The sequence below is a fragment of the Capsicum annuum genome, chromosome 3 (genome assembly GCF_002878395.1).
Source record: "Capsicum annuum cultivar UCD-10X-F1 chromosome 3, UCD10Xv1.1, whole genome shotgun sequence".
Taxonomy (NCBI): Eukaryota; Viridiplantae; Streptophyta; class Magnoliopsida; order Solanales; family Solanaceae; genus Capsicum; species Capsicum annuum.
Genome location: NC_061113.1, coordinates 263,787,152 through 263,931,330, shown reverse-complemented (window position 1 = coordinate 263,931,330; position 144,179 = coordinate 263,787,152). Strand labels below are relative to the sequence as shown.

General features: G+C 33.5%; 10 protein-coding genes and 1 pseudogene across 16 annotated transcripts; 5 read left to right on the top strand and 6 right to left on the bottom strand.

The window, feature by feature from the left end:
* Nucleotides 1-36,482: 36,482 nt before the first annotated feature.
* LOC107862230 (probable auxin efflux carrier component 1c) lies at nt 36,483-40,875 on the bottom strand. Its single transcript, XM_016707736.2, has 6 exons — nt 39,108-40,875; nt 38,609-38,858; nt 38,427-38,512; nt 37,633-37,790; nt 36,973-37,049; nt 36,483-36,854 (listed from the first exon to the last, which is right to left on the bottom strand). Exons 1-6 carry the CDS (start codon nt 40,285-40,287, stop codon nt 36,788-36,790), a joined length of 1,818 nt encoding a protein of 605 aa, XP_016563222.1. The 5' UTR covers nt 40,288-40,875; the 3' UTR covers nt 36,483-36,787.
* Nucleotides 40,876-46,828: 5,953 nt separating this feature from the next.
* On the bottom strand, nt 46,829-49,913 carry LOC107862228 (protein C2-DOMAIN ABA-RELATED 4). The gene is made up of 3 exons (XM_016707735.2): nt 49,517-49,913; nt 47,543-47,638; nt 46,829-47,358 (listed from the first exon to the last, which is right to left on the bottom strand). Exons 1-3 carry the CDS (start codon nt 49,625-49,627, stop codon nt 47,068-47,070), a joined length of 498 nt encoding a protein of 165 aa, XP_016563221.1. The 5' UTR covers nt 49,628-49,913; the 3' UTR covers nt 46,829-47,067.
* Nucleotides 49,914-51,900: 1,987 nt separating this feature from the next.
* On the top strand, nt 51,901-59,588 carry LOC107864794 (annotated as a pseudogene).
* Nucleotides 59,589-60,691: 1,103 nt separating this feature from the next.
* Nucleotides 60,692-64,964, top strand: LOC107862227. Of its 6 annotated transcripts, XM_016707729.2 has the most exons (7): nt 60,692-61,133; nt 61,456-61,532; nt 62,519-62,581; nt 62,663-62,764; nt 63,029-63,094; nt 64,079-64,157; nt 64,299-64,964. In XM_016707729.2, exons 1-7 carry the CDS (start codon nt 60,746-60,748, stop codon nt 64,784-64,786), a joined length of 1,263 nt encoding a protein of 420 aa, XP_016563215.2. In that variant the 5' UTR covers nt 60,692-60,745; the 3' UTR covers nt 64,787-64,964. The 6 variants fall into 6 exon arrangements, with proteins under 6 accessions (XP_016563215.2, XP_047265947.1, XP_016563216.2 ...); XM_047409991.1 differs by lacking the exon at nt 62,663-62,764; XM_016707730.2 differs by lacking the exon at nt 62,663-62,764 and having other exon boundaries at nt 64,296-64,964.
* A 181-nt stretch (nt 64,965-65,145) lies between these two features.
* On the bottom strand, nt 65,146-73,786 carry LOC107862226 (outer envelope protein 64, chloroplastic). Its single transcript, XM_016707728.2, has 13 exons — nt 73,392-73,786; nt 72,183-72,335; nt 71,847-71,971; nt 71,153-71,278; nt 69,128-69,310; nt 68,910-69,054; nt 68,433-68,601; nt 67,620-67,754; nt 67,300-67,500; nt 66,536-66,663; nt 66,401-66,452; nt 65,866-65,935; nt 65,146-65,574 (listed from the first exon to the last, which is right to left on the bottom strand). The coding sequence occupies exons 1-13, from the start codon at nt 73,592-73,594 to the stop codon at nt 65,480-65,482; spliced, it is 1,785 nt and encodes a 594-aa protein (XP_016563214.1). The 5' UTR covers nt 73,595-73,786; the 3' UTR covers nt 65,146-65,479.
* Nucleotides 73,787-74,984: 1,198 nt separating this feature from the next.
* LOC107862225 (zinc finger protein VAR3, chloroplastic) lies at nt 74,985-80,015 on the top strand. The gene is made up of 7 exons (XM_047409990.1): nt 74,985-75,475; nt 76,387-76,504; nt 76,647-76,990; nt 77,845-77,907; nt 78,801-78,917; nt 79,412-79,510; nt 79,587-80,015. Exons 1-7 carry the CDS (start codon nt 75,069-75,071, stop codon nt 79,702-79,704), a joined length of 1,266 nt encoding a protein of 421 aa, XP_047265946.1. The 5' UTR covers nt 74,985-75,068; the 3' UTR covers nt 79,705-80,015.
* A 587-nt stretch (nt 80,016-80,602) lies between these two features.
* LOC107862224 (ERAD-associated E3 ubiquitin-protein ligase component HRD3A) lies at nt 80,603-86,754 on the bottom strand. Its single transcript, XM_016707726.2, has 6 exons — nt 85,855-86,754; nt 84,866-85,354; nt 84,303-84,518; nt 82,893-83,216; nt 82,443-82,685; nt 80,603-81,047 (listed from the first exon to the last, which is right to left on the bottom strand). Exons 1-6 carry the CDS (start codon nt 86,392-86,394, stop codon nt 80,829-80,831), a joined length of 2,031 nt encoding a protein of 676 aa, XP_016563212.1. The 5' UTR covers nt 86,395-86,754; the 3' UTR covers nt 80,603-80,828.
* Nucleotides 86,755-90,445: 3,691 nt separating this feature from the next.
* LOC107862223 (vacuolar protein sorting-associated protein 26C) lies at nt 90,446-95,463 on the top strand. Of its 2 annotated transcripts, none has more exons than XM_016707725.2 (12): nt 90,446-90,883; nt 90,969-91,061; nt 91,166-91,230; nt 91,657-91,711; nt 92,478-92,567; nt 92,656-92,740; nt 92,843-92,938; nt 93,823-94,007; nt 94,094-94,182; nt 94,732-94,827; nt 94,901-94,959; nt 95,043-95,463. In XM_016707725.2, the coding sequence occupies exons 1-11, from the start codon at nt 90,833-90,835 to the stop codon at nt 94,929-94,931; spliced, it is 936 nt and encodes a 311-aa protein (XP_016563211.1). In that variant the 5' UTR covers nt 90,446-90,832; the 3' UTR covers nt 94,932-94,959; nt 95,043-95,463. The 2 variants fall into 2 exon arrangements, with proteins under 2 accessions (XP_016563211.1, XP_016563210.1); XM_016707724.2 differs by having other exon boundaries at nt 90,512-90,883; nt 94,732-94,831.
* A 271-nt stretch (nt 95,464-95,734) lies between these two features.
* On the bottom strand, nt 95,735-98,659 carry LOC107862221 (galactose mutarotase). Its single transcript, XM_016707723.2, has 5 exons — nt 98,308-98,659; nt 98,136-98,185; nt 97,913-98,039; nt 96,587-96,691; nt 95,735-96,506 (listed from the first exon to the last, which is right to left on the bottom strand). Exons 1-5 carry the CDS (start codon nt 98,408-98,410, stop codon nt 95,884-95,886), a joined length of 1,008 nt encoding a protein of 335 aa, XP_016563209.1. The 5' UTR covers nt 98,411-98,659; the 3' UTR covers nt 95,735-95,883.
* A 678-nt stretch (nt 98,660-99,337) lies between these two features.
* On the bottom strand, nt 99,338-118,739 carry LOC107862220. Its single transcript, XM_016707722.2, has 42 exons — nt 118,522-118,739; nt 117,386-117,461; nt 116,477-116,557; nt 116,283-116,363; nt 115,531-115,607; nt 115,358-115,412; nt 115,154-115,202; nt 114,817-114,954; nt 114,005-114,086; nt 113,247-113,325; nt 113,108-113,157; nt 112,829-113,023; nt 111,886-111,961; nt 111,308-111,388; nt 111,154-111,234; nt 110,171-110,247; nt 109,990-110,044; nt 109,827-109,875; nt 109,496-109,633; nt 107,787-107,868; nt 107,616-107,694; nt 107,155-107,201; nt 106,739-106,950; nt 106,181-106,268; nt 105,926-106,045; nt 105,671-105,789; nt 105,524-105,596; nt 105,303-105,422; nt 104,387-104,455; nt 104,126-104,296; nt 103,997-104,044; nt 103,780-103,921; nt 103,557-103,654; nt 102,696-102,840; nt 102,530-102,615; nt 102,344-102,454; nt 101,837-101,911; nt 101,104-101,169; nt 100,787-100,975; nt 100,585-100,695; nt 100,291-100,371; nt 99,338-99,746 (listed from the first exon to the last, which is right to left on the bottom strand). The coding sequence occupies exons 1-42, from the start codon at nt 118,621-118,623 to the stop codon at nt 99,558-99,560; spliced, it is 4,143 nt and encodes a 1,380-aa protein (XP_016563208.1). The 5' UTR covers nt 118,624-118,739; the 3' UTR covers nt 99,338-99,557.
* A 3,420-nt stretch (nt 118,740-122,159) lies between these two features.
* On the top strand, nt 122,160-123,910 carry LOC107864793. The gene is made up of 2 exons (XM_047408789.1): nt 122,160-122,187; nt 123,204-123,910. Exons 1-2 carry the CDS (start codon nt 122,160-122,162, stop codon nt 123,908-123,910), a joined length of 735 nt encoding a protein of 244 aa, XP_047264745.1.
* Nucleotides 123,911-144,179: the final 20,269 nt, after the last annotated feature.

Here is a 144,179-nt window from a genome sequence, read left to right as displayed (position 1 = left end):
CCAGCATAGACTTTTGGTGATAGACTTGATTATCAAGAAGGGAATGAAGAGACGGAGTGGGGAGGGTCGACCTAGAGTTAGGTGGGGTGGCCTGACTCGAGTTAGTGTCTTGGAGATAGGGTCAAAGTTGGAGGGGATAGGGTTTTGGGAGGGTAGGGGGCGTGGGTAGTATGTGGGATAGGTTTGCGAGATGCATCAGAGAGTCTGCTAGAGAGATGTTGGTGTATCAGGGGGATGGTCTGGCCAGTATCGAGGGGATTGGTGGTGGAATGAAGATGTTAAGAAGAAGGTGGAGACGAAGAAGGCGGCTTATGTTAAATAGGTGAAGAGTAAGGATGAAGAGGAGAAATGGGTAAGCAGGGAGGAGTATAAGTTAGCTAAGAAGGGGGCTAAGTTAGCAGTTACAACTGCTAAGATAACAACTTTTGAGAGTTTGTATAAGGGGTTAGAGGAGAAAGGTAGGGAAAAAAAAGTTATTTAGGCTTGCAAGGCTAGAGAGCGGAAGGGTCGGGATATGGACCAAGTAAAGTGCATTAAGGGGGGGATGGCAGAGTTTTGGTCGAAGACGCCTTCATTAAGAAAAGATGGCAGTTGTACTTTCATAAGCTCTTGAATGATGAGGGGGATAGAGGTGTTGTGTTAGGAAGTTGGAGCACACCGGGGAGTGTCGCGATTTTGGCTATTGTCGGTGTTTTAAAGTTGAGGAGGTCAGTGAGGCTATTCGCAAGATGCGAATGGGCAAGGCGAAGGGGTTTGACGAGATTTCGGTGAATTTTTGGAAGTTTTCTAGTGGGGCAGGGTCGAGGTGGTTGACCAACCTGTTTAACAATATTTTCAAGTCTGCAAAGATGCCTGAGGTATGGAGATAGAGCACAATGATTCCATTATATAAGAACAAGGGTGACATTCAGAGTTACAACAACTACCAGGATATTAAGTTGTTAGGTCACACGATGAATATTTGAGAGAGGGTGGTGGAGCGGAGGTTGAGGAATATTGTGTGTATTTCGAATAATCAATTTAGATTTATGCCTGGTCGCTCGACGACTGAGGCAATTCACTTAGTGCGGAGACTAGTAGAGCAGTATAGAGAGAGAAAGAGGGATCTTCATATGGTGTTTATTGACTTTGAAAAGGTGTATAACAAGGTCCCTAGGGAGGTTCTTCGGAGATGCTTGGAGCCGTGGGGGGTCCCTGTGGCATACATCAGAGCGATTAAGGATATGTATGAGGGGACAAAGACTCGAGTCGGGATGGTGGATGGAGATTCTGTGTATTTTCTGGTATTGACAGGGCTGCACCAGAGATCGACTCTTAGTTCATTTTTATTTGTCGTGGTGATGGATATGTTGACGCGGAGTATACAAGGCGAGGAACCTTGGTGTATGCTTTCTACGGATGATGTAGTTTTGATTGATGAGTTGCGGCAAGGTATTAATAATAAGCTGAAGGTTTGGAGACAAACCCTAGAGTCCAAAGGTTTAAGATTGAGTAGGATGAAGATGAAGTATTTAGAGTGCAAGTTTAGTGACTCGAGGCAAGATGAGGAGATGGTAGTGAAGTTTGACTCTCGGGCAGTTTGCAAGAGGGATAGTTTTAAGTATCTTGGGTCTACGATTTAGGGGGTGGAGAGATAGATGAGGATGTCTCTCATTGCATTGGAGCAGATTAGATGAAACGGAGGCTCGCTTTAGGAATTTTATGCGATAAGAAGGTCCCTCCCAAACTTAAAGGCAAATTTTATAGAGTTGTATTTCGGCAGACTATGTTGTATGGAGCAGAGTGTTGGCCAGTTAAGAATTCTCATATCCAAAATTTGAAGGTGGCGAAAATAAGAATATTGCATTGGATGTGTGGTCTTACAAGGGCTGACAAGGTTTCAAATGAGATTATTTGGGAGAAGGTGGGAGTGGTATCGGTGGAGGAAAAAATACGAAAAGTGAGGTTGAGATGGTTTAGTCATGTGATGAGGAGGGGAATGGATGCCCCAGTTCGCAGGTGTGAGAGGCTGGCATTTGATGGTTTCAAGCGGGATAGGGGTAGACCGAAGAAATACTGAAGAAAAGTGATTAGACGTGACATGAAACTGTTTTAGATCACTGAGGACATGACCCTGGATAGGAAGGTTTGGAGGAAAAACATTAGGATAAAGAGATAAGGTGGGTGGATGAATTGTAGTCAATAGTTAGGGGGCTTTGGTTTCTTTTGTTTGGTAATGTACATTATTTTTGTGGATGTTGTATCTATGTTAGTTTTATCATGTTTCATACTTTGGATGTTTTTGTATTTTGTCTTGTGTCTTGAGCCGGGGGTCTTTCGAAAACAGTCTCCCTACTTCTTTAGAGGTAGTGGTATGGACAACGTACACTCTACCCTCCCCAAACCCCACTTGGTAGGAATATACTGGGTTTGTTGTTGTTGTTGTTATTTTATCAAAGATGGGAGTATTATGTATTTTTTTCAGTGGGTTAACATGTATTTTATGTTCTCCAGATATGTATTTAGAAACTGCAGTATGGTGATTTGTTTTGTTCAAAGTACATATGCATGTTATATGTATTTTTTTATGTGTTGATTGTGTCTTGTTTATTTCTACATTTTAATAAGGTGTAGTTTTAAAATGTATTTTTTGTTCTCCTGATATGTATTTATGGATTGCAGTGAGCTAATTTATTCTGTTAAAAATACATATTCATGTTCTATGTATTTGTTGATGTGTTGGTTGTGTTTTGGTGATTTGTACAGTTAATAAGGCGTAGTTTTAATATGTATTTTTATGTTTTCCTGATATGTTTCTAGGGATTGCATTGAGTTCATTTGTTCTGTTCAAAATACATATGTATGTATATGTATTTTTTTTTGTGTTGGTTGTGTTTTGTTGTTTTTTTACAGTTTTACATGTATATTTTTGTAAAATTTGAAAAGTTGTCATGCTTATTTATATTTTGTATTTATATGGAATTCCTAAGTTTGCATGTATGGAAAATATGTCCTTATATGAAATACTGATGAAGAGTTATTTGTATATATGTATGAGCCCCACAACTCTTACAAAATACAGTACAGTAGATTGCAACTTTATGAATATAATTAGGTCTTTGATGGAATTATACTCTGTGGATGATCCAAACCTTAATGCGGGAGGACAGGAGTCTCATCTGAATGAATACATTAATGAGTTTTGTATGCATGCTGCAGTGCCATGACAAAGAGTGGATAATATCTTTATTCCTGTCAATATAAGGGAGAAACATCATTAGGTTCTCGTAGTTTTATCATTCTCTGAGAGGTGCATATTCTTATATGATTCATATGAATCCTCTGGACACTATGTGTTTGTTCTGTCTGAGATAGGGAAATTAGCTGCGATTATCCAATTGTGTCTCAAATCTTGTAATTTCTATGAAAAGAAAGGTATCGATCTTCATAACCATCCAAGATACAAAGATAAAGACTTGTCAGGTCTTTTTGATGTGTTATTTGATAATGATTTGCCTCAACAACCAAGTGGAAGCTTGTAAGTATTTTAATATACATTTACCAAAATATTAAGTATGTAGAAAGTAAATTTTACTTATTATTCAATTTTTTTTGTAAGGACTGTGGTCTGTATATGATAACATACGCAGAATATTTTTCTCATGACAAAAGAGTTCCTTCGATTGAGTTCAACCCCAGCACACTTTGTATACGTTATGCTGCACTATTGTGGACTATGACATGAGAAAATAAGAAACAAATGCTCATAGTGATGTTGAAGCACCTGAATTACTAGTGTCACTGAACTTTTAGAAATATGATGGTTGTCGAATTTATTACATTGGATAGTTGACAAACTGGTATATGAATGTTGGTTATTTTGTACAAACTTATTTTATGTTTTGAATTGTTTAAAAGTTCCTTATTATGAACTCAATGAAAAAAAATTAATTTTAGTCATTAAATTTGACCATGCTTTGAACAATTTTGTACTTTATATTTTATTTCAGTGTTCGATAGTATCTGTTGCATTGAGATGTACATCTGCAATACACATGTAGTTTTAAAATTTTCAGTAAAATACATATGCAGTTACCTTCATATACATTGTAATCTGTGTTCATTGACTTTCAAAATATATATTAGGTGAATTAAACTTTAAATTTGCATATTGAAAGAAATAAATTCATTTAAGTATTTTTTGTTTGTGAGATTTACAGTAACAATGCATTTGCAGTGTTCAGATTTTACATTGAAAATTACATATTGATAATACATCATATGTATTAGCTTCAAAATATATCCCGGCTCGATTTTCCACATTCCTTCTTTGCAAGTCTTTCTGGAGGACGTTTGTACCTCGAGGGCAGTACAATTTTACTAAGTACGCTAACTGGAATTATCCAATAATCTTTGTGTGGCAAAGGATATATTGAAACATCATATATCTTTAACAAGGTTTTTGGCTTATACAAATTACAACAATATGGCCCCTTCTCAAAGTTTTTGTTGGCCAACACTGCACAAGCATGTACACATGGTATTTCATCAAGTTGAAATGTGTTACATGAACACATTTTTTTCTTGAGACAAAAGATGAAATGCTTTTGTTTGTCGTGCACCGTGAATACGTATTCTGTGGCTGGTACAGCCTAACATCAAAAAGATCAAAAAGAAAGAATATGCAGCGACAAAAAGATGCAAACTGTATTTTTTGATATCTTCTAACTATACAAGCAACATAAAAATATACATATATTAGGTAAATACATATGTATTTTTTTCTACAAAAATATATTTACATATGTATTTTTAACCAACAAATTTCATAAGTATTTTTATTTCTAAAATGCAGGTTTTTTTTGTTTTGTTATAGAGATAAATGCTTATGAAGTGTTCAGATTTTGCGATAAAATTACACATGCAGAATACATTATATGTATTTAGCTTCAAAATACATATGTTTTTTCAGTTATAAACGTAAACTATACTTACACGAACAACAACTACAAACCAAAATACATTTACACAACAATTTGGTAAACTTAAATACAATTTGTGTATTTATCTTTCAATGATAAGCTACAATCAAATCCACAACCTCTAGAGTCAAACACAACCAAAACATATATACAAGAACATTTTAGATATATGGATATACTGTCAAATTTCAACGAACAAAACTCTAAAAAAAAAATTCATCAGCTCGACAAAATAAATTCTATCAGTTTTTTGTTATATCAGTTCAAATCAGCCAACAACTACAACAACAAATCCATTTACACAATATTTGTTAAACTAAACTTAGAAACAAAGTAAAATTTATCAGGCTAAATACAATTAAAAAGTATCTGTTCAAGTTTAAATATAACAAAATCCAGAAATTCTAGAATAGAACACACAGAAAACATATATTAAAGATCGTATCATATATACAGATATTCTCTCAAATTCCGTCAAGCAAAACAATAAAAAAATATAATTTGAACAGGTTCACAAACTGATTACAATCAGTTTTTAGTTCTATCAGTTGAAATTTCTATTGCATTAATTTTAACCTGAAAATTGATAAGAAAGTATTCATAAACAAATTTACGCCGAAGTAAAAAAAATTCAACAAAGTAGAAGAAATTGATCAATAGAAAAATTGAACTAATTAACTACAACAATTCAAAAAAAAAAAATTATAATCACAGAAAAAAAGGATTTAATACTTTTAAAAACAGTTAGAATTGAATTAGATTGTTCAATAAAAATGAAATTGAATTATTTTTTTTTAAACACATTTCTAAAACTGTATTTTGAATTTGAATAATAATCACAAAAAACAACAACAATTTGATACATTTAACAACAGTTAGAATTGGATTGGATTGTATAATTAGTGTGAAACTGTTTAATCAACTAAATTGAATTGAATTTTTTTTTTTTGAAGGAATACATTTTTTCTGAAGTTGTTTTTTGAATTTGAATAGGGTTGTTAGTAAATAACGAAAAAAACGTGATTGATGAGTTTTTAATGGGATTGTAATCTTCACGGTTAATATAAGGCACTATTACCATATTTAATTAAGTTAATTAAGAGCAGTAAAAAACTATTGTATTTGTATTTTTATAGCAACACTTTGCAAAAATACAAAATACAACTTGCTATATTATGTAATTATGAAAGTGTTGCTATGAATCTCATAATTAAGGTGCTAAGTATGCTATTTCTGAATTTTGCCCTTTGGCAAATATCACCCCACAGTATATCTGCGAATTAATTGACTTACACTGGGTGTTTCAACAACAATTAATCCCACAAGTTAGGTCTCGGGAGGATGGTTTGAGTAGAAACTTTACCTCTACGTGTATGCTCAAATTAGAATAGATGGGTTCACCAAGGACCGTCAGGCAGAGCCAAGTGGGTGGAAGGGTGCTCAGCGAAAAAAATAATCCCTCCGTTTCAATTTATGTGGCACATCCCGAGATTCAAACAAGGTAAGATTGAGCATGAATTTGGACAAATATTGGAAATTACATAAAAAGTACTATAAGTCAAAACAATTGACTATTCAAAATATTTGAGAAATAAGAGAAAAAATTACAGTCAAATATAGACATGTTTGAATCTCGAAAAGCAAAATATCTACATAAATTGGGATGAAGAAAATACAATATATACATACAGTATACATATATGCTCAATTTTACTTATTTAATTATATTTTAAATCTATTTAATGAAAATCCTAATTCTGTCATTGAATTAATAGTTATATCGCTATAGTCATAAACACAACTAGTTAACTATTCATAAGAGAGACAACGTATATGATTTCAAATTCTAAGGGTCGTTTGGTTGCGATCGAATTAGCTCGAGATTAATTAGCTATCCAATCAAGTATATGAAATAACCTATCTCATCATCAAGATATAAATAATAGGATAAATTAATCCGAAACTAACTAATATTTACTTCAAATTAAATATGAAATAAGATAATCATATATTTAATTTTTAAATTAATATATCTGATTCAGTGCCGGCTCAACCCCTTCAGAAAAAGGCAACCGGCTAAGGCTCCCAAATTTGAGGGGCCTCATTTTTTCTAATAATAATAGATTATAGATTTTTATTAAAAAAATTATTAAATATTATTTGTACAAAAAATAAACTTCTTATATAGAATTAAAAAGTTATAGAAGAATTTTAATGTATTTAAAGTATGTTTTAAGAAAGATTAAATGCATTAGTTATATTAATCAAAAAAATATTAGAAGAAACCGACTATAATATTTACAACTTTGCATCTTAGGATTTAAAATATAGACTTTGTCACACCCTTTTTTCGCTCGAAGGCTGAGTTGAAGGGTTTTTTCAATTAAAGTGACAATTTTGAATAGGGATTATTTTAGTTACAGAGTCGCCACTTGAAATTGAGTTATGGTGTTTCAAGTCACCTTATTGAATCCCTAATCAAAAGTAAATGACTCTTTATTTTGGTCTGAAAAACAGAGGGGTAAGAAATTCTGTTGCCGAGGGAAAGGTATGAGACACCTCTCGAGTCCCGTGGTTCTAGCACAGTCACCTTTATTGACTTATATTATTTTTTGATAAATTATGTTAAGGCTTAAAATTGTACATTTATAATATATTAAAACTATTTAAAACTATTGTATTAAACTTGTAAAAACTAAGTTTAGAAAAAAAAACGTCAAGGTACATTACTGTGTCCTTAAATTTTAAACGTCTGAAGAAAGATACCTACACCGCATTTTTAATCGAGACAAAATTTTTAAATGTGTCTAAATTTGTCTAGCGTTAAAGGCATTGATTTGCCGCTTATAAACTTAACAACAATTTTATCTATTCGAAATGCCATTTAAACTTAACAATAAAAATTGAGCAAAAATGCTTTTAAAGAGATATATTAATATACAAATAATTATTAAACTTAATCAATCAAAAAATAAAAATAAAATAGAATAAGATAAGAAATAATAAAATAATACAAATACACACACCAAAAATTAATTATATTATTTCTAATTTTATTTTAATCCCCAAATCTATATTTTTTTATTTAAAATCAAATCACACTAAGTCAACGTAAATATAAAACCTAAAATAAATAATACATAAAGTTTACGAATATAAACATAAAAACAATTCAAAATCAGTTTCATAAACACTGTTCAACGGTGGGTAGCTGGTCGGAGAAATTTGTCGGTGTCTCCAGCGGAGGTTTTCCTCACGGGTTTGCCAATTTTCGGCGGCTATCCGCCGTTTTCTGGCGAGATCTGGAGCAGAAAACAGGAGGTAACACCCAATTTTTGCTGGTGACAGGACGGTTCAAAAAAGGGGGAAGAAAGGATCGCCAGTGGGTCAACGGGAATGACGGAGATTTGGGTTGTCTTGGTGGCTGCCGGCGTGGGGAAAAGGGGAGAGAGATGGTGGTCAACGGAAAAGGGGAAGGGAAGGTCAGATTTTTGGGAGTTCCGACGACAGGAATCGCGGGAGTGAAGCTTGTAGCACCAGATCTGTATTTTCTAGTGTTTTTTCAACAGTTTTCGGTGGGTTTTCGATGGGTATTCGCCGAAAAAAAGATAGGATCATTTTTTAATGGTTTATCGGTGAAACTTTTGTCTGAAACGAGTGTATTTCGCTGATTCTGATCACCCTGTCGTCTATCTTCTATGTTATTCTTCATTTGATCTCTCTTATTCTCTTTTATCCTATTTTTCATTCACTGATTTTACACTCTGTGCATGTGTGTTAATGTGTATTGTAAAATACAGTGTAAATGTATACAGTGCATTTTTATACCTAGTGGATATTTGTGAATTTGTGTGTATGGTATAAACAGTGAATTTATGTTTTAACTAGATAATAATATTCCACAATATTTAAACATTCAACATATCTGCATACAAATATATACACAATCTGTAACTTGAATGCTAAACAATGTTCAAGACCACTTTAACATTCAATTTCATATTTTTTCACAGAGAACTTTCAATATAAATGATACAAAATTAAAATATAACCTGTTAATGTATTAAACTAAAATCCAAACGTCGTCACCGGAAACTTTGACAGAAATTCCTACTTCAACTTTCTTCTTTTCTCTCTTTTACTTGATGTTTTGTTTGACTTTTCACTTTGTTTTCACTAATTTCCTCACTTTTTTCCTATATTTTCTCTTATTTTTTTTTTTAGTGTATAGCTAGATTGTCCGTCCTTTTTTTGAGGTGGGGAAGTCCTTAAAAACAGGAACTTTGGGGGGGGGGGGGGGGACAATTAGGATCAGAGAAGGGGAATTTCAAACTTTGAACTTTTTTTATTAATTGTAATAATAAAATTTAATAAATTAAGACATAAAATATATAAAATAAATAATAATAATAATAATATAAATAAAAAATATTAATTAATTTTTATATTTACGAAAATATAATAAAAGTTTATAAATAGTCTAAAATTAATATAATTAAAAGAATAATAAAACTACTAGCCTATTTATTAAAATTAAAAGAAAAATATATATATTTTTTTGAATTTTTGTATTATTTTAAAAACAAAACAAAAAAATAAAATTTAAATAATAAAAATAAAAATATATTAAAATGTAACTTTAATTAATATTATATTTTTATTTATTTTCAACCAAAACTTATCAAAAATAAAATAAAAGCTAAGATAAATATTGGACAAAAATAAAAATATTTAATGCCGGAAAATATATTAAACTCGGGGAGGGTAAAAAATTACGTGTCTACATTTTGCCCTCTTTGTGTGAAATCTCGAAGAGTTTTCATACAAAGAAGTAGACAAAAAGATGATTTTTGATCCTCCGATTGTTTGAAAAATGAGGATAAAGATAAAATAAAAGAAAAGATGTGATAGAGTTCTGATTTTGGATCGCTTACACATCCCGAGTTATAAGGGAATCAGGTCATGTGTAGTTCAACGGTAAAATGGTGAGAGAACGAATTAGAGGTCGAGTGATGTTTCGTCGAGTTTTCGGTTCACGACTTCTACTTTTACATTCACATGAATAACAAAATAAAATTGAAGATACAAGTGAAAGAATCCTATCTATTCAGCTTTTCTGGAATCTTGACTTGAATCTTTATGACTTCTCAAGTAGTGAGATAGTCGTTATTTTGAGTTGAATCTTGAAAAATGAAATGTTCATCCATGTTGTCTCTTGGCATTGGAGAGGAACTTGACAATCTTCATTCTTCAGACTTTCTTCTGATTTGAACTTGAAAATCTTCACCCTATTCTTCAGGGGGGCTCCTGAACTTGCAACTAATAATGTTCACCCTATTCTTCAGGCGGGTTCCTAATCTGCTATTTCTTCACCCTATTCTTCAGGTGGATTCCTGACTTGCTATTTTTTATCCTGTTCTTTAGGCGGGCTCCTGAACTTTCTTTTTCTTCACCCTGTTCTTCAGCGATTCCTGGACTTACTTTTCCTTTACCCTGTTCTTCAGGCGGGCTCCTGGACTTCCTTTTTCTTCACCCTGTTCTTCAGGCGGGCTCCTGGACTTTCTTTTTCTTCACCCTGTTCTTCAGGCGGGCTCCTGGACTTACTTTTCCTTCACCTTGTTCTTCAGGCGGGCTCCTGAAATCACATCAAAACTAAAAAGAAAATTATCCCAATCAAAAGATTATTATAAAGAGATATTCCATTTTCTGAAAAAGTAAAGTTCCAAACAACAAGAATTAAATTTTGACCCCAATTTATCGTTAGAGAACTTTTCTGAAAGTCACATCAAAATTTTTTGAAAAATCCAAACAAAGAAATCCATCTTCTATGGGTTAATTGGAATGATTCGACTAGAAAGTGCATTTTCTAGAAGTCAAAGGGAATGACTTGACTAGAAAGTACATTTTCTAAGAATCAAGGGGATTGACTCGACTAGGAAGTACATCTTCTAGGAATCAAGGGGAATGACTCGACCAGGAAGTACATCTTTTAGGAATCAAGGGGGATGACTCAACCAGGAAGTACATCTTCTAAGAATCAAGGGGATTGGCTCGACCAAGAGGTACATCTTCTAGGAATCAAAAGGAATGACTCGATTAAGAGGTACGTCTCATAGGAATCAAGGGAAAGACTCGACTAAAAGATACGTCTTATAGGAATCAAGGGAAATGACTCAACTAAAAGTTACATCTTATAGAAATCAGGGGAATGACTCGACTAAAAAGTACGTCTTATAGGAATTAAGGATAATGACTCGACAAAAAGGTACGTCTTATAGGAATCAAGGAGAATGACTTGACTAAAAGATACGTCTTATAGGAATCAAGGGGAATGAATCGACTAAAAGGTACGTCTTATAGGAATCAAGGGAATGACTCGACTAAAAGGTACATCTTATAGGAATCAAGGAGAATGACTCGACTAAAAGTACGTCTTATAGGAATCAAGGGGAATGACCCGAATAAAAGATACGTCTTATAGGAATCAAAGGGAATGACTTTACTAACAGGTACGTCTTATAGGAATCAAGGAGAATGACTCGACTAAAAGGTCCATCTTATAGGAATCAAGGGGAATGACTCGACTAAAAGGTACGTCTTATAGGAATCAAGGGAAACGACTCAATTAAAAGGTACGTCTTATACGAATCAAGGGAAACGACTCGATTAAAAGGTACTTCTTTAAGGAATAAATAGGAATGACTCGACTAAAAGGTACATCTTCTAGGAATCATGGTTCAATTTAAGAAGTATATCTCCTAGAAATTGAAAACTGAAATACCTGGACAAAGAAGTATGCCTCCGAGGGATATAGGATGATGAATTTTTACCAGAATTTGATTACCAAACATGTACAACAATATTGCTTCATACATTTGTGGACATGAGGCGTTGCAGCGCTTGATATTTATGCTCTGAAGTTTTTGATTTGAAGGTAACATGTTTCCTGTTTCATCAAAGAAAACTTATGAGTTCAAAAACATGGTGGCAGGATTTTGACTTTAGCTTCAGTGGCAATCACTCTTGCCCTCGTCACATTTAACCTTGTTTCCAACTATTAACATCTGTCACTGACTTACTGCATCATTGATCCAAACTCAAATTATTAGAAGTGACTCTGAAACAAACACAGTATCTCTGCTTTGCCATGCTCCTCAAATAAACTCTTTGAACTTTGGTATTTCCATGAGTTCCCAGACTCATCTATTGACAAAAATTTCTGCATGCCTTGTTTCAGCTCACAATCATGTCTCTTTCATTTGTTGGCTTTTTGTCTTGCTTTGTGCAATTGAAGAAGCTGAAAGCCAGTTTTGAAATACTTTCACTTGTTGTGACATGGACTCGACTCAAAAACACGAGAAAAATGACAATGATGATTTAAAAAAAACTGACTCAAGAAAACAAAGATATAAAGAAGAAATTAAAGGAAAATGAATATCCCCATTTGAAACAAAGAAATAAAAAATTCATTTAAAAATGACAGTCAACTCTAACGATTATGCCATGTATTTTTGGATTAAGCTGCCTGATCTTTTCATCACAACTTTCCACCAATTGTTGTTGAGTTAATGGCCCTGAAATTGAGTTGTTCCTTAGGTCAATTGCACTTATAGATCCCATTCAGCTAGTGATATCTTGAAGGATTTTCACCAACAAGCCTTTCTCATTTTGTTTCTCTCAGCTCATCATTACCCTATGGTGTTTGTGGGGATTTTTACCAATGAGACTCTTATTCTCATTTTTTTAACTTACAATTGTCTTACGATACGCGTGAAGGTTTTCACAATAAGACTCTCTCATTTTATTTCTCTCAACTCACCATCATCTTATAATTCCCGTGAGGGTCTTAACCAATAAGAATCTCTCATTTTTTTCTCTCCTGACTCCTTATGCTGAAGAAGACAAGTAGTTCCTAAAATGCGTTATTATATGCATTGCATGCGTAGCCTTAACATTCTCAAAAATTGATCTGAAGGTCTTTCTTTGATTGTAACTTGACTTAATGATAAGTTTAGAAAGAAAGGATGACATGAGGCTGAAAAATTTACATAACATTGGATGAAACATACAACTTTTGGAATCGACTCTTTTAAAAAATAAATTTTGCCCCAGTTTTATTTCATTCTGGGTAATTTAAATTTTCTTTTAGTTGGATCGAACCCCAGAGTAGGGCTGCCTACGTCTCTTGTCATAGCAAGAATTAGGTCAAACGTAATTTAGGAAACTTGTTCTATTAATTCTTTTTCTCTTTGAAATTTTTTCCAACTCTATTTTTCTTGGCACTCATCACTTTTCTTTTTTTTTGACACTTTTTTTAATTTATCCGTAACACCCCGCATTTCGAGTTAGAACGAAAATCGTCTTTTCTATGTGTAGATGTTCCAAAAGCCATAAATCCTATGCAAATTTGGTATGTTAATCAATTATCTAGTGTGGAAACCTATTTGAGCATAAATTGAGATCATAGAGATCCCCTAACTCAAGGTTAAGTTGAAAGCTTTCCTATCGTTCGAGTTTTAGTGAGCGTCGAAACTTGAGTTGACTTCAATCGACCATAACTCTTTGCATATGATGAACTGGGTGTCCTACTGTATATCAAATGAAATCTCTTCAAATTATTTTTCCAACAATATCAATTTCACCTAAATCTGACATTAGAGCTAAAAGTTATGCCCATTTTACTCCAGCATGTCAGCCTGGAAAACTTAGTGACGACATTCGTGATAACTTATCACAAGTGTGACGACTTATCACGAATGTCATCAGCCTTAGGCAGAATCCAGACCCCGGTGACAACATTTTTGATAATTTATCACAAGTGTGGTGACTTATCACGAATGTCGTCAGCCTTAGGCAGAAATGCATCAATATTTTCCCCCCAGTGATGACATTTGTGATGACTTATCACAAGTCTAACGGCCTATCACAAATGTCGTGAGCCTTAGATTTTTAGCAACTGGGAAGCGATTTAGTAAGGGTATTTTGGTCTTTTTCCTTAACTTCCAAAGACTTATAACCCTCAAGGAGCGTATTATCTTCCATTCTCTTTAGTTAAACATCTCAAAATTATCTACATATCTTCAACCACAAGGTTAGGGTTTCAACATAAAAACCTAATTATCTAGAGATTCAACCGTGAGAATTTGATAATTCTTTCATATTTGAATTCCCCGTTAAGAGGGTACGAGGGACACCCAATAGTTCGTGAATAACATTCCAGAACTTTTGAAGTCATCCAAAAACTCCAAGTTTAAGGTATGTGATTTTGAACAAGAACACCCTTTTGTTCTTATGCCCAAAAGTTACATATTTTCATAAAGTATTTTGTAAACTCATGGAAAATTCCTATCATGTTATTATATTGTGAGTTTTATGAAACTATGTCTTACCCAAGCATTGAGTTGTAATATTATTATGCATATTAATGTTTTAAATTGTCAATTTATGGTTTAAGTTGCATAATTCAACGTCTATATCATGTTTTGAGAATTTCAAGTCCTATTGTTGTGAATTGAACCTTATGGTTAAAGCATGAGTTTGAGAATGAGATGTTAGTGGTTTTTAAAGAATATCAAGAAGTGAGTTTTGATTGTAAGTTAAAATAGAAATCCACATTCTTGAGTTTGAAGTAAAGGGGATGCATTTTGGCTCCCATTATATGTATATATATATTGTTGAATTGTTTTAAGGTGAATTTTCTAAAGTTCTGAGGTAAGTAAGAGTGTAGTATTTAGCACGGAGTTGGGCGTGATTCCGAGGTCTCATGCCCCAGAACTACGTGCCCCCGTAGGTTCTTGATATCCCTTAAGTGGGTTAAGATAGTGATCACTAAAGTTAAGGTTCTATCCGACGGCAAGGATAGAACAACTCTCCCCAACATGGGTAAGACGTTGGAATCCAGGTAGCTCACATAGTTTATGCAGGTTAAAATAAATTCCCAAAGTAGTCCCCCACTCTATCTAAGATACAAGTATATGTATTTTGAAAGCTATGAGTCCAAGATTTCTAAGGCTCTAAAGTGTCAAAATCTTTAAGTTTCCAAAGATGTTCCTAGTATTTATGAGATTAAAGTGTATGCTCTGAAAGATGTTGTTTTAAGACTTTATCTATCTTACAAGTTTGAGAATAAAGAAAGAATGCAGATTTAGAATGAAGTGCAATGACTCACGTGATTTATATTACCTATTTTCTTATTCATGATTATGATGGTTTTAATACAAGCTATGTGAGTCATCTATACTAACATGTTGATTATTTAATTACACACACCCTCATATACTCAGTACATTCCCAAAGTGCTGATCCACATATACATCTATGTACTATATTATCTCATAATGCAGTATGCACATTTAGATTCAGTCAGCTCGCAGCTTCTAGTCGGCAGGTGATGAATCCTTTTGATTCAAGTGTTTGATCCAGATAGATAGTTTGAGCAGTTCTTTATTTTCCTATTTCAGTCATATTGAGTTGGGATAGTTGAGATTCATGACCTGGCTATTTAAAGGCAATACTAGTAGAGGCTTCATAGACTATCAGTAGAGTTGATGTATTCAGTTTTAGTTTTATTTTGGTAAAAGTAGAGTTGTAATCTTGTAAAGTTCAGATTTGTATTGATCAAGTTAACAAAAATTTTATGTTCTCACTGATTTTATACAGATTTAAGCACTTTATTCAGTTACTTATGAGTTATGCCAGTAGAAGGGTTAGCTTGGGATCACATGTGACCCTAAGCACCGTGTGATATCTCGGGACCCGATTTTGGGGCGTTACAAACTTGGTATCAGAGCACAGAGTTCAAGTGTCCTAGAGTGTCTGTGAAACTGTGTCTAGTATAGTCTTGCGGAATGGTACAGAGATGTTTGTACTTTTCTTTGAGAGTCTATAAGGCACTTAGGAAATGTCTCCATTCTTTCAAGTTTCTGATCGTGCTATAGAAATGTTCTTTAGGAAACTTATATAGATTCTCGTCTTACTCTATCCGAGCCATCTCTACCTTATTTTCAAGGTATCAGAAATAGTAAAGCTTAAATCTTTACAGATAGTGCTTTCTCTGACTGTCTCCAAAGATAGTTATCGGATTGTAAGCGAGCTAGAAAGTATCCCATCAGTGCTTTTGAGTTCCAATGATTGAAGTGCTCTATTCATGATTCATAAAAGTCGTGTACTAAGCCTAAGTTAGATGTACTTCCAGATTACTCCTCAGAATCTATAATGTAAAGCTATACTTTCTTATCCATGTATTATTCTTGAGATACCATGATTAGTAAGTTCGAGTACCTCCCCAGATAAAGCTCTCAGATTATCTAGCTAGAAGTTTCAGAAGTCATACAAAGTGGCTTGAGAGTAGCATTCTAGTGTGTTATAAGTCTCTCAAGATCAGAGTTATGTCCTCACCCTTATGAGTCATGCAAGTAAGACAGAATAAGATGTGTATTCTTAGATTATTGAATATTGTGTGTCAAGTTTCTATCTCTTGGAACCTTGTTATCATTGTTTTATTGAAAAATCAAAGTCTAGTAAAGCCGTCTGAGACCTATTTCGATTCACTAGCAACACGTTGTGCATCTTGTTGTTTTTGTGTTGGTTGAAATTGAGGGTTTAGAGGTGTAGTGACAACAAAAGTGGTAAGGGCAATTCACTAACTGTATGTATAGCCGAATCTTATGCATAGGATTGAATTAGTAATGAACTGATATAATAGGCTTGAACAGTGTATGCAAGAGCATCAGTTTACTTAATTCGTAATCAAGTTTGACGTTGTATGTATGATGCAGAAGTACGCTCAAGGTGCTATGGGGCTGTATTTTTTTTCTTGGAGAATTATTGCATGTTGTGGGGTCAGTAGTACTGTTGAGATATTAGGTGGAGAAAGACTAGTTAGATAATGAGTAATGTTCTTGATAGCTAAGTTACGGAGTTTGATCAAAGATGTTGAGCCTTTTTATGTAGAAATTTAATTCTCATGGTTTAGAAACATAAGTTTACAAGGGTGATATTGGTAGTCTATGACAGAAGTTGTATGGTCCATCAAAGGTTCGGAGATACCCATGTTAAGAGTTAGAATCTAAGTTTGAAATTTTGAAGATTTAGCTAATAGGAATAAGAGTTGAAGCACTAGATGGTGTGCACTCCAACTATGGGGATGCTCATGCAGATTCAAAGTTAGTGAGTGTTCAAGTGTTATATGATGACTATTGGGGCTATAGAAAGATAGGGTGTAGCTCAGAATTGAGTATTAGAAGTTGGTTTTACGCTTTCAGGTGTAGTCATTTGGGTTAAATTCTTTTCTTTATGTGTGTTGCTATATCCCAGACTCTAGAGTAAAGTGATTGTAGTGAGACTAGAGTTTATATAGCGGTTCACAGCCTTAGAGTGATGGCTGACATCTAAGGGGGAGATGATAGAACAAGTAACCAAGTCAAGCCTTCAGATTCTAGTAGATGTACCAGTAAGTTGTAGAATAGCTGTGAGAAAGATTAATGCTTGACCCAATTTTCTTTCAGTAGTTTTAGTTATCCCAATACCTACTCATGCCTTACGTTCAGTTCCATGATCTTAATTCGTGTTCATACATATGATGGATAATTATATACTCTCCTAGTTCCCAAAAATAAGGAGTTCCAGTTATTTCAGCAGTTGGAATCACATTCCATAAGTTATGAACTCCAAATTCAGGTCATGCAGCTCATGACTCATGTACTCAAGCTTTTCAGTATGTTTAATCCAAGGACTCAAGCAATACTTTTAATGATCAACGAAATTAGGATTTATATCTTGCATGTCCTCAGATCATACTTCTTTGATAAGTCCATGATGCTATATATTCTATTTCTCAAGCCTCAGTTGAGTGTCAAGTTATTCATAGTATCCCCTTAGATTTTGGGCCCTCATATTATAACCATCTATTACCTTTCCTTCGGTCAAGATAGTAATGATAATCAGTTGTCTGGATGGGAGATAGTAAATATTTCTTGTTACTGGAAGATCGTTGCATGCTTATTTTAGCTAAGACAGTAAAGTGTGAAGTAAGATTGAAGCCAAGTCTTTAATACCCGTCATGGTTAGTCGAAGTTTTATATGAGATATTTGGGTAGTTGAAATCTTATGTATATCTTCTTAGGAGTAGTGCATGGAAGTTGTTCTTGATAGAGGTTTGTAAGTTGTGACAAAGGTATTTTAGGGGAGTGTGTTTAGAAGTGCATATATGGTTATAGAAGTGGGGGTGGAACATCATGTTTGTATATTTAGATGAATGCACTGCACATTAGTAAAATGTCTAGTACGAGGTTGAATGTGGTTATTGGAGTAGTAATGAGGATTTTCATGAGATGACAAGTTGTGAAGTGCAGGGTGTGTTGAATTGCAGTTCAGACTAGTAGTATAATGTTATGTGGTGTACCCTATGTTGTGGGTTAGGCTTGAAGATGGTGAGGGAATAAAGTTCAGTTTTGACATGAGTAGAAGGAAATACCAATGGCCATGTTAGAATTAGAAGATGAATCAATAAGTATGGTTTTTAAAGTAAAGGATTAGTTGACAGAATATTTTAGAAGTATATCTAAGTTTTAAGTAAGGTGTTGCATTGCCTAAAGCCTAGTAAATTCTACCCCAGTCTACGATTCAAAGGTCTATGATTCCAAGCTATGAAATTGTAGCAATATTGTAATCCCTTATTTAGATGTCTTGTTCAGATCTTGACCAAAATTCTTGGCTCCTTCAAATCGTTAGAACTCCCTAGAGGAGTGTTGAAGAAACCCTCCACTTGAGCATGAGTATCTAGTATGATTCAATTTGGATAGACAACAGTTCAGTTTAACAATAAGGCACATAGATTTCTATAGATTTCCATTTTTTCGAACTAGCCTAGTTATACTATTTGAAGTTTCATAAGTACGGTAATATCGAATAGTTTCGCAATTGCGAATTCAGCTCAGTATATCTATCAGGCATCAGTTTTAGAATACGGATATCTAGTCATGATTCAGTTCATAAATATTCACCAAGCAATCTTCATTTTCCAAGTATTCCAACTCAGAAACTGTGATACCCATTATGTGATCTTAGCCTTGTTTTCTCATGATTTGTCACAGTCTATAAGTACGATCGCACCATGAGTACATCAAGTAAATTCTAAACCCTCAGCATGAGTCATCTCTTTAAAAATAAGTAAAAAGGGCAAATTAGCTCAGATTCAGACGAAGGTAACAACTTTCCATCATTCAGCCCCTCTCTAATCAAAGATTCAGTTAGATAGCTATTTTTATCATGAGTATATGCATTCATCGAAGTATGCCAAAGTTTAGAAACATATAGGTTCAGTGTAATAAGTTATTTCAATTTGTATCCTCAGTTTTCTCTGTATTCTTAACCTAAAGAGCAACATTCGGGGACTAATGATCCCAAGGGGGAGATAATGTAACACCCCGCATTTAGAGCTAGAATGAAAATTGTCTTTTCTACGTGTAGATATTTCAAAAGCCATAAATCCCGTCCAAATTTGGTATGTTAATCAATTATGAAGTGTGGGAACTTATTTGAGCATAAATTGAGATCATAGAGATCCCCTAACTCAAGGTCAAGTCGAAAGCTTTCCTATCGTTCAAGTTTTAGTGAGCGTCAAAACTTGAGTTGATTTCAATCGACCATAAATACTTGTATATGACGAACTAGGTGGCCTACTATGTATCAAATAAAAGCTCTTTGAATTATCTTTTTAACGATATCAATTTTGCCTAAATCAGACACCGAAGCAAAAGGTTATGCCCATTTTACTCCAGCATGTCAGCCTGGAAAACTGAGTGACAACATTTGTGATAACTTATCACAAATGTGATGACTTATCACGAATGTCGTCATCCTTAGGTAGAATCCATTCCCTATTGACGACATTTCTGATAAGTTATCACAAGTGTGACAACTTATCACGAATGTCGTCGGCCTTAGGAAGAAATCCATCAATTCCAGCCCCCCAGTTACGACATTTGTGATGACTTATCACAAGTCTGACGGCCTATCACAAATATCTTCAGCCTTAGATTTTTAGCAACTGGGAAGCGGTTTAGTAAGGGTATTTTGGTCTTTTTTCTTCACTTCGTACGACTCATAACCCTCAAGGAGCGTATTATCTTCCATTCGCTTTAGTTAAACATCTCAAAATTCTCTGCATACCTTCAAACACAAGTTTAGGGTGTCAACATAAAAACCTAATTATCTAGAGATTCAACCGTGAGAATTAAATAATTCTTGTATATTTGAATTCCCTGTTAAGAGGGCTATGAGGGACACCCAATAGTTCGTGAATAACCTTTTGGAACTTTTGAAGTCATCCAAAAGCTCCAAGTTTAAGGTATGTGATTTTGAACAAGAACACCCTTTTGTTCTTGTGCCCAAAAGTTACATATTTTTGTAAAGTATTTCGTAAACTCATGGAAAATTCCTATCATGTTATTATATTGTGTGTTTTATGAAACTATGTCTTACCCAAGCTTTGAGTTGTAATATCATTATGCATATTAATGTTTTAAATTGTCAATTTATGGTTTAAGTTGCATAATTCAACGTCTATATCATGTTTAGAGAATTTCAAGTCCTATTGTTGTGAATTGAACCTTATGGTTAAAGCATAAGTTTGAGAATGAGATGTTAGTGATTTTTAAAGAATATCAAGAAGTGAGTTTTGATTGTAAGTTAAGATAGACATCCACATTCTTGAGTTTGAAGTAAATGGGATGCATTTTGGATCCCATTATATATATATATATATATATTATTGAATTGTTTAAAGATGGATTTTCTGAAGTTCTGAGCTAAGTAAGGGAGTAGTATTTAGCACGGAGTTGGGCGTGATTCCGAGGTCTCATGCCCCAGAACTACGTGCTCCCGTAGGTTCTTGATATCCCCTAAGTGGTTTAAGATAGTGATCACTAAAGTTAAGTTTCTATCCGATGACAAGGTTAGAACAGCTCTCCCCAACGTGGGTAAGACGTTGGACTCCATGTAGCTCACATGGTTTATGTCGGTTAGAAGAAACACCCAAAGTAGTCCACCACTCTATCTAAGATACAAGTATATGTATTTTGAAAGCTATGAGTCCAAGATTTCTAAGGCTCTAAAGTGTCAAAATCTTTAAGTTTTCAAAGAAGTTCCTAGTTTTCATGAGATTAAAGTGTATGCTCGTTAAGATATTGTTTTAAGACTTTATCTATCTTACAAGTTTGAGAATAAAGAAAGAATGCAGATTTAGAATGAAGTGCAATGACTCACGTGATCTACATTACCTATTTTCTTATTCATGATTATGATGGTTTTAATACAAGTTATGTGAGTCATCTATACTAGTATGCATGTTTTCTACAATGATTTATGATATTGATTATTTAATTTCATACACCCCCATATAATCAGTACATTTTCAAAGTGTTGATCCACATATACGTCTATGTGCTACATTATCTCATAAAGTAGGTACAAGACTTAGTATGCACATTCAAATTCAGTCAGCTCGCAGCTTCCAGTCATCAGGTGATAAATCCTTTTGATTTAAGGGTTTGAGCCCGATAGCCAGTTTGAGCTCTTTATTTTCCTATTTCAGTCGTATTGAGTTGGGATAGTTGGGAGTCATGACCCGGCTATCTAAAGTCAGTACTAGTAGAGGCTTCATATACAGTCAGTAGAGTTGATGTATTCAGTTTCAGTTTTATTTTGATAAAAGCAGAGTTGTAATCTTGTAAAGTTCAGATTTATATTGATCAAGTTAAGAAAAGTTTTATGTTCTCGCTGATTTTATACAGATTTAAGAATTTTATTCAGTTGCATATGAGTTATGCCAATAGAAGGGTTAGCTTGGGGTGACATGAGACCCTAAGCATCGTGTGACGTTTCGGGACCCTATTTTGGGCGTTACATTATCCTTTTACTCAAACCTTTTTCTTGAACTTTGTTGACTCTATCTTGATTCCAAAAGAGGGGTATGAACAAAAATAGAATTTATGGTCAAACAGGGTAAACAAAGGATGACACAATGTTTGAATTGCAAAATGAAATGTCTTCTTCATATCAATCCTTGAAAATGCAAGTACATATCATGCAATGTGAAAGTGAAAGATGAAGATCATTCATGACATTTTTACAACACTAACTTGAACAGAGCATGTGTTTTATTTCTTTTTCTACACCTGTCAAACATACAACTCCACCTTTGTTGAACATTCCTCACATCGAATGATCCATGCTTCTGTGGAGTTGATTTTCTTTCTGTTTCTCTTGATATAGGATTGTGCATCCATTGTCTGACTTAATTGAGATATGTCTTTTAATTGATGACCAAGTTATTCTTGTGATTCTCAATATAATTGCCTTGATTTTTAAAGAAGGCTTAAACTTGATCACCAAATGCCTCAAAACTCTACCTATTTTTTTAGATGCCCTTTTTTTCTAACTTTAGCTCTCTGATTCAATGTTTTATGATTAAACTGGATTTTAAGATTTGACTGAAAAATTCACAGGCATGTCATAACACTAGAATCAACATAAAATGTATTGTGTAAATAATACAAACAACTTAGAAACAAGACAAAACAATAAGGGCACCACATTTTATTAAAAGAAAAGATAGAAGGGTTTAAACGAAAATGAAAGACAGATATAACAGGATAGATTTCGAACTACAATCCTGAAATAATTCGAAAAAAAGAAAGACAAATAATATAAACTACCAATAATCCTTCCAAGTAAGGAAAAGAATAACTTCCCAATTGTTGAGCTTGAAATCTCAGCCACTGGTTTGCATATCAACATGACTAGAGCTTCCACCACTGTCCATCATATTTACTTCAACAAATAAATGCTAGATCCCCATGCTTAACTCATTGTTTTCCATGTATTGTGCATTACCGTATGTTGGTGAAGGATTCTGTGTGACGCTCGTAGTGTCAATGTTATGCACTACAATCAATTTTTCATGAATCATCCTTTCCATTTCTCTTTTCAAAGCATGAAAATCCTCAATACTGTGACCCTAAATATCCGAATGATATGCACATCGTACATGAGGATTAAAATTTCTTGAATGTGGATCAGGAGTATACTCAAGGAGAAGAGTGATTATGCCCAACTTTCTCGATCACTGGAATAAACTAGCATACGACACCTTAATTGGTGTAAAATTATTCTGTGACTTTCTCCTCTTTGCAAACTCCGGCCTCAATTGAAACATATACTTAGAAGTTTCTTGATAAATATGTGGGGGTCGCGGATGATGTTGAGGAACCGATGCATGCCATTGTGGATAAAAAAATAGATAAGCATACAATTGTGCTTGTTCAAAGGATACTGAGGAAGTGGAATGAAATATCTTAGATTTTTCAAAGATAACCTTGTTGCAGGTGAGCACATAGATTTCACGTGCAAGCTCGGGAATGAAACTGACAATATTGTTGAGTTGGACCTCTTGAGCTCTGCTTTGCCCTTGTAGCGACAATAGGTACGTTTTCCTTCTTCTTCCCTTTAGTCTCTCTCAATTGATGGCAATATCATCCAAAATGTTTTATAGAATCCTCGTACTCATCATGTTCCTCAAATATCGATATCTCAAGACTTGGAGGAAGGTTAACACTTTAAGACATGCCCTAGTCTTTGTATGGAACATCTTCATAATTCGTAATTCTCTGAGATTTTTTCATAGCCTTTTCCGTGTTCATCATTTTCCTAGCCATTTTCTCTTGCTCTTCTACTATTTCAGATTTCTTGGTAAGAAATTTTGGTGGTCCAATTAACATAGATGTGGGCTCAGGTGTATAATAGTAATTATCAAGAATGTCGAAAATCGACGCACTAGCAGATTGGGGAAGCATAATCGTCGGATGAAAAACTAAGGTGGAAATTTCAGTAGAGGGTTAATCAACAGAAGCAGAGATATAGGTGGTACTATCGATGTGGTAGATTTATACTGAAGAGCAAGATAATAAGTGATGGAAACATTGGGATGCTTTTGGCTTGGAGTAGATTCTAAGGCATGTTGTGGCGCATAAACAATAGCAGAAAACTGACCTTGCAATTTTGGTGAAAAACTCAAAGTATTTGTATGTTCAAGAGTGAAAACTGGAGGAAGAGGCAGCCCACTGGCCCAAGCTCAACACATTTCCATCATCTATTTCCTCAAACTCACAATCTCTTGCTTTAAAATGCAACACTTTTTTCAAAAACTCTTTTCTTTTATCTTTTTTTAGAAAAGATCACCGAACCCGATAAGGGCGCCTACGTATCTCATTAAGATGAGAAGCAGGTGTGCGTAGTTCTTGAAGCTAGAGATATGAAGAAACACATTTTTCTTTTAATTTGAGAAATGAGAAAGATTTTTTGTTTATTTATTTATTTTGAATTTATTAATAATGATAAAAACATATTTTTTTTATTTTCAAAAATAAATTAATTTATTTTTATTTACCGATCAAAAACTCTCTTCTTTATTTGTTTAGAAAGGAACACAAATATATTTTTTCTTTCTTTAAAATCACCGAATCCATGAAGGACTGCCTACGTATCTTATTATGATGAGAATTAGGTGTGCGTAGTTCGTTAAATATATGTCGTACAAAACTCATCCTCAAGACCCCTAAAAGTTTAGGGATGTTAAGATTTATATATATTTTTTATTTTATAAAAACTTAGCCTTATGATCACTAAAAATTATGAAAGTAATCATATTTTTAAAATATTTTTCAATAAATCTATGAATAGTTTTCAAAAGATAGGGTCGTATCCTGAGAAGGACTTCCTACGTATCCCACTAAAGAGGGAGAATCAGACCCTCGTAGTTCATGAAGACCTTTAAAAAAAAGATTGCGTATATTTTTAATTTCTCCGAAAAATGATTTATTAAATTTAAGGACAATATACTCACCTGCATTTTACCAAGTTTCCTAAAAGCTGGTCAACAATAAAATAAGTCTTTCAAACAAATGTCAAAGAGCACGTAGGATGCATATGTTGGTTATTATAAAGAGGAACACCTGTCCTAAATAGACTCGGTCCCTGTGTCGAGTCCCGCTAAGTTAAATGCATATGATGCAATTAAAGCGGAACCTAATAGGGATAACCAGATTCTGAGTTTCAGTTATACTAAGTTTAGCCTAATAGAAATAAGTGTCTAGACTGGCTTACCCGAGCAGATACTCGATTCGGAGAGGGACAACTTGTTCGGTAGCAGTGCTACTCCGACTTTGTTGTCGATCCGAACCCCGCCTAACATGTGTGACTAATAATCCTTCACCAAATGCCTTGACACTCCGGCTATCTCAAAAAGAAGGTAGGATGCATACAGTGCATTTCTTCTTTTCTATTTCAGAGATTCAGAGGGGATGGGTAAAAGAAGACAATTTATAATACAGTTCAACAATATCAAAGCAGTAAATGAGTGACAAGTAGCACATAAGCCCTACAAACACAATATAAAAATAATTAAATCAAGTAAAATCAATATCAAAAGCTCGAATTCTTATTAAGTCCCCAGCAGAGTCGCCAGATATGTCACACCCCTTTTTCGCTCGAGGGCCGAGTTGAAGGATCTTTTCAATTAAAGTGATTATTTTGAATGGGGATTATTTTAGTTACAGAGTCGTCAGTTGAAATTGAGTTATGGTGTTCCAAGTTACCTTATTGAATCCCTAATCAAAAGGAAATGACTCTTTATTTTGGTCTGCGAAAATAGAAGACTGGATAAAAAATTTTGTTGACCGAGGGGAAGGTATGAGGCACCCTTCGAGTCCCGTGGTTCTAGCACGGTCGCTTTTATTGACTTATCTCGACTTAAATTATTTTTTGATAAATTATGTTAAGGCTTAAAATTGCTCATTTATAATATATTAAAACTATTTAAAACTCTTGTATTAAACTTGTAAAAATTAAGTTTAGAAAAAAAAATTGTCAAGGTACATTACTGTGCCTTAAATTTTAAACATCTAAAGAAAGATGTGTACGCCGCATTCTTAATCGAGACAAAAATTTTGAATGTGTCTAAATTTGTCTAGCGGTAAAGGCATTGATTTGTCGCTTATAAACTTAAAAATAATTTTATCTATTCGAAATGCCATTTAAACTTAACAATAAAAATTGAGCAAAAATTCTTTTAAAGCGATATATTAATATACAAATAATTATTAAACTTATTCAATGACAAAATAAAAATAAAATAGAATAAGATAAAAATAATAAAATAATACAAATACTCACACCAAAAATTAATTATATTATTCCTAATTTTATTATAATCCCCAAATCTATATTTTTATTTAAAATTAAATCACAGTAAGTCAATGTAAATATAAAACCTAAAATAAACAATACATAAAGTTTAAGAATATAAACATAAAAACAATTCAAAATCAGTTTCATAAACACTGTTCAGCGGTGGGTGGCTGGTCGGAGAAATTTGTCGGTGTCACCAACGAAGATTTTCCTCACGGGTTTGAAAATTTTCGGCAGCTATATGCTGGTTTCTGGAGAGATCTGGAGCAGAAAACAGGAGGAAACACCTAATTTTTGCTGGTGACAGGATGGTTCAGAAAGGGGGGGAAAAAAGGGTCACCGACGGGTCAACAGAAATGGCGGGAATTTGGGTTGTCTTGGTGGCTGTCGACATGGGAAAAAGGGAAGAGGGATGGTGGTCAACGGGAAAGGGGAAGGGAAGGTCTTTTTTTGGGGATTTTCGGCGACGGGAATCGCGAGAGTAAAGCTGGCAGCACCAGATCAGTTTTTTCTGGTGGTTTTCCAACGATTTTCAGTAAATTTTCGATGGGTATTCACCGAAAAATAGACAGGGTCATTTTTTAATGGTTTACCGATGAAAATTTTGTCAAAAACGAATGTATTTCGCTGATTCTTATCACCCTCTCGTCTATCTTCTATGTTATTCTTCATTTGATCTCTCTTATTCTCTTTTATCCTATTTTTCATTCACTAATTTTACACTCTGTGCGTGTGTATTAATGTGTATTGTAAAATACAGTGTAAATGTATATAGTGTATTTTTATACCTAATGGATATCTGTGAATTTGTGTGTATGGTGTAAACAATGAATTTATTTTTTAACTAGATAATAATAATACACAACATTTAAACATTCAACATATCTGCATACAAATATATACACATTCTGTAACTTGAATGCTAAACAATGTTCAAGATCACTTTAACATTCAATTTCATATTTTTTCACAGAAAATTTGCAATATAAATGGTACAAAATTGAAATAGAATCTGTTAATGTATTAAACTGAAATCCAAACATCGTCACCGAAAACTTTAACAGAAATTCCTACTTCAACTTTCTTCTTTTCTCTCTTTTACTTGATATTTTGTCTGACTTTTCACTTTGTTTTCACTTGTTTCCTTGCTTTTTCCTCTCTGTTTTCTCGTCTTTTTTTTTTTTGCAGTGTATAGTACAGTGTAGATAGGTTGTCCGTTCTTTTGGGGGGCTGGGGAAGTCCTTAAAAACATGGACTTTGGTGGGAACAGTTAGGATCAAAGAAGGAAGGATTTCAAATTTTGAATTTTTTTATTAATTGTAATAATAATATTTAATAAATTAAGATATAAAGTATATAAAATAAATAAATAATAATATAAATAAAAGAATATTAATTAATTAATTTTTATATTTAAGAAAATATAATAAAAATTTATAAATAGTCTAAAATTAATTTAATTAAAAGAATAATAAAATTACTAGCCTATTTATTAAAATTAAAAGAAAAACATATATTTTTTTGAATTTTCTTATTATTTTAAAAATAAAATTAAAAAATAATAATAAAAATAAAAATATATCAAAATGTAACTTTAATTATTATTATATATTTTTTTATTTTCAACCAAAATTTATCAAAAATAAAATAAAAGCTAAGATAAATATTGAACAAAAATAAAAATATTTAATGCCGAAAAATATATTAAACTCGGGGAGGGTAAAAAACCACGTGTCTATAAATTTTATAAAAAAAAATAATTTTTCTTAAAAATTTAAGATTTTCATTTGATTTTCGTCTTAGATCACCGATTTGGTTTAACCGGCCATCTTATCCATCACACAAAACGACTCCTAACTGATAATATAACTTCGTTATTGACTGCACGACTTTTGTCTTAGTTTGAGGAAAATTAAATTTATAGTAATAAATTCATAAGATTAAGGGAACAAAATATAAACTGTGATGGTCCCTCTTCGTTTAAAATAGAATATTCTTTTTTTCATTAACAATATGTATTTTTTATATATAAAAAACTGGTCAAACATGTTATTCTTTGCAAAAAGTTACTTGAGATCCACATTTGTTCTTTCCCATGCTCTTTTTTTTCGGCTTCATAGCATTTTGCAACCTTAACTTTTGCCTGCTATTTTTTTAATTTAATATTTGGAAAAATGATTTATAAAGTACATATATCTTTTCTATACGAAATATCTCAATTATACTATTTCTATTTGTCATAATTGTATTATTTATAGTATTACCAACTCTTGAGTTTGTTGTAAAATTCAACATTTGCATATATCTTTCTTTGTACGTATTTTGTTATTTCTATTTTCAATTTATAACTGTACAAGCTAGCTTAGAAAAACGCCAAATTATATTATACAACGAATGAACGAAAATATTCTTAAGGAGTCTGTCTTTAAAGCATCACAATCTAAGCAATATTCTCCATATTTTTTCAAACAAAAGTTAACAGGACATTGCTTTTGCCAAATGGTTAGCAAATAATGATCAATGATTTTGATATTTGACAAATGATAATGTCCTCATACAAATGAATATGTGAATTATTTGGGAAAAAGACGGATAAGAAAAGGCCACTATATATTATACATGATAGTTTTCACTTTTCTCTAAAGTTGCATACTAATGTATATCTTTGTGCATGGGAAATTCATTGCACAAGTCTTAATCTACTGTATTATTTTTATTTATTTATATAATCACAAATTAAAAGTAAAGGAGGGCATGGCAGCCAACGTAATCTTGGCTAAAATTGGGCCATGTCATCATCTACTTGGTTCATGAATAATAATAGAATAAATTATTTGTCTTTTTTATTTTTCTCCGATTATAGAGGAAATAACTAATTAATGATCCTTTGCCTCATATTTTATACGATTTCATCATCATATTTTCTTGTAATTCTATAATGTCTCTTAATTTTGAACCAAGAGTTAATCGAAAATAGCTCCTCCATCTTTACACGGTAAGATTATATACACATCACCTCTTCATAGTCCAATACTTACACCGAATTATGCCTCTTCATAGTCCAATACTTACACCGAATTATTGCTGTTATTGTAGCCTTCCTGCCCCACAAAAGTAAATGTAAAATTACATTAAATAAGATAATTAGGGGATAAATAATGATGTATATACTCCTAGTAGAATAGACATTCTATGTATTTGGATATAAAATCCAATTACTATTACTTACAATTTTTAATTCACTCCTCACGTGCAAGCACTTTTCTTCATCCTTTAAATATTCTATCCTTGATTGGTGAAAGGAGTCAAGAAGCAAGAGTACAAGGAACTTTAAAGAATCCCACAAGGGAAAGAAAAAAGGCTGCAAATTTAACCACAGGAGAGAAGGATATTTTTAATCTTTTTTTTTTTTTCTTGAAAGCATATTTTCAAAAAGAGTGTTCGATGGGAATCAAAGACTCAAAAAAATATACTAGTCCCTCCTTTTCATTTTATATAATACATATTTCTTTTTAATTCGTTTTAAAAAAATATTACGTTATCATAAAAGGTACAGATTTTTTTTTTTTGTTTTTCATGAAATAATTTTGTAACCACTTAACTATTTAAAGATTATTTTAAAATTCCTTTTTTTTTTCTTGAAAAAAAATCATATACCAAGCAAAAAGATAGAGTGGAGAAAGTAATAAAAGAAGGGTAGAAAACAAAAACACGCATGCACGCAATATATAATAATAATAATAATAATAATAATAATAATAATAATAATAATATGATAAAACATGTACATATCGACAGGACAAACCCACAAAGGTTTGTCTAGGGAAAGGCCGACCCAACAAAAGTTAGTGGGAGACATTGAAGAAAAAAGTCCTGTTATTTCTTTCTCACTATTATCTCTTTGTTCTTTTTTTTAAAAAAAAATAAAAAATCATTAGATGTTTGGTTATTGTATGAAATCTACAATTATATTTGAATCTGTATGTTATAGGATATATTTTTAGAAGCGATATCTTCAATAGCATATTCTCATTTTTAAAGATTTAAAATTTTTAATTAAAAATATAAGAATATCAATTATCGTATCACAATTCATATATTGATATAAATTACCTCATAGTTCAGTTTCATAAGTTTTAATTTGCTTGCTTATTAATCTCTCTCTTTCTGAAATTTTTGATTGAACCAATGCGATAAGGACAAGACTTACATCGTCGCTATTTCTTTGATTTTTTTTCTTGGTTATATTTATGTGTATGCTCCAATGTTGTTCATTAAGCGAGAAACACCTAATTAATGTAATTTAAAAAGTGTTAATTTAGTTCCGACAGACTTCATTTAAATTCTTTTAATAGTGTATATAAAAAAATTTATTTCTTACTTCCTTTTTTATAGTTTAATAAGTTTAAATTTTTTGTAATTTATTTTGTTCTTAGTAATAGTTGTATCGAAATTAAATACCCTTTCCGTTCGATTTTATTTGTCACTAATTTCCTAATTAGATTTCTATTTTTAATTGTCAGTTTTGACATATCAAGAAAAGATAATTTTTTTTTCCTATTGTATCCGTTGCATTTACTTATTTTCTCTAGATTAATTTCAAAAGTAAACATTATTTAATAGGGTACTATAATAAAATAGTTATATTATTAGTATTTTTTAATAGGTGTGTCAAGTCAAAATGTGTCAAGTACAATCAAATGAAGAGAGTAATAAATTTAAAATCACAAAATTAAAAAAAAAAAAAAAAAAAACTTTAAACTCATGTTATGCATATAGTTTTAGTTTAAACTAACGAAATTCAAAAATATTATTTATACTTCTTAAAGTTTCGTTAGGTCAAAATAAGACACATAACATGAAATTGATAGAATAATACCTACCTTCCACTTGGGGTTAAGTATTGTTTTTTCTTAAAAGACAAAAAAATGAAAGAAATATCCTGCATACAAGTGCGTGCCTAAATTTACTTTCCGTAGTTCATTCGACCATAATTCCTAGTAATAATTTCATATAGGTGTACAAAATGACTGGCACCCCTTATATAGCACCAATCTTTTTAATCACTTAGCACTTAGCACTTGTTTTCTAGCAATGACCTTACATTCCTTTTTTATTTTGTCCATATATTATATGTAGATTTTCAAGTGGTGATAATGGTTTACAACACTAGTATACTTTATATATAGTTCTCAAAATTTAAGTGATGAATCATTATCTATCATGAGTAAAAGAAGTTGGAGACAATACAATCTAAGGGTTGAGTTGTGAGTGCGAAGTTGTTAGCTCACGTACTACCTTATATTATATTTTTGAGATGGAGGGTTCAAGTCCGAACAATATTTGATATTTCCTATTTAAATATTTATCTCAAATACCCAGAAGAAGAAAAAATATAGTATTAATACAGCAAAAAAAAGATACTAACATAGTACATAGCAGCTAATATAGACCAAAATCACAAGTATATAGACCGACTTTACATCAAGGCTGCACTAGAGGATTTTTGTAGGATGTCAAGGAAATCAAAATGTACGAGGTTATTTATAAATCCCATCAAGTAAGATTTTTCCACTTTGGCAGTCGCACATATATATATATATAATAAATCGGCAGAAAAGTTAAAGAAACAGACAAAAAAAAAAAAAGTAATTTTGGAAAGAAGAGAAAAAAGAAAGCTAAAGTATTTACTGGCCCTCAACGTCGAAAATACTTTTTTTTTTTTCAAGTTATAGCTCGAATATAATTTCATGAAGTGCTATATCAATTATACTATTACACTAGAAATTTTAGTCTTGCGTGATCACAACAAGTGTGATTGACGTGTAGTTTCTTCTTCATTTCGTGAGGAGACATCACATAGAGGAGTATTATAAATAGAGTACATGAATAATAAAAGAAAAGACTTAAACCAAATGAGCACGTAAGTTTTGTAATTATGAAGAAAGAGCCAAAAGCATGCAATTGAGTTTTTGAGAAACAGGAACTGGTGTATCCTACCAATAAGGCAGAAAGTGGGAAAGCAATCCCATCAGCACGAGAGAAATTTAAATAGGTGGGCAAGCAGGCAGGGCAAACAATATTCTCATAATTTTTGTGTTGAAAGTTGAAAGTTGACATAGATAACATGTCACAAAATTCATACCTCATAGGCATGCTAATATGTAGTACTATGTTGAATTAGCTTTTCATATTTAAGATCAATAACAATCACGGAGAGAAAGAATGTAACACTTGAAACATTTTAATTAAGAATTTATGTTTGTCAAATATCCCTTCAATTTCTTGTCCAAATAGCACGCTGAATACTTGATTAGACAACAAAACAAACCTGTTTACTTGATTAGTGTTTTCACTTTTACTTTCTTTACTCCCTCCGTCCCATTTTATGTATCATCATTTTCTTTTTAGTCCATCCCAAAAAGAATGTCACATTTCCTTATTTGATAATTATTTAAAGGTACAATTCCACTTTTACCCTTATTGGTCCCACTTAATTAAAAAAAAAATACTAGCACATTTTTTTATAAAGGACAATTTGGTAAACATTTTCAAGTCTTTTCTTATTTCTTAAACTCTGTGCCCGATCAAATGACAACATATAAAATGAAACGGAGGTAGTAATTTATAATAAAAATAGATAAGCAACATTCGCTATTCCTTCAAAAGAAAAGTACTATTACAACACACTTGAGGTGGCTCTATCTATGATGATAAATTCTGCAAATTTAACTAGATTTGCTATATTTTGCTCAAAGTCTCAAACTATTAATTATGTATATGAAAGAAGTTAAAAATGTATATATACACATACTATAATTATATTTATTAATTTTAGAAATTCGACTCTAGTAAAATTTTGAATTCGCCTCTAACGCCTGCCTATCTCATCGAAAAAGAGGCCAGGCGAAAAATAAAATGATTGCATCATATGTACAGTGACGGAGCAAGAATTTTCATCAAAGATTTCACAAATGAATATACGAACTAATCGAAAGGGGTTCGATATCTAATATATATATATATATATATATATATAAAATAACTTTAATCATATATATATATAATATAATTTTTTATCGAACTCCGCTCCTCCGTATGTAGAACAGTACGTAGTGTGGATTGGCATCCTTAATATTTTCATAGGGAGTATCTATGAGATAACGGAAAGTAGGCAAAGTTACTTGATTCCATGACAAAAGCAGCTTTAATATTATATTCCATGCTGACGATATTATTGGGACACAACAATATTTACTCATTGCTTGCTCACTCATTCTACCATTCACCATTAAATCCAGTTTGTCATGAGTGAATGATGGCTGACCTAGAGAATAATACAATGGGTTCATCAAAATTTAATAACTTCTTTTATCTAATTTATATATTTATTGAAATATAAAAATAAATTTATTAAATGCATGTTTATAGATATTTGGTTGTAATTTAGTTATTATTGTATATTAAATTAATTAAAATCATTGTAAAAATGATAATTTTAATGTCACCTCTTCATCAGTTTCTCGATCAGAAACTAATTATAGGACCATAAAAGTTGTGATGAGATTATATATATATATATATATATATATATATATATATATATATATATGTACTTCATCCTTAATCAAAGATCTCAAATTTGAATATTGATATGCAATTTTGGTACTAGAGTGATTTGCCCTTAAAATGAGATTTCACAATACGAATTTGGACTAGTCAGATCCCAAAGCGGACACAAGATATTGAACGAGGAAACAAAAAACAAAAAGTAATTATAGGATTTCATAAGTTCTTCAATAGTTAACGTAGTTTGCTTAGGTGTTATCGATGATTTTGAACTAGCTGGATTCTCTCAATTTATTCGGAAGTTATGTACCGTTGAATTTGTTTAAATTCAATTTTAGAAGATTTTATTCAATATTTAAAGTTGAGGATTCATTTTGTAATTAATTTTTAAAAAAATCTAAAAAACTAAAATAAAATTGAGATGGGAGCTGGAGGGGATTAGAAAATGTAAAATCGAGCTCTTACTAATACCAACCAACTAGGCTAACAAGATTCCAATGAACGTCAATGTCAACTAACATATTCAATTATTCATCAAGTTAGGTAAAATCTCACATTGCCCCTTTAATTTCATTTTACTTATATTTGTGATAATTGGCTAATTGGAAACATGTTGTTGTCAGTTAAGAAGGCACTGAGTTTGCTAATTAAACATTAGATTAATATTGTTCGAAAGGTCAAATTAATTTTAAGATTTGGGACGAACATCACGTGCAATGTCTAATTATACTTTATTTTTTTGTTTGAAAAAAAGGGTAATATAAGTACGTTAGAGATTATAGATGCTGTCAGCAAATCAAGGTTAATGGGTTGGTAAAAACGTCGTCTTCTATTTAATAATCATTATATTACTGATAAATAAGATAACTTTAATTAGTGTTAGGTGCCAACCCAGCCTGACTTTGTTAATTATGATTTTAATTACCTTTTTCTTTATTAACAGTGATGTGCTTAAGATTATATATACTTTAGATCATTTAACGACAGAATTTTGTGTTCTAAGTTACGTATGGATCGTTACTATCTTAATCATGGTTATCCTTCAATTAATTCAGGCTTGTCCGCCATATTATTATATACTATTAGCTTTAGGAAAAAAGTAAAAAGTAAAACAAGAATAAAGAGAGTTTAATTAAAATTCAAACATATATGGGCGTGAAAATTGCGAGACATACACCGTTAAAGATCGTGGTAGAGTGATAATATAGCCTTTCATTTTCAATCCGAAATCTCACTTTCAAACGCTAGAGATGCGGTGGTTATCAATAAGGAGCACTTTAAACCACTCCAAAGTATTGAACCACAAAATAATATCAGATGGAAAATGAAAAGAGAAGAACGGTGTCACACTTTCAAAGATATGGTGCAGTAATAAAAGGCAATTTGGTGTACTAAAGATATCACGCTATGTTCGAGGTTCGTGCAATGTGGTGATACAACTTTTTATTTTTAATTCGTCAAGGATTGGACATAATCATCTTAGTAAAATGTTGGATTACTTATTTTAAACTAAAGTACATATTGCTATGACCCCTACATTTAATTCTGGTTGAAGAATTAACTATATTATTGTGATTGTTGTTTATGCATGTGTTAATGCATTCTATATATAGTGCTATTCTAAAGGTCCCTTCAAGTAACGTAACCTAGCTAGGTGCTCTATTTGATGTAGACCCCATCTATATATTTCTTTCTCTATAATTCCAAATCAATCATACAACATTATGCGTCTTAATCATCTCCTTGTTTTTTTTCTTTAATTTCATTTCATTTTATCTCTTCATCTTCTTCTTCTTTTGTTCAAAAGATGATAGAAGTATATATAAAGTGGGGTTTATTATCTTTTCTTTTCTTTTCTTTCTCCATACACCATCTATTTTTTCATTTCTTTCTTTCTATCCTCAATATAGCATCTTTCTCTTTTTTTTTTTTTGGTTGTAAAGGGAGAATTTTGCAGCCGTCTATTATATTGCTTTCATCTTCCTTTAGCCAAAGCCCTCACAAGTCATTTTATGAAGAATATGCTTCTTGGGAACTTTCGAAAACTTTTATATATATACCACCCAAACTGTGATTCCCTGCCTCGTAGGATATCCGTAAAGATTTCCACTTAATTATTATAAATATAATACAATTCATCTACAGTAAATATTTGTAGATATTTTATATTCTTTTGTTTTAATTTATTTATTAATTTTAACGTGGAACGAATTTAAAAATAAATAAATTAAATCTTGTGATTTAAAACTAAAATACACTTAAAATGGATCAAAATATTCTTTAATATCATAATTTTAAGGATGTCAATTAAAAAGTTGAATTAAAGAGTTATTAAAAACAGAAAAATATATTATTTTTCGAAAAAAAAAGTAAGACAAACTAATTAAACTAAGAGAGTAGATTTTTAATAGATATATATAGCCTAGACAAGTTATTAAATGCGCATAAACATGTACCCGGGTCTCTCTAGATTTGCCTCTACTACCTCACATGACAAGTCACAAGTGAACCTTTTTAAAAAAAAAAAAATGCATATACACAATACATTGAATGCAATAAAAGATATAATGTATGTTTTAATTCTCCTTAATGAAAAATTTGCTTAAATTTTTCGTGAAGATGAAAAGAAAATAGCCAAATTTTTTTGCATGGGTAGGAAGTCATAAAATAATAATAGCAGCAATAATAAATTCCATAAACCAAAACTAGGAATCAAAATTTTCTTTTTCCTGCTAATCATTAAATTAAACATGATTTTACAACTTGACTACGTACGTACCAAAGAGACAACCCATTAAGACATTTGAATGAGGGAGACTTAATTAATTACGTTTCATCTAATTAAAGCTAGAACACATCTTTTTCCCTTTCCCCCTCTGCTAGCTTGCTTTTTCCTCATCACTTTGTTACAGCTCTTTTCAATACACAAAAAAATTGTGAGCTTTTTCGATCTCCATGCCAATGGCTGCACTAATATTAATTTGATGCATGGAATTAATTAATTCCCCTCTTCAAAGTCCCATACAAATGTAGTAGACCAGTGTAATCGGCAAGGCAATCAACATCCCAAAAATGACACTGCAATTTTGTTTTACAAAAAAAAAAAAAAAAAAAAAAAGAATGAAAAACTATCACTCATGACATTATAAAAAATATATTAAACACAATAAAAAGATTTTAATTAGTTTATACTTACGCTGTGCTGAGAATGTCAGGATGAACGTTGTATTCCTTAGCGAAGACAAAAGGGACAATTCCTTGGGGTAGAGCTGCCTGTTATTACATTTTAATTTTATCATTTATTCATATAGCACACATAAAAAAAAAAGCATAAATAAATATGTTACTATATACTACGACAACAATTCCCTTATCCAATTTTCAACAATTAACAATTCTAGAGTAAATAATGCATGCAAAATTGCAAATTGTGATGAAACATTCCCTTCTGAAATTATTGTCACAGCCGAAAATCTCTTATTTTATTATTTTTAATACATAGTGAGACTTGAGTAGGTCTGCATTATGCATGTTGCTGCACCTTATTTAGTATTTAAAAAAAAAATTATGATTGTTGTATAATATATACTAAAAGTACCCTCATATGAATTATGAATTTACCTGTGTTACTTGGTTAGATGCATTGTTCAATTAGCACAACTAGTAATTAAAATTATGAGTTTTAAAGCTGTATGGGCTCGAAGCAGCAGGTTAAAATTTTAATTTATATAGTGGTAGGTCATAGTGGAGAGTTTGAAATAAAATAATCAAACTCTAGCCATATCATTTTAATAATTCAACAACAATATTAGAAAATGCATAATAGAGGAAATTAAATTAAAGATTTGATGATGACCTGTACAATTGCCACGTGTAATAGAGTTCCATGAAGACCAACAGCAATGGAAGCAGCTGCCATAACAGCTGGACCTGCAAGGAATCTCACAGCCATAGCAAAAGCTGCAACAGAATTCCCACATGCTATGATCCTTGGTTGCAAAGCCATGAACAGACCTGTCATCCATCACACCATTATATACATCTTCTTACATGCAAACTTTCCACTTCCACTATGGACTATATAACATACATATGCAATAATAATATCGTGAAAAAAAAAGTGACTTTCTCTTTTAAGTGCATGGCATGCACCAAGGGGACCATGATTGATATTGTAGATATAGTAATTTGCTTTTAACCTGTCCAAGTATTGATTGACATGAGTTGCACGAATATAACATTTATCAATAAGATACACACAAACTGACGTGAATACCACGACTATTAACATTTATCAATAAGATGCACACAAACTGACTTGAATACCACGACTATTAAAAAGTAAGTGCATGGCATCATCACATCCATTAGTGCGGAGTTACTACAACTAGTACTAGTAGTTATCATGATTGTAGCCATTGAGAAAAAGAAGGAAGGTATGAGAAAACATTGAGATGGGGTAAAGAAGACTTAATTAAAGAAGAGGCATGTTATGATGATGAGTATACTGTTGGCTAACTTTGCTTTTTTGCACGCTCCTCTTCTAAACAGGTAATTTAATAATGTAAAGTTACATTTTTTGATAACTTAGAGGGACATTAAAAATAAATAAAAGGCATAATGTGTCTGCACACTGAAGTATTAACTCACCGAGACTGAACATTGCCATGCCAAGTCCTGCATCTGACAGTATAGATATGGACTGTGCAATTATAGCAGGCATCTTCAAATTCCACCTACATTTTTTTAATAATCAGAATATATACCGACCCAAAAAAGATGTTTTAAAAAAAGAAAAAATTAACAAATCAAATCTTTTTTGGTAAATTAACCTGAATGAAACTAGAGACCAAGTGAGGCCAAACAAGCTAGAGTAAGTGTTTGGGTTCCTGATAAGTTTCCTCCAAACCATGATGAGTATAAGCCTTGTCATTACACTTGTTGGTGGCATGACTTTTGCTTTGTTTTCTCCAGCTTTTTCACCATCTTGATTGTTCATTTGATCAGCTCCATCTCTATTTGCAAAGCTGAAATCATCCCTCTCCATGTAGTTTTCTTGATTATTGTTTCTTTGCCCCTCAACTAATTAATCAAGCATAAAGAACACACTTTTAAAATGTTAACTAAAAGCAAAGTATCAAAACTACTAGGAACAAACTAATTGAAGCACCAAGAGCGTGGCCTAGGTGATTTCTTTCCATCTCTTAGCCTTGATGAATAGAGTTATACATGTCGCTCGTGTGAGGTAATAGGTATCCTATGACTGCACATAAGCTGGCCGCAACACCAAGGTTGTTAAGGGGAAAAAAAGGAACAAACAAATTGAATTACCTTTTCCAGGAGAGATAGGTACTCTCACATCCTTATTAGGTGCAGGCTGGTCTAAATTAGCTGCATAATCATGTCCTCCAAAAACATCAGAAACAGGAGAGGCACTTGAACTCCAAACAAACATATGAAGATCCTTGCCAGCTTCTTCTCCCTTGTTGTTACCTTTCTTGATTGCTTTTGTTCCACTACTAGGTGAGAACATGCCAGGATTTGGAGCTGGATAATGAGTGTTATTACTTTGTGCTGCTGCTGCTCCACCATGGTAATTGTTGAATCTTGATTTCCCACTTTCCTCCTCATAATTTGAAGGTCTCGGAGTTGGCCCTCTTGAATTATTAGACATACCATAAACATCATTTGCACCAAAGTTTGAGTTCCTTCCACCAGCAACCATTGAGTAAAAATCAGTATGGTTGAAACTAGACCCTCTTGGAGTTGGGTTTCTTGAAGACTGCAAAGAGTAAATCTCAGCATTTGTCAAATTTGATGGCCTTGGAGTAGTAGAACTAAATCCCTGTGACCTTCTTGAGAATATGTCAGACCTTGATGCATTTGATTTTCTTACAGTGACATGAAGCTTCCCATCTTCTTTTAATTCTGCTTCAGTTTCCAAAACTTGTCTTCCATCTAATGACATGACATCAGAATCAACATGGATAGAGACAATTGAGCCAGCAGTATCTGGAAATTGCTCAGAGATTAGCAATCTTGCACCTCTAAACTCAAACATAAAAAGCATCAAAGTGTACCAAATGATACACTGTAGTACAACTATTTGCACCATCAAACTCCCAGAGAAGTCCCCATACATTCCCTTTAACAAAGGAATACCCATAACCAAAGTATTTGGTAGAGTTGATAGAGAAAAGAGTGTTATGCTCCATTCCAAGCTACCCCTTTTGCTGAAGTTAGCCCAAACAGCAAGAGCCCCAAGAACCATAAGTTTCTGCAAAGTGTCTGCAGCAATGAATCTTAAGTTCATAGTGTAAGGATCATTAGCAGCAATAAAGTGGAATGAGAGAAGTGGAACAGCAAAAAGTGCTACAAATCTGTTGATACCAGAACACTGGTCTGGTGAGAAAATCTTCCACCATTTGACAGAGCCATAAGCTAGTATCATAGCCACATAAAGTGGGACAACAGCAGTCATAACATGGTAGAAATCAGATAAAGTTATCATCTTTGCTAAGTTCTTGAACTACCCAAATCAAGAAAACATACAAGGAGTACAAAGAAGTTGAGAAATATAAGAAAGTTTAGTAGTAGTAGTAGTAGTATGAAGGAGGAGGAGGAGAAGGAAGTAGTGGGGTTGGTAAATTATATAAGGAAAGTTATGGAGAAATAAGAAGAGGAGCATGTGTTTTGGTTTATGGGGTTGTGGGGATTTTGCAGAAAGGAGCAATATTTTTTGGCATTAGAAAGAATACAGCTTTGAGAGTTGGGAGCAAGCTTGCACTTCTTGCAGTCTCCAAAGCAAAGGGGGGGAATTTTCTAATATTTGGCTGCCATTACTCACTTTGTTCTTTTCTTCTTTGTTTTGAGCTGTGTTTGGATTTGAAAGAAAGCAAGAAAGAAAAAAGGAAAATGGGGTCCTATAAAAGTAATGGTCTGGTAAATTGGTATATGGCTCTATGTTCAATGACTAAACAGTCACAGAGTTGTGTGGAGAAAAAGCATTTCGGTTGGAGGTGGTGTCCCTCTAAGTACTTGTTTGCCGGAGCTTTCTTTTTAAAGTCATTTTCTTTCTTGTTTTGGTCTTTTGGCTAGTGGCCTGTTGATGGGCTACCTTCTGTTCCTATACTTTTATCTTTATCCCCCTTTTCTCATCCGTAGGATGAGCGCTGAAGTCAGAATTTTTACTAAGAGTAAATAAATTCATGAAGAAGTCAAAGGATATTCAATATCTATTATATTTATACATACATATATATATATATATATATATATATATATATAAATTAACTATGTGTAAATAATAGAATACAATTTTCTACCTGAGGGTGTTCGCTATCTGGTTACGCCCCTAACTAAGACAGTAGCATCATCAGACCTCTTTATAATACTCTCATCGTTTTAAAAAGAATAACTTACTTGAATGACCCCTACTTTTCTTTTTTTTCAGCAACTTTTTAATTTTAACTTTCCACGTGACATGTTTAAGATCACAAGATTGAAGGGCATTTTGGTACATTTGATATATTTTAATTCAACACTATGAAATTTGTGTCAAGTCAAACTAAATCATTGTTTTTTAAATGGAGGGAATAGTAATTTTTATGATAACGTCTTGCTATAATAATCATATTTTTTTTCTTGAAAGTGATATCTCATATTGTGTATATAACAGTATTTCATTACAACAGTAAAAATATGAATAAAATGGTATTGTTATGAAGAAATGTGACTATTTCTTTTGCCTTTAATTTTTACCCTTTTGCCAAGGCAACATTCTTGTGCATGTGAAAATGATATAAATCAGTCTTGCCTCCTCACTATTACGTTCTATATTAATGTAAAAAAATTCTTCTGTTTTAGTTTCTGGAAATGGTGAATCTTCAAACATTGATTGAGGCCTTGATGGGGTATTATGACAAGAACAGAACCAAGGAACAAACAAGGCTATGGTGAAAATAAAGGTGCATTTTTGTGGTCATTATTATGGCCATTATTCTCAGGAGTTTGATTTCTATGATCAAAATGCTAAGGGATCGTTTGGTTAGAGGTATTGAAAAATTAATTTCAACATAAAATACTTATATTTGGTTAAAGGAGCAAGAAAAATACTGCATAACTTTTGGAGTTTTGATTGATTGTATAAGAAATTACAAATAGTTTGTACGTAATCTTATGTTGGAGATAAAAAGTAATTAAAGATAACAATGCCCTTAAAATAAGTAGGCGGAGAAAATAATGAGATTCCTTGAGAACTGCTTAAGCCATTTTAGTGCAGACCACAAGAATCAGAGTTTTTGAATGTAGTTCTTTAATAACTTGCTGATCAAAGAGTTCTGTATGGAATTCCTACCCCTTAGAGGTTGTAAAAACCTCTAATGTTCCACGTGTTGGAGTCCCACATTGGTGGGTTAAAGGGTCCTTGGTCTCCTTATATGGTCTTGGACAATCCTCCCCTCATGAGCTGACTTTTGAGGTTGAGTTAGGTTCAAAGTCCATTTCTATCATGGTACCAAAGCCAGGTCCACTCAGTTGAATGTTTCCGACGTCTTATATTGTCCAGCCCTGGGCGTGCGGGGGTGTTGGAATCCCACGTCAGTGGATTAAAGGATCCTTGATCTCCTTATATGGTCTTGGACAGCTTTTGAGCTTGAATTAAGCCCAAGGTTCATTTCTTTATCACCACATGCCCTCACCATTGCGGCAAAAAGGGACTTACCGATCAGCCTACTTTGCTAAGAGGTGGTAGAAGCATAACTATCTTAATCCAAGCTTACTTTAACTAAACAACCCTACAAATTTGACTCGTGAAGATAGACCACCAAATGTTCAAAATATACCCGCATAATTATACCATCATACGAATATATAGTTTTTCATATATAGTTCTTAAAGATCAGATAATTAGCATATAATTCATTGTTATAATATTCTTTTTGATTTCTTACTTGACGTTCAAATGTGTGTGTTAGAATCCTGATTAATTAATTCGAATTTGTGTTAACGCTAACTCCTCATAGTTTAACTTTTCAACTCGGGTTAAAATCATTTTCACTTCCCAACGTTGTCTTAAAAATCAAACTCCCCCTCTACTTTAAACAATAATCATATTCCCCTTTATCCTAATTGACTTTTTAAAATTCCTATTTTACCTTTTATCGTCAATTTTTTTTTTCTACTTCTTTAAAATCATCATATTTTCATTTAAAAAAAAAATCATATAACAAAATTTTTATAAAAATATAAACATTATCTTCTAGGAAAAAAAAGTAAGAAATACTAATTAAGTATATAAGCTAATGATGATCTTTATGAAGTAAATTAGCATAATAAGAAAATTAATTTTATTAATAATAATCAAAACTATAATATTTATTTTACAAGTGAAATAATAAGTAATACTAATTTTATAAACATATTTCAATGCAGAAATTACAAACAATAAATGAAAGAGATAAGCCTCTAGTACCACCCCGAACTATGGTCAAAGTTGTTACGACACACTCCAACTTCACAGGGGTCCTATTATCCCTGAACTCAAATTTAACATATTTTTGTCATTTTTTTTATGCTAATGTGGCACCTTTATTATATTAAATGGAGCGCATATCAAAGGGGTCACACCATTTAAAATGACTGACAAAAGGTATCACGTTAGCTAAAAAGATTGACAAAAATAAACTAAAATTTAGTTTAAGGAGTAATAGGACCCCTGTGAAATTGACGTGTGTCGTTGCAAATTTGGTCATAGTTTGAGGAACTAGATGTTTTTCTCGAATAAAAATAAGGTCAAATTTTAAAGATTATATTTATTTATATAAATTATAAAATATGTAATACTCTATTAATGACAATCACAGCTTATTTACTGATATAGACAATAGATAATATCGTTTCTTATCATTTGATCCTCATACTAAAAATAGATGTTTTAATTTATCTGCTCAATTTGTGAAATCAAGAGAATTGTATTATATTTTTTTCTACCCTTTAGTGTTAAATAACTATATAAAGTAATAGTATAGACAAATTTAAATTTTCAAATTATCGCTAATAAGGTTAATTTAGCAAAATAGTAAAATTTTCTTAAGGATTGTGTTATATCAACAAAAAGTTAAGTAATACAAAACGAATTTAGTTAGAGAGTGATAAAACACGAAAATATACGCACATGCATGTACATACATATGTATATACACACACTTAGGAGTGGGTTATTTGGAAACAAGTTATTCTGGGATTAGTTATTACAAAATAAGTTATACTAATATGTATGTGTGATAACTTATCTTACCACTGTGGTATAAATAGTGCAATAAATAATTTTGAGACTATCTAATACATTTAATTAAAGGCAGGATAAATAATCATGAACTTTATCTCTGAATTATTATAATTATACGTCACACCAAACGACTCTTTAATACATATAATACTAAAATAACGATCTTAAAAAATAACATTAAATTTTATGATAAATTTATAAAAATATTAATTTACTTATAAAGTTAAATAAAATATTATAAATATTCATATTAAAAAAGATATCCATTATATATAATATAAAAAGATAATATATAAATATAGGATTGAAATTATAAGAATAAAATGGATATTGTATGAGATAAAGGAGGGGTATGACTATTGTTTGAGAGGGGGTTAGATTTTTTAATGAAAGTTGGGGATGAAAATCATTTTCACAGTTTTCAACTGAAAGGGGATATAGAAAGGTGATTGGCGGCTTTGAAATAGTAAATGTTAATTCTTACAAGTAGTATAGGGGAGTCGATAGAGAATAAAGATATGGTAAAATAATGTCCTAGAAGTGATAAAAAGGCTACATAGAGAGAGGAAAGAAGCATGCATTGAAATAGCAGTGGCAAATAGGAGCAAAGATTGGTGTGTCATTGCTCTCTTGGACTCTCTAAAACAGACATTATGTTTAATTTGCACAAACTACTATATATTGGTCTTAGGAGTAGCATCACTTATGTTTCCTATGGACTACACGAAGGGGCAATTTTTGGGAAGTGATAAATGATCATAATTTTTTGGTTTAAATTTGATCATAATTGTGAAAAGACTTACATAGCTTTGTGAGTCTTTTCTCAAATAAATTTTTATATAGGGTAAAAATGTCAAAAGATTAACTAGTTTATAGTGTGAATCTATTTTCTCTGCCTATTTTATTGAGTATCTGTTATTTTTTATGCTGATCATAACTTTAGTTTTGTTGATCACTGAGGTTTAAACAGATGAAAAAAATTTAGGTAACATGTTTTTGTCAACGCTGAAATTTAAACTTCAATCTCCCTCAATTTTCAGTTTTTTCTAAGAATGCACTGGTTTAATTTGTAGTATTAAATTATGATGATGAAAGTGTTAAAAGGAGATGGGGTAGAACTGAAAATAATGGAGATGGGGTAGAACTGAAAATAATTGAAAGGAAATTATCCCAAAAGACGTCTAAATTTTGAAATCAATATAGACATAGCTAAAAATAATTTACCATAAAAGAAAAAAAATCATTGTTTTTTTGTTAGAGTACTTCTAATGTTATTAATACTACTACTACTATATATACACACACTTATTTTTCACTTCTAAAGATTGATATAGCGGATTTCAACATAACGGAGATGGAGGTGTAGTTATTGTTCCTTAATATAAGTCCTTTTTGTTTCTTTTTATTCTTTACCTCTCCATTTTCTCTGAGGTTTGGTCTGCTTGGTTTCATATAAAGATTTGTTTCTTCACACAAAATTGCGTGCTGTTAATGGGAAAAGAATAGAGTATCTAGACCAATCTTTTGGGATTTTTATATTTTACTTAAGTGAAGATGAAAGCTTTCAATTTCCCAATTTTTTTGTCCTTTACTTCTAGTAGACAACTCTGTCTATTCTTCTCTTTCCTCCTCTCAAAATACTGATATCTATGTGTCCCATTCAAACACACATTCACTGAAACATACTCATGCATATGAAGTGTATGGTTACTATCTAGAATTTCTCGTCCAACATATAGTAGTAAAGAGAAAAAAAAGAGAGCTATCTGAATCTTTAGTTAATTAGCATAGAAATATCTTTTAGCCTAAACTAAACAATTTCAAAATAAATAAGTAACAACTATTTTCATTACGGTGCATGGCAATCAATTCTTGCAACCCTGATCCGATTAACTTGTCTTTTGAGCCGAGATCCGAGAGTCTATCGAAAACAATTTCTTTACCCCCACAAAAATAGAAATAAGATCAACATACATCTTAACATCCTCAGACTCCACTCGTGAAACTACACTGGGTATGTTTTTGTTGTTAGTGTGTGGCATTCAAGTGAAAAACTTGAAATTACTGATGGATATAGCAATAAATGAACTATATAGCTCATTCTACATATTTAGGGAATAAACTGAACCAAAGCTCAAAAATGGGCTCTGGACACCAGATTCTAATTGTTTGGGCCTGTAAAGTTGCAACAGCCAGAAATAACCCCTCTTATATAATATGTTGATTTGACATGTATATTTGTGGTTAGTGAAAAAAGGAAACGTCTTAAAAAAATGTAAAAATAACATAAATCCCAACCTTATTAAAATTATTTACGCGCTCTCCCACTTTTTTAGTTACTTTACTCTCTCTTCTGATTCATATACATAACAAAACCGACATATACATAGAAACTTTTGTGTATGACAAGGCCGACATATACATAATAAGTATGACAAGATCGACATATACATAAACAAGACCGACATATACATAGCAAAGCCGATTCATATATATTACAGGGCCTACATATACATAGAAAGCTATGTATATGTATTTTTCGAGAAAAATGAAATTTTTGTAATATGTTTGGAAAGATGGACTTTTTGTAATAAGTGAAAGTTAAATTGTAGTAGTGTAATTTTTAGTTAAAATAAAGGAAGGGTCGTGTACTAGTGGGAGGAAAAGAGAATGAGGTACCATTTTAGTTGTGGCAAATATTGATTCTCATGTTCATAACAAAAACGAAGACAAATATGCAAATATTTAATACCATAATATGCACTTGTCTGCAAACCTTTTAAGTATTTCTCATATATAAATAAAGTGATATAAAAGAATTATCGAAAAGAATATTCAAACCACATATTCAGTAAGCCGGAAACCTTGCAAAACAGCTTGGTGCAGTGTGCAAAGGTAACTTCAACGAATTACTATATAACGAACTCCATTTATCACAATCAGAGAACAATCAGTTCATAGAATGCAGAAACTGCAACCACATGTATATACAAACGCTGTATTCTATAAACCCCTGGAGCCAGGAAGGTTGATCCACTGAAGTTGAAGTTCGACCTCTCCACATTCCACATTTCTCAATCTTAGGCACATATCTTGCACAACCTGGCCATTTTTCCAAATCACATTTGACTCTTCGGCCAGACAGTTTGATCTGCTCGGTTGTACTTTCGTAATAATGCTGCCATCTGGGAGGCCACTTAAGTTCATCCTGAGAGCCTCTACAAATGGTCTGACGTCAAATTCTGCATCTCCCATAGGGTCATCTTTGCTGAACAAATCGTGATCATAGACAATCTGGAAACAGGCAGAGACAGAAAAACATAAACAAGAAATACAGACACAGAAAATGTATAAAATTTACACATATTTTAGGAATACTTGACAGAACCCCAAAAATGATAAACGGGGAATGGTAAAACTTTTCTGCCAAACAGATAGGTTTTGTCTCATACGATAACCAGCAAGCATGAAACCTTACCAGCTTAACAGGAAGATTGGGATCTGCAACAGAAAGAGTTAAATCTTCATTCCACTCAGGATTAACATCCTTTTTTACAACTCGGGTCTTCAATTTCTGCGTTCAAGTTTAGAAAAAAAAAAAAAGGCAAGTCACAAAACTATCTGAGAGCAATTCACAGATATACACCAAATAGGAATTATTTACAATTTACAACACATATCAAATTTGTGGCCTCCCATCTACAATGCAGTTAATAACAAAAATAACACAGTAGTCAGAACATCGAATTAAAAGAAGAGCTACGTATTCAAATCCTTATATATATTTTTCTGCTGGTATGAATGTATAATAGTAGCATCATTTCACCCCGCTCATTCAAGAACCTCAAAGTACCAAGTGGTCATGCATTATGGCAAAGAAAACAGATATTTACAAGTCACAGAGTATTAAAGACATTGTTATCTTCTGACCTTAATTTAGAAAATGAAACAGGTACAAAAAATGCTGCTCTTAAACACTGAGGAGTACAAAAAGAATATAGTGCAATAAATCAAAAATTTGGCAACAAGGTGGCAGATATCTTAGAATATATCTACTCGTATCTGTTTGCAGCAGCTTTCCAAATCCTAGGAAATAAATGGACAGCCCCAAATAATTTCAGAAAAACTTTTCTGAGTGATGCAAATGGTGCAAACACCCGGGGCATGTAAGTTTCTCCATACCACTCCACCAAAATCAATAAACCATCATCTACACCTACGTTTTTTAATATCAAGGGTACTCCCAGCCACTACCCTTCGGGTGCGCACAGGGTAAAACCTGCTCCTGTACAATAGTTTGCAAACCACACATGAGAGGTACACCACAGTAGGCAATACCTGTGCGAAGAGCTCGGCCTGAAAAGCCAATCCCCTGTTGTCGTTGACAAGGGGTTTCAAATTTGAAACCTCCATTATGGAAGTTCCAAGCTAAACCATCTGAGCCAACCCAAAGGCTTCTATCACCTACTCCTACCTTCCTTACGCCCCAGTCAGAAACGAGCAAGAAACCCCAGACCCACAACCCCTCACACACAAAACTATGAATGTACTTTTCAGAAGCCGGAAGGTCAAGCTCTCTGGACCTAAAACTTATCGTGGCGTAAACTTCACAAATCTGCATCAGCCAAAAGGGTTTATAGCTCCAGTCTCAACACATATAAAGCGGAAATTCAGAAACCTTCACAAGACAAGAACTACAACAACACACCTTACACCTTCAAAGCCTCCTTACTATAGAAAAAAAACTACTAAAAGCATGTGATAGAATTGTGAAGAAAATAAATAGATTTTAACACCCCTTCCCCAGCTCCATTCAGAAAGTCACGACTTAAAAGGACATCTATAAGACTACTAACCACTGGAGATAATCAATTTGACTTAGCTAATACTATCAGAAGATTTCCCAAAGAGATCCTAATGAACTTCCACGAAATGAAAAAATCAAACCCTACGATTTTAATTCTGATCTGGATAAAGAAAGAGTAAAAAGGATTAATTTCCACATAAAACGTAGAAATTCTTCTCTAGAATTTAATTCTGATTGCAACATTAATAAATCCCAATAAAACGGAGCCCATTGTCAAACATGAACTGATAACGCTGAAGATGATACCTTTTGAGTATAACTTCCATATAAAACTTCAGACAGATCCCTCAAATGTCAAGCAAACTGATTATAAACCCAGATGCATAAATTCTAGGACAATAAAATGCTCATACACTTAAATGTAACTGTTTTTTTTTTTTTTATAACGTGGTGTCCGACCTGCTTTCACCCAGATTGACCTGACTAAATCTACAGCATACCTGACCCCTCCCACCAACAGCATATACCTGATAACTATTTCCACCTAAGGCTATACATATGGAAAGAATCACCTAGACTTAAACGCAACGTTCCTTCTTAGTTAAAAAATCCTAAAAAAGAAGAAGAAATAGTGGGAATTGGGACCTGATTAGCCATCTTAACGACAACGTAGGGATCACTGCTACGAACATCACGAACCGCGAGATTTACACCTCTCTTGACTCGTACTCGAAGAAGACCCAAAAGGTTTTCCATTTTCAGAATTTTTGGTTCGCTACTTCCCTGACGATGTTTTTGCTAATTAATTCCTTCCATTTCCTTTTATATAGAACCGGTTGGGGCCCTCTTCACCATACTTGCCTAGTACATTCTTTCGACTTCTTTTTGTAATACGAAGTCAATTCAACGCAGAATCCTTGCTACTCCTTGTTTTACACGACAACTAACTATTATTTCCCGTAATTTTTCTTTTAAATAATCAAATAGTAATATGAACTTCGATAATATTTTGAAATATGTATTTTTTTAGTCATATAAGTATATATGAGAAAAGATTACTCACTTAAAATACTTTATATAACTTTTAAATATTAATTTTAAAACATTAAATTAATCTAGTCTAATTTAGTTTGAGAGTTAGCCTAATCAATCTTAGAAAAGTGAGATGTAACATTAGTTTGAGAGTTAGCCTAATCAATCTTAGAAAAGTGAGATGTAACATTAGACGTAATCTGATTGCAACAAAGAAATTTGTTTGTTTTTTACCCTAGCAACCTCCCCACCAAGTCAAATAAGCTTTCCGTGTCAAATCTATACAATGACTCTTGGTATTTTTTAAAACAAAAGAAACGAGTTCTCCTGTAACAAGTCAATTTATTGGAGAAAAATATAAAAATGTGCGATAATCTGTTTGAAGAATTTTAAATTACAATATTAGTCAAAAATCTCAAAGAGACAGTTTCAGAAAAAGGAATTGTTATTGGTGAATTGACAATTACGTGACAGAAGCAAAAACAAAATAATCGACTTCAGAAAAAGTTTATTTATGAGTATAGAATGTTTTGACTTTTCCAAATACGACTCACCAGTATATTTTTGCCTTGTTGGGCGTGTATAGTGTATACCGACCACTACTTTGCACATTATTGGATGTTGTGTTTGGTGTTTCAATTTGGTATTTGATGTGAGGCCAGCCACTAATGGCCAACCACGTGGAACTCTCTTTAATATAAAATGAGGAGTAAATTCCCTCAATGGTCCCTCATATTTGAAAAATTACCTACAAATGTCATTTTTATTTTATTTAGGACTTTTTTTTCCTTAAAATATACTTAACACCTCAAAAATCTTTTTCTCCTACTTAGAATATCATGTCATTAAAATTTCTTTTTTTTTTATAAATGTATAACTTATCAAACTTATTTAACTAAAATTTTATCCTAATTTTTAAAAAATAAAAATAAAATTATACATGATATATTAATCATTGAAGATTAATTTAATTACACCAAAAGCTTGAGCTATTTTATTTGATATGTAATCTTCAAAGTTTCTTTTATTTACTTATTTATTTCACCACTTAATAATAGTTTTAAAATACAAGTACTTATACAAATTGGTACAATAATTTTTTTTTGTCGTTTATTTTCTATACAAAAAATTATTAGAAATAAATAAGTAAATAAAAGAAATTTTGAAAAGTACATATCAAATAAAATAATTCAAGTTATCGGTGTAATTAAATTAATCTTCAATGATTAGTATATCATGTGTAATTTTTTTTAAAAAAGGATTAGGATAAAATTTTAGTTAAATAAATCTATTTATCAAAAAAAAAAATAATGACATGACATTCCAAGTTGGAGAGAGAAGGTCTATGAGGTATTAAGTATATTTTAAGGAAAATAGAAAGAGTTGGGTGATATTCTTGTCCTGAATGAAACAAAAATGATATTTCTAGGCAATTTTCCAAACATGGGTGACAATTTACTCTAAAATGAGCCAATTGCGTTTTTCTACCTTAATTAGTGAATACTTTATCTTTAATGTAGTTATATCAAGTATCCAAATCCGATTAACTAGTTAGGTATTTATCTATATGTATTTATATATATAAAAGAGAAATTTTTTCTACCTTAATTAGTGAATACTCTATCTTTAACGTAGTTATATCAAGCATCCAAATCCGATTAACTAGTTAGGTATTAATCTATATATATCTATATATATAGAAGAGAAATAAGACCATGCTGATGTGGCATGTCTAAAAGGTCAGCATTAGCATTTTTCTTTTTTTTGAATTTTTTTGAAATTTTTTGAAATTTTTGGTGAAAAAATTAAGACAATACACACATTTATTAGAGAATAGTCTTAATAAGGACTGACCGTTACATATGTTACAACATTTCACCCTCCATATTAATTAAAACATTACAGATATAGGAAAAGGAAAGATTGGATCCTAGGTTCACAATGAAAAGTTAAAAAGCTGGCCAGGGGAGAGAAATATTAAGAGGGTGAAGAAGGAAATGAGGTTTCACGTAGGATCTCGTCGGAGGTCATTCTCTCTCCACCAGGCACTCGTCGGCACTGTAGCTGTCACTGTCATCAGACTGTTGTTCGTTAGTTTTAGGTTCGTCAACCCGTCAATTCATCTCCCTGTAACCACCTCTGAAAAAGTAGAAGATGATGATGATGATAAACCAGTTGATATAAATTTTCACAATGTTCAACCACTCAAAACATGCGCAATTGTGGAGGAAATGGGACAAGTTTTTAGTTGCGGCTTTGAAGCTATTAATGGTAGTACTACTGCTAAACTGTTACATTTCATGTCATTTTTATTGTCACCTACTAGCTCCGTACCAATTTATTTGACCTCGTTAGAATTTCGAGAGTCAAACAGGTTGCTCTTTCCTCAGAATTTCTTTGTATGCTTTTTACATATTTTAAGTTATTAGTTATAGTGCTATTAAGTTGTTTTTGAATGTAACATATAATTCTGTTTTAAAAAATTAAAGTTTCTGTGTTTGAAATCATGAACTGAGTTTAGAAGTTTGAATCTCGAATCAAGTTGATGGAAAATTGTTATATGTTTTGGATAATTAAGGAATCGCTAATGGCGGTTTTCAGGTGCTGCGAGAGTTCGAGCGCTTCTGCCGGAGGAGTTTTGTAGGCTTGGATTTGTGTTGGGCAAAGCACTAGAAGCATGTTTTGGTAATGAGATGTACAAAATATTAACTGCGGGAAATATTAACTACTCCAACCTTTAATATTCCTTTGTTGAAGCATCTAAATATTAAAATGGATTCATAATCTCATATTGCCTTAAAAGTAGTTTCTTTGAGAATGAGATCCAAAACAATAGCAGAAGAACACATCTCCAGCATCCTAACATATGTTATTAAGGTTCTTCACTGAAAATTGTAAGTATATGCATTCAATTCAATATAGATGAATGATATGCTAGCATCTTACTTCTTCAATTGTTGTTTTATTTAATTAACTTTGTTAATTTAATCAATCATATATATTAAATATTTTTTATATGGGTAACTGATGCAGACAAATTGAGATGGTGAATAAGAGATATGATACGATTCAAATGGCCGTCTTAGCTTTCAATGATATCATTTGAAGTCGATACATGGGGCATCAAGCTTTGGTCACATTAAGAAAACGGGATCCTATATGGAGGGGCCGATATGAGTACACCAAAGAACAATCCCACGTGTGAAAGGTTGCTTGGAGCATGGAAGATTGAGGACTCATGATTTTGGGCATTCATTAAGGACATTTTGGTTACTTAGCCTTGTCCAAGTAACACTCCATGACCACCCTTTTTCATTAAGGGTATTGTGGTCATTCTGTTATGTAATAAGTTAGACTATAAATAGGTTTTACTAGTTCATTTGCTAGTTAGTTTATGAAAGATGAAAGATTGAAAACTTGAAATCCTCTCTTAAGAGTGGACCACCTTAGTATAGTCTTAGTTAGGACTTGGAAAATTCATCCTTAGTATAGGGCTTGGAAAAGCCAATATTTTTCTTTGCTTGGAAACGGTGGATCTTGAGGTGAGTCGATTACCTTGGCGGTCACCGTAAGAGTGTGGTTTTGATTATTACATTCATTAGGGGTTAATGTTGAAATATACTTGGTTTTTAATCTTGTAATAATCTTGGTCTCACTATCTATCCTTTTATTATTTCCCAAATCCGTGTGTTTTTGTGTTTGTCATCTTGTATTCCTTTGTGTTGCTTGTTCTTTTCACGTTTTGTGGACTGTTTGGGCATCTTGGTAGACTGATTTGTATCATTTGGTATCAAAGCATGGCTTGATCTTGTTCCCACAAGATCAATCTTGGGCTCGTAAACTTGAAAATAAAAAAAAAGTGTTAGAAAACTGAAAAATCAAAAAGAGGCAAATCTGTCCATTTTTTGTGTTCTTGGCCAAAATTGTGTTCTTTTTATTGTTGTTGTTTTGGCCAAGATTTGTGTCTAAATTTAGGTGTGTTTTGATTGTCTTAGTTGTTTCTAAGTGTTAGTTTTGTCTTCACTAACACCCTTGAGTCTAGATCCAAGTTGAGCTTGAACATTGTTGCTGGTATAGTTGTTACGGTTTCAAGAACTTGAACATTTTTGGTGTTGTTGTGTGGACCAAAACTTTAAGGTGGTTTTAGCTCGTGTTATTGGTATTTTGTTGTGGTTTTTAAGCTTGTAAAAGGTGTTGTTGATTGTTGGAGGTTCAACGTGAGGCTAGGTTTTCAAACTTCTATTGAAAGTTCTTGTTGTTCTAGACTATTTTCATGTCTAGTTGCAAAAAAACTCTTTAATAGTGTTGTTTGATCCAACAGTCAAGTGGAAAGAAGTGAGACCTTTGTTAGTCATTAAAACAAATCTCAAAGACCTACCAAAAGGGAAAGGGGACAAAAAGATCTACAAAAGACTTGGTACTAAAAGAGGGGAAAAACACTTTTCCAGGTGTCCAAAAGAGGAAAGGGCCACCAACCCTTCAAAAATGTGTTTTTCCCAAAAGGTGTAAGACAAGTCAAACCTTTTTGAATGTGCAAAAGGACTCCAATCTTGATATTTTTCTTCCCCAAGGCCGAAATACACTTCTTCAAGAATTGAAAATTGAACCAAAATTTCAAAGTTGAAAAAATAAGAACCTTTCAAAAACCGCAACCAATCCTAGACCGCCATATCACCAATTTTTGTACAATACTGAAACTTAGGGCTCAAAATCTTGGATTCTTAGTTTCTTATTGTTGATTCTTAGTTTCATTTTTTTTATTCTTATACTAATTGGCAACTAGTAAATACCTACTAAGTTGTAAATTAGTTTTTGAGTACGTTTCTTTCGTGTCTTCGTTATTTGCGTGCTTTTCTAGTTTGTAACTTGTAGTAACTTATTTATTTCAAGTTCATAAGTGAATTTTATTTTTTGTCTTAAGTCAATCAAAACAAGAATCCATTCCGGCCGCCAAGTATGATTGACATCTTATTGACTACCGGAGTATAAACAACTTTTAATATTCGTCACTCCAATTGTGAGAATCACAAAGATGAGTGTATCGAGTGTTGGTAAGGAGCTTTTTGTTTTCTTTTATTTTTTTTTGTTTTCTTTTGTTAGGTACCATGGCTGCACATAATTTCAAGGCCACGTGTGACCGCATCCACGATGATCTTGAAGATATACAACAACACATTGAAATTATACGTCAATTGTTACCCAAACTCTTCCCTCATAATCCAATTGTCCAAACAACTTGCGATAAGAGCTTTCTGAAGGAAGTTGCTGCCCAATCTTATGATGGACTTTCACACCGAGGTAAAGATGAACATACTCATGAACGTCAAGGTAAAATAGCTAACCCTTACACTTTTGTGCATGTGAATGATAATTGTGTGGCTAGTAACCCATTGAGTGTGAGTTATAGCTTGCCTATATGTGAGTTTATTGTTTCTTTGCCACTTGATGGTGATGTACTTGTTGTGAGTGTGGATACACTAGTTGATCCTATTGATGACCAAATTGACTCTTCTTGTAAGATTGATTTATGTCTACAGAGTGTTGAAACCATTGTGTTTAATGAAAGTACATCGTCTTGTGAAATTTATGTTGATCAACTTTTGTGTGAAAATTTCGCACCACTTGAGGATGTGTGTGATATGATTAATGAATGTCAAGTGTGTGATGATGTTGAAAATATTGATCAAAGGAATAGGAGTGAACCCGAGAGCTATTCTTAGGATAATTTTGCACTTGAAATCTCTTTGAAACTTGATATTGATCTTTTAGAGAGTGATGAACGTGTTTGTTTCGAATCTGCCCGTGAAATAGATCATGCTCTCTTAAGGTATAATGTCTTGTTTGAAGATGATATAACCACTCCGAATGAACCTAGTGGTGGAAATGATGGTATAGCTTGCCTTAGAAGCTATAGCCGATATGCTAACCCACTATGGTGTGACAACGTTCCTCCTAGACATGGAAATCTCTTCTTGGAAGATGAGAGTACTCTTAAGGGTAAGGGATGTGTGGTTTTGGAAACTACTTCTCCTTCTACTTTGTGTGACTTTATTGTTGAGAGTACTCATGGTGATGATTGTGAAACTAGCAGTGAGTACACACATGAGGGCACCTTAGTAGAAGTCGACTTGAGTGATATCTTTCTCTACTTTCTATTTGCTCTGGATAATATGTATGTTATTGTAGAGAGTATAACATTTAGTTTGGGTGGAGATCACAGGAAAGGAGAGTGTTGTCTAGACCCGTGTCTATGGCCACTCTTCCCGTTTGACCCCGGTTCCAAATAAAGAATTGGTGATGATGGTGTACCCAACTTGTTGCTTGGTTTACATAACAAGCAAAGTATCATTTTGGTGAATTCTATAGCCAAATCCTTTGTGCATTTTTCATTAATTATGTAATATTTAGTTCAAAGGATCCTTGGTTATATTCTAAATATGTGCAACCTTGGCATGTTGAGGTGATTTGTCGTGCTTACCCTAACCCTCATGCCATGAGGAGTTTGTATTTGTGTGTCCTTTCTTTGGTTTTGCAAGGTTTGGATTCGAGGTCGAATCCTTTTCAAGAAGGGGAGGATGATACGATTCAAATGGTCGCCTTAGAATTCAATGACATCATTCGAAGTCAGTACGTGGGGCATCAAGCTTTGGTCACATTAAGGAAATGGGATCCTACATGTAGGGGTCGATATGAGTACACCAAAGAGCAATTCCACGTGTGAAAGATTTCTTGGAGCATGGAAGATTGAGGACTCACGGTTTTGGGCCTTTGTTAAGGACATTTTGGTTACTTAGCCTTGTCCAAGTAACACTCCATGACCACCCTTTTTTATTAAGGGTATTGTGGTCATTCTGTTATGTAATAAGTTAGACTATAAATAGGTTTTACTAGTTCATTTGCTAGTTAGTTTATGAAAGATGAAAGATTGAAAACATAAAATCCACTCTCTTGAGAGTAGACCACCTTATTATAGTCTCATTTAGGACTTGGAAAAGTCATCCTTAGTATAGGGCTTGAAAAAGCCAATATTGTTCTTTACTTGGAAACGGTGGATCTTGAGGTGTGTCGATTACCTTGGCGGTCGTCATAAGAGTGTGGTTTTGATTATTACATTCATTAGGGGTTAATGTTGAAATATACTTGGTTCTTAATCTTGTAATAATCTTGGTCTCACTATCTATCCTTTTATTATTTCCCAAATTCGTGTGTTTTTGTGTTTGTTATCTTGTATTCCTTTGTGTTGCTTGTTCTTTTCACGTTTTGTGGACTGTTTTGGCATCTTGGTGGACTGATTTGTATAAAGATACAAAATGATGAGGTGATAATTAACATCATACATGTAAGCATGATGATAGATCATTTTTCTTATCCTGTGAATGGTTTATTTCCTCCATAAGTCGATTAGTAGTTTTCATCATTGAATGTTAGCATTTAAATAGTATAAGATATAGCTTTAACTATACTTAGTACGTAAATTTCATAGAATAGAGTGTATTAATTGAAGAAGACAGAAGAAAGAAAACAATTTATTCATCGCTTATCCTGGCTTAACACATCCTTACTGGCTTCTTCATTATTGGCTTCTTCAGCAAACATTTAGCAATGGAATAAGAGTTACAATTGTTGATGTTTCAACTATGGAGAAAATTCATGAAACTATCTCTAATGCAAAAAGCAAAGTCAAAGAACTTATTAAAGCTACGCAAGAGAAGTAGTTAGAAGCTGAACCAGGGCGAATAATGATGGAATCATTCGAGAAAAGAGTGAACCAGATACTTTTTGTATAATGGTCATTTATCTTTTTTCCCCTAGTTTTGTGTGATAATATTGTAATAATGTTTTTTTGGTAATCCTAGGTGTTGAATAAGGCTCGTGATAATGCTGGAAGCACTGCAGAAAAGAGTTTATCAAAGAGCAATAATCTTAAAGCTATGGTTACAGCTGGGTCCAAGGGAAGTTTTATCAATATATCTTAGATGATTGCTTGTTTGGGACAACAGAATGTTGAGGGGAAACGTATTTTTTTTGGGTTTATAGACCGTGCTCTTCCTCATTTTACCAAGGATGATTATGGTCCAAAAATTCGTGGTTTTGTGGAGAACCCATATCTCCGGGGACTCACTTCGCAAGAGTTTTCCTTCCATACTATGGGCATTAAAGAAGGTCTGATTGATATTGCTGTGAAAACTTCTGAGACCGGGTATATCCAGAGGCTGTTAGTGAAGTCCATGGAGGATAACATGGTCAAGTATGATGGTACTGTTAGGAATTCACTGGGTGATGTCATCCAATTTCTGTATAGGGAAGATGGGATGGATTCTGTTTGGACTGAGACACAGAAGTTGGATTCTCCGAAAGCAAAGAAATCAACATTTGATGCCCTGTATGAATATGAGATAGACGATCCTAACTGGAACCCAAGTTACATGTTGCTCGAAGCTGTCGAAGATCTAAAAAGTATTTGGAAGATTTGCAATCTGTTTAATGCAAAGGTTCATAAACTTGAAGTTGTTAGACACAATCTTGGGACAGAGATTGCTGTAGCAGGTGCCAATTCTTGGCCACTTCCTATTAACATTCAGAGGCTTGTCTTGAATGCCCAAAAGACATTTAAGATAGATTTTTGGAGGCCCTCCGATATGCATCCTATGGAAACTGTAGAAACTGTTGATAAGTTACAAGAGAGGCTCAAGGTTGTTCCTGGTGATGATTACCTTAGCATGGCAGCTTAAAAGAATGCCACTCTTTTCTTCAATATCTTGCTCCGTAGTGCCTTGGAGAGCAAAAAAGTTCTTAAGGAGTATAGGCTTAGACGAGAGGCTTTTGAATGAGTAGTTGGTGAGATAGAGTCTCGCTTCTTGCAGTCTCTTGTGGAACCAGGAAAGATGATTGGTTGTGTTGTTGCACAGTCTATTGGTCAGCCTGCCACACAGATGACTCTTAATACATTTCATTATGCTGGTGCCAAGAATGTTACGCTTGGTGTGCCAAGGTTGAGGGAGATTATCAATGTTGTGAAGAAGATCAAAACACTCTCTTTTTGTGTACTTGAAACCTGAGGTAGGCAAAACAAAAGAGAGAGCCAAAACTGTCCAGTGTGCCTTGGAATGCGGAGCGTTACTCAAGCCACAAAAGTGTGGTATGATCCAGATGAACACCCTTATTAAGGAAGATGTTGAATTCGTCAAGTCATACTATAAAATGCCAGATGAAGAGATTGACCCGGACAAAATCTCCCCGTGGTTGATTCGCATTAAGTTAAATCGTGAAATGATGGTGGATAAGAAACTTAGTATGACTGACATTGCTGAAAAGATCAATCTTAAATTCGATGATGACTTAACTTGTATCTTTAATGATGATAATGCGGAAAAGCTGATCCTTCGAATTCGTATTATGAATGATGAAGCTCCAAAAGGTGAATTGGATGAATCTGCTGAGGATTGATGTATTCCTTGAGAAAATCAAGAGTAACATGCTTACGGAGATGGCTCTCCGGGATATTCCATATATTAACAAGGTGTTCATAAAGAACAGTAAGGTGCAGAAGTTTGATGACAATGAAGGATTTAAAGCAAAAAATGAATGGATGTTGCACACTGAGGGTGTAAATCTTTTAGCTGTTATGACGCACGAAGATGTTGATGCAAGCAGAACAATAAGTAATCACTTAATAATATCATGAAGTGTAAGGACGACCCCAATATAAATAAATCAAAAGAAATATAAAATTGATTGAAGAAAATAATTAAATTTTTATCACCGCGTGAAGCGCGGCCAATTTTCCTAGTTAGAACATAAATAAGAAAGAAAAATCGACATACATGGCATACCGATAGCATGACAACTTTTTCACAAATCTAGCCATAGGTGTTCTTGGATTGGGTTGAGACAACTCCTGTCCTTTATTGTTCCATTTTACTGGTGTTTACATTTTTCACCCTCTATAATAAAGTGTTTCATTTATTTTAATTTATTTATTTGATTTTAACTCGACACATAATTTAATAAAGTAAAAATATTCTTATAATTTCGTGACCTTAAACTAAAGATTAGTATGTCATATAAAAAGTTGAACATAAAGAGTTGTCAAAAAAGAAAGAGACATATTTTTTTGAATGAACTAAAAGAGGACTTGCATATTGTGTTCATTGACCTAGAAAAGACACAGTGGTGGATCTAGCATATATCCAGGAGGTTCATCCGAACCCTCTTCGATGAAAAATTACACTATTTATACACGGTTAAAATTATTTTTTATGTATATATTGTGTATGTTGAACCCCCTTCGGCTAATTCGTGTGCGCACTTTCGAACCCCTTTGATGAATTACTTGGCTCCGCCACTGAAAAGACACATGACAAAGTTTCCGACGGGGGAGGGAGAGGTTTTTTGGAGATGTTTGGAGGATACAGATTTACTTGTAGCTTACATTAGAACAAACTATGGACATGTGTGATGTAGCCAAAAGTCAATTGAGGAGAGACTCAAAACACTTCCATGTTGTGATAAAATTGATTAAGGATCAACTCTTAGCCCATTCTATTTGCCTTTGTGATAAAATTACTAAATCTTGGATTAATTTAATCAACAAACAAACGAACCGTTATGAATTGACAAAATAAAATTATAATGTCTCACACAAATGTTGTGAGATGCATAATGAAGCTTTTCATGTATTGACTTGCAACCGGCATAGCCTATTGGGCTGTCCTTCACCCGGCCCATAATCCCTTATCTCAATTCCAATAGCCCAACTTCCCAAGTCCAAATCCAATTCAAAACCCATCCCGTCAGCCCTGTACTGCAATTTTCCCTCCAAAAACAACACAAGTTGCAAAAATGGAGCCATGGGAAGCACTGGATGTAGACGATTCCGATCTCCACTCTCTTCTCCGTCCATGTAAGCGTCTCCACCAAAACCCTAATCCCTCCACCTCAACTTCCACTTCATCTTCTGCGGCGCCGCTTCTTACGCCGCCACTAGTAGTAGAGAATTCTGATCATCAGTTACAATCGCCGCCTCAACGCCTCATTCCCGGTCCGGCAGGAGCAGTACAAGCTGCAATGATCCAACGAACTTACGATCTTCAGTGTCATAACTCTATTTCCTCTCAAGGAGACAATCCGATACCTACGCAAGAGTATATTAGGAGAGCCGTCGAAAATTCTACCGATTTCGATTACGATTTCCAGTCGAATCCATGGCTTTGTGCTCTTGAATTTGTTGGTATGTAATATGTATTTTAGGGTTTTACTCTTTGCTTGTAGGTAATATTCCCTTCGTTTCAAAATTACTTGTGGCAATATCCTTTTTGAGTCTCAAATGATATGAAATTCGAACATTTCAAAGATGTATAAGAAAATTGCAATTTATATTACCTTTTCTGTAGTTTTTGAATATCTGAATTTTAATTTTAAATTTGAAAATTAGTCAAATTGACTCTCAAATAGCAAAATGTGACAACTATTTTGGAATTGAGGGAGTAATATCCTTTTGCTTTTTTCGTTTTTACTTTTCATGGATTAGGTATACATGTATTTTTATTCAGGTGCGGAGAACGGGAAAATTCCGTGTACGCCGTTGAGCTCTGTCAATAAATGCTTACAATCTGCTAGGGTTGATCAGGTACTTCCACTTTTTTTCCTATTGGGTTCATGGAGCTAGGAGATATTAGAGAAGTTAAAAAAATAATGCTAGTTTCCAGAAAGAAATGGGACAATAGTTGAAATACTAGGCCCTGGACTGTATCACTACACAAATTTCTGATAATCTAAATGAAGTCTTAATTTAAGCAATTTCACTTGACACAATGCATAACCATGCGAATTACTCCCTCTGTTTCAATCTGTTTATTTGTATATGACTCAGTACGGAGTTTACGAAAGTAAAAAAACTTTTGAATTGTCTGCTCTTAAACTAAAAATATATAGGATTGTGTGGTCTTAAAACATGTTATGTGTAAAGTTGAAATTTAGGAGTTGCTAGAAAAGAAGGTATTTTTGTTTTTGAAATGGACTCAAAAAGAAAGTAGGGCAAACAATTGAAATGGAGGGAGTATCAGCAATAGCTGCTCAACAGCTTTTGTGGTAACTTATTTTTCCTTTTGCGAGTGGCAAAAATATATGATGGACAACACCCAAGGGTGTAGCCTAGTGGTTCAATGAAGTGGGGTTGAGTACCATGAGGTCTCAGGTTCAATTTCCAACGGAGACAAACACTAGATGATTTCCTCCCATCTGTTCTAGCCTTGATGGACAGAGTTACCTGGTATTTGTTGCTGGTGGGAGGTGGTAGGTATCCCATGAAATTAGTTGAGGTGCGCGCAAACCAGCCTAGACACCACGGTTAAAAAAAAAGGGCAGTCTGGTACACTAAAGTTACTGCTATGCGCGGTGTTCGTGGAAGGACTCCACCACAAGAGTGTATTGTAGGCAGTCTTACCTTGCATTTCTGCCAGAGACTGTTTCCAAGGCTTGAACATGTGACCTCCTGGACACCACGGTTATCCCCAAAAAAAAATGATGGACAGAAACTTAGTAAACCATACTCTTCAATATGGGGAACTCTGTTTCTGCAATAGCTCTTACTCGTGGCAATGATTGTTTTCTTAGGTTGTGGCAGTTGTTAAGTCTTGCACACAGAATGGTCTTGGCGGTTTGATCGTGACCTTGAAGGTATAGTTCTTTTGTTATAATGTTGATAATAGTGAAAAGAAGTTTGCAAGTCGCAACTGATTTGATTAGTTCCAACTTTAGGATCCTACTGGCTCAATTGGTGCCAGTATTCATCACAAAGTACTTAGCGAAAGTCAGCATGGAAAGGACATTTGCATTGGCTCAGTTTTGATACTGAAAAAGGTTCTTCCTGTTGCGATTTTTTCTTTCTTTGACATGTTCAAATCCACCTCTAAACTCCTCCTCCCAGGACATCAGCAGTGACCCTTTCTTACTTGGCTCCTTTTGACACGAAGCCTCACTCTTGGTTGAAGGTGGAGGGCCCTTCCCACATTATGATATCTCACTTGTCTTCTCCCTGTTATATCTTCAGAGATCTCCAAAACATAATTGATATGCAATATTTTCACAGTACTTAAAAACCTTTGACCGAATTATGGAATCCAGGTTGCAGTGTTTTGTCCTTCAAGCTCTGCATATTATCTTAACATAACACTCGGGAACCTGACAAAGGTACACATGCTTAGCCTATTATTTTTTTGATAAGTCACATTCTTAGCCTACTATTATGAAACAGCAATCATTAGTCGCTGCTCCTATACATTGCTATCATTGACTGCAATCTTTCAGGAAAAAGAGTGAATACATGTGAGAATTTTGTTTTTCTATTTGTTTCTTGAAGTTATATCTGTTGAAATTATCTGAAACAGCTTTGTCCCCTTCATGTATGATGAGGAGTTTTGTACTAACTACAAAGCTGAGATCATTATTGTTCTAAGTGAAAAGTTGTGTTTTAGGGATGAAAAACATGGTTCCATTAGGAATGATTTACATGTGGTCATGACACTCAATAATAAGCATCAATTAACCAACCACTGGAAACTGTATGTCTTCAATGTCAATTGATCCCGTTTCTTCTTAGTGCAACTCGCGTAATTGAATACAGTAGATATAGAAAAGGATTTGGCGGAAGTCAGTTCTGAAGATTTTCAGTTCAATGATATTATCACCAGTTATTTGTTTGTAGCTCCATACATCTGTGTGCCTGAATTCTCTGCTCATGTGTTTTACTTTGTCCATGTAATGGATATAGTTGCCTGAGACATGATTTTGTTAATATGTATGAGTACGTCTTCATCCTGAGCTAGCATTCTGTATTGTTCTCTCCCCTCTCTCTTCTTTGCTTTTAGGTATTACAATAACTCAATATTAAACATCTGCAAGTAACAAAGGAATTATATGCAAGAGTTTAGATCTTTCAATTGCCCTGTGAGGCTATTAGATGATGACTATTGGAAGTTGGTGTTCTTTGTTCTTGTATACTTTAATTTGATATTGTACAGTGAGCACTTAGCCTCATATGCACTTCCATTGGTTACCACATAAGCTTCATAATTCTGTAAGAACAGAAGAACACGATTAATTTTTGTTAAATTGTGTATCATAATGGAAGAGCTTCGGATATCCTCCTAAGAGCTTAAAGTGCCCTACCTGCAGGTTTTCTGTAAGGAAAGTGGACCTCCATTAGTGAACAGCCGAGCAGCATATAAAGTCAACTACAGTGATCCTGAAAGTGGTGAGGTTTCATAATTTTTTTGTTGTGTACTATGGACAGTCATTATACTAAGAGGAATCTTTTTAGACAGTTGCACTGTTGATGGTTTATACGAAAGGTTCCTGGTATTCTGGCTAATATAGTATCATATGAATTTAGCAGCATCAGCCTCTGCTAGAAAAGCTAGTGCACTGCAGATCACTGACGATGAAACAATTGAAGAAATCCTCGATGATAGGACCATAGAGTGCTCTGCAGGTGGAAACTTCCGTAATGAGATTCAAATGGAGAAGGAAAATCTAGTTCCAGATAACTACATTTGCAACAACAATAGTGGCTTTGAGAAGACCTCAGTTGAATACAAGGAATGTCTCCAACAGACGCAGAGTAGTGCCATAGAATTTGGAGCTGTCAGAAGCAGAGGCACTTGTAATGAAAATAATAATCAGCAAATGGAAGAGTGCTCTCAGGGTACCCTCACGCCTCGGAACAAAAGAGAGAGTCCAAAAAAGAACCACTTTGATCCAGATATTCTGGTTACTGATGTATTCAAGGATCATAGACAGCCAATTGCTTCGAAGGTGTCACTGCCTCAATGGACAGATGATCAACTTGATGAACTGTTTGCCTGCGAGGATGATGATGAGTGAACTGTAAAGATTTTTGTCTTCACTTTTTGTTTACGTTGGTGCTATTTCCAGTTAACTCTATGTTATTACTCAAGATTACTGTAACGGCTGATCTAGTCCTTTCTGTTTTCGACACCCATAATTTCTACATATAATCAGTTGGAAAGTATAATACAGTGCCATATACTATTTTCATGTACCTATTCCATCATATCCACCACCATCAGCAGCATTATTATTTTGTTGGTGACTTGATTGGTGATGAGACTGCAATGTTAACCAGCTGGGGTCGCAAGAATGGCTGGCTATCCTTTCCTTTACTATAATACTCGGTGTCTATTTATTGTTATACTTTCTTTTTAAAATTATTTAAAAAAAGCTATCATAAATCGGGTTTAGTCCTTCCAAATAATGTTGGTCCAAAAAATATTAATTTGGTCATGTTGAACGATGAAGTAATAGCTCTAAAAGTTACAATTTGAATGCAATATCTACTAAACAAAATTGCACTAGACTTCAAAACTCTAGTATAATTTTAAGCTGTAGCCACCAAACTATGCCGAGGTCTAAGGGGCCGCTCCCCATCTTCAAAGTACCACGTGAAAGAAAGAATGTCGATGATTGCAGATTCCTCGTATTTTCAATCGTTTAATTCATCATATTCCTGCTGAGAAGACCTGCTTCGACACAACACATTCTGCAACAGCAATCATTCTAAACAGTTATACCTTCTAAGAACTTCTTCACTCTATCAGCAGCCAGAGATGCTCTTTTGTTGGTTGGCTCAAGAACTAGTGCGAATCTGAAATCTGCAAAAGATAAGGAGGTAAACAGTGTTAAGAGAACACTGCAAACAGAAGTTCTAGGATGGACTGGTCATCTATGAGTTCCGGCCATCAGTTTTGCTCTAACAAATAGGTACAATTTCTTTCGAGCCAACCAAACCTTTCTTACTCAGAATCCAACCAAAGTGCTCAAGTATTAGTCATAGTTGAAATAGAGTACTTTTTTCCAAAAATGTTCCTCAGGTGATGTGATTCAACCATAAAGATTGCTTATGAAGGAAATAGGAATTAACAGCGGAAGTTGTTGAGACTCACCTTTCATTGCCTCAATATAGGAGCCCAGCATTTCTCGTGCCGTGCCCCTTCTTAAGTATGCCTTGACATTCTGTGGGAAAAAAACAGCAAGGACGTCCTCCTCAGAAAAGCGAGGAAGACCAAGATACATAGCAATGAGAATCACAAGCTTCAAAAAGGAGACATTACTAGCTTCCGCCAGTCGTTACTTTTTACCATGAAATGTAGAATACTCAAATCCACAAATAAACCTCATTCCTCAAACTCAGGCGCAGTACCCAAAACCTTCTACCCAGATCCCCAAACCCCCAAAAGATGAAGTCGGCCAATTATTAACTCTTTCTACCTCACAACAACCTTTTCCAGGATCACCAAAGCAATAGTATTTCTAAAGAGAACTAGAAAACTCAATGAGATGATATGCTGAAGAAATAAATGCTGCGGCATGAGAAAACAAATTAATTTTTTTTCTATAATGTGTGACCAGGTCAGAATGGAGTACACTGAAACAAATCCTAGCTAAACACATGGGAGCTGCTTCGATAGGAGAGCACACCTTCTTATCAAGATCAATGGCTTTAGTGCTATCGGCTTCGGCTTGGAGGAAGCTGGACAAAGAATTAAAAATTAGAAAATAAGAATTTGATGAATACAATAATAGAAAAAGGGAAAAAATGGAGAAACAAATTACTTTGCCAACTCCAAATAAGCTGCAGCCCTGTTGCTAAAGTATGTTGCATTGTTACCATTGAGTTTAATAGCCTCTGTGTAGAAGCCAATGGCTTTCTGCCACTGTTTCTCTTTGAAGGCTTGGTTACCCTGTGAAACAAAATTATAGTATAAGGACCAAATTAGGAATATTAAGGGAGCTCTAAAATAACCCAAAAAATGACCGTCACTTTCACTTGATAGATTAGTTTCTCACTCCTGAGCTCTACTGTTTTTTTCAAATTTGTCAATCAAGCGCTGAATGCCGGGCTCGGAATTGCTCTAAGCTTAACATCACTGAGCTCCCGCTCTTAGATTTGTGACCCATACTACAATTCTTTCAAGCCTGCTAAATGGCTGAAGAAACCTGGTCACAACAGTTATTTGCTGATGTTCCCTAATTGAGGAAGTGGTAGGATCAACCATATAGTGTCCTAAGGGATCTTCGATCTACCTACAAACTCTCTTCTATTTATTTTTTTCTGGTTTGCTAAGGATCCCCCCCCCCCACTTTGTGGGAATACACCGGGTTTGTTGTTGCTGCTGCTAAGGATTCACCAACAAATTCTTGTACCTACAAACAGTTTCAGCACTGAAAAAAAAAGCTACAGGCTCAAATTAAGGCACATTTAGTTTGTATGGCAGATAAAGTTGACTGATGGTTATGGTGAACTCAAACATTTAAGAAATCGACATCAATGTCCTGCGAAAAATCCACAGCAGGTTATGCTTCATTAGTTTGTATACCTTTTCTTTAGCCATTTCGGCAGATGTTTCTTTGCTCAAGGCGTTACCAGATGCTGATGATTTTGTGGCTAATTCCGCCTGTTCCTGGAGAGATGCATACATGGTCTGTATGGTGTCGAGCAAAAATCTGTCACCTCCCTGCCTTGCTATAAAGGACACGGAAATTGGGCACTTATCATGAACTCCCATTGGTATGCAGACCTACAGTAGGGAAGCATATAGAATTAGAGAAGCCTGATTCAATGCTGGGTTGCTCAACTTGATTTCAATTTAAATTTCAGTGTGATTGGGGTCCAGAAGCACTAGAGATAGCCATCTACCTGACAGCCACCTGACATGCTAGCTATGCTTGAAAATGAGCATGACCTTATCCGGTAGTCCTCGGATTGAATCTCCTTTGCACCAATCTTTGGAGGAGGCTCAGCAACAGTGGGGATAACCAAAATTCCATCATCCTATTCATCAAGATTAAGATAACAGCATAAGATATCAAGATATTATTTCAGCAAGCTTACTTTAACATCATAATAAAAGAGAATAACAGCAGCAAGGTACAAGAGCTTCATACAATTAGCTGAGATTGAGATATTAGTCAGGTAGATACTAGGGTCTACCATTAAAGTATATATTTAGATCATGCATGGCTCAATGTTTTATACCTAAATAAGGTTTCATAAACCAAAAGCACATGAACCAGTTTTTTTCGAAGGAGGTGCTGAAATATTTACATCAGGTTCAGCATCAAAAAGCAAAATTCTAGTAGGTCTATGCGATCAGTGTAATGATCCTATCGTGTCTAAAAAAGATTCAGCCTCAGTAATACACTCCATTTAGAATTCTATTAATGTTTTTACCATGAAATACCAAATACTGAGGAAACACAACTATCCTTCACAGCACGATATGATAAAGTACTAGCAGCAAGTCATAAATCCTTATAGACAACAAGCATTTGTGAGAAGGTTTTTCTTCCAAATCAAGGGGTAGGTTGGAAAGGAAACAGATGGGCCATCATAAGAAACATCAACTAAATAACTACTAATAACACTTATTCAACGGGATAGATTGGATAGAAATCAGGAAACCCATTATAAAAAAAAAGCATCAACTAAATGAACACCAGTACTACTTACTCTCAAAAGATCAGTTAGAGCTGAACGCATTTCGTTCCTGATTGCATTGCAGCTATCAATATTTGCGTCTGTGATTTCCAGCGCTCCTTGCATTTGGGCAGAAATAACAGGGTCCAGATTAGGCTTTGCAGCATTGATCCAGTCCAGATGATTTTCTCTGAACTCATGTCTGTGCACAAACAAAAAACTAAATTCAGATAGGCAAATTACCAATCTCAATAAATTAAATTTAGCTAGGTAAAATTACCACTCAAAAGAAATACCAGGAAGGTCACTTATGTGTAATATTAGAAGCACCGAAATAGATGAGAAAGTAGGACCGAAATTCAATAGAAATAAGCTTAGCAGCATGTAAATTATCACAAACAAGATAATATCACAATTAGTTTCGCAAGATTCCATCAGATAACGTGCTCCAAGCTTCAAACCAGTAATAAATGTCCACAGTGATCTCTGTAGCATCATCCTACATCTCACCTCCTAAGTATATGCATAGCACATGCTAGCAAGTTCGTTGATGAAGATTCGCTTTTGCCATTGGCCTTTTTGCCAGCAAACAGTTTTAAGCTTGGAACTTTCGAGTTTAAATAGGCTTCTAGATTCTCCCGTCTTAGGATTTGTCCTGCATGAGGTGATTCTCAGAAGGTATGTGAGAAAAAAAATTCTCATGAGATGCACAAACTACAAACACATACTTCCAAATAGCTTTTCGACAGCTTTGGTCACTGCTTGACTGACGTGATCACCAGGAAAATTTACTGACTGAAAGCAATCATCAGCTATCACAACACTCCTTGGATTACGTTGAGGAGCAAATGGAACCTGCAGCAGCACATGCCCGACACGACGCAATATACTGGGTTCTCTTGCAAACCATCCTGCAGTTAACCAAATACACTATAAGCTAAACATAGAACACCAGATAAAACAACACATGGCATTCAACTTATTATTTTGCAAAATCCATGTACACCTAAATTATATTCCAGACTTAACAATAGCAATAGAAAATGTCCATCGACAGAAATGGTACTTCAACCCTACATCTCTCCCACTTTCAACCCTATCCCCAGAATTCAATGGTCCTTCTCAAACTGCCCCCTGGGTTGGAAGAGGAGGGTGCTTTTCACTTGGCTGCCCTCTCCGGTCTGAACATAAAGAGCAACTTACTAGAGTATAAAATCAAGAAGGGTACAAGATCAAGTAAAAGTACAAGATTTCCCCGTATTCTCCTTTTTAAAGGCAGCTGCCAGCATTCTCATGCTACTTCAATTTACCTTCAGCTATTACTACCCCTCTAGACAACAACAACAAACCCAGTGAATTCCCTCCTAGTGGGGTCTGGGGAGGGCAAAATGTACGCAATCCATACCGCTACCTCCGAGGAAGTAGAGAGGCTGTTTCCAACTACCCCACCCACTAGACAGAGAAAAAAAAATCAGCTATGAAGTCCTTTATGCCTGGAAAAGACCACAATTGTCCCCTTGTGCTGAGTCATTTTCAGTTGGGAAAAAATAAGCTCAGTAGTGCTTGACAAACATGCGTGTGCAGCAAGTACAGATGACATGACCAGCATTAGAGCATAGCACGCAACAAGATGATGCAAGGAAGTTTAGCCACTTGAAGTTGTGGAAAACATCATCTGCATATGAAGAAAATATACCTAAATACCCCGATTCCTTCCCATTTTAGAATATATATGGCAACCGTTTTGCCAAAATAGATTATCCTTGGTGCTCTCAAAATAAGATTGTTAAATAGATTATTACGACTTCCCCATTCTACTTTCTCGCAATTTTTTTTAACATGGAATTTGCCATTGGTGCAGAACAAGGGTTGCGCTCATATTTATGAAAATTTGAAGATTTAAGCACACAGATAGAAATAAGGGTATAAGGATGCTACGAAGTACAAGTAAGGATGGAAAAACTATAATATAGAAGGAGATTTGGAGTGAGTCGACATGATTAATTTTCTTTCTCTCTCTCCCTAGATCTCTAATCTTTGTTGTTAGCCTCTTCTCTCTCCACCAATATTTGCCATTCTCCATCTTTCACTCAGTCAAAGCATCCCACTCTAGTAACTAAAACACTTGTGTAGGGAAACTACATTATTTTGATGGAGTGGACCTGTGGATATACACAGATTAACAGTTACCTTTCTCCCCAAAAAATAAAAACATCCCACTGTTGACAACATTCAGTACAAATCCAGTACTGACCAGTATTATGCCAGATTGACACCAGTATTCAGGGGTGAAGGATCCAAGTAACATAGATACCAACACAACCAACAGCCACAAAGAACTAAATATAAAACCTACTGGACTTTAGTTCTGAGTTACGCATATCGTGTTCTAAATTCTTCTTAAAAGTAAAGCAAACATAGTTAAATCATTAACAATCAATCTCGTTGTTTCAACCAAAATAACTCGATAACTCATAACTTTCATGTCATTCACTTGGTAGCTTATAAAAAATATCTACCCAGCAACTAGCACTAGAAGAACCACGAGAAATACATATAAACCAAAAGACAAGAAGATTACTCAAACCCCAAAGAAATAGACAACTTCTCCTCATATCAAAAGGGTAGGACTCTTAGTATCAGTGACATGATTCCAAGTCCCAATATACCAGGCTCAAAAGACTCGGTAGAAAAAAGATGACGTGAAGTGAAAGATGTTAAGCTGAATAGAAGATGCCATTGACAATACATACCAACTGTGTCAAGACTGGCTGAAACAGGAATTATGCCGGTGTGAGAAACAGTCCCGTGAGATGGCCGAAACCCTAAAACTCCACAGTATGCAGCAGGTACTCTCACACCTCCAACAGCATCAGTACCTGGATAACAGATGGCAGTGTAATGGAGAGGAGCTTACCAGTTATTAGCCAGTATTCATTTTGAATAAACATGATGTTCCAAAGTAAAAAAAGAACCTGGCAATAAAACCAGCGTAAAATATCTATATCTAACATAGCATGCTTTTCTTCTTGAATGTTTCTTTTAAATTTTGTGGCAAAAAATATGAAGTCACGGAAGTTTGTGCTTATCATGAACTTTACTAAGCATTATTGGAGTCCAAATTCGTAACAATTTATCTTTATCACTTAATTACCTAAATCAATCAACTACTGATAGATTTTGTCGAAATAGAAGTTAGACCATCTAAATCGAGATTGAGCTAGAAGCTTGATTAGATAGCCTGTCCACATGAGTAGAAAGTAATACTTCTAACAACAACTACAAGATATTGCAGATTTCAAATGTTCAAGAGGATGTACACTAGCCAAAGTCGAACGGGCTCGTTCTGGACATTGTGACACAAAATTTACCTACAGCACAATGCATGCTCAAGCCATAAAATGACAACATATGGACAAAGTGAGTTTGATATGCAAAAGAACTCACCCAAAGAAAAATCAACAAAATTTGCAGCCACAGCAACAGCAGCCCCACTAGATGATCCTCCTGGCATCCGTGCAGGAGCCGCAGGATTTGTTGGAGTATCAAAATGACTCTGTTCACCACTAATACTGTATAGTGAAGATGACAATAATGATCAACAACACGAGAAGGATTCTAAAGTGCAGCAGAAATATGTGTAACATGACATAAATGGGAATCATCACTTGCCAAAGAACTAACAAATAAAAACTAGAATTTCCAGATATAACCAAACTTCATGTGCCTGCCAATTTTAGAAAAGAGTTCTAATTTTAACCAGTGAAAAGTTCAGAAACAAACCCAAAAGCCATATCATCTACAACAGTTCTTCCAGTACATGTGGCTCCTCCTTCAACAAGCGCAGAGACCGCGGTAGACGTCTGACTAGCAGGTTCGTGAGTCCTTGACCAGTCTGGGTTCCCAAACCCTGTCACAAATCCATTGATATCGAATCTGGGCAATCAAAATTCAATATGACTTCAGTAGTTCTAACATAAGCAAATGAATTTCGAACAGAACTCCAATAGAAACTAGACAAGTAAATGAAACATGAGAAAAAAATGGAGACACAAAATGCTGCAACAACAAGAACCCTACAACATGGACATTCTCTAGATAGAGTGAGCTTTTCAGAAACCTTGTGAAGAAATTTGAGAAGGCCCCTATTAGGCTCTCCATCCCAACATATAAATCAGCAGTAGTAAGCCAAAACTGATGAAGACAAAATTGTCAGCACACAAAAAAGGACAGCCCGGTGCACTAAGCTCCCGCTATGCGCGAAGTCCGGGGAAAGGCCAAACCACAAGGGCCTACTCTATACAGCCTTACCCTGCATTTCTGCAAGAAGTTGTTTCCACTGCTTGAACCCATGACCTAATGATCACGGGGAGGCAACTTAACCAACAAACATAATTTCCGGAATCTTGTTGGAACGAGACTATCCATTTCAGTCATCAAGGGCAGAACGCAAACCTCACGCTCAAGGAAGACGTCATACAGTTACAAATCAAACGATGCCTCAACTTTAAATTATGAAACAGTGAAATTCAACAATCTAAACCCTTTTATTTTCATACTTAAATTCTCTTTCTTCATTCTGTCATATTTGCGTATAAGAAATTAATCTTTTTTTGTTGGTCCCAATTTTACATTAAGTGCAACAGTAACAAGAAAAATATACAGATAAAATAAACAGTAACAAGAACAAAAACTAGTGTTCCCCAATTCTCATAGCAACAACAACAACATACCCAGCGTAGTCCCACAAAGTGGGGTCACCATAGCCCTATCTCAGCAGTAGACAATAGTGTTTCGGATAGACCCTCAGCAAGGAAAACAGTCAAAAGCAGTACAGAAAAAGACCGAACGGATGTACAAGAACCAACATACAATAACAAAAGCAACACGTACTAAAGCGATAAAAACTACAAAAAAAAATGATACTAATAAACAGTAATTCTGAAAGCATATCAGTTAATTCTCATGATTGGCTGGAAATAAGAAGCTTACACATCAGAGACAGCAAAAGTAAGGCCAGTAAGAGGATGAGGAGCTTTAGGTGGAAGAGGCTGAGGGGGTGGAAGAAGGTTAAGGCGTTCAACAAAGGCACCAAAATCAGCTTTAACAGTTTTCTTCAGCTTTTTGGTCATTATAAGTATTCCAGCCAGTCCTAAACCCAACAAAACCCACAAATTTGCTGACTGTGACCCCATTTATTCAACTATCAAATCAAAGATTGATATTTTTGAGTTTGGGGGTTTACTTTTTATACTTTCTTGGATTGTTCTTTGCCTTTGATGGGGTGGGAGGGATAGAACAGTGGAAACCTAGAAAGAAGTTAACATGAGGGGGATTCAACAAGTTGAAGGGAGTGGTGAAGCTTTATCTTTTATATGGTGTAGTATACAAAGGTATGAAAGTTTTGCAAATTTTACAAAATGCCCCACAAAGTTTTACCTGTTTTTAGATAAGCCTCATTTCTTTGGAAAATATATCTAAATTATTACTAGTGGGAAATTGATTAGACAATCTAATTTTGGTTTTGAGTTTTAGGTACGAAAAATTCTTTAGTAAGGAGTGCTTCTTCGAATGAACTCTATACGGTACAAATTCAAATTACTTGACTCCAATTCAGATACCAAACATTAAATAAAAAACTAAAAAACAATCATGTCTTATATTAATGACATATAATTATAATATTTACTTATTAATTATTTCAATCTCTGTGCTTTGCTCTTAAAAATGTAGCAAGAGAAATGTGAAATTGATTGATTATTGTAATAACCTTGTATGAAAATTAATAATTATATAAACTAGAAATAATAATCCATTAAATACTCACGAAACTTAGAAACACAATTGTCAATATCTGTATTTAAAAAAAAAAAAATGAGAAAGCCATTTCAGTGTTTACTAATTGAAAAATAACTTTCTATAAGTTAGAGATGCAACTTTATTTAATTTTATCATATGAAATACTCCCTCTATTTCTTTATAAATGCTCCTTTTGATTTATGATTTTATTCTAAAATAAATGTATATTTAAGTCTTCAATAATATTTTGTTCATAATTTTTCTAGTATGGCTTTTAGTTTAAGTATAATAATCAATATCAATTTGAAAAGAAATAAAATTTAAGTTGATAAATTTATTGTTAATTTTTTAAATCTGAGTTATTTATTAAAAAGAATGTCCAAATCAAAATAAACACTTATTTAAAAAATGAACAAAGTATACAGAAAAAAATTGAAAACTCATCTAAGTATTATTTACTTTGGATAAGCGAGTGACTGGAGAACAAGTGAAACTAATATTGATGTTTTACCAACATCGATTATGGTTTAGTGGTGGGACTACTCCATCTTTAAACAAAGGTCTCGAATTCTAGCTCTGTGTATGGAAAAAATTCTGTTAGGAGCGGCATCCCCAAAATGAGCCCTGCAGTGGGTACCGGACACCAGGTGGAAAACCCAAAAAAATAAAATATATTGATGCTCCGAAAAAAATAAAATTAAAAGGGGCAAATGTGCTTATATTATGATTTTTCATGGACTGAAGATGCAAAATACTTTTCTGCTCTTTTCACCCCCTTAACTTTGCCATTTGCTGCCATTGCCGCCTGATCTCATTTGAACTCCAAAACCCTATCAAAAACCCTCTCTACTTTCTTCGCAGTTGGTAAAAATGTCAGGTTCTAGATTGTTCTTTCTCGTCGGACCTTCTATTATTAGCAAATGCGGTAAATCTACAACTGTAATCTCTTCTCCATTCTCTCAAATTCGCTTCGTAAATCCATTGCTTTCCCCTGTTGTACCTTTCCGCAGTTACAATTGTACCTCTGCTACACTCGAGACCAATACTCCCGTCGAACCATCGGTTAGTACGAGGAGTAATCATCCATGGCCAGAATGGGTTGCTTTTGTAGACCGTTTGAAAAGCAAAGGATACATTACGGGGAGTGGGAGCACGAGTGATGATGGCTGTAGACACGTGATTTTTGACAATGCTGATGATGACAGTATTTATACGGATATGAATTTGGTGAAAGACGCTTGTCTTAATTTCTCTCGTCATCGTTCCGACATTTTCAAGTGAGAAAGCTTCTGCCTTTTCAAATGTTTTAGTAATTATAGTACACCTTGTTTGTCAATGGAATTATGTAAAAGTGGAAAGAAATAATGAAATTAAGTAAAAGGGAAAGGAATAATAGTGTTAGTTTTTTTTTGAGTTTCATACCTATACCTGAACCAGAACGATCACTAGTGTTAGTTTCCTACTTGAATTATCACCAACTATTTTAAACTCAAAAGCTCTCACATTTTTAAACATTCTAGGGGGTATGGTATATCTTGGTCGTCAATGAAATTAAGTAAAAAGGAAAGGGGTAATAGTGTTCTGTTTTTTCAAGTTTCCTACCTGAACCATCACTAACTATTTTAAACTCAAAAGCTCCAGCCTTTGAGTAATAGTTCACTTAGAAAGTTCACGCACCTGATAGTTCAAGTATGGAACTCAAAAAAAGGGGATCGTTAGGTGTCTTTTACCCTTACTTGTTGTCTGCTGCGTTTTGGAATGTATTGCCGCTGGAATAATATGGGAAAGATCATGAGAATTTCTAGTATTTATCCTGGGATGAGGTGATTTCTCAAATGGTCACGCAACTAATTCTATTATATCAGAAAGTCACCTTTTTGTAGAAGAAAACTGGAATCAAGAAGAAAGGGGACTAACTATTAGTTGAGTATCCATCCGAGAAATCAATCCTCTTAATTTTCAAATTTCAAGAGACCAGAACAAAAAGAAAAAAGTGGATAATGATGATAATAAAGCAAAGCCCATGAAATAACCCATTTTGTTGGGAAATTGTCTGTATTAGTTGTCAGAAACTTTCTAAATGTTCTCTTCTCGAGGAAAGCCATAGACCTTAATATCTGCTGAGACTATGTATTGCGATTCCTACCTCACTGAGATTATGAAAGAAGAACTTGAGTAAACTTTGCAGAAAGCTGTCCGCCCAAGATATGCAAACAGTTGTGGGAAAGGGTTGTCCTAATTTGTTCAGGAAGGTTGTAAACTCTGCGAAAAGGCTACGGATGCATCTAAACCTCGATGAAGGAGATGTGAGTTGCCTCTTATTATTAGAAGTCCTTGATTTTGAATTTCTTTTTCCAGGACAAGTTAGATTGATTGCAGTTCAAGGGTCATTTGACATTTCTCTGTGAACGTATTCTTTGAGGTTTTACTTAAGAAAATTACTTGCAGGTATGTGGTGCTTGCAATCTCCGTGGATCATGTGATAGGGCTTACTTGATATTAAAGGAGTCTGAGGGTGACGCACGTACGGTAGATATTGTGCGAGTCTTGCTTATTTATGCATTGGATTCTGCAGTTATATCAAATGGAGCAATGCCTCCTGGGAGCGAGCTTATCGAGGTATCTGCAAGACAATTGCTCTCTGAGTTGGTTGAATTAAGTGAGACACCTGTTGATCCTGAACACTCAGCACCTGCCCCCAAGGTTTCTTCAAGCAAGAAACAGTCTGTTGGCTCAAGAAAAGATGGTCTGGAAGGTGCTGAAATGAAAAGAAAAGACTCAATTGGTCTTGAGTAAGTTTTCTTGAAGGTTGTAATGACTTTTGCTTTCTTAAAAGAAAATACTGGTACTTCTTGCAAAGTAGAGTGGAGCTTATATGCGTTCATTTTAATACTGTAACTTATATGCCTTTATATCAATATTTTCAGGTGTCCTTCTGATATAATATAATTTATAGGTCTCTTATTCTGGACTACAAAGGTCCGGTCAAGACAACATCAATTCTATCTTAACTTGATAAACCATAGCACACACCCATTGTTGAAATTTTGTTGCTAATATGTATTGAAAGACCATTTAACTTTCTTTGACGGTCAACTTTTTATATGATAATTATAATCAAAAGAAAAAACTAGCCCTCCAGTAGAACTTCTTAATGCTTTCCCATAATTTTCCCCTCCATCCCAAAGCTCCAATCATCCAAGTATTTAAAAAATGTGTGGGGTTTTATGTTCTACTATATCTATATCAAACTTTGAAATTTTGTGGTACAACTGTTACGTATACATGCAAATTGGACGCATTTGGCTTAAATGCTCAGCTGACCAAGGATAAGGCATAGTAAGTTGAGAAAATTAGGACCATACTGGTGTGCAGTGATGATGTGGTGGTTAATGTTACTATTGTAGTCAGTGTCTGCTCATACTGATTTATTCAAGCAAATAATTGCACTTCTACGTTATCAAAGGAAAAAAAGCACTTTTTAAGAGGTTTTGAATTTGATTTATAGATTTCATCTTTCCTGTTTTATGATTTTTCTTTTTTCTTATAAGCTGAAATGCATTGGGATAGGATATTCGTGTTTCAATGTTGTATTCGGAGATGAATATTTTGATGCTCACTGGAAATGTACCATGCTTCTCTGTAGGAGAGAAATGCCTAAAGAAGGTTTAAATGTTGAAAGGAAGCCAGGAGATTGGGTCTGTTCGATGTAAGTTCTCATTGACTTTCGGCATTCCTGATACTGAAGACGTGTCACATTTTCTGCATGTGTATTTGTGTTTTTCCTGTATATTGGATATGCACTCTATTATTCTATCAAGTATTGTGAGGGACTTCAAGATTAAGCTGTCCATCCAATGAATGGTCTAGAAGGACCACACACTCCAGGCCCACCCCACCGCCACCCCCAATTTTTTTCATTTAGTAAGCTCTTCATCTATTTGCTGTTTTCAGACCAAATATATCTTATTGAAGCATTTAGGCAGCTCTTTTCTGAATGACGAAAATTCCAACTGAGTACATCAGAAAGGGCTCAATGAGTTGACTTCTCTATGTGTTGGCTTTTTATACTTTTTTCTGATGCGATGGACGTTTTCTGATGCAAGTAAATGGATTTGGAAAAAGAAACTGCACTTTTGACTTGTCTGACTGTGCCTTTCACAAAAAGCTGTGTTAGTCTCTCCACTGATTGAATTATCAGAGTCCCATTTTTCTTTTCTTTTTTTTTGTTTGATTTGGTAACCTTTGTTTATGCCACCACCAAAACCTCCAGCCACTGCCATTCCCTGGGGCAACAGTGGGTTTTCCACCTATCCATCCCCTTTGGTGACTTGAACCCCCAACCTAATGGTTAAAGTCGAGGAGCTCTAACATTAGAGCAACCCTCCCTCGTCCTCTTCTTTTTCTTCCTTTCGTCAGTGTTGCTTCCTTGTGCTCATGTTCCTGGCATGAACTTGAACCCCCAACCTAATGGTTAAAGTCGAGGAGCTCTAACATTAGAGCAACCCTCCCTCGTCCTCTTCTTTTTCTTCCTTTCGTTAGTGTTGCTTCCAGTTCCTTGTGCTCATGTTCCTGGCATGAACTGACGTTTACTTGCTACAGGTGCAACTTCGTGAACTTCTCCCGCAATGCACGGTGCCTGAAATGCAAAGCAGAAGGACCTAGTCGAGAAGCTCGTCCGGTTCAAGAAATGAAAACGGGAGATTGGAATTGCCCACAGTATGTTGCATTATATGATTTACCAGCTACTGCTAAATATCCCATAGTTTTTTCCTTTTTTCCATAATGAAAACTAAATATCTCACAGTTTGTCAAAGGAAAAAACCTACAGTTATGAAGCAGATCTATTCTTAAAACCTCACTTGTCAGATTATTGGTGGTGCCATCTTTCTTTTCTAACTCTAGTATGAGTTATGGAATTCACTGTTCCAGTATAAATATAACAGAATACTAACAGCTTAAAAAGTGACTTCGAAATATACAACTCTTTATAAACTAACGTCAGTTTGCTTTATACATGCACGTATGCATACCACAATATCACATGGCATGCTCATGATGAGAAAGTACTTGCCGTTTTGTAATCTACCAACAATATTAAGATGTTATTGTCCTGCACAAGTTGTCTTTACGGCCTTCCAACTTGTTTTCCCTTTTCCTTTTCAGTGGTGTTAGTTCTCAATACTTTTCATTTGTTTTTTGGATCTCTGTAGATGTACCTTCATGAATTTTGCTAGTAATACCAAATGTTTACGCTGCCAAGAGCAGCGTCCCAAGAGACAGCTGAATCCTGGAGAATGGGAGTGCCCCTCGTGAGTAACTTATCGTTGATTCTGCATGGTTTTGTTTTGTGTATTCTACTCATCATACTATTGGATACTTGTACAGATGTGACTTCTTGAACTACAGGAGGAACATGGTCTGCAAGAAATGCAGTTGTGAACGTCCCAAGGATGCAAAGGCACATTCAGAATACGAGCAGCAACTTTGGACAAAGCCATACTAATGTAGCTAAAGATCAGCTCACACGATCGATTGATGATAGTATCACAACAAAATATAGTTGACACAGTTTTTTGGTGCTTCAGGTGAGTGGATATGGAAATGGGAATAACATACCTATGCATACATTTCTTCCTCTGGATATTACTTTAGCAACTTAGAGTTGTTTGTTTAGTCTTATTTTATTTTTTCCTGTAGTAGTTTGTAATCTGGTGTTTCGTGGCCACTTGTTATTATTGTTTGAAAGTTATAAGAATATATTGGATGGCAGTTCAATTTAATAAATGAAGTTAACAAGTCCTGGTTCATGTGGCATGTTTAGCCTTGTCCGCTTTTCCTTTTAGATTGTCCCAGAGATGTTGCTCATTTCTACTCAGTCAAAAGGTTTAAGACGTTTTGAATGGCACGAATTATTTATATGATTCTCTTTTTCATTACTATCATCAATTTGTGCAAGCGCGAGTAACTCTATCCACCAAAACTTAGACAAACGAGAAAATCACGCAAGAACAGCTCGTGAATTTGCCAAGCAGACTATCCAAATTTGACAGTTTGAGAAGTTACATAGGAGCGTGAACATAGAGGCTTTGTCGTCGTAAATACTACAACAGCACTCTGGATTTTAACACATTCTTTTTGTCCTACAAGAGAGGTTAAACTCTTTCTCAGTGCGATTCAGAAAACATTTTCCCGTGGCAAATAAGAACAATGAAGGAAATCCCAGCCAGTAACTATACAAATATATACAAATATAAACAAGGGGACCAAATAGTAGTTAAGAGGGCAGTTGCTCCAACAGACTTCCCAGCCCCGAAACAAACTGAGAGAAAACCATGATTTTTGTTGTTATTATGTACTGTCTATCAGAGCGAGCAATACTTATATAAGCTACAACAAGGATATAATTAAGTACCAAAATCTATACTGCAAATGAGCAAAAGAGAAATCAAGTTGTGACAATCCTCCACTACATCCTATTAGTCGCGGTGTGTATGACAAATATATAACATTGCCCAAAACAAAAGGGCAGCTCTCTAATAACCAAAACAAGAAAAATTTTCTACATCGCAAAAGAATTTATCTCTTCCGCTTGGAGAGAACACAAGAATGGAACTATCTGGAAACAGATTAATTGCCTACAGGCACACCTTGTTCACCAAGTTGATGAGGGAAGGCGATCTCACCCGCAGCAGCAACATGTCTGCGCTGCCGCTCGCGAAGGTAAAGCACCGTTAGAAGGCATACAAAGAGGGTGAGAATTGTTGCATTTCCTTCTTCCATTAGGACATCCTCCACCCACGCTTCCACTTTGGGGTACACTTCTGGTAAGGAATCAATAACGTGAACCTACAAAAAAGAAAACCCACAAAAGAGTGCATATCAATCAAAATATCAAATTAAAAAGGAAAATATATTATATTTCTACAATTTATAAGTTGAGGATCAGTTACTGCAGCCCCTACATTACGCGAGTTAGGGGACAATAAAAGTTGGAGCATGATGTCAAGCACAAGAGATCATTGAATTCCTACATCAGCTCAACTGTTTCTTGCTACATGTAACCAAGGAAATACGATGATAGAAAACAAGCTAAGCGGCTCAACTAAGAAAGCAACTCCCAACAAATCCCAAAAAAGGGTAGAACTCCTTTGCCCCCATCTAACATCATTAAAGAGTCTAGAGACTCCAACTTGCATGATCTAATGGCAGGAAGCATAAACGTGCTGACTCAAAGGCTCTCCAATAAACACTCAAAAAAGGGTGTTTGCAATGAAAAAGAGTTCAAATAGAACTACTCTTCCTACTGGTATTACACATACTAGTAGAGCACAGAAGTCAGGCTCTACTGATGTTGGGATTATATTCAACTCGTCTGATTAATCTGATCTCAACTACTACTTTCGGCTTGTACTCTCGGTTTCGATGAGTCTCTTCTAAATATGCTTCCTAAGTCCCCTAATCCTAGCCAAAATTACAACCCTCTCCAGCTGCACATAATGTCTATTTGTAACACCACAACCCTTTCCACATTGCTATTCCTCTGCTCACAATCTCCCACAACTTCCACTAAACAATCCAGATTTACCCTTGCTGCTAATTGTGATAATTTCGGGGCTTTGACATGGCAACAACACTCTGTTTGAAGCATCTTATGAGTCCCATGGCAATCTCGAGTACGTAAAACCACCATGTTTTCACAAAACCAAAACGATTACTCCTCCAACTCATGTGCTTCTGAACTTCAATACAAGTGGGAGTAGGATTCAGATTGTGCTTTGTTTCTTTCCGTTCTAAATAGTCTCCTGCATTACATTCAGTTCATCCAAACTTGATGCGCATGCAAAACCCAATTAGGGTAATTATTAGGGCCCCATTCCCCATTAAGCAAATATGGAAAATGGACTGCATTTGATAGCTCCTGCAAACTCTGATTCAACACACTCAAGGTTCTTTTATATTCCTAGGGAATCCAATCATATTCTGCAAATGCCAAAGGAAAGGTCCCAACAACAATGAGAGAACCCTCATATATTCTGTACCTAAGTACTGGTGATACCTTTAGGACATTTAACTGATTAGTCTTCTCTCTCACAGTTTTGACCAAGGAAACAAGGGATCATCCAACAAATGTATGAGGGTGAAGTGGCTAGAGGTACTGAAACACAAAATGAACAGCGAAATATTTGTGTGCATGCGTACATGTACTTGTATGTGGGTGAGAGAAACGGAGGAAACATTTACCAGGATGCCATTGGCATAGTTTTTCCTTATCCACAAGCTTGCAAGGGCCAACGTCACAGGCAACTTTGCAGCATGATCAACTTCTAACGCTTGATCGTAGTAACGCTTGGCAAGATGAAGATCGTAAGGCAGTCCTTGGCCATGCTCATGCATATAACCCAAATTAAACATAGCTTGAGCATTAGATTGCGATTTCGCATGCAAATATGCCTCTGCTGCACGGTCATAGTCCCTCTCAGTACCCTATAAAAAGAAACAGATGAATAACCTTCCATAACTTCATTAATGCGCAGATCAAGCCAAGGAAAGAAGAGATTATAATAAAGATAAACAACTTACGGCTATGACTACTGAATGTAAACCAACATACCCGACCATAGTGATATGGGAAGAGATTAGAATGACATTAACAACTTTAAGGCTACTTCAACTGAATGTAAAGTAACATACCCGGCCATAGTAATATGCATCTCCAATAAGCAACGCAGCATGTTCATTACCCTGCTCTGAAGCTTGCCACCACAAGGCATGCGAGCGTTGATGCCTCTCTTCATCGCTGCAAATTCCAGATTCTCCCAAACACATGCTTCTTTCTCCATATTTGTCAAGGATCCATGCAGCATTACTTTGTGCAATCTCATAGCCTAACTCTGCCATTCTCGAATATAGAAGGAAAGCCCTGCCCACATCTCCTCTCAAATATGACTCTAGTGCCCATCTAGACAAAGAACTCCATGGTCCACGTTCTGCAACTACTTTATACAAGGAAGATGCCTGAAACAATGGAGGCACGTGAAAAGGGAGGAGGACCACAAAAGGGAAAAAGAAGAAAAATCATCCTTTTAAGGTTATTTATGCAACTTAAGAATATAAAAACACTTCTTAGAATTTATCACTGTGAACATAGAAGCTTTGGCGATTATTATCTCATGCTTCTCTCTTTTTTCTACTTCCGGAAACAGCCTTTCTACTTCATCAGAGGTAGAGGTATGGACTGCGTACATCTTACCCCCCCAGACCCCACTAAGTGGGAATACACTGGGTTTGTTGTTGTTGTTGTTGTTGCTTCTCTCTTTTTTCTCAGATAAAGGAGAATAACCTTGAAAGCTATGTGAGTTCGCATCCTTACAGAAATCTATCCACGACTATATACAGGGCTATCTCCTCTCTACCAAAAAAAATGTATAAAAGATATGAGGGGATATTTCTCAGTAGATCACCTAGGAGAGAAAAATTACTAAGTACATTCCGTTTTTAATGACAGTTTTGATATGACATAGAGTTTAAGAATTTACTTTAATTGCTTTGTATATTAGTACTAGTGGTAGAAGAGAATATTAACATAAATGATAAATAGTTAGTTCCGTGCAGAAAGCTTCAGTTCAAAGTTCTAGATACTTCAGAGTTGAAATGAATAAAATTCTTGGAAGTTGTCAAGTTGTACCAAAACATTATTAATATATTGGTGTCAAATATTTTGGAAGGTCTAAAAATGAGAAGTGACATGTAAATTGGATTGGAGAATATATATTTCCACTCCACCCAATCAATCTATTCTCATCGAAATTATCATGATGAAAAAACATGGCTAAGAGGCTCTACTTCGGATTTGAAGCCAGTGTTTAAATAAGGTCATTTAGTATAACTAGCCACCAAACATAAGGCACACCCTTCTTCTTTTGTTTTTGGGATAAGTGGCATTAAGCAAACAAGTCTTGTATGGTGTTTCAACTAAGGCAACATATAGGAAAGATCAACTGATAACCAAGTTCATTCATGAGAAATAAAACATAACATACTGATGTAAGCTTGATAATCCCAGTAAACGTATGAGGAGATGACAAACTGCATTGGACTCACCAGAGGAACATTCTTCTTAAGACTTACACCAGTATGGAACATTTTCGCCAGTTGATAAAATGTTTTTGGTTGACCAGCATCCAATGCGTTTATAAAATATTTGGACGCTATTTTCACATCCCTCTTCACCCCAATTCCTTTAAGGTACATTACTCCGAGGTTGTACAACCCACCAGCCTCTCCATTGTCTGCAGCCTTCTCAAAATACTCTTTTGCCTGCAACAGAGAGCAACCAGTATGTCAACTGAATCCTAGACAACCTTTTCAATAGAGGCAATAGCAAGAATCTAACTAATAAAGCTTAAACATAAAAGAGTAATCCTCTTTTAAAAAGGTAGAGAAAAAATAAGTAATAAAAAATGCGATAGATACGAGCAGCAAGCACTTGAAAATGAACAAACCAGAGAACTAACAAAAATATAGTGTTAAAAGCTAGATGCAAACCCGTGGATAAAGATATGGAGATCCAAGTTTGTGTTATTATTTATATGGGGAATAAAAGATGAAAAAGTCTATGTGCATTAACCTTGTCCAAAACCGGCAATGAAAGAACAGAATTTTACCTTAGTGTTGTTCTTTTCCACTCCATATCCTTTGACATAGAGATAGCCCAAACCATTGTAAGCAGAATAAAGTTGTTGCCTGGATGCAAGAGTAAGCCACTCTAATGCCTTGGTAAAGTTCCTTTCAGCTCCAGCTCCTCTTGCATATATTTCCCCAAGAAGTTCCATAGATCTCGGCTCCCCCTTCTCCACTGCCTTCAGAAACCATGATAATGCTTTGGTGTGATCACGTCGTACTCCCCTTAATCCAAAGTAGTAGAATATCCCAATTGTATACATTGCACCAGCGTTCCCTTTTTGTGCCTGGTATTCCAAAATCTGGAAGTCCTCATCCTCCTCACCTCGCGACTTCCTCAAGGCTTCCTTATTTTCCTCTGCTCCACTGTGTATCCTCACTGGTTCAATCACAGGTGAGTCCTTCGATATCAGGAAACTGTTAATGGCTACCTCTGCCAATTCGGCATACAATTTTACAGCTTTATCATGCATCTGTGATCAAATAAACAACGAGAATGGATGAGAAAAGATAATCTTTTCTATTAACTGCGACAGAAAATAGAACAAGGGAACCCATAGAACAACCCACACTCAAACATAAGTGCGTTATAAAAATGCAATTTCACGTCTCCAACAAAGCAAAGCTCCGAATTAGCCAGAACTACCACTTACAAATAAAAAACCTGCTTGTACTTTGCAAACATCTCTTTTTCTTTCCTTTTTTGCACATTACCTTGTGCAAACAAGAATCCAAACACAACTTTTAGATCTCTCAACACAAAATTCACAATCGTCCCCGATGATAACCACCTCGTTTTCCCCCTTGATGACCACGAACCAAAACAAACTAGAGCTCTGTAGCTCACTATGCAACAGCAACATAAAATATCTCAAAAGCAGAAAAGCAAGGTTTTTGCATATTACATACAAATGTGAGCATTCCTAAACGCTTCAATCCTCAGATTAATAAAAGCTAAGGAACAAACACTCACCTCTTGGCGAGAATAAGTGTAAGCAAGTGCCATTTTGGATTGCATATTACCACCTTCAGCAGCAAAATGATGATACAAAAAAGACTTAGCTTTACTCCTTTCTCTTCCAATCCCCATTCCATACAAAAACCCTAAAATCGACTGCGCATGAGGGTGACCAGCCACAGCAGCCGCTTCAATCTCCGATGCCGCTTCCTCCATCGCTCTTTCATCACCCCGACTATACGCCTTAACTATCTTACTAACCGCAGAGTAATATACACCTTCATGTTCAAGGTGATCTTCCGACGCGGTAGCCGGTTCAAAAATCGGGCTCCATGAACCGGGATCAAGTACGTAATCCGGTTTAGCTTCGGAGTCAATAAAATCATCGAATCCAGAATCCGATGTGTCATCGACGAGGTTTGTTGAATCAGCGGCGGCTTCTTTTAGGTCTTCTTGAGAGAGAACGAGGACCAATTGGCGGCCGAGCGTAGAAATTGGGAGAAGTGTGAGAAGTAGGAAAACGAAGGTTATCTTTCGTGTTTTTCGATTTCTCATTTCCTTATTGAATTTCTATCCTTAATGGACGCCGGAGATGCTCGTCGGCGGTGAATTTATATTGTTAATGGATGCCGGAGATGTTCGTCAGCGGTGAATTTATATCGTTACTAGATGCCGGACATGCTCGTCGGCGGTTGGTAGTTAGATCCCGGTGAAGGAGTTGAAGAAGACGGGAACGTAGGGCTCTTATCGTGTATTTCGATTGGCACGTAGGCTGTCGTCACCTGCACCAGTAAGAAGCTGCCACGTAATTAGAATCTCGAAATATGAGAGACAAAATAGCAAAGTCTTCACCCAGAAATTAATTTTACTAACAAAAAGTTCAAATAATGTTTTAATTTCGCATAAGTTATCGATAGACACTTAAATTATTTTAAAAATTCACTTAAACCTCTCAATTAAGACCTGTATTTATCAGGCTTTTAACCCACCAAAATTTTAATTCAATCAGACTTTTTTTGTCTAATTAACAAAAGATATAAGTATGTGTAACAAACTTACCTAACATGACAAAATTAACTAATTAAAAAAAATACATGGCAAAAAAAATAATTATATGGTGAAATTACTAATTTGTTCATTTTTCTATTTAATTATTTATTTAATAATAATTTCTTAATTAAAAAAAAAAAAAGAAAAAAACACCTCCACTCCATCGTCGTCTTCTTCACCCCCTCCTCCGGCGTCTAGCATCCCCCACGCAGTCGTCTTCTTCTTCAACCCCCTCCCCACACTAATCTGGTAATGCCAATATAACAAAAAATGCACAAGTTCATCTCCAAATATGAAAAATCTCAACTAAATCAACTCAAAACGACAGAAAATTTCTCGTTATACGAATTTGGCAATGCCAATCTAATCAAATAAGCATGACAAAAAAAAAAAATCTAATCAAATAAACACCAAACTCAACCCCAAATTTGGAACACTTCAAGAAAATCAACTCAACAACACCAAAAACGTCTGACTGCACGAATCTGGTAATACCAATCTAACAAAAAAGGTATCAAATTCACCTCCAAATCTTAAAACATTTCAACAAAATCAACTCAAAATTGCCAGAAACATCTCCTCACAACATGAATCTCGTAATGCCAATCCAATAAAAAATGCACCAAAACCTATCAAATATTCACTTTATATCGTCCTAAAGTTTGAATCTTTTTCACTAAGGCCCTGTTTCGCCATAATTTTTTTTTCGGAGTTGAAGTTGGAGTTGTATTTGACCATAAATATAAATTAAAATTATTTTTAAAATTTTGTGAGAAAAGTATGAGTGAAAAAAAGTGAAAACAAGTTTCACTTTTCCAAATAATTTTTCGAAACTGGAGTTCAAAAATTCATGGCCAAACGCAGCGTGTTTTCACTTTTTTGTGAAATAATTTTTTGAAAAAAAAAGAAAAATTTCTATGGCCAAATGAATACTAAGTAGCCGTTTGACCATGAAAACTAAAAATTTTCGGAGTTAGAGTTGAAATTGAAATTGAAGTTGGAGTGGTGTTTGGTCATGTCTTTTTTTTTTTTTTTTGACTTTTGAAAAAACTCTTTTAAATATAATTTTATGCCCAACTTTTACAAATTATCAAAATGACCCAACTAAAATTTACCCACTAACGAGAAAAGAACACAATTAGCCATTTTTATAAAAATAATTACATATACATGGCTATATTTAATGAATTTCAATTATGACATATATAATATTTACATTAATAGCCGTTTTCTCATATTTGAAAATTTTAAATATGGACGTTATATTAACAGATCACTGCTTCCTATTTTTTAGGTAACAAATATTATCTTTCAAACAAATTTATTTTTTTAGGAATTTAATAATTTATTTTCTTTATTTTTCGTTCCTAGAAAATAAAAAATGATGAGTTGTTATTAAATTTTAGGGTACCGTTAATTTATTTCTTTAATTTTCTTATATGTGAAAGATTTTATTGTGTGTGAATAAATTATTTCTATGTAAAATATATTTTGCATATTTATGGTATATTATATCATATACCATAAATATATAAATATGGTTAGTATGTTTCTTTGTACTTTGTATATTTATACACACACAAACACACACACACATATACATATATATATATATATATATATATATATATATATATGATATATACATTGTATAAACTTCATATATAACATACTTTGTATATTTATGTTATAAATATACTTAGTATGTTTCTTAATACTTTGTATATTTATATATATGTATATGATATATACATGGTATAAACTTTATATATAACATACTTTGTATATTTCTGTTATAAATATAATACTTTATATATTTATAGATATAAAAATAATACTTGGTGTATAAAGATATCAAGTATTACGGTATATAAAGGTAGCAATTGTAGTTTAAGGTATAAATTTGTTAAATTGGATATATTTTTTTATGAAAAATATATATCACTGAGTTATATTTTTAGCATATATATGGTATAAACTATTTATATCCGAATAGTATAATAAAGATGTACACAATATAATATATATAATCAAATTAAAAATGAGAATAATTTGTGACAGTGGTAAACTAATCTGCTACAACTTTATTAATTTCATAAATATAGAAAACGATTATCCATTAATAATTACATGACTATAATTCCTTAAATATCCATATCACAATAAAAAATTATTATTATTATTATATTATAGTAATTAGGATCATTAACAGTAAAATAATGCATTAAATTAGGGAGAAATCAAATAAGGAAAAAAAATAATGATGAGAGAGAAAAAGAGATATATATTAATTAAGATAACATTGAAATTATATTTATGTTATTCTTTAAAACTGTTATATACGTAATGTTATAAGGAGAGTTTTATGTAAAAAATTAAAAGATTAGAATTATATGTAATAATAATAAAAATTGAATTTGGAATTGAAATTATGAAAACACCAAAAAAACCTATTTTCCCTTTTCAAAATTATTTTCTGAATTCTCATGGCCAAGCACCATAATCCTCAACTCAGAAAAAAAAATTCCGAAAAAAGAAAAAAAAATTCATGGCCAAACCAAAATTCACCTTCAAATTTTCAACATTTCAACAAAAACATCTTAAAAAACACCAGAAACTTCTCACTCCACAAATCTTATAATTTCAATCCAATAATAATGCACCAAATTCACCTCCAAAACTTCAAACACTTCAAGAAAATCATCTAAAAAACTTTAAAAACTTCTCCTCACTACACGAATCTCACAATGCCAATCTAACAAAAAATACATCAAATTCACCTCCAAAATACCAAACACTACAAGAAAATCAGCTCAAAATGTCAAAAGAAAAACTTTCCACTATATGAAATCTGGTAATGCCAATCTAATAATAAGCAAACAATCTTTATAGAGGCAATCAATCATCTCCTGCTTGGTTATCAATCAAACCACAACAAACCCACTTCATAAATTCAAAACTAAGAACAAGAAAGGAGAAAAAATAAAAAAAAATGGGAGGAGAGTGAAGTTAAAAAAAAAAAAAGAATGAGGAAGAAAAGTGGAGAAAAAGATGAAGGGTATCGGATAGGGTGGGGTGGAGAATATATTGGAGGCTTTTTTTTTAAAAAAATTATTTTATTAAAAAATATGTTGGAGGTTTTCTTTAAAAAAAAATTTGTTTTATTAAAAAATTTCTGGACCGTTAGTGCTACTTGACATCTTTCTATTCGTGATTTAGTAAAAAATTATTTTTCACGTGCCCTCGCGAGTACATTGCACGTGGTGTGCTATATACGTAAAAAAGTTCGATTGGATCAAAATTCGGATGAATTAGGGACCTGATAGAAACAGGTTTTAGTTGAGGATCTAAGTGAATTTTCGAAATAACTTTAAGTGTCTGCCGATGATTTAAGCCTTTTAACTTTATGTTTTTTTTTTTCCCAGTTATTCCCAAATATTACTCTAGAAATTTAAGTAGAAAAAAATGTACCCCTAAAAAAGTAATTTGAAAAAAATGCACTCTAATTTTCCATCCGTGAATTTTTTTTTATTCGTAACTTCCAGCTATTGATTGTGTATATCAAATAAATTCTTTAAGTACATTTATTTATAAGCAATAGCTTACAAATTACTCTAAAAATATAAATTACATTAAGAAAATTCAATGCGACAAGCTCAATTATAAAAAATTAATAATAAGTCATTTATAACGTATAAAAATAACTTTAATTTTTATAATTTAGTATCTATTTTTTCATGTGTTTAGTAAATAGAGGCTTTAGTTCTTTAATTTTATAAAAATAAATAAAGTGTTTTTTTCTGTAAATATTTAACAAAATTCTGATTGAACCCTTTTAGCTCCAGTACCCTCCGGTGCAAATAATCTCCGGCGAGAAATCCGGCGACTACTCCCGGAATTTTTGCTCTTAAAAGTTTTGTTCTTTGTCGGCGTCTTCATCGTCATGTCAGTGGAGATCAAACTTTCGCGATCCAACCGCATTTATCGCCCTAATGTACTTGAGATCTTATGCAAGTTATCAAAAATAGGAAGTATTCTACTGTACCTCACTTATAGTTATGAATAAATTTCAATTGCAGGAGCCAGTGGAAGGCAAAATCGTAACGAAGCTCTCTTCTTCCATTTCTCATCAAGGTATTCGACTCAATGTCAACGCTTCAGTCAACTTACAGGTACCTATATGTTTAGTTTGATCCTTCCAATAAAATAGGTGTAGAATTTGGAATAGTACAGTTCAATGCTTTAGCTTACTTGTATGTTTGAAGTTGACGTTCAGGTTCGAGGAGGATCAGCTGGTGTTATTGAGTCTATTTATGGTGTTATCAAGCCTATAACAATACTGTAAGAATTCTTCAAAATTCATTTTTAAGTTTAAACTGCTTGTTTAATCCATGATGCGGACGGCCTGTATATTTGTGGAAGGTTGTCAAGCAGTTTGGGCTTAGGAACAGCATGAAATTTGCATTATTTAGTATACTCAAATAAGTTAGTTATTTCAATATTTAATATCTCCATGGTGACTTGAACGAGGGAAGCTTCAACGGTTCGTGCATTATTTATAGCATGTTTAAATATGCAATCCAAAAAATCAGAACTTTTCTCTTTCCTTCAATTTTCCCATATTGTTTGTTCAAGAATCCAGTCATGGATAATCTTCTGGGAACATGTTTTCTCTCCCTTTTAAATGACCCTGTTAGTAAGTTTTCTTGATAAAGCATTTTGATTTTTGTAATTTGATACCAACCTGATTTTTTGTGGGTAATGCAGGAATAAGACTGTTGAGGTCCTAAAATCTGGTAGAATCAGCTCAGGTACTACAGAGGTATGTTTTTAGAATTATGTTATGGTGAAATTTTGTTGCTTTATGCTTCTTAAATTCATGTTTTTTTCTTTTGGCTAAAATACGTCCTATCTGGTAGCATCTGACAAAGTTTGAGTTTCCCCCTCAAAGAAAAAACGTCGTTGGCTTACTGCAAATTGCTTATATGAGAACCAGTAGAAGAGAGGTATTATGACAAAGAGAGAAGAGAAATCAGCATTGGTACAAGAGTTGGATGATAAAGGAAAGACATCCATCCGTTCCTTGCTTCAACATCCCATCCAAAAAAGAAAAAGAATCCCTTGCTCCTGTAGTTGAATATTCAGAATTCAGTTGTTGGGATTTCATGTTAAGCCTTTTATCTCAAACAAATTGTAGTCATCCTTAGTTATGTGAAATTATAAGGAGAAGTACTTATAAGCAGTCGCAGAAAAACAAAAAATTCCAGGAAACAGGAGAAATCGCATCAACTCCTCCTCTACCAGCTACGCAGGGCAATAATATGTTATATCAATTTTGATACTGGTATCAGCTTTACTGTCTTGGGGAGATTTGGGTTCTGAGAGTAGAAAGTTGCGTCAAAGGAATATGTGAAAGGGAAGAAGGAATCTTCCAAATATCATTCTTGAATTGTGGAATGCATATCTTTCACACTCCTATATTGTACATGGCTCTATTTTGCTTATAAACTACTCCTCTTGAGCCACTGAGAGTGGCTATTTTTTAGTTTATTCTTTTTTAGGTCTTGATTCTTCTTCTTGTTGCCTAGATTCCATTTTCCTTCAAGTTGAAAGATCGAGGAGAAAAACCTTTGGAAAAATTTTATGAAACATATCATGGTGGGGATATTAGCATTCAGGTACATTCTGACAAGAATTTGCTGTGTCCTATATGTTATCAATCTGTTTCAGTTTTGTGTTTTTGATTTCTATTACATTTCAATGTAGTATCTGGTAACTGTAGACATTTCAAGGGGATACTTACACAAGTCTCTATCTGCCACATTGGAGTTCATAATTGAAAGTGAAAAGGGTCTGGGCCTGATCTCTTTTTCTTCCTTCTCCTTTTTATGGGTCATCTAATGCTCAGTACATGAAGAGCACTAAATCTGCCTTGCTATAATGCCTAATTCAGAGAATCTTCCAGAGAAACCCATTTCTCCTGAAATGGTCATCTTTTATATGACCCAGGACACACAGAGGCATTCACTACTTCCAGAGCTACAATCAGGTTCTTGTTTTCTAATTTCTTTGTCCTAACTTTTTCCTGGATAAGTAATCAGGTTCACTAGTTATAGATTAGAAAATTCATTTATGAAGAGGAAAGCAGACTGTATGTTTGTATCTAAACTTGGATACAATTAGGAAAGAAGGTTTGTAGTCCTTACTATTGAATAACAGCTTCTTCTTTTTGGATGAGTTGAAAGAAGGGGTGGAGAAGAGTAAAAAGGGGAATGGGAGAAAAATGAAATAGGAGGAGAGGAGAGGAGTGATAATAATGAGTACACGCATAGGTTGTGTTCCTCGCACAAGACCTCCTCTAATTAAGCTTGTCATAATTCCTAAACCAAGAAAGAACTTGGTGGATTATGATTGAGATAAACACGTATCAAGATGTTTGATTGTCCATATAAAATCATATTTAATGAGTGTTTGTTGCTGGATAAGAAAATGCCTATTAGCTCTGAGTTGTACTTTTGGGAATTTGATTCCAAATGGGATGGCTGCACTAAACTCCATGTTTATTCTCCATTTTCAACCACTTGTATAAGTGAATACATAGGAGGAGGATAACTAAAACCATTGATCAATCAGATGAATGATGCATCAAAAGTATTTGCAGTGAAAATCCTAGAAAACAGTGTGCTTTTTGGAATTTGAAAAATGTGGATTTGCAAGAATAAGAATTATAAAATATGACTTGAAACATTATTCAAATTAGGATTTTCTGTCCATTACACGGGGAATAGTCAAATCCCAAGATACTATAAAATCAACCGTGGAAGAAGCGGTGTTTATTTTATGCTTTGCATCCAGAATTATGTCTTGATATATAGCATTGCCAGTAGAACAAGAATATAACATTTGATGGTTGCAACTTTTTATCCTGAATAGGGGGATTTAGGGTAAGCGGTAAAGTGTGCACACTATGTTCTTTGTCGGATCCTATTGAAGGTGAGCTAACTGTTGAGTCATCTGCTGTTCCTATCCAATCCATTGACATTCACTTGCTCCGCGTGGAGTCAATTTTGGTTGGAGAAAAGATTGCAACTGAATCCTCTCTGATACAGACAACTCAGGTTTGTAACTGCTCCTGTGTTTCCAAGAAAAATTCTACACCATATTCCTCTTACTGATATTCTGCAGTAACTTATCTGTTCATTAGATAGCAGATGGAGATGTATGTCGAGGCATGACTCTTCCCATCTACATTATTCTTCCCCGCCTTTTGACTTGTCCGTCAATCTTTGCTGGGTATGTGCTTGATCCAATTAACATCTTTCTTGTTTGTAAATTCCCAAGATTTGGTCAGCTAGTGCTGTTATGGCCTCTCAAGAGTTTCATCTCCTTTGTACATTGTACATAAATATAATGCAGAGAGAACTATGGATTCCAAATTGTGCTTGCAATTGAGTCGATCCAGATCTATAATTGCTCTGTTAGACCACACAGATGAAAGAGTATTGTTATACGTTTATGCACTGTGGATGAGTTAGATATTTTCCCAGCTCATATTTCTGAGTTTAGGCCTCTTATCTCATGTTCCCAAAGCAGATCAACTGGAAAGTTTCTGATGATTAGACATCAAACAAAAGAGAGTTGGCCCAATGTAAATCATAACATAGAAGTTACTCCTTTATTATTTTGGATATTGGTGAAAATTTCAATAGAATCATGACCTACGGATAGTAATTAATCTGTTTGGTTTGTTTTGACATGCTTGCCGTATGTTTACATTTGAATCCCTTTTCTTCTCTTGCTATTACACTAATAGCATAATGACTGATATAATCATCTGTGCAGTCCATTTTCCATAGAGTTCAAAGTCAACCTCGTAATAACCTTTCAGTCAGAGCAATCGAAGGTGCATTCAAAATCCAATTTCAAAACACTTAGATCGTGGGTGAGCATCTCCATCTCTGTCAATAGTTGACATATGTACTGTGTCTAAACTTTTCATCCTCATCTGTAGCATGCAGCGGAAAGTGTTCCCCTTGAATTGATTCGGACAAAGTGAGATGCTGGGCTCAGGTACATTTCAGTGCTTCACTGCACTTCTGTTAGTAATATGTAACTGTAATCTTTCTTAATAATGAAGTTATTGCATATGCCAGTGGGCGAAGACTGGGCTTATGGACTGGCTCTGGCACCTTAAGAATAAACTTCTATTTTTCAATCTTTCACCTGAAAGATGACTATCATCAAGTTCCTCTGGTCACTGTATGGCCATGAAACGATATTCCTGTTGTACATGTGGTGACATGGAAGTCTTCTCAGAGATATCCTGCAGAGGAGAATTGCTCATCTAGATGGACAAGTTGGGAATGTGTAGAAACGGGTTGTGAAAAAGAGTTCGTTTGAAGTAAGAGATCTGCCTATTTTTGGTTCTTATGCTTACTCTAGCCACACAAAAGACTGTAACAAAATTGGCAAACTGGTCTCTTACAAGAGAAGTAATATCTTGTTTTTACATGTCAAAAGATGAACCCTCAAGCCTCGGTTTTGAATATCATCCTATGTGTAACGTGTCTTCCATCTTAAAATCTCCGAACCTATGGTTTTCTATGTCAAAACCAACGTACAGTTTTTGCGCTACTACGCTAGTTTGATGTTTTTTGTTAAATTGGACGTTTTTAAGAACAAGGTAGTACTTGAAGTCAAGTTGGAAAAGGTATGTCGAAGTTAAAGTTGTGCCTGGACATTGAAGTTTCTCCGGTTTTTCAAACTTGAAAAACTCAACTTCAAGTTGCAGTAAGAAATTGTCTACAATATGTAATCAGACAGTTATCTAAACAAAAAAAGCAAATAGACCGACAAGTCACTCTTCTCTTCTCCTGGTACTCGCAGATCAAATGCTTACATCTTAGTTCCATCCAGCAAATAGGACACGGACCTAACAAACTAAAAAGCACCTTTATTTAGCTTATTGTCACTTCAACAAATCCTAATAACAATCTATTCAACTGAAAATTCATACACCATGTTGTGTATGTACTTGTCACCAGGCTGAACGATAATTGAGGGGAAATTTGGTGTGTTGACAGCATTTGGAAACCCTTGAGTCTCTAAACAGACTGCAGAATGCTTGTTATACACAGCTCCACCTTTACCAACAACTCCATTGACAAAGTTTGCAGTATAAAACTGCATGCCAGGAGCATTGGTCCATAAATCGAGTACCCGGGAGCTCTTAGGATCCTTGATTCTTGCAGCATGCTTCAAGCCATCTCTCTCATCTCCACAGTCGAGCACATAATTATGGTCATACCCTATGCCAAACTGCTGGATATCACGGCTAATCTGCTTTTCAGTGGTGAAATCAAATGGAGTGCCTTTCACAGGCATTATTTCTCCGGTTGGGATCAGGTTCTGATCAACAGGAGTGACATGATTTGCCCAAAGCTGGGCTGTGTTGTCGAGAATATCTCCTGAGTTATGGCCACCAAGATTCCAATAGGTATGCTGGGCTAAACTGACAGGAGTAGGCTTATTTACAGGCACGGCTTCCATGTCAAGTCTGAGTGTCGTCTTAGAGGTAAGCGTGTAAGTTGCAGAAACAGAAAGATCTCCTGGGTAACCTGTATACAAAGAAAATCAGAAAGTAAGTCCCTTTGTCTTAGTCGAGGATGAACAGCTAGAGAGAGAGAGAGAGAGATACCTTCTTCGCCATCACAACTATGATACTTAAAGGTAACTGATGGATGTTCACCCTCCTTGTGTTCAGCAACCTCCCACACAACCTTGTCAAAACCCTTGTGACCACCTTTGAAGAGAGAAAATAGTAGCATCAAGAGGAGCACCAAAAGAGAATAAAGCCATTGAATTACCAAAGACTTCCATATATCGACACTAACTGGAAAATCCCATAGATTTTTGTTTAGCATGAAGTCTAGAGTCAACAACAACAACAAACCCAGTGTATTCCCACTTGGTGGGGTCTGGGGGGTAAGATGTACGCAGTCCATACCTCTACGTCTGATGAAGTAAAATTCTTTTCTTGTTTGTTATGTACTTCTTTTTTGGTTGATCAGGTTCTTATTAGTTACTAATAGTAATACTTACTACAATTACCATTGCAGTATCATAGTAATTAACTATTTTGAACATATACTCGATGATGAAGATTCTCGCCCCAATCACCAGACATATTGAAGGAGAAAAGAATAGAAAAAAGGGTTATGCTTCTTTTTTTTGAGATGGTAACATATAATACATCATTATACCTTTGCTAACATTACTACAACAATATTCCTTGCATTTGTTATCTCATTAAGGTATTTAACTTCCTGAAATTGGTGAAGCTCGCAAATGTTCATCAACAGATATATACCCACTATAGAAGTTCACGAATGCTCTAACCATGTAACAAAGAGTAGGCCGATTTCCTCAGCCCCGTCCCTCCCAAACTGGGTATGTTGTTGCCAAGTAGGCCAACTTCCATGTCAACAACTAATGAAAAGAATCTTTGTCAATGCTATCATAAACCAGAAGGAGATATAACAGCCAAACATCAAGTAAATTCTAGACAACAGACTATTCAGAAATATCAAAACAGCTCCACCTCAACCCCTTGTTTTGGGGCATCATCAGTGATGATCTGGCATATGAAGATCAAATTTTGGATGCAATCACATCAGATTATAGTAATTTAAACACAACTGACTTCACCAATGGATAAAACAAGTACACAGAGTTGAAGACCAAGTCCCAACTATGAGATAATTATGAAAAACAAATTCAATTTGCTTATCCTACTTTCCTTTATTTGAAAAGTATGCCTTAGCCTATTTTTTGGCAACTCTTTAATTCTACCTTTCCACGTGACAAATCTATGACCACAAGATTAAAAAAAATCTCGATACATTCTACATATCTTTAGTTTTACAACCACAACATTAAAAAGTTTCTCTATGTTATTAAACTCCGCGTTAAGTTAAAAAATCAGACAAATAAATTGAAACGGAGAGAGTATACAAGATTTTACCATGGAGGCTGTTTGGGGGCTTATTGATGGGTAAAGTGTAATCAACTCCATTCAGAGAAAACTTTCCTTCTTTAATCCTATTTGCTACTCGACCCACAATGCACCCAAAGAATGACCCTAAACCTTTCTGATCAATACAAAAAAAAAAAAAAAAAGATCAGCAAATTCAGTTAAAAGATCAAGCCATGTAAAAAATAAAAAATTGAGATAGAATTCTACTCGCCTGGTATGGCTCGAGGGTATCAAATCCAAGAACCACATCACCCAAATTCCCTTCAATAAATTCAATCAAACAGATAATTAAACATCAGTGAAAAAAAATCAATAAAGATCCAATTTTTATGAAGTGTGCACATCAAGAACAATAAAAGGTCAAGAGAAAAAAAAAAAGTTACCATGTTTATCAGGTACAGATAAAGAGAGAATGGTACAACCCAAATTGGAAACTTTGACTATCATGCCACCATTGTTCAGTTCGAAGATCTTGGGTTCCGCCATTATTAGTACTGTAAAGATTTTGGACAACTATAATACTGAAAGAGTGTATACAAGGGACAAGATAGAGAAAAGCTGAGGTTTTAAGGTTGCTAGAATTGGTTACGTGGAAAGGCAGTAATTTCGATGAACATTAAATACGTCATATAATCTTTTAAGCGTTTTTATTTTTAGAAGATAAAGATCAATACTTACTTTATTTTCTATATTCCTTTCTGCTAGATCATATTTTATCTACTTAAACATTTATTTTTCATAACGTTTCTTGGGATTTTGAGATGTAAATATTGAGGGATTATTACCTCTTCAATTTACTCTAAATAGTAATTTTTGCCCAAAATTTTGGAACATTTTTTTATTAATCCTATTCTAATGTGAATTGTGATCCTGAGCGCTGTTTTTTATTTTTATTTTTATTTATTGCAATCATGTTAGATTTGGTCGATAATACGGCACTATTGGATATATTTTAGTAAAATTAATTACTACTTCCTCTATCGCCAACCTCCACCTATGAGTCAATGAAAATATCTGGACGATGCATAATTTCCCCGTTTTTATCACCATTTGCAGAGTCCACTACATTAAACTTTAAGCAGACTTCCCAACTATTTTTTTTTTTTCGATATTTGTGAGATAACATTATCAAGTGGATTTATTATACTTGAGAAAGATTGCGCAGTGGTAGTGATTCGAATTTTGAAACGTACAGTCGTTTCTTAATTGCGTTCCACGTGAGACAAACTGGAGAAAGAAAGTTGAAAGAATTTGTTCGTCTTGCAAGGAATCAATTTAAAATTTCAATGTAAAGGCGGTAGAAATAACAAAAATAGGATTATCGGTGGAACTCTCTTTTTCCATGTAGGATTTTCTGAAGCAAATTTGAAAAACAGAAGACGCAATCAAATCTAAACCATAACAAGGGCAAAAGGAAAAATGAGTTTTGAGCTTCATAAACTGCAAAAGAATGATTATTGAACTTAATAAACTTCCACTAGTTTTGAGTAGAGGCTGAAAGAGATCATGATAGTAAGGCGGGTGTTACTTTGTGATTAACGAGGAAAGACGAATACGAATAATACATCTTACACTTGATCAGGATTTGTTACAAATACATCTTGCAACCTTAGCTTTGGGAAGGACAAGAATGTTAGCAAGCTTTCCCTGCTGAGCCAAACAGACGCATCTTTTCAGCAATCACTGCTTTCATGGATTCTTTTGCAGAAGCCATGACATGGATGAGATCCTTCTTATTTGGGCTACTATTCAATGCATCCATATAGGCCTTGCGCACTTCAGTATTAACATTGAACTTGCGGACACCGAGCTTTATACATTCCTGTTCATTATAGTGACAGTAAACTGATCATTAATCTCGGATTATCTATATCATCTAATCTAGCAGTAAAAATAACATTTTGACAAGTTGTCTACAACCAAAAAGGAATCTTCAAAAGAACTGATAGCTGAATTAAATCTTGAAATGAAAGAGCATATATGGATGATGGATTTTATTGTTTTGCATTGCTTCGAGGAATCTCAAAGTTACCAACTGTACTAAGCTTAGTAAGACATTAATGATAGGATAGGACCTTCAACACCGAGAGGTTTTCCACAATTACCCACGATCTAAGGAGATTCCAACTCCAGATTTTATTGTTTTGCATTGCTTCGAGGAATCTCAAAGTTACCAACTGTACTAAGCTTAGTAAGACATTAATGATAGGATAGGACCTTCAACACCGAGAGGTTTTCCACAATTACCCACGATCTAAGGAAATTCCAACTCCATTTTATTTATACTCAGCTTGTTCAATTTTCCCCTTGCCCTTTATCTATTTCACTAAAGTGAACCAATACAAAGATGTTAGAATTTGGTATACCTCTATTATTTCCTTTGACAGCCCAGAAGCTCCATGAAGAACAACATGAACTCCTTTCTTTGAACACAAGCCACAGAGATCCTGTACTTGGAGAAAAAGGGGAGAAATGACTGAGTTAAAGTATAAAAACATGACAGGAGTAATCATAGGTCAGAAAAATGTTTATCATCATGCATATCTTCACAAGTGGTCAATATGATTGCCCTATTAAAAATTCCTAGGTCAGTTAACCCTGATCCTGAGTTGAAAAGATGGAAAGAAAACAAAAAGACGGCGAGAGTATATGCATTAGACCTTCAGCAAATCAAGTCTAAGATTTGGACCACTTGGAGGATATTTTCCATGAACATTTCCGATGCACACTGCCAAAGCATCTATGGCAGTCGAATCGATGAATTCTTGTGCCTGAAAAGTCATATGCAAGCAAGTTCAAAGGTCAAATTTTAACCAGGGGGTGGAGGGCTGGGGAGAGAGAGAGAGAGTAAGGGAGAGGGACCTGATTAATATCTGTCAGCTTCGCTTCATAGTCTTCTACTGTCAAATCATCTTCAGTACCTGACAATCTTCCTAATTCAGCTTCTACCAACATCTTTTTTGAGTGTGCCAACGAAGAAATGTACTTTGTATAGGTAACATTATCCTTGAACGGAAGGTGTGAGCCATCAACCATGAGTGAGTCAAATCCCTGTAGTGGTTGAGGGTAGGAGTTAGCACACTGACATAAGAAACTTTGAGCTCAATTTGGTTGGGCAAAATGTTCAATTAAAGGGGAGAGCACAATAGATATAGTCATTACTAGTAAATGAAACTAACCATCTCAAGAACTTCCAATAACTCTTGCTTGGAATTTCCATGGTCAAAGTGAACTGTTATAGGAACCTGTCATTATGATATGGTTAATGCTTTCTCCGAGATCAAGCAAGAAAAAGAACACTCAGACGCACAATGATCACCACTCAGATTTTCCAAGGTAAGATTTCATTCATCCAAAGAAACCTGTTTGTACATACTTAAAATAAACTTCAGATATATGACATAACAGAAACTAATTACTCTAAAACATTACGTGTGCTCATACTTTCTAACACCAAATTGTAATCCAAGACCACAGACATTAAGAGAGGACAACCTTTTTTAGATCACAGATTTGACACCCGACCCAATCCATAATATATATCGGACACTTGATGTTTTACCGCTTAAAGCATGTGCAAGTTATGGCAAAAAGTAAAGGAGCTACTCAATAATTTCTAAGTAATATTTATATTTTTATGCTGTTCTAACCTATTGAAAGATTTAAAAATCCCCTACAATTAGCAAAGAAGCATATTTCATTTTGATTGATCGCTGCTTATATTTATTTTTCACTTTCCCTCAAAAATTTGCAGCAGAAAACAAGCTCACTTAGTCACTGAATGCAAATCCATGTTTCTTGTCTAGCAGGAGCAGCAGGATACATGGTTAAATCTAATTTTACTTCCATTCATTTATTTACTCATTATTCCAGGGTTGCTACAATTTAACTCATTCTCTAGAATATACTTACAGATGCTTGTTCTGCAGCTGATATGCAACATGCGACGAGTGGCACTCCTCCTTCCTTTAATGCACTAGGATGGATCTGGAGAACAAAAAGGGGCAAAGAAACTCATTGTAGCACATGAACAAGATTTTCCCCCATCATGGTTCAAGGAATAACCTTCCCTTCTTTTCCCCCATCAACAGATTAAGCAGTCAGAAGTACATATATGAAGATGAAGTTACCAGTTTCGAAAAAAAGAGTACATATATGAAGATGGAAAAAGAAATGGGGAAATGAAGAACTTCAAATTAAAAAGTAATAACCTAGATAAGACTAACAAATTAAAACAGATTACTAGTAATAAAATAGCTAAAGGAACACGATGTTTGTTGTCTCTCATGATTTTTTTAGCACAACTACAAATTAAAGAAAAATGTTTTCTACAGTGCATGCAGAAGTGCATTCAAAAGTTGTAAATATGTCAACTTTTCAAAAGTAAACTTATCAGGGCTAGTAAGGCTCTGCTTAAACCTGTAAGATAGCAGGACTATTTTCCTCCTCTGCTGCAGCAATAACTGCCTCAACTCCTTCCAAATTGTAGACGTTAAAGGCACCAACAGCATATCTTCTCTTCTCAGCTTCCTATTGCCAGAACTAATAGTTTAAAGCCAGATGTAAAAAGGAAACAAGAAAATCATTAAAACAAAGCTATTTTACCTGTAGGATTTCCTTAGTTGATAATCTGCCAGGATGAGCCCAGCTTTTGACTACCTCTGCCAGAGCTTGACTCTCGCCAACATTACCTGATGTTCACATTGATAGCTAAATAATAGGGATCCAAAGTACAGGTACTCAACAGTGATAAGAAACTGGCAATAATTACCTGGGAAGACAATATATGGAACCTCTGGATGTCTGCTTTCAGGACCAAGCTGCCACAATGGAATACCCGCAAGTGCTTGTCCCACTATTTTAGCACGTTTTGCTTCTAAAGCTTTTGTGGCAAGATCTGATGAGGTAATTCCTCCCTATGAATGAAGAACTCAAGCAATTGGTCAAACACTACAACAGTTTCTCTTTAGCTAAGTTCTCCGAACATGTTTCAGAGAATATGTCAAGATAATGAAGCAACATAGAGCTGTTGTGAAACCTAAAAGATTGACAGCTCATGCTGTCTAGGATAAGAGGAAGAACAAAAACCCTGATAAGAAAAGTGGGGCATAAAACAGTGTCCTTTGTTTTCTATATCAAAAAAGGCAGTGTATTTAGCTCCCCCACCCACCACACCCACCCACAAACCAAACACACACACAAAGATGTCCTTACTTCTTCAAAGAGTTGCATAATGGAGTAAATGTCAAGGTCTGTATCTGTTGGTTCTTGTGTCTCAAGATTCACAGTAATTTGTCATATTCATCCTACTTTTTGTTTTCATCCACATCACTAGATGAGCATGAATAACTCCCGCCCGTCTTTGAATTAGACAAGTGTACACATGTTTTTCGGACTCTTAAATAAAGGATAATATTTATTTACAATTGCAACTTAGACCGGGCTTTGGACTAAGTCAGTCAATCATTAGACTGACAAATCCTTCAAACTCTGTCCCCTTACCTCTCAACAGAAACCAAAGTGAGGGAAACAAAGAACTATAAAAAAGCAATGAACATGATAAATGTCCCTTCCACTAACATGCACATACTATAGAAGAAAGTGATACAAGCATACAGGAATAAAGAAGTACCTTTGCAAGAATATAACGAGGCCTCGTGGTTATCCGCCTAACTATCTCCACCAGTGCTGAGCTAACCTTGAAGTTGATCTCTAAACTCTCAGAAGGAGCTGGATATTGTAAGATGATCAGCAGCCAAAATTAATTTTTCTTAGTACATTATGCTAGAAACACAAAAGGCAAACAAAATCAGGATGGCAAGGAATTAGTATTCATCGATTATATGAAAACTCACTTTTGCCTGTGATCAGCTCTCTGCTGGTCATTATAAGAGTGTCTTTATTATTTCTAAGGTACACGTCTGCCATTTCAGCAGCTCGATTGATTTCTTCCTCCCTCCTTTCTAATGACTCCATGGCAACTTTATTAACTGAAATCTACTTTTCAGGAAAAGGAAATTAAAACATAGCTTCATATTTTCAGCAAAAGTATCACATACAGTTCAGAATTACCTCTATAGTCTTCAAAACATGACCATATTGCAGTTTTAGTTCTTCAACCTGCAGTGAACTAAAATAAAAGAGTGACGGAAATACCAATACAAATAGAAATTAAGTTAACGAATCTTGTAATATTTTGACCTGCTTTGTTGTTTTTGGAACGTATGAACCCACAACTATAAGTCCACCATTTCTTTCTCTCTTTACTCCTATATCAATTGGCAAAATTGGAGATTTCTGGACTATTCCAACTCGAGTAGAAACAAAACTGGCAGCAGTACGGCATAAAAAGTTTTTTCCTTTTAGTTCTGCCTGCATATACAGCAAAGAAAATGAAGATCAGCTTACATCTCACAGACATGAAAACAACTAATATCAAATGTAATGGGAATGCTATAAAACCTGTATCATTCCAGCAGCAAATACAGCCATGTCTCTTTCACTAGCTGCATTGACTATACATGTTGAACCCTGTTTAGAGAGAAAATGCAATCAGGAGCAACAAAGACTTAAGCTCAAGCTTTTGTCAAGGGAGGGAAAGATTAAGCGGGCAAGAAGTTTCCCAAGTCCACAGCAAAGTGCAAGGGTTAATTTTGCCTACCACTGTAGTTCGAGGACTGACATCAAAATATTCTGTGAAACTCTTCGGAAGGAAATATGGGAAGTTTGTACAAGATGATTGCTTATGCGGTAAAATTGTCTAGGACTAGACTAGTAGTTATGAATATAGATGGCTAACTACCATCTACTACTCTGCCTTTCACTTGCAATGTCAAAACATTTACAGCCTCAAGGGTCTTCTGCTTTTGCTAAACACCGTCAACTGTTAGTAAACATCTCAATTAGACTGTGCACACATGACAGTAATGTTATGGAGGAGAACTAAGAGAAATTTAAAGATTCAGGATGCATGATTCTAAAAAGATGAGCAAAGTTTTCAGCTATAATAAGGGGTTTGAGAAGGTATGCATCTTATGACTTTGTAAGCTCATATTTCCACTTTAAAGTCAAATCCAAGTTTTCTCTGTGTATGAACCAAAACTCACATACAAAGCTCCAGATGTAGAATACCATCACCCCAAAAGGCACACAAAAAGCAAACTTCTAAAAAGTCCATTCTCTAAGGAACTCCCTAGATCATGTCAAGATCAGAACAAAAGAATAGTACATATATAGCCAAAAGAGGAAAAAGCTGTCAAGTATAAGCTAGGCATGTGGAAAAACAGTCAGATGATGGACACTAATGAGCTAGTGGAAGTAATAAAATGAAACTCAATGATGTAAAGCACAGTGCAAGGTGGTGATGATGCTTATGTACCTTCTGCAAATTACAGAGATGTTCACAAACAGCATCTGGTCCACCTTTTCTTAAAAGCTGGATGGAGATTGATGAAACACTGCTAGCAGGTCTGTGGCCCTTTGTTTTTTCTTCTACCCACTAATATATCAAATTGAAAGAAAAAAAATGAATAACAACTACATCAGTTTAGTGTGAAACAGAAAACAACGGGTTTTACTTGGAAAGAGAGAAGGCTTGACCTCACGGAGGTTGGAAGATTTGTATCCAAATGCAGCATCTTTAGCAAATTCTGTTTCACCTGCGGGAACAAGCCTATAGACAAGAAGGCATATTTGGTTATTTCCGGCAAGTCCAAACAACTAATATACGTCAAGTTAGAATTGTACCTATCAGAATCTGCAACATAATGTATATCTCCTATGGTATAACGGCCTCCTTGTAAGAAAAAGGGGCAGATAATCCATGCGTCCATCTCACCCAGTACAGACACAGCTGCATCTGCTTCCTAGGTAGCATAAAAAGATAATCTTATGAAGTTTGTCAAGAAAGAACAACAACAACTGCTACAACTCAATCCCAAACAAGTTTGGGCAAGAAGGCCAACACAAGTTTAATTTTTGTAAACTGAGCTCCATCCTTACCTCAGGGAAATGACCTCGTAAGGTTGAATCACCCCTCAGAACCACTGTATAGTCTGCTTTCTCCACTGACTTGGCAGCAGAATCAATGTTCCTGCAGATATCTGCTATCAATGCACTAGCCTGTAGTGAAAAGCTTCAGTCAGTGATCTCGCAATCAACGAAATAGGTAACTTAGCAGCAGCTGTTAGACTTTAAATACAAAAATTCCTTGAAGGACTTCGATGTAGAAACTCTTCTTCAACGTAAGTCTTTTACCTTCTCAGAAGTCAATGCTCGGGAATTGGTCAAAATGAAAAAGCACTTAGGCCTCTTCTTAAACTCTTCAATGAGTGACTCAATACTCCTGCAAAAATTAGTAAGTTCATGACTGGTTAAACAAGATAGATCTTGACTCTGTTTGCGTTGTACGAACAAGAGAGTGAAGGAAGTCGATAAAAAAAACTGCACAACCCGTATCTATAGCTAGATTATTTAAGTTTTAATGTTAAGTATCTAGTTCCACAGATAGCTGGAACTCTACTTTTGTTTGTTTGGTCTCTCATGCCTGTAATACAAATGATTGGCCAATAGATCACACTTTAAAAATGGGGATGTCAGTTAATTATTTCCAATTTTCCTACTTAAGCATCTTGGATATCATGTATAACACGCAACAAATATAAAGGAAAGAAGGAAGTACACTCTGAAACACAATCTTTTTGCCATACCATTTTGAAATGTTTACACTAGCTAGGAGTCTGTTTATAAATCCAGAAATATTTTTTTTGGAAAATATAACTAAATTGTCTCTTGAAATTTATAGAAGCATCATACCATTCTGTCAGGACCTCAACATCGTGAACAGTTTGAGTGCCAGTTGGATCATCATCCAGAACAATTAAAGTCTTCAAACTATTATCTGTTAGTGTACGTATTTCATTGATCGGATCCGCTGGCCACTCAGGAGGAAGGGACTGCAATACAGATTCTTTATTGAGAACAGGGAGTTTGCCTTCAACCTTGACTCCACTCAGTGTCTCATAGACCTGCAGAAGTTTGAGATAGAGTAGATGGTAAAAGTTGCTGAGCCATTTTCCTTGCAATATATGCCTATCAAACAGATTTTCATGCTGCAGTATATTCAACAGAGAAAAGCTGAATGTCATTGCGATAAACTGAATGACACTTGAGCATATATTCACAAATTCAAACCTTAATTAACATGGCATCTCTTATACAGCTTTTCATACCTTCACTACAGCAGCATCATCCAATCTGCCCCATCCAGCAGAAGAACCTAATCCATGAGACATAGTGAACAATATGAAGACAGATTACACAACATGATTAACTGTGTTTCTGCAGTTCAGCAGTTCAACAACATGCTCAAGCACAACAACAAAACATACTCAGTGTAGTCCCCACAAAGTGGAGTAGAGAGGGTAGAGTGTACATCTCAAGCACTATTAAGTTAAACAAAAGTTAAACATAGGTTAAGTAGACGGTACCGGTATCTTATCGTTGTAATACTTTTAGGTAACGCAAAACTTTGAAACTGTCAGTATTGCTGTGATCAATGAAACAGCATTTGGATATCTTTTAAGACAAGTGGGGGATGAAAATGGAAACTCTCATTTGCTGGTGCAGGACAACCATAGTGAAGTAAATTCTACAGAGTTAAAACAGAAAGCAAAAGATCTCTAACCCGCACCTGACAGAAATAATTGGTGTGCAATGTTTGCTATATGAAGCGGTACTCTGCATGATGAGCCTTCACGAGAAACGATTCCCTGTTAAAACCATCAGAACAGCCATAAGGAAATTAAAAGACAATGTTAACACAGCTGCAATATGAAATATGTTCAATGTTTATCAGCCTAACCAGATCCTTCACGAAGATATCAAGTGCAGACAGCGGCGTATAATCACTTTCTATCATGTGCGGCCCACGATTCTCAAACATCCTGCAGAAAGATAAATCCAAATAAATTATACTGTTCACACATTAACACAATCCACATGCCATGGATTAAGCCCAATTCTAAGAAGAAGTAAATATCTTCATGATAAATTAGGATTGAGAGAGAACGAAAGCAGGCAACGCAGGTGGAGAACCAGAAATTTCTCAGGCATCAGTGAACATTTTTAAAGTTGTGAGGACAGAAAACTGGTAATTCACGTTTGAACTAGATCTTACAGGGGCCAGAACCTCATTCCTATAGAATGAGAATTAGAAGACACCATAGAAGTTACACAAATATGCTGGTATTAGAGAAAATAAGCCAACGTTAATCATTCTAATATAGTCCCTGTTCCCCTGACTGCTGATTTAAACAACATGATTTTCCAGCTTAATATCATGAAACAAACCAATAAATCTGTAAACTCTCTCACAACTCATGCACAGAAGACAGCAACCTCCCCCGAAAAAAAGAAAAAAACATGCAAGACATGAATTTACCATGTCTTATGAAAATGATGACTTTGCTGGTAAAATAGGTTATAAGATTAAAAAGAAATTGAAGCTTTTCCTAGCATATCTCTGAAAATGACTATTGTTGAAGCATCAATCAATCAATTATTGATTAACAAATAATTAAACAAAAAAAAAGCATCCACTCTCTAAAAATGAACATTTTTAGATGAAAAGATACACACAATTCAAAACAGTATAGAACAAGAAACCTTGATTTGAGTAATGCAACTGTTAAAGAAGCAACTAAATAAATATGTATCCCTGTTTTACTAATTTATACTTTTGGATGAGACAATACATACAATTCAGCAACTAGTTCTACAATGACCAAACAACCAACCGACAACTCATGCACAACATTGTGAGATGATTCCTTGAAGAATAGAAGTTTTTGAAGGTTTCCTTGTTAAAGTCAATCATGAGTGTGCTAAAATGATACTCACACACATAAAGACCACTTTTATACAGACACATCTAACAATTTAAAAGAAAACAGACTTCTCTTCCAAAACCAAATTAAAAAAATATATATATTGGATGCACTCGCAATGATAAAGGAGCCGACAATTCCCATCTCTTTATTTATAGGACCGCATTCTGCATTCAGCAATGAACCATTATAATACTCATGTCTACATATCAGACAAATCAGGTTCAAGATTATTAAATGTCCCACATGGGAAAAGGGATAAGTAATTGGTCTCCTTCCTCCTCTCATGAGCTAGCTTTTGGGGGGTGAGTTAGGCCCAAGACGTAATTTTACATAGTATCATATCAGGAACCATCTCACCAATGTGGAGCCCCCAAATTAAAAATAGCCCAAGCACCAGATGTCCACATGAGGTGGGGTGTTAAAAGAGAGAAAAAGTCTCACATGGTGGTTAATGAAATGGGCAGTTATTTTATAAGGCTTGGGCAATCCTCTTCCCTTTGATCTAGCTTTTGGGGTGTGAGCAGGCCCAAGAACTAATTTTACAAAGATAATAACTAATAAACTAATATAATGTCATGCACAGTTGCAAACAAAATTAAAAACTGAGCACTGCACAGCTTCTTTACCTATACTTGAATAAAAAGGAAATTGTTTTCTTCAATTATGGTATAGTTTTACCTACCATGATGTTCCCCCACTATGTGCGATGACATCAAACAATAATCTTGTATTAAGACCCAATCGAGCACCAAATGCCAGTGCCTCAGCAGCTGATGCAATATGAACTCCAGCAAGAAGTTGATTCACCATCTTTACAACACTGGTGGGTCCAGCATATATATGACGTCAATAACCGATGTGTAATTTCCAGGCAAAACTCATTGAAAATACAGAAAGGTCATTGATAAGGTGAAAAATGATTGGAGAAGTATTTGCATGCCCAAAGGAGCAATCTACTATGAAACCAAGTGATATATTGAGGTCAGGAAAGATGATACTCAGATTAAACGTACCTGGCAGCTCCACAACTTCCTCTTATAATATATAGCTTCTCACTCATTGCTGTTTAGGCAAGCACACTACGATCAGCACCTTAATAGAAACATTTGATGGGGAATATCACACAGTAAAAACTCAAGGACATTTTGAGACCAAATAAAAGATTCAACTTCTTACCAGCAAGAACTGAACCTGTGTGCTTGAGAGCTTCATCCGTACCTGATGCCATTATCTAGCATTGATGTTATAACTTCAGTACGTCACCAGATACGGTTCATCCAAACAAAAAGAGCTTTTGAAATATCAAAAGCGATCACCAAAATCTAGGATTGGAAAGGTAATTTTTTCATATCCGCACCGTAAGGGTTCCATCAGCAGCTCTTTTGACCCCACCAGAAACTGGAGAATCCACTAATTTTAATTTCTTCGGGTCACCTATCAGATGATAAAGGAAAAGCATATGTGGGTAACAAGAATAGTAATAGGTGCTGATATGAGGATTATGCCCTCAATATTTGGAAAAGAAATAGCTGTTACACACAATCGAAGAAACTCAAGATTTTATAATCAGTTAAGTCTGATCACAGTTTGGCAGAAAGTGCAAGTGAAGCATCAAGAGATCGTCAAATTCCACTTATTTCTCTTGAAATTGACACTGTCATGTGTTGGAAGAGGCAGTATATTCAATCACATGGCCAACACTTCAGTCTATTCTAAATCAGAAAGGCTATCATACCATCCCCCAATATTAAATTTAAAAACAAAATGATGTGTTTGCGCATGCCTGCACAAGTCACTTTTGCTTGAAGTTGCAAATGGCCTATATCAAGAATAAAATGAGACACGGTCCTTGACATGGTTTGCTCATGTCCTACATCGACCTCCAGATGCACTAGTTTGCAGCTGTGAAACCATTATGAGTAAGGTGTAAAAAAGGGACGATATATCCTAAAATCACAGGAAAGAAAGTTTTTTGGAAAGGTAAAAATCTCATGGACTCCATGCAAACTTAGCGAAAAATAGGGAGTAATTCAGAAAAAGGTTTAACAGGACGATAACAATTAGTTAAGAATACATGTTAGTCACATTAGTATGATTACATCAGATCCTGCTTTCTGGTAGTCTTTTGGTCTTGCCAGAGATCTTCAACCTTATTTTATTATTATTTATGTTTCGTAAACTTGTTTGGAATTGAGGTATAATTGTTGGTGTATATATCTACTCCTTGAACTGGTATATTCAGTAATGGACTTACCTCAAAAAGAATGAACATGCAAATGCCAGGAAATGTATTACAAGAATGAAAGAGAACCTCAATGGAATTCAAGAGGAAATACATACTCTGCAAGCGCTTCTCAAGCTGGCTAACAAATGATGGAGAAACCGTGGATGAGAGGATAACAGATGCTCCAGATGGAAGAGCTATAAACACGAGGAGAGACAGTTAGTCGGTTAGTCCTGCCCAAAGATCTAGAAGTGAGAGCAGAGTATTTACCGGACACAGCGCCTTGATCACCATAAAGAACACTTTCAGCTTGCAGTTCGTTTGTAACCATTACTATAAGTACGTCAACATCTGAAACAATTGAGGTGGTAAAACAAACATTTAAAAGGATCGGCAAACGGCAAGTAGCATCAAACTTTTGTCATACTGCTCCTCAAAAAGTAAGGAAGCAACTTTCAATCACATATTAGGGAATTGATCTAATAGTTATACTACAGTAAATTGGACTTGTTGAGCAGGAGACAATGTATTATCTGAAAGATACTTATTCTGAGTTACAACGTGCAAATCCAAGAATGATGGAAGTGGAAGCCCTAGACTGTTCTCATATTCTTCTTGACCGTAGGGAGACAGATGGCCTTGGCTTTTATAAGATTGTTAGTCGACCTCGTTCTTGCTCATCCAGAAAGTAACTCATACAACCTCTCTTCAATATGATTAAGAAAATAAAAAGAATTGCAGACCCAGCTCTTTGCCAAACAGACAAGATATTTGGATAACAAAAGAACTAAAGATTATCATCAATTTCTGTATATATGATGCACACTTCAAAATGAATGTTAATTTACCTTGAGATGCTTCTGCAGGAGTACTACCAGTCAAGCCACCTGCATCTGCAAATCGAGATAGTGATGGTGGATACACCTACAATTCATGAGAGAAAGGACTGACATTACTTTCACTTAGTTATTAGCCTTATATAAATCAAAAAAAAAAATCTGAAGTTAGCCAATACACAACATAAATCATGTGTATACACTTCAAGGTACTTGGTAAGGAGAGATGCTTGTAGCAATATGAACAATTGATCAGAATAAATTAAGGAACCCAATATTTTCATTAGGTCAATAAAAATCTGCCTAGCAAGTCATTTTCAGCTTCTATTTGATTTCTTTAACAAATCAGAAACAAACAGCCACAAGTGCAGACATAATCTCAGATACTGCACAAATTTTGTTCTACTGTTACTTGCAGTTTTGTTCCTCAGAGTATCTCTTTGGGTGTAGCAGCGGACAAGGAAAGGAAAGAACATCAAACGATTAGCTTTTCCTTCTCAGTAGTGGACGAAAAGATGACCAAGTTTTTCCCACCACTTCCTTACTTTGAACATGAAACACCCAAAAAGTGAATCACCTTCTCTAAGTTTTCAAAAAGCAACAAGATGTTGCTCGAAAGCCATTATCCTAAACTTTGACATTGTGTTATGAGCAGATACTTTATTTTTCTCCTAAATTTAAAATCTACCATGGTTCTGATGCACTACCTGAAATTCAGCCTTAGACAGAGTAGCGTGTATGGAAAAGGCATGTCAAATTAAAATTTCAAATTTCCCACCACTCTTTTTAACCTTTCCAAAACTTCTAGTAAATGGAAAATGTATTAATTTCCTTGAGTATCTTTGGAAAAACAGCTATTCATTGACTTAGGATATCTAATACTTAGTCATCCAAAATTATATTTTGACGCGGAACTGGTTCAGCACCAAATATAAAGGATGTAAGGCATTATTACATCATAACCATTGACGCAGAAATTTGATTTCAGCAGATGAGTTGCCATGCCAAATCCCATAGCACCAAGGCCAATGAAACCAATTCGCTTCACAGTATCGGACTGGGAAGTAATTTGACTGGCCAGTTCCTCTGGGTTGTAACTTTTAGAATTGACAGCATCAGCTAAATTTACCCCAAGTAAACTTTCCCAAACCTGTAGCACATCATGTTGTTAGTAGCAGATAACAGAAGCTCATGCTACACTACCATAGGAAAACCTTATGTAATCAAACCTGACCTTGAGCAATGTAGAATCGTCATCTGTCTGTTGTTGGGGATGTGACGATCCTGTAAATGAAATGCAAAGCAACTAACATCACATCTAAATTATACTATTGTCTTCCACAAAACAAAATATGAAGGAATGTGTACTATGCCTGCTATGAGTTGCTGATGAGCAACTGTTAGAAGTGGAACTGCGAATTTATGTGATTTCGCCATGTCTAGTACATTACCCTGAAGTGCACCAAAGGCGAATCAGGGAATAGGAACTCCACAGCAGTCAAAGAGACAACAAATATTATTATAAGAATTTTCAAGCTGTAGACAGTGGCAACAGCATGAACAAGAAAGATCAGGCAGAACTTTTCAATGTCTTCCCTTTGGCCCAATAAATTAGGTGTTAATTACTTTTGGGATGATCCTGAACAGTTTGAGCCATTTCCTCAGATGAAAGGTTTTCTTCCCACTAAACTCTTCAAAATAATATGAATTATTATCATTTTATGTTATTTCAAACTTGATGTGACATCCTTTTAACTTAACCATTTTTTTTTAAACAATCCAATATCATTTAAAGCAATTGTTACCACATTAATGTAAAATTCTTTTCAAACATCTTATTCTTCAAATTCATACCAGCTCAAAATGAGTTCATCTCGAAGGTAATATATAATTAAGGGAAAACCCAGGATTAATAATAAAAAAGCAATGAGAGGTCCTTTCTGAAAGAATGTGCATTTGAAACGTATGGTTTCTCTTTCTGAAGATAGCATTATCTGCTCTAACCTTCTATAAGCCATAAAGATATTATGGACAGAGGATTAGAAAGAGCATTTCATCTTACAAAAGAACCTGAAGGGTAATGTTAGCCCTCAAAAGAAAGAACTATGGAAACTCAACATGAGAGTCTTACCAAATTTTGAATGAAAAGGTTGAGAAAGAGATGTTTGGTCTGGTTGCCCCTTAAAAGCTGGGGAAGAGAATTCTTGAAAACCCTGCAAAATTTGAATATTAAGCAAAAATTGAGAATAACATCACGCGTAACTAATAAATCATTACATAGAGAAGTAATGCAAAGCAAACAGAGAACACGAGAAAGGAAGGACAAAAATCAGAGCTAATTCAACTTATAACTAAACATATGAAGATTTTTACAAATGACTAATAATATATTTTTCAAAATAAATCAACTTCTCGTGGCTCAATGAAAACATAAACAGACCCCAAAGACATGCCCATGTGTACACCTAGTTTATATAGCTTTCAGAAGAAGATAACACACTGAACTGGTTGAATTCGACGATACTTATCAGATGCCTGATTATAAACTTAAGATCAGAATCGTACACGAGTATTCAGCAATGATTTTGAACTTGAACATAAAATTCGACTCTAAGACTTCTCAACTATCCCTTAAATCAGACCAACTGCTTTCAAACATCTCTTTTTTTTCGACACTAATTCTTCCACTCGTGAAGAAGGTGGGATAGTCATTTTTTCACTGACATTTTCCAGTGGCAATATTATCTGGAAACTAAGTGAACAAGTGCAAGATAAACTTTAGCAACTAAGAGATTGAGAAATAACAGTGATGCACTAACATCATAATCTTTTTGGAACAGAAACCTATCTAATTTAAGATACACAAGAAACAACTTCATAAAAGCCTTGAGGTGCTTATCTATCAAACGAGACTAAAATGAATGAAAATGTAAATGCAGTCACCAAGAATTTCCAGCTGCATTGGATATTATGTCATAAAGTATCCATGGATGAATTCCAGCTTGAGCACCAAGACAGATGGCCTCCACCGAAGCAACAGAATGAATTCCTTCAAGGAGCTCAATCACCATTTTAGCTTTGCTGCAAGAACATTTTCAACAGATAAATAGATTGCCACAAAATCATTATACCAATACAGCTACGCAGATTAAACTCATGATATTTAAACTAAACAAACTACAATAATTCAAACTGAGCATATTATAGTCCCTCGAATCTTCTCAGCAATTACATGAAAAACAGCTAAAGTTCGTAGACATGACAGATATACATAATGTACCTTCCGGCACCAACTTCACCCTCAAAGTTATATAGCTTCGAGCACATAGCTGTCCACAGGAAAAAGCTGACTCAGAAAATTTAAGAATAATGATTTCAATAGTGGATTTCTGGCTCCTATAGTTATTAAAAAATTTAAGAATAATGATTTCAATAGTGAATTTCTGCAAAAATAAATCCAGAATAGCAAGACAAATTACTGCACCAGAAAGAATGGGCTGTGCTCTAGCAATGGACTCCAAACTTCCAGAGGAAATAATCTATCATCGTTAAAAAAGAAAGAACATATATTCTTGGCATCAGCAAAGGATAAAAATAGAAGATAAATTTCTAATGAACTCCTCAGAAATGGGTCTCACGGGGAATTTTATGTCTTACCATAGTTTTATCATTCAGAACCTCTGATACTGCTTTTGAGACATATATATCAACGACGAAGTTTGTGCCATAACAATCTGCATCAGGCAAAAGAAGAACAGTTTGAAGATTAGCAGATGTCTGCTAATTTTTTACTGGCAGTTACACAAGTGTAAATCCTTAAATTTCCATCTTCCTCTGGTCTATCCTCATTGAGGAAATGCACAAAACAAATAAATTCATATCAGCTAAACATAAGATGTCACGTGTATAAAACAATCCTAGGCATGTGCCCAGCTCACCATGATAATTCACCCACCACAAAGAGTAAATGATAAGAAATTGCGAATGCTAACGTCCTACAAGTCTTAGCTTATGCTTTAGTGGACTAAAATATCTGAACGAACTTATCACAAATGCTAGTTCATCTTATAGAGTTACATTCAACATCAACAAAAATATTAAGGACTACTTTGCTTTATCTCATATGTCTAAAAAATCATTGAATATGCTAAGATTCAGCAGCAAAATTCAATTTAAACTCAACTGGAATATTAAAAGGAAACCTTAAAGCATTATAGAGCAAGAAGTTTAAAAACCACAAGACGGATATTTTGCATAGTCATTCATCAATCAAACTTCAAACATCACAAGAAAACTCAATTATCAAGGGGATGATAAGAAAGAGAGATATTTAAGTTAACAAATATGCAACATTTACTACTTCTAAATATGGCAATAAAATATGAAAGTTAGCCAGATCAAGATGTTGCCTCTTAGAGTCAACTCCAGCTTCTGAATCTGTGAAGGTAATACATTTGAATGGAAAATGGTGACCGTGTCTTTGCTTAATCCTGTAAAGCAAGAAAAAACATCAATGGAAGGAAAGAAAAGGCAAAGGAATTGCCCCTTCATCAAACTGTTCAGACAGAAAACTAGGATATATTCTCTAAACATAGCCATTTACCATTTAAAACGCCCTCGTCGCCCAGAATTAAATCATTTATTTGATCAGCATGAGATAATAATATGACCAGTGCAGCTACACCTGAAAATGAAGTGGAGACAACAGCGTGTTTAAATGACAAACCATTCATTTTTAAGCAATATTAGACAGAAGGAGAGGTCTATCTTCTGTATAAATCAGAGAGCAAGAACCTGGAGACAACACCTTCTTTGAGGTCTTTAATTCTGAAAGGAAACATTCTAGATTATACTGGTGGGAAATCTTTTGGTAGGCTACTAATAGATTACATCTAATGTTCCAGGTCGCCACAATATATTATTTCCATTATATTCCCAAGTCCCAACTCTTTTTTGCTCCTTCAAAAACATGGTGTTCTAGTAAATTAGCATAGTGCATCAAAAAGATCTTTCGGTCCGGAAAAAGGAAATAAAGACCAGCCGCATAAAGACAAAACAGTCGAGAAAGGCCAAACTCCTTACAGAAAGACAAAAGCTAAAAAAATGTAATGTCGATATCATTTCTGGCACAAGGGAGCTAGAAATGAGATTTTCCATCCAATTTTCAGTATCTTAAGATGAACTTGAATCATGATGGCAAACTATTTAAATTTATGGAAAATTGAGAAAAACAGAAAATTCCATATGTTTAGGTCAGGAAAAAGACAAGAGTTAAGCACATGGTGATAATGGCAGTTTAAAAAGTTGGAAAGAAAACAATGAAGGAAGAATGAAACAAGAGGAAGAGGATTCTTCAAACGTAATAACAAGGTTTGACTTACACTAAGTTCTGAGGTGTTCACCAGTTCTCTGTACGTTGTTTAAACTGGGGACTATAGCCAAACATTACAAGGAAAATCTGAAAAAGAAGGCTGCACAGGAAACATTAAGAAACTGTGAACTCAGATCTCACCTTTCGTTGCCTCAGTAGCATTGGCACATACTTTACCGCCTAGTTTTAAGAACTTATCAACCAAAGGACTGCCTGCCTGTTGATACCACATATCAAAACCACCAACCATAAAGGGGATTACCAATCTTAAGCAAATAACAGCGAGAAAAAGAAGCAGACGAGTGTAGACAGAACATAGGTGTTCACTTTCTTTCAGGTTGAACAAAGAAACTTTATGTCATATGATGAACCAAGAAAATCATCCTAGCCTCAATGTTAGAGATCAAAGAAAGAAAACTTAACATCTTTTTTAATAGGTGGAAAGAAGATTTAACATCTTTAATGCTGTATACTTCTGTAAAGAAAATTATCTACTATTCTGAAATAGAACCAAACAAATCTTCAAATAAGCTAAAAGTAAATGGAAAAAATTTCAAAGCAACTCTTCACCAACACTAAACAATATCAGGCATTGAAAACTTAAAGTGTTTTACTTAAAATCTACTTTCTTAAATCACAATTTGCTATTTGTTTCTGAGCTCACAACATACAATGAGGGTCTCCTTGGATCAAAAATGTTGGTTAGTTTCCCTCTCCAGATGAAACGATTAATAAATTACACCAATGCAGTATGCTTTGAAATTCTTTTGAAAGACAAACTGAATTAGATAAACATAGGTAATGTACATAATGCAAACAGGAAACCGTCCTTTCTGTCTAATATTACTGTTTAATCGAAGCTTTCAAATTTTACATGTTCTCAAAATTGAAAATTGAGATATCCACTCTAACTCTGCTTGATATGTCTCCTAAACTATACTGTTGAAAATATGCTTCTTGTGCGAGAATGCTTCTCTTGTGTATATATATATCCAATACAGACTAATGGTGTCCACATAGTCATAAATAGTAAGCACATTTATATCAAGTTTTTTCCCCAATTGTGATAACATACTAACACTTAAACTAAATAATTACTAGTAATTTTCTTAGCTTTTCAATTTAAGATCTTGCTCAAACATTGATTAAATCATGATAATGATATGCAGATGAAAATATATTGATCGCATCATACAATGATCGAAAATTGAAGAAATTAGAATCACATGATCACTGAACTTTAACAATAGAAAAAAAAAAAAAAAACAGAACTCAACCTCGAATGCCTGAACGGAGTAACCGGAATGAAGAAGAGAAGTAGCCAATTCCAAACTGATATCATCCAAGCCTACGAATCCAACTACGCTCCCACTAGCCATTACTGAAACACAGAGAAGCAGAAACGGTGTGCAGAGCAATTATTATTAAGAAAAAAGTAAAATAGAGGAGCGTAGAATGCGTTTTGATTTAGTTACTACAATTGTATAAAGAACGTGGCAAGTTGACACGCTTCTTTATTTCATGTGTCACTGTCCATTATACTAGAGAAAAAAGATACGTACTAGTTTGGTAATATCGGATAAGATAATAATTTTTAGATAAAAATTTGAGATCTCCGTTATATTTGGTATATGGAATCTAACTATTGAAATATACCTACTTACTTATTATCTTATTCAGCGTATAAAACGAACCTATATGGTCAGAGGCAAAGTCAAGATTTTAAGTAAAGGGGTTCAATATTTAAAGAAAATTACGTCGAAGGGGGTTCAACACCTGTTATAAGCACATAAAAAATAATTTTAATCATGTATAAATAGTATATTTTTTCGTCAGAGGTATTCGGATGAACCCCTAAAGAGGGCTGATTCCACCTCTATATATGGTACTGCGGTGATAGCCCCCTTGCGTGGAGGAATGTTATAATAAAAATTATGTAATTCCTTCTCAAAATTTTTATTCATATTTTTGGTTAGTGCTACTTCACTGTTTTTATTTTTCTAAAATAATTTATTGTATGGTTATAAGATTTTTTTAAAAAAATTGATTTATTAACATATTTGGCTCTTAATTACACTAAATAATTTATTCATATAGGGAGCAACTTTGTTAATTGTTATCCAGCTATTCCTAATACATATTTCATTAATTAAAATTTTAGACAGGTAGACCATTTCTTTTAATAAAAATAAATCCATGCTTAGTTAATTACATTAACCTACAAAGAAATGGCTCAACGTTTGTCCTTGTGAGTTATAGGTCTGCGTATATAAATTGAATGTTGATTTTAGTTGCGTGAATGTGACGATGACTAACATTATTATTCTATTAATTCTTATACGGAGTATATGATAAGCTCAAATATAGACAGCCAAACAAGCTATACGTCAGCGACACACACATTTCTTTTCTTTTCTTTTCTATATATTAGAAAGAGTGGTTTCAACATGCCATCTATTTGATATTAAATTCAAAGTTAAGGATATTGACGTATTTAAAGCAAATTATAAGTTTAGATTAGAAAATTTTTTGTGCCTTTTTGGTTAATCTATCAAAGATTCTAAAATAAAATCTTTTATTTTCTTATTAATTACAGAATATGTCATTCAAGAAATTTACCATAAATGTCATTGCATTCCTTTCCACAGGTGGGCCTCTCTATCTATCATCTATTTTTCACTTTTTTTTGGAAAAGATATAATTATTCTATAAAAATTATATTTCTCATTATATTTAGGATTTCTTTTTCTCATTGTATTTAGGATTGTTTTTTTCAAATCATTGTATTTAGGATGAAGGTCAGTATCTATATGTTACTTTTGTTTAGCTTATATAATTTTTTTTTGAAATATATTATATTTAAGTAAATTGATTAATAAAATAATAATTTTTTGTAATAATTAATATGATAAATATAACTAAATACATTTTATTCTTTATTTACATTTCATGTCAAACATATAATTTGCTTTCTTCTTTATTTGTTTCATGAAATACAAGTTTGCCTAATTTAAATTTGTAATGTAAAATTAATAAAGCTGATTTAGTAAAATAAATTTTTAATAATATTTTTTAAAAAATTGTCTCAAGTCAATATATACCAACAAAAAGAAACTAAAGAAAAATACCTAATAAGATTTTACTTATATAAGGTTAAATGTAATTCGTTACGAAATAATAATAATTGGTTATTTTTGTATACGCAAATCATATTATCCATATTGAATTAAGCATACTATTCCTACAAGTTAATTTATTTTTTAATTAAAACTTTGAGAATTAATTATTTGTTGGATTGTAGTTATTTTAATCACCTCAAACTCAAAGCAAAAATTTGTAATATTTCATTTTAAAATAACTTAATATATAAAATATATTTTACTCATATAACTTATTTGATCAATTTGATATTTTTCTCAATTTATCTAAAACCCATTGAATTATTATTTTAACTAAATAAACCTAATAATTAGTATTTCTTGATTTTTCAAAATTCACCAACGTTCCTATATCACTCCTGATTAATTATTATAAGAAATTTATATATTAGAAAATTAATATTAAAAAATAAGATAGATATTTATGACATGTATGCTTCAATCATAATTTTACTATATCGCCTCTAATTAATTATTATAAGTCATTTATATATTGAAAAGTTAATAATATTCAATTCGTGATTTAATTGTATCATCCCTAATTAATTATTATAAGTCATTTATGTATTAAAAAATTAATAATATTTAATTAAAAAAGATAAAATAAATATTTATAACACGTCTGCTTCAGCTGCTTCAATCATGATTTTGCTATATCACCCCTAATAAATTGTTATAAGTCATTTATGTATCAAAAAATTAATAATATTTAATTAAAAAAGTTATGACATATCTGCTTCAGCTGCTTCAATCATATTTTTACTAAATATTACTCTTAGTTAATTATTATAAGTCATTTAAATATTAAAAAATTAATAATATTTAATAAAAATGTAAAATAGATATAAAAATGACAAATTAACTCTTGATGTTTTAAATTAACTTAACGTCTTATATGAGATCCATTTAATTTTTTTTACGGGTATTTTGGTAGTAATTTTACTATGTTACTTCTAATTAGTCGTTGTAAGTCATTTAAGATATTTATGCTTTGCTACTCAATCGCGATTTTACTATATTACCCTTAATTAATTATTATGACCATACAAGCTTTGTGTCACTTAAATTTGAACAAAAGAAATATTATAAAGCACAATAATTAAAAATTTAAATTATCTAAAAAATATAATTTGCTATCAACAACACAAAATTCTGGACAAGAAGAGTAACATGTATTATTCAAAAATTACATAAAATGTATTATAAATTACAATAGTTAACAGCTTAAAATATCTAAAAATAATTTCATTTGCTATATATTTCAAAAAAAATATGTAAAAAGAATTATAAATCACAATAATTAACAACTTAAATTTAAAAAAATATATATAAAATATTCGGTTGACTCTCAAAATTATATAAGTATCACTTAATTATAATAGAAGAAAAGTATTATAACTCACAAAAATTTAAAACTTAAATTATTTTACAAATATAATTGGTTATCAATACCACAAAAGTTTGGACAAGAAAAATAATGTTATTATTTAAAAATTAAATAAAAAATATTATAAATTACAGTAGTTAACAACTTAAATTATCTAAATACATATTAAAAGTATGGTTGATTATCTATATTCTATTTGTGTCATATAAATTCAGAAAAAATAACATATATTGAACTCGTGCTAAATCTCGGATGAATTTTAGAATGTATATGCAATCTTCTTTTAAAAAAAATTTGTTTAAATATATCAAAATTGAAAAGACAAGTTTTAATACAGCACATCAAATAGTGTATAAGAAATAATATTAGTATGAATGATACCAGCATTACTAATACAGGTATTAATAATGCAAACATTACTAATACATTCTGTTTCAAAATTATTTTTATACACTCTAACAAATGACTCTTACGTTTCAATGAAAAGAACATATACAAAAGCAAATTTCGATAAAAATATTTATAGAAGTATGGTTTATTGTGTTCTCAAAGTCAAATAACTTAAATTAAAAACTTATATTTTTTTATATATATAATTTTCTAAACACTTAAAATTTAAATTTAAAATATTAATTTAATTTTAACTTCAAAGAATAAGTTGACAAATAAAAAAGAAGGAGAAATGAAAACAAAGAATGTTTATGTCGGCTTAGTGGGGGAATATAATGCAATTTTAACCTATTAGTTACAACCCACATGTAATGTAATACGCTATGACTAGATAATCATTTATCTTTTTCAATAATTATTCTCTATTTTATACAACAGGTGTCAAGTCTTATGTATCAATTTTAATCTCATATTTTATACTTAATATAACAAATTTCAGTCATATGATTAAAGATCTGAACTTCAAAATGCATAAAATTATGTTATTTATATAAGTAAGTTATACATGATTATCTTGTGGAATAATTTAGCTCCTTCAAAAATACTATCAAGTAGTTAACATGTTTTGTGTATCCATGTTTTATAATTCACATTCACATCAATCTAACTTATCGTACATAATTAAAATATCTTAATGTTAGGCCCGTGCCATGCTACTCTAGTAAGATCAATACTTCTTTGGGTTCGAAATAGTTTGTCACGTTTGAGTTCTCAAGATTATTTTTTAAATTTAAATTAAATTAATATTTTAAAGTTATAATTTATATATTTAAAAAATTAAAAATTATTGTACAATTTTTCTTTGAAAGATATTTTGATCCTCGCATTATGTTAATCCAAAATGTGTAAATATAATTGGTATGTTTGCTATATTTTTCATAAAAAATATTTTTTTCTTTTTTTCTAAAAGTAGCAAAGAGAAGATTGCAAGCATTACGAGATAATGAATGAGATCCTATTTTAGAAAAAAATGTTGGTTGGGATTCGCTCAAAGAAAAGGTTGAGGCGTTTTGTATTAAGCATAGTATTCCATTACCCAATTATGATGAGCCATATGCTAACTCGGGGAGATTACGACGTAAAGTAGTTGATTATACTACTTTGCACCATTATCGTGTGGATGCGTTTTATAAAATTATTGATTGGCAGCTACAAGAACTTAATGACCGCTTTAATGAGGTGACAAGTGATTTGCTTAATGGTGTAGCTTGCTTGAATCAAATTGATACATTTTCTAGTTTTGACATCCAAAAGATATTGGTGATGACTAAATTATATCATGATGACTTTGATGAGTTCAATATGAGGGTTCTTGAGAATCAACTTGTTAAAGATATTATTGATGTTCGTGATATTGATAAAAGATTCTCCAATTTAAGCGGACTTAGGGTACTTTCAAGAAAGTTGGTTGAGACAAAGAAGCACTTAACCTATCCTCTTGTATTTCTTTTAGTGAAGTTTGCTTTGCTTCTACCCGTTGCCATTGGATCAGTTGAAAGAGCTTTTTCGGCAATGAAGTATATCAAGAATGATTTGCGGAATCGAATGGATGATGAATTCTTAGATGGTTGCATAGTGCCTTATGTAGAAAAAAGAGTATTTAAGAATATTTCTAATGAGTGTATTATAGAAACATTTCAAGGGATGAAGCGTCACCGAATGCACTTGTAATTATATTTTCTAATCAAGCTTTTATTAATAAAATTTGCTTTGTTGACTTTATTTATATTATATGTTTCAACTTGTTATCCTCTATGTTTTTTTATGATTAGTTTGGTTCAAAGATTCTTCTTCTTCAATAGACGATTTACAATATTTTTTTATGATCCGTTTCTTTTTCTAAAAATATGAACACCCTCAACCAAAATTCTGACTCCGCCACTGTCTAGCAACCATGACAGCCATCAACAATTATTTTTTATTTTTTTTTTAAAGTAAAATGGTGAAATTCATTAAGATGAAAATTGAAAATTCAAGATTATGATAAAAATGGGAATTGAAATTTTTTGCAATGGTGATGGAAAAAGGAAAGGTATAATCAGGTGAGGAAAGAAAATGGGGTTTGTAACGGTGTTGGTGGAGGGGGAGGGGGGCGGGTGGCTTTTATTTTTTAAAAGTATTGTTAAATTATTTTAATGTAAATATGATTAGAAACTATCAAAACTGAAAATTCATTTTTAAATTTTTCCTCTCAATTCAAATCTTTCATATTTTATTTTTTAATGTTTTCTCTCAGTTCAAATCTTTTCATTTTTTTTAGATTAAAATTAAAATTTGAAATCTTTTCATATTTTTTGGGTATTAAAATTTAAATTTGAATTGAAAGTAAGTGATAGTAGACATTGAAAAATTAGTGAATTTCATGAATAAGTTTAAAAAAACTTAAACTTTTTGTGAATTTGTTAATGATATTCAAATTTAAAAATCAAAATTCATTATGTTTGTAAATATGAATTTACAGTTAAAAAATTAAATTAGTTGGGAAAGAATTTTAATTATTTGGAATGAATTTGATATTTAATTTGTGAGCAAGAATAAAAACATGATTATTTAAATTTTTCTACAATTTATAAAATTTTCTTATTTAATTAAATTAATTTTAATATTTAATTTGTTATGTAGCATTTTAAAAATGACTTAGAATTTAATGTAATACTTGAAAATGACGTGACAGATGACGTGGCAAAATGACGTGGTAGACGTGACTGACGTGGCAGGCATGGCAGCTGACATGGAGAGAGTGTGTTACACTTACAAAAAAAAAATGTTTAAAATGTTGTTGTTTAATGGATTCAGGAGTCCAGATGACAAACATGTAATTAGAAGTGTCCAACTTACAAAACCGACATAGTACAGGGGTCCACCAAACCATTTTGCCTTTAGAAAATGATGTTTCTTTCAATCTTTTATAGTAGTTTTTAATTTCAACTTTCTATGTGGCATATTTAAAATCACAAGATCAAAAAATATTTTGATATATTTCTATATATTTTTATTCCGAGACTACAAAATTTAAAAATCATTTTACTTTTTTAAACTCCCAATCAAATCAAAATCAAATAAGGGAATTGTAATGGAGGGGGTAAGGTTTTTGTATAAGGATTGATGAATTATGTGATTAATTGCGAGTAGATGCACTGGTCCTATCAATATCAATTTACTTTGTCAAACTTTAACCTAATTGTGGACATTTTGAAAAGAAAATATTACTGGCTATTTTTGAGATGTGAAGAAAGTCCTCAAAAGAAAAAAAGAAAACACTATATCTATTACTACAAAAATGGAATGATACAATTTTCAGAAACTAGAAAATTTCCCTTATCGCAATGTTCCCATGAAAAAAGTATGAATATTTTCATCTTAAGTAAATACCATTTTCATCATTCTTGTTCCTTTTTATTTAATGACGCTCAATATAAAATATTTGAACTTGTAATTAAAAAATTCTATATTACCAGGAAGATGTTATTAAGATAGATAAAGAAAAGTGAAAATTTTAGATCTAAGATCCCATCTCATCATTTATTATTATTAGCTCACACGTGGGTTAATTAATTAACAATTTCCTTGTTATTGATTGGGATTAAATATACCGATATCATTAATAGTCATTTCGGGAGAAAAATTGGCCCTTTACCTTTAGTTTTGGAGCAACTAGTATAAAGGCTATTTTCAAGTGGTTGAAGACATTTTTGAGCTAATTAGGTAACAATGAGAATATTTTTATGCCAAAAACACAATAGAGGATAATATTTTGTGAAATATATTTTAAAAACTAAACAAAAAAATAGGGATTAAAAAAAAAAAAACTTCAATTGAAAATGTTTATACGTTTAAAAACATAACTTTAGGAATAATATTTGTCAAGTATGTTATTATTTTTAAAAATACTTAAAAGTTAGTTTGAATAGTTTGGAAGCTTATCTAAGCACAAAATATATATACTAACCCTTAATCCACTTGCAAAAGAGATAGAATGTTATTTGTCCGTTATGAATTTATTTTTTCAAAAAAAGAAATAAAATGGGGGTGAGGGAAGAGGGAATTGGGGGAGAAAATGATAAGAGGAAAATCGAATTATGATCAATAAGATAACAACGAAAATTTTCTAATATGAATTTCATTTCATTTCGTCTTTTACACCTATAAATAAAATGGTTGTTGTTGTTCATGACTCTCGAAAATAAAGTTATTACAATTATAGAAAAACAACATGCTCAATGTAATCTCAGAAATGGGGTCTAGTCAAAACCTAAGTCATTCTTTTAAAAATATCATTCAAAGTCTTGTTTATATGAAATAATTTGCAAATCACATAGAAGATGTAAACCACACTAAACAAGCTCAGTGTAATGAGCTCAACTATAAAAACATTGACAAGAGAAATTGATCCTCGACCTTCCTTATAAAATATCACATGTTGCATCAACTCAAACCGTTAAATATCGTTTGATATGAAGAATGGAATAAACAAAATTATTGTGTGCATCAGGATATCCATGGGATTTAGTTGACCGGAGACTTGTTAGGAAAAATAGTAAACCAAATCAAAGAAGAAAGGTTTAAAAGATTGAGAACATGATGAGACAAAATAGCATCCATGTGCTTATTTTGTCCTGTCATATAGTACCAATTCAAGTTTTTTTTTCATTCAGAGTCTGTTACCCGTATTGAAGTCCAATTAATTTGGATTTGCACTGAGTAGACCCCATTCGAGATAGCCAATTCAAGTTTCACCAACCAAATATTTTGCAAATAACACTTGAAACTTACCTTGTCCTCCAACTAAAAAAAGAAACTTCCCCTCTCAATTATCAACCAAGGACAAGAAATCCGGAGTCCCTATGAATTAGCTCATTCAAAATATCACCTGTTTGACTGTTTTCTTTTGTGTGTATATTTGAAATTACAATAATAATATACTCAATCTAATTTCACAAATATATTCAATTGTTTACAATGTAGATAAATATCACCTGTCGCAAAGTCAAGCATTTATCAACCTATATTTGATACATTCTTCATTTCATATTAATTGGTCATTTTCCTTTTTACACACGTATTAAAAGAAATAATAAAAAAGATAATTTTACTAATTTATCCCTTAAAAACTTCTTGTCAACTTTATAACAAGTGTTAACACTTTCAAAAGGAATTAATTGCAAGAATAATATGAGAAAAATTTAATTAATATTTTTTTAATTTAATAAGGTGGACAACTAATATAAAACAATTATTTTTAATAAGATGAAGAATACCAATTTTATTGACGGAATGGTTTAACGAACCGAAAAGACTAGTCTATTGAATGTGAGAAGACGTTCAGCTTGTGAATTCATTATTATTTCTTTTTCTAGTACAATTGAGACACAAAGTAGAGGAAGCATTCTAGACAAAGCAAAAACAGAGAGATAACATGAGCATTGGAGTACAAAGTAGTAGGGTAACTTACATAAATCCTCAATTTTTAATGGGTTCTAATATTTTTTCCTCATAATTTAATTTAATTACATGATATCCCGGATTTTAATGTTTATGATACATATTTTTAGTCTTGATACATATGTATTGTGATACATTTGTAATTTAGTGGTTAGTTAAATAAGGAAGTAACTAATTTTTAATTATTATGGGGAGTAAAATTAGGTACAAAATTGTGGAAATGATACATCTGATTCAAGATGTATCACAATGATATATCTGGTTCCAAATGTATCACAATGATACATTTCGTAAAATTATTCATTAACCATTAAAAATTCGATCTCACACCAAAATAAATAATTTACATATCTCAAACATATGTTAAATTTATCAAACATTTATAAATAAATTAAAAATGTGAATCACTATCACAAAGTATATGTCATATATATCACAGTATTCCAACAACAAATGTATTGTACTTGTAATGTATATATTTTGATAACTGAGTAACAACACCAATACATATTTTTCATACTATTATATCAGTGTTAAACATGACGTTTCTCACAGAATAAAATGTATCAATGGTGCATGTATAAAATGTATCACGGAATTAAGTAAAATATCATATGTATCAATTGAGCAATATCCAAACTGAATGAGGGTGGTGAAACCATTAAATTCACAAAAAACATATGCATCATCCTTAAAATTATGAAAAGAATATACATGTTCTTGATATATATTTATAGATCTATTAAATACATTTATTTGATTCATATGGTTGATACATATTTATGTGTCTTGATACATATGTATATGTCTTGATACTCATGATTGATACATATAATCCCCACCTCCGTCGTTCGTCCGCATCATCACCGCCACCTTGGCTACCCCCTCCGTCGTTTGTCCCACAACCACCACTACTTTGGTCATTATCGTTTGAAATTTAACAATTGATTGTTCAATTTACTTGTGATTGATATGTATAATCCACCACCACCCCTCCATCGTTCGTCCACACCATCACCGTCGCTTGTCTACCCCACCCCTCCATTGTTCATCCTCACCATCACCGTCACTTGATCGTTCTCATCGAAAATCTAACAACTGATTGTTCAATTTCTCCTTTTTTCCTTAATAGACACTGACTTAAAAGTTGAAAAAGGAATTCAAAATTGATAAAAGAAAAGTTGATAGGAAGATTAAAACAGAGACAAAGAAATTTCTGAAGAAATTGCAATAAATGAGATGAAAGTTGTATCAATTGATGATAATTTGGGAGAGATTTTAGGGGATGAAATATTTTTGAAAAAAAATCTTCAAAGATTAATAGATTGCTTGCTTTAATTGTGGAGTAAAAATAGGGTGGGTTTTTGATATGATACAAACTTGGTACGTATCAAAAACACTCTAACAACAGTCCACGAAGAAGAGAAAAATCGAGAGCAACACAAATACAATTCTCGGGTCCAACAACAACAAAAAATAAAGTGTAAATGACACCAAAAACACTAACAACAATAAGAAATAAACAACAATACGATAAGAAGACAACACTAGGATGACAACAATCCAACGATTACGAGATTACAAGAACAACAAGGATAAAAGGTTTCACTAGACAACACAAACTAAGACATGAAATGTAAAGATAGATAGTAAGACATACACTATTATAAGGTTAGGAACCCAAAGATATATCAAATTTAAGGACCCATAGGACTTACAATAGCAACACCACACTCTTACGTCGCACAAGAGGGATTCCACCGCTCAAGCACCAACGTTTCCAAGCAATACACATTCACAAGTGAATCCACACTTGCTCATGTCCTAGTTTCGGTCTAAGGAGACTCTCTTTCTCAAGAGATGTGTTCTTTGTGTCCTTTTATCAATATTCAAAAACTAATGAGCTAAAACCCTAACATGTTCTTTATATAGGTTATTACAAATAATTTTAAAAAATGACAAAAGTGCCCCTTAGTATTAAAAGAACAAAATGGCACCCATGGAGTGCAATATAGGGGCGGCTTTGGAGCCCTTTTCACACTTCAACTCGTACACTCCGTAGGTTGCATTCAACACATTCAAAAACCTCCATCTTCATGATTATGCCCGTATCAGGTTTTATTCATATATCAAGAGTAAAATATAAAATTCGTGATTTTAAGTAATTGTTTAAATGGTAAAGTATTTTGGGTAATAAAATCTCTTAGGTTTGTAGTTTTGTGTAATTTATCTAAGAGAAAATTTTAGAAATAGCAACTCTGTAGCCTTAATTATAACTTTTATAGCAACAGTTTCATAATTACGAAAAATAGCAAATTGTATTTGTATTTAAGTAAAATGTTGCTATATAAATGCATATACAAATATATATGTATTACTCATACATACATATGCACAACTGAAAAATACATATTCTTCTATTACTATGAAGTGGGTAAAATATTGCTACCTTTGCTATAAGTTGTAATTTTAAAAAAGTTGCTATTATAATTATAGTCTTAAGGGCGTTAGTTTCTGTAATTTTTCCTTTCTCTAAAGTAGTAACTATTTCCCAGCCCATTTTTAATGGAGTATTTGACAAGCCCATTATTGAAAGGGTTCAATAAGGAAGAGGAGATTTGATTGTGTTGGGCTGGTGTCAATATAAATCCAGCCCAATACTGGGGAGATTTGACTGCATTGGGCTGTTTTCATGTAGTCCATCCCAATCTTGGTTCTACTTAGAGTCCGTTTGGATAGATTTAAAATCTGATTAAATAGGTTTTTAATTTTTTTTTAGTTTTTTAAGGTATTTGATAAAATAAAAAAAATACTTAAAAAAATTTAAATTGATTTTTTAAAAAATAAAAAGTGAGAAGCTGGTTCCCTGCTTTTTACATTCTAGATTATTTTTTTTTTTAAGTTTGATAAAGACATTTATCGTTTTATCCATTACATTTTTCTCTAAATCTAACAATACTCTAAATTTGTAGCCCTTAAATATAATATTATTTTTCTTTCTTTTTTCCTTTGTCGCTTCTCTCCGTCTCTTCCCTCTCGTTTCCTCTTCATCTTTTCCTTTGTTTTTGAATTATTGGAATTAAAAATTATATAAGTATAATTTAACTTATTTATGGTGTTAGCAGTTTTTAGGACATTTAAATCATTTTAACAACAAAAGGTACTTAACAACACTCTTTTACCAAACATATCAACAATTTTTTGTAAAAATTTCAGCACTTGTTTTCAAACACTTATCGACTTAATTAATAAGCACTTATCTTCAACTTTTAAACACATAGAGTTAAAATATTATTCTTTTAATCATATTCAAACAGAGTCTTACAAGACGTTATATGAATCAAATAGACAACTTAGTTGCCATTGAGGGAATTAACTCTATCAATGAGCATTTGTCACCAATAGCCATGATTGTATAGTGACCCCCCACCCCCAACCCCCAACCCCCACCCCAAAAAAAAATAAAAAATAAATTTAGCAGGACCAGCACTCATGAACTATTATCATACTGCAAAGTGCAAACTAAACAATTATGAACCACGGGTGTTGTACTCAGCACTTCTCTTTTGCTTATTCTCACTTGTCAGCCCAATTGTTATAATTTCATATTGGTGGCATGGGGGTCCTAAATTGATGTAGGGGCTAAATTTCGTAGACATTGAGAAACAAAAAGAAATATGATGTTGATGATTAATTACCATAAATGGAGTGATCATTGAGGTGATTAGCTCCCATACACACTGCAAAAGAGACAAAGGAAAGGAGATATGTCTCTAGAGGCGAATCTAAATTGTTGTCTGTTGGTTCACGTGAACTCAATAACTTTTGTCTAGATTATGTATTTGTGTTAAGGAACTCACTAAATATCTACGAATGTTTGATTGTGAATTCAATTATTACTATACACTCCCTCCTCCTCAAAATAGTTGACATGTTTTTCTCTTCATAAAGTCAAACGATATAAATTTTGATCAACATTGGTACTTCACATGCAGTTTTTGAATATCCAAATTTTAATTTTTAAATATTAAATTAATCTAATCTAATTTAATTTTGAAATTTAGTAAAATTGACTCTCAAAAAATGAAACATGCAACTATTTTGAGGCAGAAGGAGTGTTAGTTTGAAGTCATTACAAGAATCGATAAACTTCAAATTTTGAATCCGTCTATACAACTAGAAGATAAGAAAGTAAATTGAAAAGTTGAGCTCAATGGTCTTGAGAGTCACAATGTAGTACATTTAGATGACAAAAAATATCAAAAAGCATGCACTCTGATTACAATATATATGTGCACTTTGATCTCAAAAATATGTATCATGTATAGGCAAGCACTCTAATTGCATAATATATACTAATATGTTGGAGTGCACTTTAATTCATATAAAATGTAATACATGATGTGCAAGCATATTTGTCACGACCCAAAATTCCATCGGGCCGGACTGGCACCCAAAACCGAGAAGGCCCGGGAGAACCCGTTCAAATACCTGTACTTTCACTTACATGTCACCAAAAATTTGGACAGCACTTCGTTGCATATAGAAGGGTCTAATTACCTGTATCAGCACAACACGTATAAATATATATATATATATAATACTTGGCCGTCGGAGCCACCACATATACAAATATAACATCACTATATAAACTTCCATGACTTTACCCTTCCTTATGTCTACAAAGCCTCTAGGATATACATGACATAACTAGGGTCGGGACAAACCCCCGCCCCCACATGACTCCTGTACAATTACAAAACATAATGAACCGACTCGGAAAGCTCCGAAGCAAACTGGAGCTCACCAACAATAGCTGTATGACCTGGCTCCTATCTATGCTGTGAATGAGTTGAAGCACCTGTGCCTGCAGCATGAAATGCAGGTTCCCCGTGAGGGACGTCAGTACGAAATATGTACTGAGTATGTAAAGCTGTAAATAATCATATGTGATATGGGGAATCCAGAAAATCAGACGCAAGTGAATAAATCATAATAGAAGTGAACCGCACTTCATAAACACTTTTAGGATCATATACATTATCATTAATCTGAATTGGGTTCTTGAATTCAAACACATTTGTGGAACGGTATACATTCGTTCATTTCATTCTTTACAATTATCGTTCGCCATTACCTCCTCCTCCCGAACCTCCAACCACCTAACAATAATCAATACTGTAACTGTGACCATTAGGCTGCCCCCAGTACATATCAACTGGGATCGATCCATGCTAGGCTTATGCCCCTGGGATACCACCCATAAACACACGTATATCAAGTAACACACATAAGAGATCTTTCCAATAACTTAGTTCAAAAGCTTTTGAGATTATTACATTAGTGTTCATGACAATATAGTACCTTTGGAACAATGATACATCAATAGGAACCAAGTAATAGACCTTCTATACAATAACGATGTAATAAAGACTCATTGGTACATCAACAATGTGTTTCAGAATCATCAATATCACAACAATGAAATAGGAGCCTTTTGGTATATCAATGAAACATTTTGACACTTTATAGAATGGAAACAACTTCGTTGGTAATGTAGAACAATACATGTTTTTGGACAACCTCGGAATCTTACTTGATGGAACATTGGTGTTTTCATGCCAAAGAACATTGTTAGAGTATGCTTTACATACCTCGTTGTAGAGTCGGATACCAATTCAACACAACTTCCCGCCTTTACAAATCACTTATCTACAATGAAATGTTTGGCATCTAGTATTAGCAACCCAACACCACAATTCTCTTCCATAATTCCATACAACCAATATTTGCAAAGCATTCCAAAAACCAACTTGAACAATAGGTTTATGTGTATATATATATATAATCATCATTTCAATACCACATCATCACACCAAATCCCTTCACAATTCAACATAATCCAACCATGCACAAGAATAATCCAACATCATTTCCAATCATCTTTCAACAACAATCAAATAACACACTTCTTATGCTCACATGCATATATATACATATCCATATAAATAACACCAACATAATTTACATCCTTACCATAAAATGATCCTTTTGATTTCGAAGCCCTGTTGGCACAAATAAGGGGTGCTTCTCGAAGCCCTCGAGACGGTGAACACAACTACGGAATCAATTTGGATTTTCTACGGTTGAATCACAAGATAATTGGAGTTGAAATTTGGCTAGGGTTTCTTAGTCTTCAATAATGGATGATAAATAATGGATATGAGGCTAAGTATATGTATATAATGACCAATTTTCGTTCATGAGATGATGAAAAATGACCATATTGCCCTTAAAATTTTAAGTAAATCCGAATCTGTCCATGGTGGACTGTTTTGACAAGCAAAAGTAGATCGACCATAACTCTTTGCTCCGATATCAGATTTGGGTGAAATTGGTATCGTTGGAAAAATAATTCAAAGGGATTTCATTTCATATAAATTAGGTCACCCAGTTCGTCCTTTACAAGGAGTTATGATCGTTTGAAGTTGACCCTAAAAATCTGTTTTGAGAGGCTGAAGTAAAACGATTATAACGCCTTACTCATACGTTGGATTTGGATGAAACCAATTGCATTGGAAAGAAGACTCAAAGATCTTTCTTTTGATAGGTTGTATCTCTCCCAGTTCATTATATTAAGGGAGTTATGAACGTTCAAAGTTGACCCAAAAAACTGGCAGGCCTCAGTAGTTTGTGTGCAGGAAATTTTCCTGCACATTTACTATTCACCATATCCCGGCCACCGTTTTATAGTTTCGAACGTGCTCGATTATATCCGAAACTTATCCGTTTTTGGAAATCTTTATATCGTTGGAAAGCTTATTCAATAACCTTCGTATGGATCCATCAACGGGCAAATTCCGGTATAAATAAAATAAAAAATTAATTCCATATAAATAAGACCAATACACGTACTTGAATACGGGGTGTTACAAATTCCAATCCCAAATGAACAATACAATTTTAAAAAATTATTTCATGTCACAAGTAAAATCATACATCAATTCAAAACTGGATAAATTCATAAAATAGATCTATCATCATCAACTATCATGTTCAACAATTCCATTAGTTAACAAAACTACAGTTCACACTATTAAATATTTCTGTTTATAAGTTTAATCATATAAAAAAATCTAATATATAAATAAAAACAAACATTTAAAATTTAAATTATATATTGATATCTATCTATTGATCCCAATAAATTGAGAGAAAATACAAACTAAAGATACTATAATCAAATGTCTAAGAATAAAAGTACATTAGAAAAAAAAAACATTAATGGACAGTCTTTTAATTGGATGTTGTAACGTCTCTTTTTGTTTAAATCTTGTTCATTCTTGTTTAAATATTGTTCATTGATAATTGTATTTTCTCTGTCCATCTTTATTTTGTGTCTATTTATCCTTATTGTTAGATACTTCTACTCTTCATTCCTTAATATTTAAATAATTTTTAATTATTATGAATGATATAGTAGAATTATAATTTTATTTATTATTTTTTAAAAAATCTGTCAGGTCAAATATGAATATGTTAAAATAAAGGGAGAGCATAGTTTATAAAGTTGTTGTCCATTCTCACATGCTACTCATTTTTTCACTTATGCTCACTATAAAATCTTTTCAAACGCATCTATATAGAGTAGAATATTACTATCCTTTTCTTATATTCACGACTCCACTTAAATGTAATACTTGATCAATAATCATTATTGCGTTAGAAATTTCCTCTATTAAATTATATAACAACATGATTCTACTCAATCTTCAATTACTTCTCCATTTTTGGTTTTCGCCTTTTTATATAACTATCAACAAAATCAGAATTAAGAATAGTTTGACGTGTGTACAATAATAACTTCAATGTATAGTTATTGTTATTCATATGTCTTGACTTTCAATGAATCGTTGAGTTATAACGGGTCATTATTATGAAATACAACATGTATTTGAAATCATTCAGGGCAAAACTCAATTAGATAAAAAATGACTGAAGAGCGTTTGCCGATATAAAATAACATACAATGAAGAAAGTGAAATTGTAGCTAAAAACTAACCATGTAGTCAAGAGGTGTTTATAGTGGTGATTTTTTCTTGTTCTAATTATATCCTTCTATGTCTATTTGTGAACTTGTCATATATATATATGGAGAGATTTTTTATTTTTTTTTTACTCTAAAAGGTAAGTTTTTTGGTCAATAGTTTCGAAGGGACAAGAAAAAATCAAAAATTTCAAATCAGCAAAAGCGTATGGCTGCCTACGCTTCACTTTAAAAAGTTGTCGGATGTCAGTTAATGAAAAAGGTAAGGCGTGAAGGAGGCCACGACTTAGCTTCTTTCACTAACAAATTAACGCAGATTACAAGGCGGGGAGGGTGTATACGCCTTGGTACAAAAGTACTTATTAACGATTTCTTTTATAAATTCAGATGAGAACATCAATAAATTTTATAGAGAAACAAAAAACCTTGATTTTGATGATGGAGCAAAGAAGACTCATAGTGTCTGTATTTATAGAACAATATGGAATATCAAATGATATCATAAATATGACTATAAATATAATTTAGGAATTGTGATCATCAAAAGTCATGAAACTAATGAAAATCTAAATCTTTGTAATAAAAATATTAATAAATGAAAACTAACTGATACATTCATATTAATTATTAAATAAATTGATTGATTCATGAAAAGAATGAAGAAAATTTAAAAATAAAAATAAAAATTGGAATGAAGGTCATACAAAGGTGTCATGTCACTTTATCTATGTTTCTCGTTTATTATTATATATAGATTATTATATTGATATAGAGAAATGTCAAAAAAAAAAAAAAAAAAAAAGGAATGAAGCCATAGAGAGGTGCTACACAACATTACCTCTGTTCCATTTTATGTGTCGTCATTTGATCGAGCACGAATTTTAAAAAATAAGTGATGATTTTGTAAAATTTACAAATTTGTTCCCTTTAAAGTTATTTTAATATTTATTTTTTTATTGTTTTTTCTTAATAAGTGGGACCCACTAAGAATAAAATGAAAATGATGCCATTAAACAGTTACCAAATAAGAAAAGATCATATACATATATGTATACACACACATAAAGACATACATGCTAATGAATTCATCCATGCTTTGCACGGTCACAATATCGTAAAATATAAAAAATAAAGCCCTACATTTTATAAGCGAAAATTTATCTTTACTAATTAAATCATTATTTATGATTCTATAATGAGTTATTACAATGTAAATGACTTATTATAATTGATGAACCTACATTAACATTGAATTTTTTTTATAACATCAAACGTAGCACTCTGATTTTTTTTTTAATACCTAAAAGTAAAATTTGAAGTCCTACAGATGTATTACCTTTGGCTTCATCAAAATAATACTATGAAATTTTCAACTTACTATTCAAAAGGTTGTATTGGTCATTAGCTTTCAAACACTGAACCAATACAAGCATTCAAGATAAAAATATTATTAAACCCTTCAAAATATTGAGGTATTGATAATATACTCTTAATTATTTATATTTTTTTAATATAAAGAGAACACTATTGAATGAACGTGTGGGTGATGCACTCAATCTACTTTTTATTGTTGTGAATTCTATTTTTAAATCTGCTAAGAAAATGACATTTTATATATTTCTTAAAGAATTTTCTTTAAGCTTTTTATATAATCGTAGGGGATTTATTTTTTATGAAATTATTTGATATTTGAAATTTACTGAGGCCTCATTTGTTTGCACTTAATGGAAGTTTGAATCTGAATGGTTTAGACTTCAGATCATTAGGTGTATTTGTTTAACTATTAATTGGATTGAATAGGTCTCAATCATTCAGATCCAAGTCTTAATAGGTCTGAAGTAATATTCTGATGTTGGATAATATTTACCACTCTATTCATAATTAATAGTCACCACCACTAACCACCTTTGCCACCATCACCATTGTCAACCATCACCCCCACCATCACAACCACCATCAACAACAAATACCACTACCAACTACAATTGTCAACCGCTACCACACCTACTACCACTTTTATTCTAATTATATTCACCGCCACCACTGTTGTCAACAGCACTACCACTACCGACCATTCTCTACTACCAACCAACTCATCTATCACAACTAGCACCACCACTAATACATCACAACCTTTACACATTCTTTGGCCGTCACCACCATTGTCACTAGTAACGCCACCTGTACCACCACTTCAATCAGTACCATCGCTATAATTTATCTCTACTAACAACCATCTCCACCATCACAAAAAATAACATCTCCAACTAGCACCAATATATCGTCAATCATCATGCATTCATGTTTCAGCCAACACAATTAACACCTTAAACTACTAACATCAAGCGGCGCCACATCACAACAACCGCCACCATCATAACAATCACTACAATACCAATCATCACAATTATCACCACCATTATTAATCACTAACATCAATCTTTGTCACCGCAACCACCGTTATAAACCATCTCCATTATCACTAACAAACATAAATGTTTTTTCTCAATCAAATACTAATAACTTTGTTGTATTAAATTACATACTTTTTTAATATATAATTAATGTTTTATTTGAATTATATTTTTTATTTTTATTATGTATACAATTTTTTTACACATTCAGATGTTGAAAAATAAACAATCTTAATCATTCAATTTTCAAATCTAGAGACAACATCTTAATCATTCAGATGTGCATTCAGATTGAGACGTCTAAATTATTAAAAAAAAAAAACAAATGGAGCCTGAGTTGTCTAAATCATATTTGTATTATGTTACACCCGTGAATAAGGGAAAAGAAAAGTTCCAGCAACCTAACTTTTATAGAAAATTCATTGCATATTTAAGACTACATATTATTAATTATTTTTTATTGAACTCTCTACCAGTGGAAAAGGTTATATAAGAGTGGGTACATGTTATTCAATGAAATGCTATACATAATAGTAATTTTTTCCTTAACTCTATATCAAAAACGATTCAAATGGAATACTGTTATAAAACAAAATATTATACATAAGAATTTCATAAAATAACATGTTTACACATATGTCAATATGGTATTAAAATTGACTACAGAGCCGGCTCAAGGCAAAGCAAGTGAAGTCACGGCTTGAGGCCCAATAAATTTTAGGGCCTCATTTTTTCAATTATTGTATATGATATAGTTTGATTTGATATAAAATTTAAGAAATAAAAGTTCATTTCTTTTAAATAGAGATCAAAATTAAGTTATAAGTATCTATATGGTTATAAATCATCTCTAGATAAATAAGATTTAAGATAAATTATTTTTTAAAAGATTGAAAAGTATATTTACAAAAGAAATATTGTAGGAAAGTATAAAATCTTTATATAAAAAAGTTACTTAGTCAATGTGATTGACAGTCAGGATGGTTAATCTATATTCTAATAATACTTCTTTGCTTTTAAATTATGTCTTAGTTACTATTTGGAGAGTCGACAATTATTTTCACTGAGCATGATTTTTAAAAATATTTTGAATTGTTGACTAAATAGACTTATACTATTTTTTATATCTATAATATATTAAAAGTGTGAGGGGTCTTAGAAATGTTGTTTGAACTTTTTTATCCTTTATTAAAATACTTCACTTTAGACAAAATCGTCTTTTCACCCTTTTTATTATTTAAATAATATTAAATATTAACTATATTACCCAAAAAAATAAAACCTTTCCTCACAAAAATATAATTTCTTTTCCAATATCTACAAAACCTAATCATATTCAGAAACCAAAAAATAAAAAGATTTTCCTTTCATAAAAAAATAGTGACACAACGTGTGAAACTAAAAAGAAAAATATAATAATAAAAAAATTGTGATTATAAAAAATTTCAACCCCAAACGTGAAACAAAAAAAATAATATAATAATAAAAACACAAAAAGCCTTTCCCATCTTCCATCAAAATTGTGTTGACAATTAATTCCAGTTATAAATTTTTTTGGTTTGTCTATTTAATATAAGTAAGAATTCATAATATTTAACACTTCTAAATCAATTAGAATTTTGCCTTATATATATATATATATAAGTCTACAATTCTATTTAACTAATAATAAAAAAACTACTAGAAACATACCTCTACTTCTACTTTTTCTTCTTATTTTGTTATTAATTAAAGTTATCTTTTTTTGTGTGTATTCATTATTATCATCTTCTCCATCCTTCTTTATTCCTTTTAATTAATAACTTTAAAGATTATATATAAATTCTGATTAAATAATTAACAAGACAATGAATTCTTCTTTTTTGATAATCTCTCGTGTTTCTTTTTCAACAGAATTTTTTTATATAAAAAATTGAAAGAAATAAGCAAGTCGTCACCAAATGAAGTAGTCAAAAATATCAAAGTTTGTTTCTTTTTTTTTTTTCCTTCCTTTGTTTAATTGTGCTTTGTTTTAGTTATATTATTTAAGTATTTCTTTAGTATTATAGTTGAATCTTTAATTAAAGTTGTTAGTTGAGTTCTAAATATAAGGGTTATAGTAAGTGTTGAATCTTGATATGCATAACTTTTGTTTGAAAATGAATATATAAATTTAGGATTATAGTCGAATCTTTCAATTTTGAGCTTACTAATTAAGTTTGAAAGTAGATCAAGTACATTATTCATGCTAAATCGAGTTTAATCTATCTACCTACTATTATAAAATCCTAAATATAAATGTTAGTAAACAAAAATATCTTTTTAGAAATCTTCTCAATATATTAAAAATTGTTGATAAATTAATTGGGTTGAACAGATTAGCTGAGGAATCTTCTGAACAAGCTGACAAGCCTAAACAATCCAAACAAAAGGACAATTGTGTTGATATGAGATTAGAGAAGATGAAAGAAGAGATTAAGAAGATTAAAGGAAGAGGGAAGAGGTGAAAGAGAATGGATCAAGGAAGGACTAAAGAGAATATACTCTTCTTTATAAACTTTCTTGTGTTTAAACTAATAGATATGCTTTTCGATTGACTAATTTCTACTTTGGATAATAACTAAAAATTGTCCTAATGTCAAGACGCTAACAAACAAAAAATGTAATAAATATTTTGAAACACTGCCGTGCTTTTTATATTTTGACTAATTTTACAAAATATTAATTGAATTTGAAACCTCTTATTAAAGATTCGCTTTAGGCCCCAAACATTCTTGAGCCGTCCTTGATTGACTAGTAACAGTAAAGTATTCAGCGTCTAAATCTTCATCTCGCCGGTTCTTCACCATTTCTTACAGTAAAAAAGGGCAGTCAATTTCTGAATGTTCATTGGATTCTTCTACAGGTTTTCAAGACTCAACTAGTTGGCCAAGCATATTCATAATGCGTGACATGTTAGGTTTGTGAATGGGGTCTCTGACAAGGCAATGTCCAACTAATCAGCCACAATGCAAATGCTCTTGTAGATCTCTTCCTTCGCGTCAAGAGTTGGGTCAACAAAAGCAAGAAGATTTTCTTCATTTGATTTTATTTTTCAGAACCACTCAATAAGATATCAAGTCTCCTCAGATTGATTCTCATCAAAGACAGTTAGTTCAGTCATAAGCTCCATCAACACGATCCCAAAGCTAAATACATCTATTTTAGGTGTGACTTTTTCTGTCACTGTAGAGACAAAGTAAAATTTTATTACGATAAAAACGAAGCAACTAAGAGTGTAATTGATTCCGTTAAGGTAGAGATCTACTCGTGCAAAAGGTTACCAATTTTTATTTTTTTTAAAACACATTGATGCTAAAATGCCAATACTTATCAGAACAGTCAAAATGAAATAAGTATCAATGACAAAATGCACATTTAATATCATATTTAGGAGCAAGGTATCCAAACGTTTTTGCAAGCTTTGTTGCAACAGACCTTTCTTTGTCGGGAAAGAATTTCACTAGTTCAAAATCAGAAATTTTTGTCCTAAAATCATCATCTAGAAGAATATATGATAATTTGAGGTCACGATGTATGAATCTATGGCGTTTCAGATTATGAAGATACTTCATTCCTCGAGAAACATCTATAACAATATTGATTTTCTTTATCCAGACAAAGGTTCTAAGTTCAAAATCTTCCAACGGAAAACATGTCTACTCAGAGCGCTCTGTGACATAAATTCATATATCAAAAGCCTCTCATTTTCTTCAACTGAGTAACCCAAGAGCGAAACTAAATGGCTATGTCGAACCTGAAAAGCGCATCTATTTCTACCTGAAATTCATTCAATGCCTTGTGATTGATAATGACAAATTCCATTTTCTTCACTGTAATTTGACTTCCATCTTCAGTTACGCCTTTGTAAACAACTCCAAGCCATCACGACTAAGCTCATTCTCAGTTGCAAAATTATTGGTTACCCTCCTAAGATATTGATTAAAATGACAAGGTTTTGCTATTTGCAATGTACATCTTGAGATCTTCTAAGATAGTAGTAATTGAGTCCTCTAATTTTTTTCTGCTCCTGAAAAGTAAAACAATGGTCAGAACTAATCAAATTAAAAAGCTATACACACAATAATAATGATCACTACTTTGGTAGTCGTCACCGACCATTTCCCCTTCAATAAATTCCTCGTTTTTTCATAATTATAGAAAAATTGGAGTTAATGTTGCATAAATATTAATTTGATAGAAGTATATTCTCTTTACGGCAATAACACATATACTATAGCATAATCAAAGTGCAAAGAGAAAAATATTTTACCTTTTAATGTGCAAAGAATCTAGAACTTCGAGTTGATAGATTGATATTCTCTTCACAATCTTAGATGAAAAGGAAGTAACAAAATTTTAAATTATAATAACACAAAACTAGAGAATTTTGTTGATGTCGTTGCGGTGGGATAAAAATTACCTACGTTCAAATTCATACGGCTAAATAAAATGCCCAGAAATCTCATTGACACTTCAATTGCTCGATTCTTAATAGAAGGTTTCAAGTATATTTAATAAATTTAACTTCTACGTGCATCTTGTACGCTGTACGTGCATCTCGTGCGCTGCACGTACATCTTGTGCGTTGCATGTACATCGCACGTGCATCACGTGTCACTTATTAAGATTTCATTAGTTGGCGATAGTAGTTAGCTACTTCGATAACTATTAATAAAAATATGACTAAACAATCACTCTTCTAAATAAATTTTATAAGAAAAATTAAATAAGTGATCTAAAATAATCATATTTAAGTTACAATTGAAACATCTTTCTGTCTTGTTACTACAATTCTTGCTACTTTAATGAAAATAGTTGATTTATAATTAAGTGCGAGAAATATTATTGATGATACTTATTTGCTAAGAAACAAGGGGAGTTCTTTGAAGTTCAAAGAGAAGGAAGAATGTTCTTCACATATATGCACCTATACATATATGTACTAGACATGAAACTCTAATTTAATACGTAAATATTGATGAAACTGATCGCCTTTTAGTACTTCCTCTATTCCTAAATGTAATATTCCACATTTTTGGGCGAGAATTTGAACCGTCATTCTTACGTGTATAGATCTGAACCCAATGATATATATATATAAATATAAGTGCGATGATAAATTTTATAGTGTGGGAGCATATCTGGAGATGAATTGAGGTCATAAAAATCTCCTAACTCAAAGTTGAGTTGAAAACTTTTCTACCGATTGAGTTTTAGTAGACGTTCCTACCTGGGCCAACTTCCAACAATTATTACTCATAGAATATAACTAGTTAGGTGTCCTACTATATACCAAATGAAAGATCTTCGAGTCTTCTTTCCAACACATCTAATTTTACTCTTAATCCGATAGTGGAGAAGAAAGTTATGCTCATTTTACTTGAGAGTGTATGTATGCCAAAGATTGACAATGGGAGTTGACGAGCCGTCAATTAGTTGACGGACTGTCAACTGAAGTCGTCAGCCTTAGTTAGTGAAGCTCAAAATCTGCTAGAGGTTGATGATGGGAGTTGACAGGCCATCAACGAGTTGAGGACTGTCAACTGAAGTCGTCAGCCTTAGTTAGTGAAGCTCAAAATCTGCCGGAGGTTGACGATGGGAGTTGACGGGCCATCAACTAGTTGATGGGCTGTCAACTGAAGTCTAGTTGATGGCCCGTCAACTGAAATCATCAATTGAGAAATTCCTGTAATTTTTTTAAATTTTTTTAGGGATAATTTGATCTCTTCTTCACCTCAAACCCCACCGTGCGACTTAAATCACTCTATAAGCATTATTTACTCATCAATTATCAATTTTTTATGGCTCTTTCTCCTCTCCATTCTCAAGAGAAACAAAAACTCTATTTCTTCCCAAATTCAATTTCAAGGCTCCAATTTCAAAAAGAAACACTTACAATTTGCCTTATACGGCGCATATGATTTTATCAATGAATGAAATTCGCTTTAGAGTAAATAGCAAGCCTAACTAATTTGAGGTTAATTTTTTAAGTAGAATGATTGAATGATCGCACTCA

Coding starts and splice junctions, on each gene's coding strand:
- LOC107862230 (XM_016707736.2), bottom strand. CDS start 40,287: ATGATAACTTTATCTGATTTCTACCATGTTATGACTGCTGTTGTCCCA. Junction 38,513..38,608: donor TGGTCTCTAGTTTCATTCAG/GTTAATTTACCA, acceptor AAAAAAATGTAG/GTGGAATTTGAAGATGCCTG. Junction 37,791..38,426: donor CATGGCAATGTTCAGTCTCG/GTGAGTTAATAC, acceptor GATGGATGACAG/GTCTGTTCATGGCTTTGCAA.
- LOC107862228 (XM_016707735.2), bottom strand. CDS start 49,627: ATGGAAAACCTTTTGGGTCTTCTTCGAGTACGAGTCAAGAGAGGTGTA. Junction 47,639..49,516: donor TCGTTAAGATGGCTAATCAG/GTCCCAATTCCC, acceptor ACTTGAACGCAG/AAATTGAAGACCCGAGTTGT. Junction 47,359..47,542: donor CCAATCTTCCTGTTAAGCTG/GTAAGGTTTCAT, acceptor GCCTGTTTCCAG/ATTGTCTATGATCACGATTT.
- LOC107862227 (XM_016707729.2), top strand. CDS start 60,746: ATGGAGCCATGGGAAGCACTGGATGTAGACGATTCCGATCTCCACTCT. Junction 62,765..63,028: donor CAGTTTTGATACTGAAAAAG/GTTCTTCCTGTT, acceptor TATGGAATCCAG/GTTGCAGTGTTTTGTCCTTC. Junction 64,158..64,298: donor CTACAGTGATCCTGAAAGTG/GTGAGGTTTCAT, acceptor TGAATTTAGCAG/CATCAGCCTCTGCTAGAAAA.
- LOC107862226 (XM_016707728.2), bottom strand. CDS start 73,594: ATGGGGTCACAGTCAGCAAATTTGTGGGTTTTGTTGGGTTTAGGACTG. Junction 69,055..69,127: donor TGTCGAAAAGCTATTTGGAA/GTATGTGTTTGT, acceptor CACCTCATGCAG/GACAAATCCTAAGACGGGAG. Junction 67,755..68,432: donor CTCTAACTGATCTTTTGAGA/GTAAGTAGTACT, acceptor CTTGATGAATAG/GATGATGGAATTTTGGTTAT.
- LOC107862225 (XM_047409990.1), top strand. CDS start 75,069: ATGTCAGGTTCTAGATTGTTCTTTCTCGTCGGACCTTCTATTATTAGC. Junction 75,476..76,386: donor CATCGTTCCGACATTTTCAA/GTGAGAAAGCTT, acceptor TAAACTTTGCAG/AAAGCTGTCCGCCCAAGATA. Junction 76,991..77,844: donor AAAGACTCAATTGGTCTTGA/GTAAGTTTTCTT, acceptor GCTTCTCTGTAG/GAGAGAAATGCCTAAAGAAG.
- LOC107862224 (XM_016707726.2), bottom strand. CDS start 86,394: ATGAGAAATCGAAAAACACGAAAGATAACCTTCGTTTTCCTACTTCTC. Junction 85,355..85,854: donor ACACTTATTCTCGCCAAGAG/GTGAGTGTTTGT, acceptor ATTTGATCACAG/ATGCATGATAAAGCTGTAAA. Junction 83,217..84,302: donor TTAAGAAGAATGTTCCTCTG/GTGAGTCCAATG, acceptor CCATTGTTTCAG/GCATCTTCCTTGTATAAAGT.
- LOC107862223 (XM_016707724.2), top strand. CDS start 90,833: ATGTCAGTGGAGATCAAACTTTCGCGATCCAACCGCATTTATCGCCCT. Junction 92,741..92,842: donor CATAATTGAAAGTGAAAAGG/GTCTGGGCCTGA, acceptor TGCCTAATTCAG/AGAATCTTCCAGAGAAACCC. Junction 94,832..94,900: donor TCAAAACACTTAGATCGTGG/GTGAGCATCTCC, acceptor CCTCATCTGTAG/CATGCAGCGGAAAGTGTTCC.
- LOC107862221 (XM_016707723.2), bottom strand. CDS start 98,410: ATGGCGGAACCCAAGATCTTCGAACTGAACAATGGTGGCATGATAGTC. Junction 98,186..98,307: donor ATCTGTACCTGATAAACATG/GTAACTTTTTTT, acceptor AATTTATTGAAG/GGAATTTGGGTGATGTGGTT. Junction 98,040..98,135: donor ATACCCTCGAGCCATACCAG/GCGAGTAGAATT, acceptor TGTATTGATCAG/AAAGGTTTAGGGTCATTCTT.
- LOC107862220 (XM_016707722.2), bottom strand. CDS start 118,623: ATGGCTAGTGGGAGCGTAGTTGGATTCGTAGGCTTGGATGATATCAGT. Junction 100,696..100,786: donor AGCTGACAGATATTAATCAG/GTCCCTCTCCCT, acceptor ATGACTTTTCAG/GCACAAGAATTCATCGATTC. Junction 99,747..100,290: donor TGTCAAAGGAAATAATAGAG/GTATACCAAATT, acceptor TATAATGAACAG/GAATGTATAAAGCTCGGTGT.
- LOC107864793 (XM_047408789.1), top strand. CDS start 122,160: ATGAATGATACCAGCATTACTAATACAG. Junction 122,188..123,203: donor TACCAGCATTACTAATACAG/GTATTAATAATG, acceptor ATCCTATTTTAG/AAAAAAATGTTGGTTGGGAT.